Source organism: Neoarius graeffei, chromosome 1, assembly GCF_027579695.1.
Source record: "Neoarius graeffei isolate fNeoGra1 chromosome 1, fNeoGra1.pri, whole genome shotgun sequence".
Lineage (NCBI taxonomy): Eukaryota > Metazoa > Chordata > Actinopteri > Siluriformes > Ariidae > Neoarius > Neoarius graeffei.
In genome coordinates this window covers 53,093,392-53,237,570 of record NC_083569.1, presented here as the reverse complement: position 1 = coordinate 53,237,570, position 144,179 = coordinate 53,093,392, and the positions used below count along the sequence as shown (strand labels likewise).

The following is a 144,179-nucleotide window of genomic DNA, read 5'->3' as shown; positions in this document are numbered from 1 at the left end:
ACAATTGCAGTAGTTTTTTATCTGCCGCTGGCTGAAAGGCCCGAAGGGGGATTATGTCTTGGCGATGTCCGTCCGTCCATCCCGGGACGGGTGCTCACCTTCTGAAATCAACCCCTCTCTGGGCGGCACGGTGGTGTAGTGGTTAGTGCTGTCGCCTCACAGCAAGAAGGTTCTGGGTTCAAACCCAGCGGCCGGCAAGGGCCTTTCTGTGTGGAGTTTGCATGTTCTCCCCGTGTCTGCGTGGGTTTCCTCCGGGTGCTCTGGTTTCCCCCACAGTCCAAAGACATGCAGTTAGGTTGACGTGGGGTCAACCTAACTGCATGTCAACCTAACTAGCCTTGGGCTGAGGTGCCCTTGAGCAAGGTACCGAACCCCTGACTGCTCCCCGGGCGCTGTAGTATGGCTGCCCACTGCTCTGAGTGTGTGCGCATGTTCACTGCTTTAGATGGGTTAAATGCAGAGGATGAATTTCACTGTGCTTGAAGTGTACATGTGACGAATAAAGGTTTCTTCTCATAATTTTTGGAGGATTTCATTAAACTTGACAAGATTCTTTGTTATATGTCGGTAGTACGCATATTATGATTGCGTTAAATTGGGTCACATTTTACCAGAGTTACAGCCCTTGATTTAACAAAATTTATAATTTGACAATTTCATGAGTGTTTTCCTTCTGAAATCAACTCCTCTCACAATTTTTGGAGGATTTTCACGAAACTTGGCAAAAGGCCTTGTTTATATGTCTGTAGTACGCATATTGTAATTTCGTTAAATTCAGTCACGTTTTACCAGAGTCGTGGCAACAAGCTTGTACTTTCACAATTTCATGAAGGTGTGCTTGCCTTCTGACATCAACTGCTCTCTCAATTTTTGGACGAATTTCTCGAAACTTGGCAAAAGGTCTTGTTATATGACGGTAATACGCATATTGCGATTTTAATTTTGTTTGTGAAAATTTTACCAGAGTTTTGACCCTTGATTAAATAACTTGTACTTTGACCATTTCATGAGGGTGTACGTTCTTCTGAAATCAACTCCTTCTCAATTTGTAGAGGAATTTCACCAAATTTGGCAAAAGGCTTTGTTATATTACAGTTATATGCATGTTGAAATTTCATTTAATTTGGGCAGATTTTACCAGCGTTATGCCCTTGATTATTAACAAACTTGTACTTTGGAAATTTCATTAAGCTGTGCTTGCTTTCTGAAAACAACTTCCCTCACATTTTTTTGGAGGAATTTCATGTAATTTGGCAAAAAGTTTTTATCCACCGCTGGCCAAAAGGGGGATTATGTCGTGGCGATGTCCGTCCTTCCCAGGAAGGGTACTCACCTTCTGAAATTAACTCCTCTCGCAATTTTTTGGAGGAATTTCATGAAACTTGGCAGGATTCTTTGGTATATGTTGCTAATACGCATATTGCATTTTATCAGAGTTATGGCGTAGTTGCCAGCAGGGGATATTGTGCTCTCGGAGTACTCTTGTTTTTATTGATAATGATTGAGTTCAGCTTCTTTTTTTTTTTCTCTATGATGCTATGTGTCATTGTGTTGCAACTTATTAATGTCCATTTGAAATAATTTGTCTTTGAACAGATGTATTGCCGGTAGTGTCTCTAGCAGAACTCCGCCGGCGCTTCCTGAGTGGCTCACTGCGTCGCAGAGGAGCTCTGTGTGTGCGGATTCTGCACAAATCCAGGCTGATGTATTATGGGAGAGCAGAGCAGAGCAGCGAATGCCCATACAAGGTCAGGGGTTATGACTGAGTTGACATGAAACTTGAATGTACGGTAGCAAAGCATATTGAATTTACTCTTTCCTTCTACTAACTTATGTTTAAGTTTAACGACCTTCTGTGTCAGGCCGAGTTACAGGTCGCTGACGGCTCAGTGAGTGTGCGTGTGGTGCTGTGGAACAGTGTATGCTTAGACTGGTACCGTTGCCTGCAGCCTGGTCAGGTTTTAAGACTGAGTCAGTACAGAGTGAAGGACAGCTACAGCAGCCACAGTGGACAAGATGCAGAGCCAAATATTGGTACGGAGAAACATCCCACATAAGACCTGCTACTCTTCTCATTATTACACATCATAGATACAGTTCCATCAGCTACATTCACTGTACCAGAGAACAGGGTTCTGTTATTCAGGCCTCTTCTCTAAAATTGTTTCCCACCAAACCCAATCTAATTGACACAAGTGTAAAAATCCCATTCTAACGTATGTACACTGCTTTGTTCTTTTTATCCCCCGCTGGCCAAAAGGCCTGAAGGGGGATTATGTCGTGACGATGTCCGTCCGTCCGTCCATCTGTCCCGGGAAAGGCGCTCGCCTTCTGAAATCAACTCTTCTCACAATTTTTGGAGGAATTTCACGAAACTTGGCAGGATTCTTTGTTATATGTCGGTAATAAACATTATTGTAATTTTGTTAAATTGGGTCACATTTTTCCAGAGTTACAGCCCTTGATGAACAAAATGATAATTTGACAATTTTTTGACAATTTTTGGACGAATTTCTTGAAGCTTGGCAAAAGGCATTGTTATATGACAGTAATGCGCATATTGTGATTTAATTTCATTTGTGAAAATTTTACCAGAGTTTTAACCCTTGATTTAAATAACTTGTACTTTGACAATTTCATGAGGGCGTACATTCTTCTGAAATCAACTCCTCTCACAATTTGTGGAGGAATTTCACCAAACTTGGCAGAAGGCTTTGTTATATGACTGTTATACGCATGTTGAAATTTCGTTTAAGTTGGGCAAATTTTATGTCATGGGAATGTCTGTCCGTCCCGGGGAGGGTACTCGCCTTCTGAAATCAACTCCTCTCACAATTTTTGGAGGAATTTCACGAAACCTGACAGGATTCTATGTTCTATGTCAGTAATACGCATATTGCAATTTTGTTCAATTCAGTCGCATTTAACAGAGTTATGGCAGAGTTGCCAGCGGGGGATATTGTGCTCTCAGAGCACTCTTGTTAGTATTTGGCTTCTCCAACATTTTAACCTCTTTTTTCTTTCCTTCTCAATCAGAGATCAGCCTAAACTCCAGAAATCCTACTGCTAAAGTTGCCATCATTCCAAAGCAGCAAGTTTTACCTGAATGGGGTTTACCAGACCTGCCACATAACTTCCTCTGCGGGTACACGTACATAAAGACAGTTGTTTGTTTGGTTTTTTTTAACGAGGGAGTATAGTTCCATTAGTGTAGGCCATCTTTGAAAATTGCCTTTGCTTGTGTTAGCCAGATACATCTGGAAATTTTTTTTTTTTGGGGGGGGACAACAACAAAAAAACAATACCTGTAAGGCAAGACAGCCTATGACTACAGCAAATCTGCTTCTCACCACCACAAACCTACAATTACCCAAGCATGGTCCCAAAGAGTTTAGTCACTCTTTGCCAGGTTATGTAATAATTTGTCTCTAAATGACTGTTTTAAAAACCCAACGTTGTGAAACCCACTGCATGCTTTTTTTTGAGACTGTATTACAGGGTTGCTATTTAGCTTTTAGAACTACAGTACCAGTCAGAAGTTTGGACACACCTATTCATTCATAGGTTTTTCTGTATTTTGACTATTTTCTACATTATAAAACATTGAAGACATCAAAACTATGAAATAACAGCTGGATCATGTATGGAATTATGTGGTAAACAAAATATGTTTCATAACTGGTGACTCTAAATTGACCGTAGGTGTGAATGTGAGTGTGAATGGTTGTCTGTGTCTATGTGTCAGCCCTGTGATGACCTGGCGACTTGTCCAGGGTGTACCCCGCCTTTCGCCCGTAGTCAGCTGGGATAGGCTCCAGCTTGCCTGCGACCCTGTAGAAGGATAAAGCGGCTAGAGAAGATGAGATGAGAGACAAAATATGTTTCATATTTTAGATTCTTCACAGTAGCCGGCGTTTACTTTGATGATGCTTTGTACACTATTGGCATTATCTTAACCAGCCTCATGAGGTAGTCACCTGGAACGCTTTTCAATTAACAGGTGTCTCGTCAAAAGTTAATTAGTGCAATTTCTTGTGTTCTTAATGTGTTTGAGATCAAACAGTAAATAATAAAAATACAGTAAATAGCCCTATTCCACAACTGTATTCATCCATATTGTGTCAAGAAGCGCTCAACTAAGTAAAGAGAAACGGCATCCATCATTACTTTAAGACATGAAGTGACTTTTAATTAATAAAGATAAAGAAAAACAATTGAATTGGAAGGTGTGTCCAAACTTTTGTCTGGTACTATAGTAGTAATTTTTTTTTGGCAGTTTCGTAATACTAATCAAGTGGTTTGTGTTTGCACTTTCTAGTAACATAGTGTGGAAATTCTGTTCAGAAAAGAGCAATAATTTTTTTATAGAAAAAGAGCAAGTCTGAAGATTTAATTTAATTACAGAAGTTGAAGTTGGTTTAGTGATATCATTTTCAAATATCACTTGTGTCTATCTATCTTGGTCATGGAGCTTGCGTGTGCTATCACTGTTCCTCTTTCTTGATGCAAATTTAAATATTTTTTACAGGGACTGATCCACCTACAGTGTCTTGCAAAAGTATTCATCCCCCTTGGTGTTTGTCCTGTTTTGTCGCATTACAAGCTGGAATTAAAATGGATTTTGGAGGGTTAGCACCATTTGCTTTACACAGCATGCCTACCAATTTAAAGGTGCAAATTATTTGTTTTACTGTGACATAAACAGCAGAGGTGGACAGTAACGAAGTACATTTACTTGAGTACTGTACTTAAGTACACTTTTTGAGTATCTGTACTTTACTTGAGTATTAATTTTTTTGGCAACTTATGACTTTAACTTCACTACATTTGAAAGACAAATATCGTACTTTTTACTCCACTACATTTCTATCAAGGTCCTCGTTACACATTACTATGAGGCAGCTTTGAAAGTGGATTTTTTTTCTTTTCTTTTCTAAAACGTGATGGGGGTTTTTCACAGGTGACACTGAGACAGCCTATCAGAAATCACGAGGGTCACGTCATGTCTATAGACTATAAAATCAAATTCAGTGATTTCTCAGCAGTATTAATTAACATGATCAGTTGATGGTAGAATGGAAGGAGGTGGTTCTTCTGGGGAATGCACACATTCATGGCCCATGAACCCATGTTTCAGTTTTCTGAAAGGATTAAAGATTCGTTTCATTTTAAATGGTTGTTTTGTTTGCTGAAAACGAACCACATCACGGCCTCCAAAAACTCACCGTCTGACCTGCAAAAGCATATTGAGGTGTGTAAACGTTTTATTCCAAGAGAAAGCTTGCAATGAAGTTGTCTGTGCTTTTAGAGCTAGTGATAACATTGCAGTAGCTATGCAGTCTGGGTAGTCTTTCTGTGGATTTGCCCGCCAAGTTGCCATCGCCTTGTCCATGGCTAACGTTAACACATAGCTAGTTAACTTGGACACTGTTAGTTAGCATGTAAAAATGGAGCTACGCTAACATGAATAACATTAACTTATCTGAAGTCCTTTCAGAAACGTTTTAGCATAATCTTGCCAAATAAACAGAATGTAGAAATATTTATTTTCTAGTAACGTTAGCTACCCAATATGATTTTGAGTTTGAAAAGAGTTTGCTAGAAGTCAGGTGGAGTTTCACTGACTAGCTAGCTTAACGTTAAACCATCATGATGGCACAGCATGCGTTCATTTTTTGATTGAATTCACATTTCTGTCTTTGGTAACAGCATTAGGTTTTGTAAGCGTTGTGGCAATAATACAACGATGCATTGACAGAAAATGTACTTTTAATACTTAAGTATTTTCAAAAGCAAGTACTTCAGTACTTTAACTTAAGTAAAAATTTGACTGGACAACTTTCACTTGTATCGGAGTAACATTTGACCAGTGGGATCTGGACTTTGACTTAAGTAATGAAGTTGGGTACTTTGTCCATCTCTGATAAACAGTAATTAAGATGAAAAACAAATCTGGAGTGTGCATAGGTATTCACACACACCCCCAAAGTCAATACTCTGTAGAGCCACCTTTTGCTGCAGTTACAGCTGCAAGTCTCTCGGGGTATGTATCTGTTAGCTTAGCACATCTAGCCACTGGGATTTTTGCCCATTCCTCAAGGCCAAACTGCTCCAACTCCAAGTTAGTTGGGCTGCGTTGGTGTACAGCAATCTTCAAGTTATGCCACAGATTCTCAGTTGGATTGAGGTCTGGGCTTTGATTAGGTCATTCCAAGACATTTAAATGTTTCCCTTTAAACCACTCCAGTGTAGCTTTAGCAGTATGTTTAGGGTCATTGTCCTGCTGGAACGTGAACCTTCATCCCAGTCTGAAACTTCTGGCTGACTCAAACAGGTTTTCCTCCAGAACTGCCCTGTATTTAATGCAATCCATCTTTCCTTCAGTCCTGACCAGCTTTCCTGTCCCTGCAGATGAGAAATATCCCCACAGCATGATGCTGCCACCACCATGCTTCACTGTAGGAATGGTGTTCTCAGGGTGTTGGGTTTGCGCCACACATGGCATTTCCCATGATGGCCAAAAAGATCAATTTTAGTCTCATTTGACCAGAGAATCTTCTTCCATGTGTTTGGGGAGTCTGCCACATGCTGTTGAGCAAACTTCAAACATGTTTTCTTAGGCAATGACTTTTTCTGGCCACTCTTCCATAAAGCCCCGCTCTGTGGAGTGTACAGCTTAAAGTAATTCTATGGACAGATACTCCCATCTCCGCTGTGGATCTTTGCAGCTCTTTCTTTGGTGTCTTTGTTGCATCTCTGATTAATGCCCTCCTTGCCCGGTCTGTGAGTTTTGGTGGGCGGCCTTCTCTTGTCAGGTTTGTAGTGGTGCCATATTCTTTCCATTTTGCTATAATGGATTTAATAGAGCTCCCTGGGATATTTTTTTATAACCCAACCCTGATCTATACTTCTCCACAACTTTGACCTGTTTGGTTTTCATGTTGCTTGCTTAGTAGTGTTGCAGAGTCAGGGTCCTTCCAGAACAAGTTGATTTATGCAGACATCATGTGACACATCATGTGACACTTTGATTGCACACAGGTGGATCTTAATCACCTAATTATGTGACTTATGAAGTGAATTGTTTGGACCAGCGCTTACTTAGGGGTTTCATAAGAAAGGGGGTGAATACTTATGCACACTCCAGATTTCTGTTTTTTCATCTTATTGTTTGTTTGTGTCACAATAAAACAACAATTTGCACCTTTAAATTGGTAGGGATGTTGTGTAAATTAAATGGTGCTAACGCTCCAAAAATCCATTTTAATTCCAGCTTGTCATGCAACAAAACAGGACAAACGCAAAGGGGGATGAATACTTTTGCAAGACACTGTACCTGGTCAGTATTTGACTTTTGCAGAACTGCTATTTGTAGTCCTCTAAAGATTATACACTATTTGGACAAATGTTCGTGGACACCTGACCATCACACCCATAATATCCGCCTTTCATTAATTGTTGCCACAAAGTTGGAAGCACTCAATTATCTAAAATGTCACTAATGTTCTTGTGGCTGAATGAGCACAAATCCCCACAGCCACGTTTCGAAGTCTAGTGTAAAGCCTTCCCAGAAAAGTGGAGGTTATTATAACAGCAAAAGGAGGACTAAATCTGGAATGAGATGTTCACCAAGCACATCTGGATGTGGTTCGTCATGTGTCCACATTCTTTTGGCAATATAGTGTACATTCATAGTTCTTTGGTTGTTATTTTGTGCACCTGTATGTTCACTGTGCATCATGCCTTCTGCAGGCATGATCTACAAAGTTCTCCTCAGAGCACCATCTGTGATGTTATCGGCGTGGTTGTTTTTGCGGGACGACAAGAACGAATCAGGAGTAAGGGTAAGGCAGCACCACACACACTAAGTGAAAATAATCAGGTGTGTGTTTCCTGTTACAGTAGCACAGTGTGACTTAAGTGCACAGCCGTTTCTGTATTCTGAAGTCCACTGTTTTTGTTTTAAGATGGACGGAGGTCAGAATTCGAAGAGTACCGATGGCTCCAGTTGGAAGATGGGACCACAGATCAGCGAATCACCATCAAGCTTTTTTCAACATCCCAGCCAGACATTCAAAGCCGAATCCATCCACGTAATCACACATCTTTTTGTTATAGCTACACATTTAATATAATGGAAAGTGTTATCTTTAAAATCTTTTTTTTTTTTTTCTTCCTCATTTTCAGTGGCACTGGTTGTCTGTACGAGGCTCAAGCTAATAAGAAATACAGTTGGCAGTGCTACAACTTTTGAGTATCTGAGCAACACTTCATTTACCCAGGTGTACTGCACAGGTAGCGCGCGTGCACACACACACACACACACACACACTCTTGTTCGCCCACTTAGCTTTCAAAACATAATGCACATGTTTTTGCTTTTCTGAGGCCTGATTGTCTGATGGCACACAGGCACTGGCTCCCGCCCTGTGATGCCATACAGAGGGATCCGTCCAGTCCGACAGTTCCTGCAGTGGTTGAAACAAGTGGATGAGGCGAACATGTTGGACAGGGCTGTGATTGGAGGATACTTCAGCTATCCTCCCCTGCCTATTTCTCTACAAAGCTTTATGGAAAACCAACAAGGTAAGAAAGATATATAATTTTATCTCCAATACAAGGTGGGCAACTTTCTTCACCTTAAGGCCAATTTATGCTGACAACCCAGTCCTCGCAGACGGTGTCGCAGATAGCGTCTGCGTAGCCCCCCCACCTTCGCAGACGCTCTGCGCGCACCTCCCAAAAATTGTGACCACCGCAGAAGCCTCGCAGACAGCGCCGCAGACAAGAGGGCTCTGATTGGTCCACTCTACCCGCTGTACACGCACTTCCGCTTCCCTACTTTCCCGGTTTTTGTTTTCACGACTGGCATTTTTAAAAACACGAGCGAAGATGGAGCAGCATGAAGAGCGGTTGATCGAGGAAGTACGTACATCTATACGACTCCAGTTCTAGTCATTATAAAAAAAAAGTTCTAGTCATTATAAGTAACCGGAGGATAAACACTCCACTAACCACACCCACCAACTACTCCTAGCGACTTCGCGCCCCCTTGCGTTGTGCCGGTGAATAACATCGCGCACGCCTATTACTCCCCGCTCAACAATAAATTACAACTGTCTGCGAAAAGCTATCTGCGAAAGCCTTGTCGCAAGAGCATGCAGAGGCCTTTAAACTGATTGCAAAGTGACTGATTAGACTGCTTGTTTAATATTAGCTACAGTACAGATACTCACAGTCCAGTTTTTCAGCTGAGCCAAGCATCAGTACGGGGATAACAATTTTGAATTGAAACAAATCATGTTTTTTTTAAAAATAATATTTATTCAGGAAACTCATGTCACATAGCGTGATTTTCATTGAGGTCCTGACTATAAAATATCACAATTACAGAAAAAAAAAGGAAATCTTCACAAATAACACACACACAAAAAAAAGATTTCCAAATCAAATGTTTACAATTATGAAGTTAAATAATTATCTTTCGATTTAAAAATATGTTAACTTTTTTTTTTTTAAAGATTTTTTTTTTTGGCTTTTTCACCTTTATTGGATAGGACAGTGTAGAGACAGGAAATGAGCGGGAGAGAGAGAGACGGGGAGGGATCGGGAAATTACCTTGGGTCAGAATCGAACCCGGGTCCCCGGATTTATGGTATGGCGCCTTATCCACGACGCCCCCAAAAATATGTTAACTTTTAATTGAACGTAGGTCCCTTGGCAAATTGTTCCAGTCCTGGCCAATACTTTGTAGTAGTGTTTGTTTTCCCCAGTTCTTTTTGGTCTTTGTTAAGCGAATATCATTTCTTTTCCTGGTGTAGTAGCTATGGAAGTCCTGGCTGTATTTGATTTTGATGTCACTATCAATAAGATATTTGAAGGCCAGTAGTACTCTATGATGGGTACGACGTTGCTTAAGTGTTTTCCACTTAAGTTCACATCGAGCATCAGTCGACGAGGAGTATACTGGAACATTCAGTATCAATTTAGCACATTTATTTTGGAGAATTTGTAGCTGGTTCATGATGTTGGAGTTGTTTTTATCACCCCAGATGAAATCTGCATAATCGAATAGTGGGCAGATAAGGCTGTTACACAGTGTGATCCTAGCGTGTCTGGGTAGAAGATCTTTGACATGTCTCAGTATATCCATCCTCTGCTTGACTCTGATGCAGATGTTTTCTACGTGTGTTGACCATGACGTATTCTGCTGCACAGTTACTCCTAGATATTTAAAAGAATCAGTGCATTCATTGGTATTGCTGTCAGCAATAATGGTCAGATTACTGATGGACTTTAGTTTTTGAGAACTGCCAAAGAGCACAAACTTGCACTTGGATGAATTGAGTGTTAGTAGATTGTCCTTGAACCACCTGGATACTGTGAGTAAATCACTGTTCAGGATATCTTCAATATCTTTGGCATCGCTTGAGGAGTAATACAGCACTATCATCAGCATATAAAGTGATGTTGCTGTGAATACTACGTGATGGTAGGTCATTAACGTAAATGATGAATAGTAGGGGACCCAGGATGCTTCCTTGAGGTACACCGATAGTCACTGGTACAGATGTAGACATGACGTCACCAATAGATGTTACTTGTGTTCCATCAGTGAGTTATGACTTAAACCAGTCAAGAGCATCTTGGTCAAGACCCAGGTATTCAAGTTTACGTAGTAGTAGTAAATGGTCGACAGTGTCAAAAGCTTTAGTTAGCTCTAGAAACACTGCCCCTGTAAAGCGTCCATGTTATTCAAGATGTTGTCTGTAAAATGTGATAAGGCAACACCAGTAGAGAGCTTGGGACGAAATCCAAATTGTTGAAAGGATATCAGCTTGTTTGCATTCATGTAGTCGTACAACTGGATGTGAACAGCTCTCTCTAGGATCTTGCTTATTGTTGGTAATATAGTGATCGGCCGATAGTTGTTTGGATCGCAGCAATCACCAACTTTAAATAAAGATGTTACTTTGCCACGTTTCCATGTTGACGGCACAATATTGGTTGATAATGAGTGATTGAATACGGTTATATCGCTTATGCCATTGTCCATGGTGTAAGTGGCATGCATTGAATTATTAGCCTACAGATTGTATTATTCTGAATATTGTCAGTGATTAGAATCAGAATACTTTACTTTAAATGAGCAGAATGTATGAGTTTATAATAATAATGAGAATTTATTTCACAATAAAAATGGTCAAATTAAAGCGCAAGTCCAATCCAGCTATCACCATGGAAATTAAGGACCTTATAAGATCAAGGAACCAGCTCCACAAGAAGGCGTGAAAAAGCGGCTCCCAGGAGGACTGGGAGGCGTTCACGAAATTACGACGGGATATCAAGAAGCCGTTCAGGGAAGCTGAATGGGATTATTTCAATCAGCGGTTGATGATAAACAAAGGAAACAGTAGTGCCATGTGGAAAATAATACGCAGCGCCTTACCAGCAAAGTCAAGCCAAAGACTTCACTACACCAAGGACACTAGCGTCTTGGCAAATGAATTTAACAAGTTTTTCGTCTCAACCGGAATAGTCACTGCAACAAAATCTGCAGAATTAGCGACTTCACAAGGGTTGGCTGATATGCGTCCCCCTCCACTGTTGTTGCTGACGACGACCTGTTTGAATTTAAATCTGTCTCTAGTGCGCATGTACGAGAGGCGATTATGACCATGCCATCAAACAAGTCCCCGGGGTATGACAAAGTGCCCATTTCAGTAGTTAAGGACTGTCTTGATCACATTTTGCCTACATTAACTGATATTATCAACCATTCATTTTCAAGTTCCACCTTTCCGCAGGCCTGGAAAAGGAGTGAAGTGGTTCCTCACCTCAAGGATGGAGACCATGAAGTACCAGGTAACAACCGGCCTATTTCCTTATTACCAGTCCTTTCCAAAGTTGCTGAGCGGATTGCCATGCGTCAGTTTGATGATTACCTGGCCCGGGATAATCGTCTCTCGACACATCAGAGTGGCAATCAGAAAATTCATTCAACCAAAACATTGAGTGTTAGTTACCGATCATATTTTCCAAGCCATGGACAGTAAGCAAATCACTGCGATGGTGCTTATTGACCTGAGCAAGGCTTTTGACAGTCTGTGTCATTCAACACTACTTACAGTAGTAAATTGCAAAGCTTGGGTACCTCTGACAGGGCTCTTCGCTGGTTCGACAGCTGTCTAAGGGACAGAGAACAACGTACTCAAGTAGGGACATCCTTATTGGAACTTCTTACAATAACACATGGGATACCTCAGGGTTCAATTAGGGCCCATGCTGTTTGGCGTGTATCTGAACGATCTATATAAAGTAATCAAGTTTAGTAACATCGAGTCGTACGTTGATGACACCAAGATCTACTTGTCCTTTTCAACTAAGGACCTCAACACATGCCTCGGCCAGGTAGATGAAGACCTTCTTCTTGTGGCAGGTTGGTGCTGTGCAAACCATCATCTGATTAATCCCGACAAGACCAAGCTCGTGTTGTTTGGAGTGAGCTAACTTGCATCCCGGCTATCTGACATCACACTACCTTTCCTGGGCAAACAGCCAACACCCATACCATCCACAAGAGATCTGGGCATTATATTAGACTCTAGCCTGACTTTTACTGATTGTATTTCTGCACTGTTTTCATCACTGTTGTCTAGTTTACAGTATGTCAAATAAGTAGGGTCCGTCACTTATTCTCCAAGGAAGTTTTGTATGTAATTTTGAACTCTTTTAGCAAATTAATGTACCGCTCTACTGTCTGGTTTGGAACTTTCAAACAAAATATCCACAAGCTGCAACTTATGCAAAACTTTGCTGCATGAGTACTTACTAATATCAGAAAATGACCACATTTCTCCTATACTAAATAAGCTTGTTTGACTGACTGTAGATATGTTATGCCTGTGTGATGTTACTATGGTTTATAAATGTTTAAATAACTTAGCACCTAACTATTTAAGTATAAGGCTTACCAAATGTTCTGATGTTCATAGGTATAATACCAGACGCAAGGATCTCTTAAATGTACCTAAGTGTCGCACTGCAATAGCGCAGCGCGTCTTTTTTTTTTTTTTCCAGAGCCGTAAATTCTTTCAAAGAATTACCACCGGAAGTAAGGAATGCGACAACACTCACTCCCTTCAAGAGACAAGCAAGACAAGAACTGAAAAGACACTGATTTTAATTTTGTACATACGCATATATTTTATTTTGCATCATTTATTCGAGCATTATATAATTTTTATATATTGTAATTAAGGATGTAGTTTTCTTTATATTTTAATTTGAAGCTTCATGTAAATTAATTCTGAAAAACCCATTTGGGAGAATTAATAAGTGCAATGTATTATCTCATCTCATTATCTGTAGCCGCTTTATCCTGCTCTACAGGGTCGCAGGCAAGCTGGAGCCTATCCCAGCTGACTACGGGCGAAAGGCGGGGTACACCCTGGACAAGTCGCCAGGTCATCACAGGGCCGACACATAGACACAGACAACCATTCACACCTACGGTCAATTTAGGTGGTGTTTACATTAGACCGTATCCGTCTCGTTTTTGTCGCGGATGCACTGTCCGTTCACATTAAAACGCCGGGAAACGACTCCACAGGCGGAACAACTTGAATCCGCCAGGGCCCACGTATTCAACCCAGTTCGTATCTGATCCGGTGCTGTGTAAACATTGAGATATGAGGAAACGCAGTGCTGAGCTCTAGCTGACGTCGTCATTGGACAACGTCACTGTGACATCCACCTTCCTGATTCGCTGGCGTTGTTCATGCCACGTTGGTCATGTGACGCGACTGCTGAAAAACGGCGCGGACTTCACTTCCTGCTATTGTTTCCGCCTTGTTTCACCTTTCGTTTTTCATTAAAGAGTATAAAAGTATGAATATAATGCTTTGCTTTGCCATTCTTAATGTTGTTCATGGTAAGATGCAAATACTGCCCATTGTGTAGTTATGATTGTCTTTAGGCTTGTCATCCTTCCACTTGCAAGTGGTGAGTGACTTGCACATGCCCGATATGCACTGGGATCACACACACAGCGGCTCAGTCCCGAATCACTGCTCGTGCGCTTCACTCGCGCGCTCTGTGAGCTGCGCAGGGCCAGAGTGCGCACCCTCCAGAGGGCACTCGCTGTTCAGGGCGGAGTGATTTGGAGCGCAGCCGCTGAGGAGGAAGCGCTGAGCCGCACTGGCACATTTCAACTTGCGTGCCGTCTAATTAGTCATGTGATTAGCGTATCCGTGTATTGGCGTTGCTGTGTGCACGCGAATCGTTTTAAAAACGTTAATCTGATGATCCGCTGATACGGTCTAATATAAACACCACCTTAGAGTCACCAGTTAACCTACTGTAACCTGCATGTCTTTGGACTGTGGGGGAAACCGGAGCACCCGGAGGAAACCCACGCGGACGCAGGGAGAACATGCAAACTCCATACAGAAAGGCCCTCGCCGGCCACGGGGCTCGAACCCGGACCTTCTTGCTGTGAGGTGACGGCGCTAACCACCGTGCCGCCCGCAGTGTATTATAATAATAATAATAATAATTTATTATTATTATTATTATTATTATTATTATGTCTTTAACTATGCTGACTGAGGTGCATTTACAGTGTGTCACGTGTACCCTTAAGCACCATGAAATTTGTCCTCTGCATTTAGATTGGATTAGATTAGATAAAACTTTATTGATCCCTTTGGGAGGGTTCCCTCAGGGAAATTAAGATTCCAGCAGCATCATTACAGATAAACAGAGAAAAGAAATAGAGAAAACTTCTAGATAAATTAAAATAAATTAAGTATTTACATATACAGGGTGCCACGGTGGTGTAGTGGTTAGCGCTGTCGCCTCGCAGCAAGAAGGTCCAGGTTCGAGCCCCGTGGCCGACGAGGGCCTTTCTGTGTGGAGTTTGCATGTTCTCCCTGTGTCCGCGTGGGTTTCCTCCAGGTGCTCCGGTTTCCCCCACAGTCCAAAGACATGCAGGTTAGGTTAACTGGTGACTCTAAATTGGCCATAGGTGTGAATGTGAGTGTGAATGGTTGTCTGTGTCTGTCTATGTGTCAGCCCTGTGATGACCTGGCGACTTGTCCAGGGTGTACCCCGCCTTTCGCCTGTAGTCAGCTGGGATAGGCTCCAGCTTGCCTGCGACCCTGTAGAACAGGATAAAGCGGCAAGAGATAATGAGATGAGATTTACATACACAAATATAAAATAATAAGATATGGGGAAGAGAGGAAGGGGGGGGCGTAGCAGGAAAGATATTGCACATTATATTGCACATTGTCCGGTATTGCTTATTGTTAGGCTAGCCTACTGCTCCTTCCCGTCCTCTGTCCTCCTGTTACCCCTCCTCCCCCCAGAGAGGAGTTGTACAGTCTGATGGTGTGAGGGACAAAGGAGTTTTTGAGTCTGTTCGTCCTGCACTTGGGAAGGAGCATTCTGTCACTGAACAGGCTCCTCTGGTTGCTGATGACTGTGTGCAGGGGGTGACTGGCATCGTCCGTGATGCTCAATAGTTTGTCCATAGACCTCTTCTCTGCCACCATCACCAGAAAGTCCAGCTTCATGCCGACCGCAGAGCCGGCCCGCCTGATCAGTTTGTCCAGCCTGGATGCGTCCTTCTTGGATGTGCTGCCCCCCCCCAAGCACACCACGGTGTAAAACAGGACACTGGCGACCACAGACTGGTAGAACATCCACAGGAGTTTCCTGCAGATGTTTAAAGGACCGCAGCCTCCTAAGGAAGTATAGCCTGCTCTGTCCTTTCCTGTATAAGTGATTTGGTGTTGCAAGTCCAGTCCAGCCACAGCCCGAGGTACTTGTAGGAATCCACAGCCTCCACCTCGACTCCCTCGATCAGAACTGGTCGTGACCTTGGTCTGGACCTCCCAAAGTCAATGACCAGCTCCTTGGTCTTCGAGGTGTTGAGCTGCAGATGGTTCCTGTTGCACCACACAGCAAAGTCCCTCATCAGGCTTCTATACTCCTCCTCTCTGTCGTCACTGATGCACCCAACGATGGCTATGTCACTGGCAAACTTCTGAATGTGACACAGCTCTGAGTTGTAGCAGAAGTCTGCAGTGTACAGGGTGAAGAGAAGAGGGGCCAGCACCGTGCCCTGGGGTGCTCCGGTGCTACTAATCACAGTGTCAGACGTGATGTCCTTCAGCCTGACGTACTGCAGCCTGTCAGTGAGGTAGCTGGAGATCCAGGTGACCAGGCAGGGGTCCACTTGCATCCTGTTCAGTTTGTCCTGAAGCAATAGGGGCTGGATGGTGTTGAAGGCACTCAAGAAGTCCAAGAAGAGGATCCTCACTGTGCCATTTCCCTTATCCAGATGCGAGTGGGCTCGGTGTAGCAGGTAGAGGATGGCGTCTTCCACACCAACACCTGCCCGGTACGCAAACTGCAGACAGTCCTGGGCATGTTGTACCTGGGGTCTGAGGAGGCTGAGGAAGAGCCGCTCCAATGTCTTCATCAGATGTGAAGTGAGTGCCACCGGTCGGAAGTCGTTCAGCTCGCTGGGCCGATTCTTTTTGGGAACTGGAATGATACATGATGTCTTACAGAGGGTTGGCACTCTCCCCAGCTGCAGGCTGAGGTTGAAGATGCGTTGGAGTGGTTCACCCAGTTCAGCAGTGCAGGTCTTCAGTAGTCGTGGACACACCTTGTCCGGGCCTGCTGGTTTCCTGGGGTGAAGCTTCCTCAGTTGACCTCTGACCTGGTCTGCAGTAATGCATGGAAGAGTCTGTGTTGAGGTAGGGGAGGAGGGGGCTGCTGTGATGACTGGGGGGGAGATGTGTTGAGGGAAGAAGGAGAGATGGCTGCAGTGAGGGAGAGGATGGGGGGGACGTGGGCTGGGTGAACCGATTGAAGTCATTCAACTCGTTCGCCCTCCCCACTGTCCCCTCAACGACTCTGTATTGTGGCCTGTGATGGTTTTCATACCTTCCCAGACCTCCCTTATGCTGTTCTCCTTCAGCTTCTGCTCTACCTTTTCTCCTGTAACTGTCACACACACACACACACACACACACACAAAAAAAAAAAAAAGTGAGCAATGATGAGCACACACACATGCATACCCAGAGCAGTGGGCAGCTATGCTACAACACCCAGGGAGCAGTTGGGGGTCAGCCCAAAGCTGTCCCCATGTTAACCTAAATGCATGTCTATGGACTGTGGGGGAAACTGGAGCATTTGGAGGAAACCCATGCAGACATGGGGAGAACATGCAAACTCCACACAGAAAGGCCCCCGTTGGCTGCTGGGCTCAAACCCAGAACCTTCATGCTGTGAGGTGACAGCGCTAACAACTGTACCACCGTGCCACCCAACATATAGACTGGATGTGAATCCTTGAGAAACCTCTGCCTTGTGTGACAAAATGATTTTTTTTATCATGTTGCTTGCAGATTAATTTGAAATATATTGTTCAAAGTTCATAACCTGGCGACTTGTCCAGGGTGTACCCCGCCTCTCACCCATAGTCAGCTGGGATAGGCTCCAGCTTACCTGCAACCCTGTAGAATAGGATAAGCGGCTACAGATAATGGATGGATGTTCAAAGTTCATGTCAGTTGAGAACACTGTGACAGATATGGAAATACTTGCTGAGGGAGGGAATATGCTAGCAGTGTCAACAAAAACAACAAAAGTAGAGCTGTGCTTGCTTACAGAGTGTTGAAAAAAAATAACCAGTTGCAAAAATGATTTCTTAACAAATCTAGAGAAATTATTATACCCATTAGTGGAATACAAAATTGCAGTACATGGGCAGCACTGTTCTCTGTGAAGAACACAGGTTTTCATCCATATGATGGTCTGGAGATGTTTGTATGTCGTGACAGGAATGTATGTGACAAGTGTGTACAACTTGTTGGGCAAACATACTTAAAATGTATATGTAGTCCAAGCACTAAGAATATATTATAAATATGCATTAAAACATTGGAATTGTGCGTGTTTGTATTGTTCAGATGATGCAGGTCTGATTAGTGGGGGAGAAATGAAACTGCAGTGTGACAGGCTGCATTACAGAGAGAGACAACGCTTCGTTGTTCAGTGCACCATCACTGCAGCCCGCTACCACAGCAGACAGGTACACACATGTGCGCGCACGCACACACATTGAATTTAATTTAATCAATTAACGGTTTTATAATCTGATCTTTCTGTGTCTCTCTATCAGGATACGACGAGAATACAGAATTCTGACCCATTGACAGCTCAACTTAGTCCCAGAGTGCCAAGACAAAGAGAAGGGTTTGTGTTCATTTCTTATGTATTTGTGTATAACATGTCTTATACATGCTTTGTGATTGCACTATTGCTTGTGTTGCAGGTCTGACCCTTTTAAAACTCCAGCAAAGAGGAAATTGCTTTTTACCACTGGCACTTCCAGCAGCAGCTCCAGGAAGAGGTAATGTGTATGTCAAGTGAGTCTGCGAGAGTGCGCACGCCCTAGAGAGAGACAGCTGTCAGATAACAGGGTTCCCGCGGGGTCTAAAAAAGTCTAAAATCCAGAAAGTTAAATTTTAGCCCTTAAAATGTCTAAAAAACACACACATTTTCATCCCAGGTCTAAAATTTAATTTATCCAAGTCTAAAATTCTTACATCCGCTCAGTCCGTTCCTAGAAGTGCCTGCAAAACATTAATAAAAAATGTGCCGGTTGCGTTGTTGTCTGCCTGCTAAAAAACTTCAATCACCGATGATCGCGGCAAGTATGCAACGGTCCAGTTTGTCCACTACGCCTACCGTAGTTCTACTTTCTAAGTTCCCGCCGAGTTTATGCAGTCTGTGGCAGTCAAGAGGTTAGCGGTTGTGTTGGCAGTGCGATGAAGAGTGTGGATAGCGCGTCGAATAATAGTGAGTAAAGAGGTTCACATACTTTTGCCACTCACAGATATGTAATATTGGATCATTTTCCTCAATAAATAAATGACCAAGTATAATATTTTTGTCTCATTTGTTTAACTGGGTTCTCTTTATCTACTTTTAGGACTTGTGTGAAAATCTGATGTTTAAGGTCATATTTATGCAGAAATATAGAAAATTCTAAAGGGTTCACAAACTTTCAAGCACCACTGTAAGTATGAAAAACGAGAACGTTCTGCGAGCAATAGGCTGAAGCACACCATCGCTAAAAGGAGCTGTGTTGAGCTGGAACGGTGGGTTAAATAGCCGCTCACATTAGCGCGGAGAGCTTTCACACGGTCAGCGGTCTCAAAAGTAGCCGGTCACCGGCGGCAAATCGCCATCTGTGGCTTGTTATGCCGCCGGCTATTGTCAGTCGAGTCACAATTTAATATTAAATATTTCTGACGGCAAAAAAAGTTGTGAATGTAAATTACATCCACTATGTCATGTATGTCCGTTGCCGCATCAACTTTGTTTACATCCTCGACATGAGTGCAGCCATTACTGTGTTGCCAGATTGGGCGATTTCAAGTGCATTTTGGTGGGTTTTGAACATATTTTGGGCTGTAAAACGTCAGCAGTATCTGACAACATATTTGTTTTACTTAATACAAGAAATTAATGGATGCCAATGTTTTTGCCAAAATGGTATTTTATTTTCCATTGTTTAGGCAGCTTCAGCATCATACTGTGAGATTCTGTTCCAATTGTTTTTTTTCTTCTATGAAGCCTGAGCCATTTATTTTATTAGTTTATAATTATTGTTTAATTTAGTCTTCAGGAGAGACTGCCTGCACACAGTACTAGTATTAATAGTTTTTTTTCTTACATGAAAGCTGAGGCATTTATATTATATTTTAAGGTAACTTCATGTTGTGCTGTGAGGTTCTCTGCACTTTAACTTTTGAACCAACAGGAGCATTTGGATAAGTAAAATCTATTTTTCTGCATTTTTTAGTCCTGGTAATCTTTTATATTGGTAAAGTTGTTTATAGGACCATTTCTCAGTGTCTGTTTTTTTAATCAATAGTTTTTCAGTAATAACTTAATATTTAACATATCACTCAATTTTAAACAACCCCCCCCCCCCTCCCCCCCCATGGGCAGCCCCCATAGTTTCCAAAATTTCTGTGGGAAACACTGGCATGCGTAACAATGCTAATCAAGCTTAAGCTAGACGACCCGCCTCAAATACCCGTCCCGGGTAAATGTTATCCCAATTTTAGATGACCTGTTCCAAACCATCCCACCCCATGAAAAATTCGTACTTGCATATATCTCTCTCTCTCTTTCTCATATATATATAAAATATCTGTCGCCTCACAGCAAGAAGGTCCGGGTTCAAGCCCCGTGGCCGGCGAGGGCCTTTCTGTGCGGAGTTTGCATGTTCTCCCCGTGTCCGTGTGGGTTTTCTCCGGGTGCTCCGGTTTCCCCCACAGTCCAAAGACATGCAGGTTAGGTTAACTGGTGACTCTAAATTGACCGTAGGTGTGAATGGTTGGTCTGTGTCTATGTGTCACCCCTGTGATGACCTGCCGACTTGTCCAGGGTGTACCCCGCCTTTTGCCCGTAGTCAGCTGGGATAGGTTCCAGCTTGCCTGCGACCCTGTAGGACAGGATAAAGCGGCTAGAGATAATGAGATGAGATGAGAAATATATATATATATATATATATATATATATATATATATATATATATATATATATATATATATATATATCCATCCCTGCACGCTTTGCGTGCATTATGTCTGCTGCTGGCAGACATTTTACCATTTTGCACCCTGCTGTAAATTATTTGTACCCTGCTATTCTCCCAAACTTTGAAGCCCCTGCACTGTATACAATCTTAGCGTGCACATTACATGTCGTCAACGTTACCATGACAACATGGAGCGCATGAGTCCAGTCAGCGTATTCAGCTTTCTAACAGTGCTCTTTTTTTTTTTTTTTAATATATATTATTCTCTCCCCAATTGTGTCTTTCCTGGCTTTATTATTTAGTATTTATTAATTTTGCATTCATATTTTGCAATGATTTTACACCTCTGTCTCAAATGGCCCCTGTTTGCTCCGCTACTGCTTAAAAACCTGCTGTCTCCCTTGTATACCTCTCGCAAGGTATGACTTGATTTCATTGGTAAATCACTGCCGCCTTGCGTGAGTTTGCTGTTTAACTGGAAACAAGTGTGCTATGGGGCTACTACGTATGTTTTAACTATTAGTTTTAAAAGATGTGTTTGCATTTTTACTGTTTAATATGGTTGAAATGGTTGCTACAGCAAGTGGAGGTCTGCGATGCTGTGGTTTGCAGCATGGGGTTCACATGAGCAATCAAGAAAGTCATCATCTGACAACAGTGCATGATATAATAACGCTGTTTTATTACCAGAACACCACTAACCAAAAGTTTAAATGAGTTCTGTTGCAGTTAGGGGAAAAAACCAAACCCCTACAGACTGCATTTACTGCACAAATGCCCTTTATCACTCTATTGTCTTGTACTTTTGTTGCTATGTGACATAATGTACTAATGTTGCCATATGACATAAATAAGCACACACTCGGTTTGTATCCCTGATAGTCAGTTTACCAATACAAATGACTTTGTTTTGAGAATTGAACTCGATTGTCTTTTTTTGGGAAGAGCGGGGGTAGGGCAGGTTGTAATGCTTCATGTTGGTCTAAAAATTTTTCATAATGGTCTTAAAAAGTCTAAAAAAGGTCTAAAATTTAACTTACTGAATCCTGCAAGAACCCTGGATAAAGATAAATAAAGCCAAGCCAAGAAGCCTTTATTTGTCACATGTACACTCAAGCACAGACTTAGGCCAAGTTTACATTAGACCGTATCTGTCTCGTTTTCTTCGCGGATGCACTGTCCGTTGACATTAAAACGTCGGGAAACGGGAATCCGCCAGGGTCCACGTATTCAATCCAGATCGTGTGTGGTCCGGTGCTGTGTAAACATTGAGAATACGCGGGTACGCTGTGCTGAGCTCTAGCTGGCGTCATCATTGGACAACGTCACTGTGACATCCACCTTCCTGATTCGCTGGCGTTGGTCATGTGACGCGACTGCTGAAAAACGGCGCGGACTTCCGCCTTGTATCACCTTTCATTAAAGAGTATAAAAGTATGAAAATACTGCAAATACTGATGCAAATACTGCCCATTGTGTAGTTATGATTGTCTTTAGGCTTGCCATCCTTCCACTTGCAAGTGGTAAGTGACGCGCATGCCCGATATGCACTGAGATCACACACACAGCGGCTCAGTCCCGAATCACTGCTCGTGCGCTTCACTCGCGCGCTCTGTGAGCTGCGCAGGGCCGGAGTGCGCACCCTCCAGAGGGCACTCGCTGTTCAGGGCAGAGTGATTTGGAGCGCAGGATGCCTGCGGAGCCGAGCGTATCCGTGTATTGGTGTTGCTGTGTGCACACTAATCGTTTTAAAAACGTTAATCTGATGATCCGCTGATACGGTCTAATGTAAACCCCACCTTAAGCACACAGTGAAATTTAATTCATCTGAAGCAGTGAACACACAAGTGAGCAATGAGTGCACACGCACCCAGAGCAGTGGGCAGCTATGCTACAGCGCCCGGGGAAGAGAGTGAGTAACTGTGTTTTGGTCTAGACCAACCCAGGCTGTGTACAGTATGGTCTCGCCTGGGGGTTAAACATTGAGTTCTCTCTTTAGTTGCACTTTGTATGGTTGGTTTGTTTCCTTGGCTGTTTGAGTATTGGTACTTCAACAGAATATTTCACTAGTTATTACTGTCACTTGTTCAGTTGGCACTATCAGGGATGAGAGTGGGTGGTCACCAAAAAAGCAGAAAACAAGATGGTGCCCGAAGCTGGGGGTCTGGGAGGGATACCCCCCAGGAAAATTTTGAAAAATAAGGCCTTACAAACCACTTTTCCTGCAATCTGAGCTGTAGTAGATAAAAAAAATCTGTTGTCTTTTTTATATATTTACATGAAAATATGTTTCAAATCAATAGGAGTATTGTTTGAATTCAAAATAAAATCACATTCTACATTCAAGGGTATGGTTATAATTTATGATCAACATAAATGACAAACTAAATTCACATTAAACGTAAGTTTTATTAATTATCAAAATGTTCATATATTAAATAAAATTTCTTAGGGAGAAAAGGTCAGTCACCCTATGTCCTCATTAGTTGCATATGATTTCAAAAAGTCTTTTTAAATATTTAAGTTTTCAAAACTGTCAGCATTAATTCAGATTTACTGACCATCATATACATGTTCAATGTATTAAATCAAACGAATGCTAAGTTTATGGGATAATGTCTATGTACACTTTATACAATTATTTATATTTCAGTCACTTCTCATTTTCATTTAATCATTTCGACGACTTCTTCAGCCTTTTGGCCAAAGACAAAAGCTTGTCAGTCCTCTCTGGTTTTTTTTTTTTTTTATACCAGCATCAATTTCATGTACCTTCGCTTCGTCTCGCTTGTCAATTATATTCGGCATTTTGAGTAAAAAAGCCGATACAAAAGAGAAACGTATTTTTGAAGCGCAGCGACGATGAACATTTGCAAGTTTCGATAAAATAGAACGATGCGGGTACTTTTGTAAGAACTGTTATGATTGGCTATCATGCTCTCGCCGGCGATGTTTTGGCCAATTACATTGTAGATAACACGTATTCTACCGCGAGACTTAGCAAGACTAAAGATGGCGAAAATGTAAACATGTAACATCGTCGTACGCTTGAGTATCACGAAGGAACATACCCCAACCCCCCTCAATGAAAAAAACATCTCAACAGATTTGGCATAATATCGATTTTCGCTCAGAAAAAGCGGAAATCTGCCGAAAAGCGGAAAACTCTCATCCCTGCACTATAGAACTTTCTTGTTTAGAAGTTCAGCACTTCATGTACCTGACTTTTGCACTCGTTGTACGTCACTCTGGATAAGAGCATCTGTTAAATGCCATGTAATGTAATGAGTGAGTATGCTGTGGAATTTTCTGCTTTTTTCAACCAACGTGTTCATGTTGTCAGGTTGGCTCCACCTTTTCAACAAACATCAACAGAGGAGGATGCAGAGAATGGTGAGACAACTATAGACACTTCCATTAACTTAGATGCATAAGTGGGGTCAAAACGGACCCCAGTGGTAGTTTTGTTGCAAAATCTTTGTCGTTTTACATTTATATTGTCTAACCTTCCATGTATTCCTCAAATAGGGTGTTTTTGATATGGTCTCATTTGGATTTGTATGTATAGTTTTTTTTTTTTTTTTTTTTTTTTTCTTCTTTTAAGTTATTTTATATTTTGTATCAATACCCAACTTTTCCATAAGTGGGGTCAAAACTGACCCCAAGCATTTTATATGGAGTTTCGGTTGATATCCCTAGGAACTTTTTATTTTTGTCACCTCTGGTTGTCAGGAATACATTTGTTGCCGATCAACACATCTACTGCTTACATTCTCACCACCCTGAAGAGCATTTTTACTCAGCAACACACGTAAGTATTATCATCAGTTTTATTCGCCATACAATAGTCTTAAAATGTTAACTTATTTTCAACATCAATGAATCTTGTGTGATTGTGTTGTTACTGCATACTTATGTTGTTCTATACTTATTTTTATTACACTAGCTTACTGTGCTAACAGTAAAGTACGGCTTCCAAACTGCAACCTCAATGATGAGAAAACCTTGAAGAAAAAGGGAAGAGGGACATTTGATGTCAGAGTGGAGAAGAACCACAACATTTGTGCTGTGACATGGTACGACACCAGTCAGGTGACACTTGTGTCATCCTTTACTGGCCCAGAACCAGTGGAAAAGGTTAAACGTTGGGACAAAACTGCCAAAACATTTGCGGAAGTTCAGAGGCCTAACATCGTGGCGACCTACAACAAAAACATGGGGGGAGTGGATTTGCTGGACTCATTTGCGGCCAAGTACAAGTTTCCTCTCAAGTCCCATCGTTGGTACATCTACATCTTCTGGCACACAATTATTCTAGCTGTGATCAACGCTTGGCTCCTGTACAAACAGGACTGCAAGGCCTGGGCTATTCCAAAGAAAGAGATCCTGATCAGGAGACTGTTTCAGGCCCAGTTGGCATCCTCCCTTATCCTGACTGGCACATCTGTCCCAGTGCCAAAGCGAGGGCGGCCATCCTCAAGCCCTATGAGTTCTCCAGCTGCTAGGCCCTCTAAGAGGAGAAATGCACACCCACCAAGTGATGTCTGCAAAGACATGACTGGGCATTTCCCCATCAAAGCTGACAGGGGAAGGTGCAGACAGTGTGCTAAAGGCTACACTAACACTGTTTGTATGAAGTGTGATGTCCGCCTTTGTTTTTCAGAACAAAGAAACTGTTTTTTGGACTACCGTAGGTAAAGAAAGGAGATGTAAAAATGCATCTTAAGTTTGTTTTCAGATTTGTACATACAGCATTCATCCAGTGTTTTTAAAGAGTGGAAATTACTTTTTTTGAATAAATTACTTGTCATAAAACAATATAACATCTCATTCATCTCATCTCATTATCTCTAGCCGCTTTATCCTTCTACAGGGTCGCAGGCAAGCTGGAGCCTATCCCAGCTGACTATGGGCGAAAGGCGGGGTACACCCTGGACAAGTCGCCAGGTCATCACAGGGCTGACACACAGACACAGACAACCATTCACACTCACATTCACACCTACGCTCAATTTAGAGTCACCAGTTAACCTAACCTGCATGTCTTTGGACTGTGGGGGAAACCGGAGCACCCGGAGGAAACCCACGCGGACACGGGGAGAACATGCAAACTCCACACAGAAAGGCCCTCACCGGCCACGGGGCTCGAACCTGGACCTTCTTGCTGTGAGGCGACAGCGCTAACCACTACACCACCGTGCCGCCCACAATATAACATGTCTGACTATTATTGTTGTTGTTTGTTGTGAAGATACAATCACTTCTGTGACCCTTTATCAGCAGGAAAGTGAAGACAAACACACCCAGATCATTTACAGTGTGTGAATGATGCCAGTGAAATTCTACTACCTACCCTTGAGAGCCAATGTTGTAATTTTACAACATTTCCCCAAAAAGTTGCTAGAATGTCAAAATTAAAAAAGAAACACAATTTTTTCATCAGAGCCTTCCTAGAACAACATATATTAGGTTGAAAAAATTTTTTTACACTTTTTTTCTATATTTGGGTGTTAAGGGGATAAGTAAGCATGTAAATAAAGTGCATGAGAACATCATACAACATCATACTGTTGTCATTGTGTCATTACTGTTTCTCTCATCATTCTCTCCACTGGAGAATATGTTATCCTCTGAGATACCGCTATACGGATGAGCACACACACACACACGCACGCGCACACAAATTCAACTGTACATGTACAGACATACAAAAATAAACAACAAACAAATTCACACAAAACAAACACAAACAAACATACAAAGTGGTGAATGAACATGTCAAATATCAAAATATGGCATTAACAATCAACTCTGAACAACATAAAATCAGTTTCCACTCAAAAATGCCCTAATTCCAATTGGGGTTATTTTTGACCCTACTCATGGAAGAGTGTAGGTCTGGTCATCCATGCATCTAAGGGTTAAAAGTCTTACTGTTTTTAGCAGCATGGTGTCCGAATGCTGCTGTTAAAGTAAACCTTATATAACATTTTAAAGAAGCAGCTTCTAAATGTAGAGCCCTCTGCTGCCCTCAGGGTGAACAGCAATTACAGTGAAAACACGGACAAGTGTTCCTCTTCTGCCCAGCTAAATCTCTACCCTCTCTGGAGCTATGTATGCCTCATGAGTTGGTTTTTATTTTTAAGGAACTGGGGCAAAGCTGAGCTGAAATGTAAACAGAAATCTACTGAAGCATAGTGGTCTTTGATCATTACAAGTCTAGAAGCTCAAGGTCTTTAAACATGAAATGATCTGGTTTTCAAAACATGAAATTTTAATTGTATAAAAGTGTAATGCAGTTGGTTTGGGACAGCTAATGGAATGTGTCTCATTCCTTCTGCAGATTTCTCTCTGTTTGATGGAGCTATGGAATTTCTGGTTGGAGATGATGATGACGACGACGACGACGATGATGAAGACTTTTCCACGCCACCAAGTAGCCCTATGCGGTGCCACCTCGGTATGCCTCATGTTGCCCTCGAGACATTACCGTGGAGCTTCTGTTATGAACGACGACACGTCCAAGCAGCAGCTGTGGGAATGCAGACCAACAATTTCCACAGACTCCTTCCACACAGAGAGCTGGAGTCCTTCAGCCCTGCCCATTGTTACACTGGTTACTTCAGCTTAACAGTGAGAGGTTGGAATGACAGAAGTAAACAAATGTGCTTGTGTGCGCGCGCACGCACACCATTGTGACCATTGTCAGAGGCCCACACACCCAAATCAACAAACGTGTATATATTTTATTTGTGCTTTTGTGTGTGTTTGCAGTTCTATCAGATGGAGTGATGCTGGATGCCATTTTCTTCCCTGCCACTCCTGGGAACTTGCACTGGAAGCCCCTCCCCGTGACACATGACAATACATGGGAGTCTGTCCTTTCACATGGTGGCTTCTCTTCACATGCTCCACCCCCAAGCCCAGGTTAAAAAAAAAAATTCTCTTCATCCATCCTTTTATACTCATTCTAGTACAAATAGGTCAGGTGCTAAGAATATAATTAACCTCATCCCCGTTAGAGATGTATGTGTTTTCGGATGGTGTGATCGGAGAGTTTTCGTAAGCTATTTATTTATCGGAGAAAATTAGAAATGTTTGTTCTTCCCTTCTCTATACTACTTTTGAAATCAGTCAGTCATCACTTTCATTACTCCATATGTTATTAAAAAAACAAGCTCTGGCTATGAAAATTAGTTGTCTTTTTTTATTTTCATGAAATTTGGCTGCAAGGGCCTTGCAAATGAGGTCCATTTCAACCAGGATGAAAGAATTTCCTCATTTGTACTGTACATCAGGCGAAAAAATATTTTCCCTCCATGTACTGCATATTTAATGTATGTACTTAATTTTTCCAATCTTCCGTTGTGTAAAATTCAGGAGGCTTTTTGCAAGGACTTGCATATAGTTGTGCTAAAAAAAAAAAAAAATCAGTAAACCTGATGAACCACTGGTCTTAGTAGTAGTGATATTTCTGCATGGCACATACAGTAATTTACTTGTAAATGTAGTCGTGTAATAGAAAAACAACAGACCCAACTGTCATGACATGCACGCTGCTTGTTCTGAGTAACTGAGAAGGATGTGTTCAAAATAATAGCAGCGTAGAGTTTAATTAGAGTTCATTCATTCTGTGAGAAATCAGGTGTCATTAATTGTCATTTATTAAGGAAGAAGGGAAGCAAATGTTTCACATGTTATAAAATATAGTTCCTTCTGAATTGCTAAGTAAAATGGGTCGTTCCAACCATTGTTTGGACGAACAACATAATTTGATTTGGAGAGGGGAAAATGTGTAAAGAAGTGCAGCAAATTATAGGATGCTCAGCTAAAATGCCAACAAAAACCCAAAACGCGTGGAAGAAAACAAGCAACTACTGTTAAAACGGATCAAACAATCATTCATCCATCCATCCATCCATCCGTCCGTCCGTCATCTGTAGCCGCTTTATCCTGTCCTACAGGGTCGCAGGCAAGCTGGAGCCTATCCCAGCTGACTACGGGCAAGAGGCGGGGTACACCCTGGACAAGTCATCACAGGGCTGACACATAGACAAACAACCATTCACACTCACATTCACACCTACGGCCAATTTAGAGCCACCAGTTAACCTAACCTGCATGTCTTTGGACTGTGGGGGAAACCGGAGCACCCGGAGGAAACCCACGCGGACACGGGGAGAACATGCAAACTCCGCACAGAAAGGCCCTCGCCGGCCACGGGGCTCGAATCCAGGACCTTCTTGCTGTGAGGCGACAGTGTTAACCACTACACCACCGTGCCGCCCCAAACAATAATCAGAATGACAAAGATTCAGCCAACAACCTCCAGAAAGATCAAAGATGATCTACAGTTACTTGTAAGTACTGTTAGTCAGAAGACGTTTAATCGAAGCTAAGCGATCAGCAAGAAGCTCCCATGAAGTAACATTGCTGAAAAAATGGCATGTGAAGAATCAGTTACAATTTGCCAAGGAACACATCAGTTGGCCCAAAGACAATTTGACGTAACATTCCGTGGACTGATGAGAATAAAATTGTTCTTTTCGGGTCTAGTGGTCATCGACAGTACGTCAGACGACCCTCAGGTTCTGAATTCAAGCCACCGTACGCTGTGAAGACAGTGAAGCATGGTGGCACAAAAATCATGGTATGGGGACGTTTTTCAAACTACGGTGTTGGGCCTATTTATCATATACCAGGGATCGTGGATCAGTTTGAATACATCAAAAATACTTGAAGAGATTATGTTGCCGTGTGCCGAAGAGGAAATGCCTCTGAAATCTGAAACGGGTGTTTCAACAAGACAACGACTCCAAACACATGAGTAAGCAAGAAACAGACAAAAAGGATTGAAGTAATGGAGTGGCAGCTCAGTCTCCTGACCTCAGCCCTATTGAAAACGTATAGGGTGATATTAAAAATGCAGTTTCTCAAGGAAAAACGCCAAAATTCACAGGAACTATGGAATGTAGTTCGTTCATCCTGGGCTGAAATACCTGTTTACAGGTGCTGGAAGTTGATTGACTCAGTGCAAGGCACATGCACAGCAATTATCAAAAATAACAGTTATGCAACTAAATATTAGTTGAGTTTGAAGAGAAAAATTTTAACACTGCTATTTTTTTTAACAGATGAATATTCCTCTTCTTTGCTTCCTGTGCATTGATTTGGAATTGAATGTGTTACATTTCCACTACATTTGAAGTATGGGAATAAAAGCTACTAAAATTTTTCGCTTTTTTTAATGCATTATTTATTTGAATACAACTGTACATGCTTCTTGTTGCTATAGTAACACTGCCACTACATTTTACATGAGCATAGTTTCCTCAGATTACATATAACATGCAAATATGTACTGAGTTTAGGGTATACAGTGAAACCTCATGTTACGACCACTTCAAAATTACGAACGGTTTTTCATGGTCCCAATTGCTTGCTTATATATTTCATTGGTCGCGGCCTTCAATAATGCGACCACCTCAATATTGCGTATTACGACCATTAATTTCGGTCCCACCCGTCGAAAATCAATGTAATTAAACCTCGAAAATACGGGTGCCCCCCCTGTCGTGTCAAAACACGGGGCACAAGAGCTTTCACGACGTCCGGTTTACGTCATGCCGCAAAATTAAGATCGACTTGTACAACGAGTAGAAAACGTAATGAGTTGTCTTTGAAAGAAAAAATTGATCTGATTAACGAAAGTGCGGGTAAAAGTCAGCGTCAGCTAGCAGAAAAGTTTGGAATTGGCAAAACGCAGGTAATCTATGCAACGAGGTGTGAAGTGAGCTTTAGTAGATTGATTTTAAATAGAAAAAGTTCAAGTTGTTAAAAGTGTCATAAGGCCACACCAATTTAATTAGTTGGTTCTCGGATTTTTTCAGGAAAAATATGAAGCGAGCGGGTGAAATAAAATTAAAAAAATGCTCTGATGGTAAAATTAGCGGTGGAAATGGACCAAACAATACAGGCAAACCAGTAAACAGAATTTCAACACACCTATCAAAGATTTTATGCTTCTGTTCGCTGAATATCCTAACGATCACAAACACAGGCTTTGTAGGATTCCCCTCCACAGGCATGTTTCTTCCACAAGTCTTTATCTAAAGTGAAAGGGGCGATTTGATTGGTTTTCGGCGTCACGTGACCTTTTCTGTTGGCGGGAGTTAGATTTTGATTTTTTTTCATTTTGCGTTTTTTTTTTCAAGCGGCGATTCCGAGAACCAACTAATTAAATTGGTGTGGCCTAATTATGAAAGAGTATTCAGAACGAGATTTCAATTTCTTGTTTCAATGACTTGTGTAGGGCGGCACGGTGGTGTAGTGGTTAGCACTGTCGCCTCACAGCAAGAAGGTCCGGGTTCGAGCCCCGTGGCCGGCGAGGGCCTTTCTGTGCGGAGTTTGCATGTTCTCCCCGTGTCCGCATGGGTTTCCTCCGGGTGCTCCGGTTTCCCCCACAGTCCAAAGACATGCAGGTTAGGTTAACTGGTGGCTCTAAATTGAGCGTAGGTGTGAATGTGAGTGTGAATGGTTGTCTGTGTCTATGTGTCAGCCCTGTGATGACCTGGCGACTTGTCCAGGGTGTACCCCGCCTTTCGCCTGTAGTCAGCTGGGATAGGCTCCAGCTTGCCTGCGACCCTGTAGAACAGGATAAAGCGGCTAGAGATAATGAGATGAGATGAATGACTTGTGTAAGTTTGCTGTATGGTTTTAGTTATGATTAATTCTATTACAAGTTTATTAAAAGTTTAAATGAAAACTTAGTTATATTTTTTACATGTATTACATGTACATTTGTACTTGCTAGACACAAACCACACACATGTTATACTTTTTGTTTAAATTTAGCTTGTTGATTTAATAATTTATAATGAAATACAATAAACTAGTTAATAAATTTATTACATGTAATACAACAGTATTAAGAACATCATGCATGCACGTTGCTATGCAGCAGCTCAGCAACTGTCAGTATATCTTGCCAACTCAATATTAAGACCACTTCGACCTGGTCCCAATGGTGGTCTTAATATCGAGGTTTCACTGTATAGAAAAGGGGGTCAAAATTAATTAAATTAGCTTGACATCTTTAAACATTACAGTCACAATGGTACTTTTAATTATAGCCTCTGTGTTTTTTTTTTCTACCCACAGCTGATTTGATTGCCACTGCGGCACAGCTGACGAATCAGAGACTGGTGTGTGTGCTGGAGGCATGTGCGCTAGGTGGAGATAAAGTAGAACTCATCCTAAACCGTGCTTTTGCCCTAAGGAGCTGACTGTACGTGACAAAGCAGAGATCACACCAGACAAGCTGAAGTCTTTGAGAATTGTAGAAGCACAGACACAATGTGTCACACTCGCATTTCTGCGCTTTTTTTTTTTTTAATTACATTCTTGGATTCTTAAATATAAATATGGCTACATTTTGTGCATTTTTAAACGTTACCATTTTCACCTGTGGGTGTGTAGTATTTGCAAATGCACCAATTTCATTAAAAATATTTTATATAAAAATTACATAAAATGCCATTTATATTTAATGAATTCTTCTAAGTATTGATTCTGACTTCTACTGCTAATATCTGCAGAGTACAAACTAATGGCAGAAATAACCCGAGCTCTTGGTCTGAGTGGACCATTTCTAATACCCTTTTTTTTTTTTTTTTTTTTTTAAATAACATTACGTTTTTTTCCCCAGACACACTCAAATGCCTTTTATATACTATGTTTTACAGTTGCTTCATATTACCGTTTTTTACATTCATTTTCACACTTGTTCACGTTTTCAAAACACTTAACATATTCAACACAGCTGTAGACTATGTGAAATAAACTGAGAATACATGTGCATTGTTTTCATACAAAATGCATTCAGTGGCACCTTCTTCCAAAATTCATAAATACCTTTCAGTCAATATTCACCACCAGCAAAATCCTGTACAAGTTTAGCAGATATTTAGATACTCTGTTCAAAACAGTGAACGCTAACAAAAATCACTTTAGATGGAAATGTGCTCTATTTCAACAAATGAAATGACTGTAAAAGCATGAACTACTGTCAGATTATTCTGATGTTAACTGAAAGTTGATTCAATTTATTTGCAGCCTTGCTACTATCTGTACAAAAGTGGTGATGATTACAGAATATTTCATGTTTGTACATGTGGAAATTCATAAGGGTTGTTTTACAATCAGGGTACAAAGTTTGTGTCACGGGTCCAAAATTCAAATTGATTCAAACTGGTTCTTGTAGCAGTTTTTAAGTGAAGGACGAGTTAAAGAACAGATTTCAGGTAATTTTTTGACGTGTGTATGGTAGTTTTGTGTAATCTGCTATAAGATGGGAGAAACAAATGAAGTGATTCTCGGAGAGGACATTTTTTTTTTTTTGACAATTCAGAATCCGCTACTTCCATAGTGCTTTTAAATATAAGGCTGTAAGCTTTGTGTTAGTTGTCTCTAATATTTATGTCCCAATATCTTGACCACATTTTAGGATGAAAATAATCATTTTAGATATGTTATTTTATATTGAAAAATTAGCTGTCTCGGAGAGGACATCTTTTTTTTGACACAATTACATACTAATTTGATCAAAATAGTCTGAAAACTTACTGGCATTCAACATTAAAACTTAACTATGTTTCCAATGATATGGAACCAAATATTTGTTTTATGGTATAAAGAATGATTTAAGTGCATCCCTTTTGGAGCTACCTGTGGTCAAAAAAGCACTTTTTCTAAATGACACGAGTACTTTTGCTAAATATGACACATATTGCCGTACATTCACCAAAAATAACGTTATCACCAATTTTTTTTTTTTTTTTTGCATGGTAAATAGAGCTATCACAGGGCTACAATAAACAACCAAGTTTATTTAGTCAAGCCTTTTGATATTGAACATAAGTGTTAAATGTGATTTTTAGCTTGCGTATCCTGATTGTAAAACAACCCATTACAGTTTTACTCAAAATCCAGCGGATGGATAAGCCGTTTCAGCTAAAGACCAAGTATTTCTGTTTCTGCCCCGTTACCACATACACAAAAAGAGCCATCTTTGGATTGTCATGTGCTTTCCTTATGTAGTTGTGTATGTATGTGAGTAAAATGGATGTAGTGAGAGGCAAAAGAAGTCGTCGTCAATGCAGAAGGGCTAGAACAGTTGTTTCTACTGACACAATAATCGGTCATGTGGTAAATCATGGTCTGTCCTTGAGGGATGCAGGTCTGAGGGTTCAACCAAACTTACCTAGATCCACACTGGCATCAATAGTGAGGCTTTTCAGGCAAACCAACAGGTACTACACAGTATTCTGATTGAAGGCAATTGATTGCTGTGTGTATACATATACAGTAGTAGTAGTACTCTGATTTGACAGTGTCTGGCTCGCTGTTGTAGGACACAGCAGTTAACTCCCACAGGGGGAAGGGGGAGAATATTTACGCCTCAGCAAGAAGATGCAATAGTTGAAATGGTCGTTGCTAACAACAGCATCAGGCTCAAAAAAAAAAAGGGACAATCTCAGACAATGACATATATTTTCAAACATTGAGAATGTTAACACTATAACCACCATTATAAGAGTGCTACAGAAACATCATGTCAGGATGAAATAGTTGTACCCTCTCTCATTTGAGAGGAACTCTGAGTGTGTCTAGGAACTCCAGTACCAATATGTCCAGGTAAGTTATGGTATCTATGGTGATTCTGAACAGCGCAACACACACAGAGGCATTTTCTTTTGAGCTATTGTGCATAATATAATATGATATGCCACTTGTGTCTTTCTCTAATTTACTGAAGAGAGTTTGTGAAAATGAACACGTTCATCTTTGTGGATGAGGCTGGTCTCAACTTGGCAAAAAGATGCTGCCGTGGAAGGACTGTGATTGGAAAGAAGGCAACTGTAGATGTTCCGGGCCAGAGGGGGGCTAGCATCACCATGTGTACAGCAATATCTAGTGATGGATTGCAGCTGGGTGGCATGGTGGTGTAGTGGTTAGCACTGTCGCCTCACAGCAAGAAGGTTTTGAGCCCAGTGGCCGACAGAGGCCTTTCTGTGTGGAGTTTGCATGTTCTCCCTGTGTTTGCATGGATTTCCTCTGAATGCTCCAGTTTCCCCCACAGTCCAAAGACGTAGGTTAGGCTAATTAGTGGCTCTAAATTGACCGTGGGTGTGAATGTGAGTGTGAATGGTGGTTTGTCTCTGTGTGTCAGCCCTGCGATGACCTGGCGACTTGTCCAGGGTGTACCCCGCTTCTTGCCCATAGCCAGCTGGGATAGGCTCCAGCTTGCCTGCGAAGCTACACAGGATAAACGGTTACAGACGATGGATTGCAGCTGCAGAAGACTGTCATTGGCCCATACAATACAGCATGCCTTATTGTTTTTCTTGATGAACTGTATGAAAGACTTTCAGCAGAGAGGCTGAATTTACCAGCATTTGTGATTGTATGACACAATGTGGCCTTTCATCACTCCCACCAGGGCACAGAGTGGTTTACAGCCCATCCCAGAATGATGTCATTATTCTTGCCACCATACTCTCCTTTCCTCAACCCCACTGAAGAATTTTTTCTGCATGCCAATGGAAGGTTTATGGCCATATGTCCCTTTTAGATGGCACCCAATGGCTGTTGGGTGTATGGACATAACAGTGTCCAGGGATGGATAAGGCACTCTAAGAGATTTTTTCCCCTCAGTGTATGGCAGGAGAAAGCATTTGGTATGATGTTGAAACTTTATGGCCAAATGCAGAAGACAGGATGGATTAGGCCGGGCCAACAGTATACCTCTGAGACACTGTCCGCTGCCGTCCTCATAGTTGAGAGTCAACTATCCATCCATCCATTATCTGTAGCCGCTTATCCTGTCCCACAGGCTCGCAGGCAAGCTGGAGCCTATCCCAGCTGACTATGGGCGAAAGGCGGGGTACACCCTGGACAAGTCGCCAGGTCATCGCAGGGCTAACACATAGACACAGACAACCATTCACGCTCACATTCACACCTACGGTCAATTTAGAGCCACCTAACCTGCATGCCTTTGGACTGTGGGAGAAACCGGAGCACCCAGAGGAAACCCACGCGGACATGGGGAGAACATGCAAACTCCACACAGAAAGGCCCTCGCCAGCCGCTAGGCTCGAACCCAGGACCTTCTTGCTGTGAGGCGACAGTGCTAACCACTACACCACCGTGCCACCCCAGCTGTCAACTAGTTTCCTTGAATGACTATAGCACACCAGAGGGACCCAAACCCTCATCTGGTGGCTGGGTACATATACACACCTATGGGCAATTTCAATTAGCCAACTGAACTAATCTACATGTCTTTGGACTGTGGGAGGAAAACAGAGCACCTGGAGGAAACCCACGTAGGAACAAGGGGAAACATAGGGGAGGGCATGGAAAGACCCCAGTCAGTCACTGGGCTCAAACCCAGAATCCACCATGTCACCCTTCTGAGATACTGATGGACAATACATGTGCAAATTACTGTATACAGTGAAAACTTGCTATTTGTTTTTGCAGTATATTGTACCTATAGCTGAATTTCATATTTACTGTTTGGCATTACAGTACTTATTGTAAGGTGTCTTATTTTGCAATGCAACACTGTAAAAATATCAGATACATATACATTTTGCAGTGCTTTAAGTTCGTTTTTTCCATTCATTGTATTTTGAGGGACAAATTAGTCTTCTGGGTGAGAGCATGCACTATAGTTATAGCAGCATGAGTCACTTTTGGGTTAAGTATGAACTGTACTCGAGTTGAGGGGGGATGCCATCCCCCCTGGAATAAAAAATGGTCAAAATCATCCCCCCTCTAAAATGGGCATCCCCCCTCCCTTCCCTTGAGCAATTTTATCAATAAATGTGGGCATTACTTCTGGAGGGGAGGGGTAACAGGTGGGCACAGGGGTTGATAAAGCGCAACTGCCCTGGTAATATGTCACATGATTTTCCCGGACTAAAGCAACCTCGGGGCCGTGGTTTTGTGGTTGGCGCAGTTAATTGTTTGAAACACGTTGTCAGACCGCCATCACTACTACACACTATATGAAAAATATTTGCCCCCTTGCGATTTCTAATTGCCCCCTTAGTAAACTGTTCCTGGCGCCGGGCCTGTTGCAGCATCATGGCCAAGCGGAGTGGACAGCAAGACCTAAGCAAGTTCGGATTTAAGATCGCAAGAAAAAACATTTCAGGAGGTAAGTCAAGAGTTACGAATATCAGTCACACTTTCTGTGAGCCCACTATCATGCTGTAAAGTTACCGATATGTAGCCTAATTTGTGGGCGGCGGATAACAACACAGCTATCATAATGAATGTTAGTTTGGAGTCTAGCCAGCTATCGATAGCTTACTCAGGTTCATGTTAGCTTTGATTTCTTGTATAAGGCCATTAATTTAATCAGCCTGGACGTTCGTTTGTTATTCTTCAGGCAACAAAAAGTGTTATTCAAGACAGGAAGGCTAAAATAAATGACACTAGCAGTTTTGAAGGCTTCATTGCCTCATTAGAGAGCCGGTCACAACATGTAAGGCAGAGCAGGATTGGTGTAGGACTCGACAAAGTGTCTGCTAAAATGCAGCTTTCTTTTTGTTCGTCATCATCTTCTGTCTCCTCAATGGGCCTTTTCCCCTTTCCAAAGAAACTTTCCAAAGATGCCTGCTTTTAACTCATTTTGCTAGCTTGTATCCAGTATGTATCAAAGTGCTGGTATGTATCGAAGCAAAGTATCAAAGTATCCAAGGCAGCTCCTTGGTAACGGTCAACGTTAAGGTGTCACGTGACCTAGATAACAACGGGAATCAACGTTACAACGTTATAAGAATAAACACAATAATAACAAAAAGGAAAAAACAAAAAATGCATAATGCCTCAAACATCTTTTAGGAAGTTTAGTCTGATTTACAATTTACTGTTGCTTGTTTTAGCTTATTGGTTCCCTACCTACCTCTGTATTTAACTCAATGTTCCCAATGTTCAGCTTTGAATAAAAATTCTATTGACTTGATATGAAAAGATTCAGTTGTTCATTTACATTGCCTGCTGAGGTTTTAATAAATTATTTACCAAACGATCTAAAAGGAGGGGCGGCACGGTGGTGTAGTGGTTAGTGCTGTCGCCTCACAGCAAGAAGGTCCTGGGTTCGAGCCCCGTGGCCGGTGAGGGCCTTTCTGTGCGGAGTTTGCATGTTCTCCCCGTGTCCGTGTGGGTTTCCTCCGGGTGCTCCGGTTTCCCCCACAGTCCAAAGACATGCAGGTTAGGTTAACTGGTGACTCTAAATTGACCGTAGGTGTGAATGTGAGTGTGAATGGTTGTCTGTGTCTATGTGTCAGCCCTGTGATGAGCTGGCGACTTGTCCAGGGTGTACCCCGCCTTTCGCCCGTAGTCAGCTGGGATAGGCTCCAGCTTGCCTGCGACCCTGTAGAACAGGATAAAGCGGCTAGAGATAATGAGATGAGATCTAAAAGGAGCCTACCATGACTGAAGTTACACTTCAAATTTGTCATCTGCATTTCACCCTAATATGGAGAATGTGGTAGGTATGTCAGCCAGGAGACTGACTAAATATGACACATGGCATCCACACTGTGCATGTTTACAGTAAAATACCAGTGTATTATGTTTTTTACAACAATAAAAAGGGTACACAGTGTGCACTACACACTTTATCAGCACAAAATACTGTATGTCTGGTAAATGAACAAGGTCCACAGAACTACGTTGTGTGCAAACCCTCCTAAAAGCAAACCAGTTTCCCACCGACGGACCGACCGATGGGTCGACACGCGACTAAAAATTTCACCATCCCCCCTGGTTTGATTTTACAACTCGACCACTGAGTATGAAGTATTTCTGGTTTAAGTGCATTTTGCACCAAACATTAACTGATGTGCTCAGGTGCATGTTTGTAAAACACACTAAAAAGTAATCTGTGGTTGGTAGAAGAGAGCAACTGGACTTGCTTGAAAAGTCTTGAAGACGTTTCGCCTCTCGTCCGAAAGGCATCCTCAGTTCTGTCTGTCTAATAGGGAGTATCAAGTATTTATCCTCTCATGGATCATCATAGAATCCGAATCAGAATGCTGATGGCTGCATTGTAGGTGGCTGATAGATGTCATAGACACCCACTTCCATGTCTAAAAAGTGGACATGGTATTGAGGGGTGTGGGGGGAGAACGACTCCAAATTTAACTTCACTTAAAAGTTGTGTGTTAAGCCCCCTAGACAATGGGGGGTTATTTCTTTCCTAATACCAGGCCAAATCAATCTCTCCTATGGTTCCATCCTAGAACATGTGAATAGTTGTTCTTGTATTTTGCTTGAACATGAAGCACAAAACACAACTTCAGATTCTGGCCAATAGTTAACATGTAACTTGACATTTTAGTATAAGGCAGAGGTGGACAAAGTACCCAACTTCATTACTTAAGTCAAAGTACAGATCCCACTGGTTACTGGTTGTTACTCTGATACAAGTGAAAGTTGTTCAGTTAAATCGATAAGTTAAAGTACTGAAGTATTTGCTTTTAAAAATACTTAAGTATTAAAAGTAAATTTTCTGTCAATGCATTGTTGTATTATTGCCACAACACTTACAAACCTGATGCCTCTGAAGCAACCGACTGGATTTACAAAATGAACGCATGCTGTGCCATCATGGTGGTTTAACGTTAAGCTAGCTAGTCAGTGAAACTCCACCTGACATGCTAGCAAACTCCTTTCAAACTCAATCATATTGGGTGGCTAACGCTACTTGAAAAAGATTATGCTAAAACATCTGAAAGGACTTCAGATAAGTTAACATTATTCATGTTAGCATAACTCCATTTTTACATGCTGTGTCCAAGTTAACTAGATATGTGTTAATGTTAGCTGTGGACAAGGCTGTAGTAACTTAGCGGGCAAATCCATAGAAAGGGTTTTGACTAACCAGACTGCATAGCTATTGCAATGTTATCGCTCGCTCTAAAAGCACAGACAACTTCATTACAAGCTTTCTCTTAGAATAAAACGTTTACACACCTCAATATGCTTCCGCAGGTTGGACAGCGAGTTTTTGTAGGCTGTGATGTGGTTCATTTTAGGCAAACAAAGCAAATATTTAAAATGAAACATGGGTTCTAGGTATGGACAGGAGTGCGTGCATTCCCCACAAGAACCACCTCCTTCCATTCTGCCATCAACTGATCATGTTTAAATAATGCTGCTGAGAAATCATTGATCTTATAGAGTCTATGAACATGATGTGACCCTAGTGATTACTGATAACTTATCACCTGCAGAAAAAAAAAAAGCATCCACTTTCTAAGCTGTTTCATAGTAATGAGTACCTTGATAGAAATGTAGTGGTGTGAGAAAGTATGATATTTGTCTTTCAGATGTAATGAAGTGACAGTCATGTTTCCCCCCAGTACAGATACTGAAAAAGTATACTCCGTTACTGTCCACCTCTGGTATAAGGAGCTGATATTAGTAGATGTGACTTATTCAGGGAGTTTATTTTGTAATGTTTGACTCCATAGCACCTCAATAACAGCACTCAGTTTCTTCATACAGACTGTTTATTAATAGCAGCTCTGAAAAATGGCTGTAGAAACATTCAGAGGTCCAAGACCTTGTCATTTTCATAAACAATGTTGCCTTTGATGATGACAAATTTCACCAGTTCCTGATGGCCTCCAAACTGGTAGATAAGATGCTCCCAGCTGCAAAACAAAACATGTGGACTATTCATCCCATGAGAATTTTGCAGACTCGTCCATTATTCTCAATACTGGCAAGTCAAATTTTGCTTCAAAAGTTGTTACATTTAAAATTTATAAGCCACTTCTATTACACAAAGTTCGCAAACCAGCTGTCTAGAAGTATGCTTAAAAAGGAAACCTCCCCCAGCCCACATCCAAATATTTATTAAGGGAGGAGGGGAAAAAATTGAAAACTGTCTAGTATTGCATTAGAGAGTGCTCTAACCAGCAACTGCAAAACAGTGCAATTCTACAGGACAAAATCATTTCACCATGGGAAACTCAACATTGAGCCTGTCGGTAGCAAAAAGGAGTCGTTTAACATGGATGATTGCCATGTAAATATTTGGACCCAAAGAGGATGGGAGAGCTCAAAGGCCAAATGTAAAATCCCAGAGACTTCCTTTAATAGTCTAAAAAGGAACACTATCAGAAGGGTGTTACAACATTCAGAAGTCACAGCAGATCATTAGCACAGCCATCCAAAGGTAATCATAATCTGCCATATATACAGTGCCTTGCAAAAGTATTCATACTCGAACTTTTTCACATTTTTCCACCTTACAACCATGAACTTAAGTTTTTTAATTGAGATTTTATGTGATAGACTAACACAGAGTAGCACATAATTGTGAAGTGAAACAAAAGTGATAAATGGTCTTCAAAATTTTAAACAAATAAAAATCTGAAAAATGTGGTGTGCATTAGTATTCAGCCCCCTATACTCAGATACCTCTAAATACAATCCATTGCCTTCAGAAGTAATCTAATTAGTAAATAGAGTCCTACTGTGTGTAATTTACTCTCAGCATAAATACACTTGTTCTGTGAAGGCCTCAGTGGTTTGTTAGAGAACACTGAAGAACAAACAGCATCAAGAAGACCAAAAGAACTCACCAGACAGGTCAGGGATAAAGTTCTGGAGAAGTTTAAAGCAGGGTTAGGTTATTAAAAAAATATATCAAGCTCTGAACATCTCAAGAAGCACTGTTCAATCCATCATTCAAAAATGGAAAAAGTATGGCACAACTGCAAACCTACCAAGACATGGCCGTCCACCTAAACTGACAGAGCGAGCAAGGAGAGCACTGGTCAGAGAAGCAGCCACGAGGCCCATGATCACTCTGGAGGAGCTGCAGAGATCCACAGCTCAGGTGGGAGAATCCGTGCACAGGACAGCTATAAGTCGTACACTCCACAAATCTGGCCTTTTTGGAGGAGTGGCAAGAAGAAAGATACTGTTGAAAGACAGGCATAAAAAGCCATGTAGGGGACACAGCAAACATGTGGAAGAAGGTGCTTTGGTCAGATGAGACCAAAGTTGAACTTTTTGGCCTAAATGCAAAGCGCTATGTGTGGTGGAAAACTAACACTGCTCATCACCCTGCACACACCATCCCCACTGTGAAACATGGTGGTGGCAGCATCATGCTGTGGGGATGCTTTTCTTCAGCAGGGACAGGGAAGCTGGTCAGAGTTGATGGGAAGATGGATGGAGCTAAATACAGGGCAATCCTGGAAGAAAACCTGTTGGAGGCTGCAAAAGACTTGAGACTGGGAAGGAGATTCACCTTCCAGCAAGACAATGACCCTAAACATACAGCCAGAGCTACAATGGAATGGTTTAGATCAAAGAATATTCATGTGTTAGAATGGCCCAGTCAAAGTCCAGACCTAAATCCCATTGAGCATCTGTGGCAAGACTTGAAAATTGCTGTTCACAGACGCTGTCCATCCAATCTGGCTGAGCTATTTTGCAAAGAAGAAAGGGCAAAAATTTCAGTGTCTAGATGTGCAGAGCTGGTAGAGACATACCACAAAAGACTTGCAGCTGTAATTGCAGCAAAAGGTGGCTCTACAAAGTATTGACTCAGGGGGGCTGAATACTAATGCACATCACATTTTTCAGATTTGTTTAAAATTTTGAAGACCATTTATCATTTTCGTTTCACTTCACAATTATGTGCTACTCTGTGTTGGTCTATCACATAAAATCTCAATAAAAAAAAACTTAAGTTCGTGGTTGTAAGGTGGAAAAATGTGAAAAAGTTCAAGGGGTATGAATACTTTTGCAAGGCACTGTACATCCGGTTTCTATTGCAGCCTGAAAATGCAAGTTAGAAGTCAGTGTCTGTGCCTATGTAAATCTTGCATCTAAAAAGCATTTCATAACCAGTTTCAGTAGGATGAGGAAATTTACCCAAAAAAAAAAAACCCACATGATTTGTTCGGATCTGTACTATTAAATTGCCAAGCGTGACACACTTGTGCATTTCAGGTGAACATCAGACAGCAGTAGGAGCTGACAAATTTGTGTCATCTAATCATTCAGGCACAATATACCAATCATTCCATGTTAATAGGGGAAAAATTAAGCCTCATTACAAATCCTGATTTTTTTTTTAGCAACATAACCTTGATCTTGCAGTGGTTTGATTTGTCGTCACTATAAAATAAGTCTTCATTAATATCGTCAGTGTCACCTTGTGAAGCCTGTATCAGGTTACGTCTATCGTGCCTTGAGTATTGTTTCGTGCCCATTCCTAATCTCACTATAGGTTTGGAAGCAAGTTAAAGTTTTATCAAAGCCTATACTCACACGCAAACACACTAGTAACCCAGTGCTAGACAGTCATAATCAAATTCTAAAAACACTTCCATCTAAGAGCATGAAGTGTGTACCGTGGAGCATTAATGATGAGAAGGTCTCCTTGTTTGCCAGGCTCCAGAGATCCATGTGACTGCGAGCGTTTTAAAGCGTAGGCTGCGTTTATTGTGGCAGCTGCCAGTGCTTCAGGCATTGACATTTTCAACATCACGCAGGCCAAGTGCATCACCATAGGCTATCAAGAAGTAGAGAGTGTTACACATGTACAGCTAATACACCAACTACATTACATTAAAATGGTGTTCATTACCATTGAGCAGCAGTAAGCATTGGGATTAAAGTCACTCCCAAGGGCTACAATAACTCCAGCATCAATCATATCTCTGGCCCGAGGACACGGAAGCCTATTTTGATAAATGACAAGATGTTCATGGTTTGCAGTGTAGAGCCTTGTTGGGTGCTACGGTTTTGTTTAAACTCTAAACCGCTACCTGAGAATGTAGGCAGTGGTAGGCAGCAGGATAGCACATGTCTTTGCTCTTGCCATAGCAGCAATGCCAGCATCAGTCACTTCCTCCAGGTGACTTACAGCTAAAGCACCAAGCTCTGCCCCAAGCTAACATAAGGGAGGGGAAATATAAAAAATAAACAAATAAGCAACACGTTAGTCATGGGGGCACACAAATTGTTGAATTTTTCCTCCAACATATTCGAAGCAAAAACATTTCACCCTCTTTAATACAGTACCTACAGATAAAAGGCAAGAGTTGCTCCCATCGGTAGGCTAGCAGAGTTTTTTTTTTTTTTTTTAAGGGGGGGCAGGCACTGCTTCCTCTGCTTCCTTCCCCAGTGATAAAAAGAAAGATCAGTGTTTATATTTTGGGCCACCACATTACAATTTTCTGCACCCTTCCAAAAAAATATAGGACTATCCCAGTCACATCAGAGAAGCCATAATTTCAACTGGAGCCTCTCAGTGCCTGGTACATTAACGTAGAGAAACTAATCTTTCAAAAGCTAACACTAGCTAACATTCAGGACAGTGGAAAGTTATCAGAAATGCCATAAGATTACAGTGTTCAGCTTGGTAAGAAAGTAATTCTAATAGTCTGAATGCTGCGTTAAAGCTGCCCTCACCATGTGCAACACCTACATCACCTGCAAATAAGGGCAATAGGGGCAACAAGTAGGTATTAAAATAGGATTGCTCATCTTCAGTGGGAGCACATACAGTACATGAAGCAATTTCCTCGATGTACAAACTAGTTTAAAAAGATATGAAAAAGTTTTGCTTATTCCTACAAGCAATTTTGCCCACCATGAATTTCTCATTAAAAATCTACATTCACTTCCCATTTTAGTAGCAATGCCTACACACTTACTGTATGCAGTTCTCTAAATCAGCCAATCATATGGCAGCAGTGCATTGGAATGAAGAAAAATGTCTGCAATTTTAGCCAGTTTCAGTATTTCAGAAACTGCTGATCTCCTAGGAATTCCACACACCTCAAGTTTCCACAGACTGAAACCTTGCTGAGAGATCAGAGGAGAACCAGACTGGTTTGAGCTAGCAGGAAGGTCTACAGTAAAGAGTGGTTGGTTACAACAGTGGTGAGCAGAAAAGCATCCCAGAAGGCACATCACATGAAACCTTGAGGTGAATGAGCTACAACAGCAGAAGACCACATCAGGTTCCACACCAGTCAACCAAGGAGGCTCTCATGGGCACAGACTCCCTGAAATGACATCATCGTATGTCTACACACCTGTGCAGAGTTCATAGGATGCAGTTCATCTCCATGAAAGTTGAGATTGAGGCCCATCTCTTTCCCAGCCTGGAGAATTCGGCATGTTGAGATCAGATCAAAAACTCCTCTCTCACAGAATACGTCGATATTGTCCACCTGCAGGTTGCCTTCAGAAATCTGCTTTTGTATAGCAGGCAGCTGCACTGAAAGAATGTCCTCAGTTGCCTTCTCCATAGTCTTACCTCTGAACACAAGCAGAAGCCAAAATTGTGCAATTATGTGCATGTGACTATGTCGTTTTATGGTGTACTAGATCTGCAGTTTTAAATCCAGTTCTACATGCCAACACATGAGCCACAGTCCATAACGACAAAAGAATTGAATAGGATGAAAATGTGTTAAACTGCATTTCAGCACTTCTACATTGGCCTGCTTTGTATTCAACAGGACACAATATAAGAGGACTGGTGTTAAGTGAGGTTCACCTGGGTACTGCATGTGCACCACAGTATGTTGAAGATATCCCCATAGGCATAGTCTTCCTGGCTTCTTGTATAACATTCAACATTTTGAGTTCAGTATCAAGATCCAGTCCATAACCACTCTTACACTCCACCAGTGTAGTTCCAGCTCTCAGCATGCGCTCCAGACGGCCCTTCAGCCCCTGTAGCAGAGTTTCTGGATCTGTTGCACGTGTGCGTGCCACCGTAAAGTGAATACCCCCACCAGCCTCATGCACCTGCATGTATGTGGCACCAGCCAACTACAGACACATTAGAATGCATGCCATGACCCACAATCTCATTTTCACTGTCTTTAAATAAAGAAAAAGGGAAATTTGGTGATTAAATGCTTTTTTTTTTTTTTTAAATCTACCTTCATTGCAAACTCATGTACTCTGTCACCAGCCCAAACCGGATGAGTGTGTGCATCAACCAAACCTGGGGAGAAAAAAAAAAAGTGAATATTAACGTGACTTAATATTGAGGTTTGAATTACACAAAATCAGTGGCTTCAGAGCAAACACTTGCCAGGGAGAACACACATGCCAGTGGCATCCAAAATTTTATCAAATACAGCTTCTCTGAAGCAGGATTCAATGGAGTCTGCTGGTCCCACAGCTTCAATAAGCCCATTGCTAGAATAGACAGACATACTAGTAGACACACACAGGTAATGCATATGCACGAACATAGAAAGCATAATTTCCATTTCATACCACTCAGAACACACTTTCAAAAGTAACTTACTGTCCAATTACTACACTTGCATTCTCAAGAACTGCCAAATTCTGCATCCCATCTTCAGTCAGAAACTGCTCACCATTCCTACACACCAGCACTACTTGTTTGGCATTTTTCACAAAAAGCTGAAAACTGTCAGGCATCTTGGGGCAGCTTAGCCTTTTGAACACAAGTGACAAAGCAGAGCAGAGTTCACATCAGCCACATGAAAAGGAAGGTAAATTATTAGCAAACTAAAAGTAAAGCAGACTCCAGGGCAAAGGTCAGCTATGGGGAGGAACACACACACAAAAAAAAGCTCATACTGTGGACTTGTGGGTGGGGGACACTGACTGGCTAGCTCAAAGTGAAAAAGTAAACAGTTTCACACATACACACTCAAGTCCACAGTTCAGTATGTAAGGGAGTACAAATGAGCTACCTTTTCTTCTTTTCCTTTGTGAAAAGAGTTGACCAGGCACTCAAAATCTCACCCTTTACTGTTTTAAGCCAGGGTTTCATGAGCCTTCTCCTACAATCCCCCTAGCCTGCACGTCTTCTAACTATCCTTGCTCCAAACTAAACATACCCGATTGAAGTTACTGTGATGAACATGCTCTTGATTGAATCAGGTGTGTTCAGCTAATCAAAAGTGCCACTGATGAGGGGTGGGTTTCCTAAAAGCTTCTTAACACTAAGAGCATCTTAACTAAGGGTGTTTTCACACCTGGTCCCCTTTAAAGGAACCAGACTCAGTCCTCTTTAAGTGGACTAAAAAGTGGACCAACAGAAAAAGAACTCAGTTCTTTTTGTGTTCACACTGTGAATTTATTACAAAGAGGACTGGGTTCTCTTTTTGGTCTAGTTAAGCTTTGATGGGGCCTCAGTCCTCTTTCTGTTCACACCAGGTCCTCTAGAGCCCTCAGACCCCCAGTGCACGGAATTCTGGGTAATTTTCTCTTGACTCAAAATGTCTGCTGCCATGCTTGCCCTGCTGTATTCTTTGATCAAAATAGTGCGGATTAAGGAAAATAAATGTATTCCAGCGGCTGTGGTAAGTTCCAAAAGTAAGTTGAGTTTCACTGCTCCAGTCACGTGACCAACTACGGCAAACAAAGAAGGTTAAACTACAGTGAAAAAGGCGAAGTGAACCCGGTGCGCTTTTTGTTCACAATGCGCAGATTAGGCGAACCGTACTGAGACCACCTCCTGAAGTGGTCTCAGTTCGGTTCGCTTTAAAGGGGTCTGGGTACAGTTGGAGTGTTCACATATGCGCAAAAAATGCTGAGTCATCGATCTGAGTTCGGTTAGATGGCTGAAAGGGACCAAGTGTGAAAACACCCTAAGAGAGAGCAAGTTGAGATGGGAGAGATGCTCCTCCACCTTAGGAAAGAACAGCTTGCAGTTGTACTCGTATATTGGGCAAACCTAAAGGGCCATAATGATAACCACATAACACAGTCAGTCTTGCTACAGTGTCAAGAGAGGGAGGGAATTAAAAGCTTTGGATGGACAATACCATATAGAGTGAGAGAAATGGAGTTGGACGCAGTTGTGTTCCCAGTAATCCCTCCATGGTTTATTATAGACCTCAACGTTGATCTACTGTAGGACTGTTGGAGGAAAAACAGGGTGACCCTGACTTAGACAACATCAAAGTATTTAATTACTTAAGAGAAAAATAGGTGGCACGGTGGTGTAGTGGTTAGCGCTGTCGCCTCACAGCAAGAAGGTCCTGGGTTCGAGCCCCGGGGCCGGCGAGGGCCTTTCTGTGTGGAGTTTGCATGTTCTCCCCGTGTCCGCGTGGGTTTCCTCCGGGTGCTCCGGTTTCCCCCACAGTCCAAAGACATGCAGGTTAGGTTAACTGGTGACTCTAAATTGACCGTAGGTGTGAATGTGAGTGTGAATGGTTGTATGTGTCAGCCCTGTGATGACCTGGCGACTTGTCCAGGGTGTACCCCGCCTTTCGCCCGTAGTCAGCTGGGATAGGCTCCAGCTTGCCTGCGACCCTGTAGAAGGATAAAGCGGCTAGAGATGATGTGATGTGAAGAGAAAAATATAAAGACACTCTTATGACGTACACAGATGCATCAAGATCTGATGAAATCAGATCCGGAATCAATTTGTCATTTACATGGGTGCCAGCTCACAGAGGTGTAAAAGGAAATGAGATAGCAGACAAGTTTGCTAAGCAAGCAACAAAGAAATCCACTATAGACATTCATATTACACACAGCAAGGCAGAAATCAAAAGCATAGTTAAAACTAAAGTCACTGACAAATGGCAACACCTTTGGAACACTGGGCATACTGGACATCATTATTATAATATCCAAAACAAAGTTGGAAGAGGTAGGAATACAGGCAGAAGCAAGCAAGAAGAGGATGTATTTTCAAGGATGTGCTTTGGTCATACAGCACTAAAAACACCCACTTTTTAGTGGGTAAAAAGCACACTAAACAGCACACTATTTATGATAAAGAAACATGTTGATGGGACCTGTGAGTGTAGTGATAGCCAGGAGACCATAGAACATGTACTTTTACAGTGTCCTAAATACCACCTAGAGAGACAAAGATTAATTGCCCAACTAAAGGAAAAACAAATCCAGCTCAGTCTACAGAGCATACTACAGTTAAACACAGGAGAAGTCTGTTTCAACCACTTATGTAGTTTCCTGAAAAACACAGGACTGATGAATAGAATTTAGGTTTTGTTGGGTTTTTTCTTTACTTTGTTGTAAACTCCTGATTCACACTCCAGTCCAGATGGTGGCGGTAATGCTCCATATAAGCTGGCTGCCAACCACCATTAAACCAGAAGAAGAACTAAGAGAGAGTGTGTTCATTGTGATGCTTCCTGTACCATTTAATCATGATCTTTGTGTTATGATACTTTTAGGAAACTCAGGCAAGTTCAGGGGTGAGTTTCCCAAAAGCATCGTAGCATAAAGATCATCATTAAATGGTAGAGTGAGCATCACAATGAACACTCTCTCTCCTAGTTAAGATGTTCTTAGCATTAAAAGGCTTTTGGGAAACCCACCCCAATTAAGTAGGTAGAGCAGAGGGGCCCCAGGAGCAGGACTGAGAACCAGTGTTTTAAATATATAGCAGATTTATAAGCAGGGTTGCCAGGTCTGCACCATGAATAAAAACACACAAGGTCCACTTCCCATTTACATCTGAGTCATTCTATAATCTGGGGTACATTCCATGTTCATTGATGATAATTATTTTGATTCTAACTATTTTAATTTTCAAAAAAATATATTTTACTTATTAATGTAAAACATATCACACAAACATGAGCATCTTATGCTTTATTTAGTTTGAAATTTGTCATGATGTTCCTGAATTGACCATTTTTCCTGTGTCTGTTTTTCAGTTGAGGGAGTCATGGTTGTAAAATAATGAATACAAAGTCAACAAGTATATTTTTTAAATACTATAGTTAGGTGCGGTCTACATCACGTATGATGAGTGGGGACCTGGTTGTGACGTCGTTGGCGTCACGTCTCAGCTCGCTGTGCCAGGTAAGCTTCAATCAGAACCTTGCCATGTCTTGTCTTGGAGCGCCATGTATCACGGTCAGCTGTTAGATGGTGCCAGTTGTTGTCAAAACCACACATCTTCAAGTCTTCCTTTGCGTATTTCTTCCATATTTTCTTAGGACGGCCGCTTGATCTTTTCCCATGGGCTAGTTCCCCAAGCAGTGGTTTCTTGGGAATATGTTCATCGTCCATTCTGCAAACATGACCTAACCATCGGAGATGATTGGTTCTTATAATTGTCTCAATGGTGGTACAATTGGCTCTCCTGAGGACCTCAGTATTTGTTATATGATGCCACCACTTGATGTTGAGTAGGCGGCATAGAGAGCATTGGTGGAACACTTCCAGCATATGTAGGTGTAGTGCTAGTGTAGGCCAGGTTTCACTTCCATACAACAAGGCAGGAAGAACAATTGCTTTGTATACAGTCAATTTGGTGTTGATTGATAGGCCTTTCTTGTCCCAGCATCTAGTTCTTAGGGAGCTGAATGTGAAAGCAGCTCTGCTGACTCTCTTCATTATCTCTGGCTCCAGGTCACCATCATCTGTCATATCACCACCAAGATACATAAATTTGTGCACTTTATTTAACTCAAAGTCATCAGTAATGATTGCTGGTGGATCAGAGCACTATATGTGCATGACTTCTGTTTTGGGGTTGCTGATAGTTAGCCCCCAATCCTTACACGTATCACTGAGTGCTGTAGCTGCATTTTGCAGTGAAGCATGTGTTCTTGTTCCAAGGACTGCATCATCTGCGTATAGAAAATCACTCAATCTTGATGTTTTAGCTGACTTTGATTTTAGGCGGCAAAGGTTGTAAAGGTTACCATCCAGTTTATGACATATGTCAATTCCAAAGTCAGGCATAGACTGGTGAGCTTTTCGCAGCACATAGGCAAAGAACAAAATAAACAGAGCAGGAGCTAAGATGGATCCTTTCCTCAGGCCTGTTGATACTTCAAAAGATTCTGTTAGCTCCCCACCAACTGATACACATGCTTGCATCCCTTCATGAAAGCTCTTTATGCTGTTGACAAGCTTGGGAGGTATGCCGATCTTGAGAAGAAGGTTCCACATAAGCGACCTGTTTACCGTGTCAAAAGCTTTGACTAGATCAACAAATATGATGTGCAGCTGTTGGTGTTGCTCATGGCACTTTTTATCGATTGACATAGGGCAAACATCATGTCGATGGTTGACCGACCACCTTGAAAACTGCATTGGGCTTCTGGGTAGTGCTTCTCAATGCTTGGCCAGATGCAATTTAAAATCACTCTTGCATACAGTTTGCCTGTGATGGATAGGAGGGTTATATCTCTATAGTTGCCACAGGTGAACCTGCAGTTCTTTTTAAAGATTGTTACAATATGGCCATCTTTGAAGTCTTGAGGCACCCTTTCTTCACCCCAGATGGTTAGTAGGAGTTTGTGAAGCTCTGTAAGGAGGGGTTGGCCGCCAGCTTTGAGAATCTCTGCTGGAATACAATCAGGGCCTGGGGTTTTGTCATTGGCCAATTGTTTCATGTTTTTTTGCACCTCTGCAATTGTTGGCTGGATTTCTATCTCAACTTGGACCTCTTCCTGTGGGATGTCATCCAGGACTGAGAGGTTAACATCATTAAGCTGGTTAAGCAAAGTTGAAAAGTGCTCTTTCCAGCAGGCAAGTATATCCTCTGTTTCTGTAAGCTGATTCCCTTTACTGTTATTTATTGGATTAAGACCTGGGGAGCGACGCTGAGATACCAATTTTACTGCCTGGAAAAAACTTTTGGAGTCATGTCTTTCTGCATGCTGTTCTATCTCATGGGCACGGTCGAGCGACCATTGATTTTGCAGGTGGTGTAACTTCCTCTGGCAGTTACTTCTTGCTATTCTATACTCTGGGGTCTCATGTCTAAGAACCTCCTGGAAGGCTTGGTGTTTCTGGTCTAAAAATTTGTTGATGGTGGTGTTGTTTTCATCAAACCAGTCACGATGCTGCCTTTTTTGTAGACCAATTGTTTTTGGTAGAGTTGTACAGATTTTCATGGATAGATTTCCAATGATGCTCCATGGAGTCTGTATTAAGATGTTGGAGATTTGCAGCTACCTTCTCCCGGAGATCCTGTTTCACTTCTGGTACTTTAAGACATGAGATTTTGAGACGCTTAAGTCCACTGTTACACTTCCTGCGTGATGAAATATGGAAATGAAGTTTTAAGTGTGCACATGCTAGCCTGTGGTCTGTCCAACAGCCAGCACTGCGGCGAACCCGAGCATCTATAAGGTCTGTGCTATAGTGTTGGCAGACAATGACAGTCAATCATGTGCCAGCATTGTGACCTAGGGTGCATCCAAGTACCTTTATGGATATTAGGGTGTGAAAACATTGTGTTGGCAATGGATAGGCCATCTTGGGTACACATCTCTAGAAGAATAGTTCCTTGCTTGTTCTCCAAACCTAGACCATGGGGGCTGATGACATCAGGCCAAGTTACATGATCTGATCCAACTTTTGTGTTGAAATCACCAAGTAGGAAAAGGCGATCATGTCTGGGAACTGAATCAAGTTCTGATAGCTGATCATAGAAAAGGGTTCTCTCCACAATAGGTCTTTACATCTTTTAAGGTCTTATATGCCCCAATAGGTTGGGGCATATATGTTGATAACTGTTGCATAGCAATTCTTTGATAGCTGTATATGCATCCTCATGATTCTAGAGTTTATACCTTCCCAGCTGACTACAGATTGGCGAAGGTTGGATTTGAGTACAAGTGCAACGCCTTCTTGTTTTAGTTGGTCACTAGCTCTGCCAAAGTACAGGAAGATGCAACTTCCCTTGATAAACTCTCCCTCTTCGAGAATGTAGCATTCACTCAGGCAGGCAATGTCTATGTCTAGATGTTCCAACTCAGCTGATACAAGAGCTGACTTGCACTTAGGGGCTTGGTGCTTGGATGTTGTAGGATCTGACAAAATCTTGACGTTCCACGAGGCAAGTTTGATCTGCCTCATGTAGTTGTTGCAGGCATGTTTGGGCACATCAGGGTCACGGGTTCCTTGTGGCTTTGCCCTCAGCCTATCATTAATGCGTGGGCGCTGCCCAGACGTATGATGCATAGTAGATGTCCTGCATTGTCTCAAGTCTGTAGCGGGTATGAAGTTCCACAACCAAAGGTTGCTGGCCTCGGGCCGTGGGTGAGTAGGCTGCCCTCTTCTGTACTTATGTTCCCCAATGGCAAATGGTGCAGCATGGACTCCTAAGAGATGCAAATCACCCACACCCCATGCCGGAGGGGCAGTCAAATGTAAGGTCAGTGGGCTGACCCAAGCAGGGACATACCTAGGCAGGCAGTCGTTGGGGTGTCTCTCCGAGGAGTTAAGGGACCCTCATCCATCCTATGTATGGTAGCCCACCCATCACCTTTTTCTAGCTGGCTGTTGGCTTAGGCATAGGTGTTGTAGCCTTTGAGTGCTGAAGCTCCTCTGCCCAGGTGCTAGGTACCCCCATATTTTACTGTCAACCAGGCTGGCATGCTCAGAACACTGGTGACAGAAGGGACATGGGACCCCTCCATGCTGTGACCATTGGGGAGAACCACTCTTAGTCTGACCTCTCATCTAGGACCTGTTTGCCTTGGGAGATCCTACCAGGAGACCCTACCAGGGGCAAATGCCCCTGACAACATAGCTCGAATAACTGAGGCACTCAAACCCCTCCACCATGTCAAGGTGATGATTCAAGGTGGCAATTTTTTTTAAATATCTTAATTTAATGTCTGCAAATGTTCTGTCAACTATGTTACCAACAGAACTCCCCCCTGCAACTCAAAAATGGTTTGTCCCAATACCATGTGACCAGAATCACATGATATCATTTTCCTCTGTGGTAGACATGTTAAACACACTGTAGAGCAGGGGTGGGCAATTATTTTTTCCATGGGGCCACATGAAAAACAGAAAATTTTGTGGAGGGCCGGACCAAAAGGCTGAACTAAATTCTGCATAATATTAATTGTATTTCTTTATATAAAGCAGTAAATAACATTGTTTTTACAAGCTGCTAAGACTGGTAAGAGTATGGAAAAAAACGAGGCTGCCTTACAAAAAATGTCATTTATTCAATCAAATTTCCCAAAACAATGGTTAACAAAATGTGAACGTTTGTACCATTTTTTCAGTCACATTCACCCCAAAACACAATAAAGACATCACAATATTGTCTTTCTACTCCAAATATCAAGCAAGATACATCATATTATAATAATGATGCCCACATTTGTAGTCTAATCACCTCATTTGGTGTTTTTCATTTGGTAATGCCGACTCAAATTGTAGTCTTTGAACACTGCGATCTGCTCTCTGCAAACTAAACACACGGCTTCATCTCTGACTTCAGTAAATAAATACTTAGCAGTCCATGTTTTGTTGAAAGCCCTGCATTTGGCATCTACCTTTCTTCTTTTTGCGGACATTTTGGGGACTAAAGTCTTCTTGTGATCTGCTCGCAACAACTTCGATTCGGTGTAGGTATCAGATCTACAGATCGGCTCCGGCGCCTGCTAGTGACGTCACACTATGTGATTGGCTGGACTGTTTGAAGGATGACGTACAAGTTTGTGGTTGGTCTGGACAAATTACGGAAGTAGTTATCGCAGGATTAGGTTTCGTGGGATTTCATGTCATACTCATGTCGTGCGCATTGCGTTTTTGTTGAACACAACTTCAAAATAAAAGCAATGCACATTCAGTCCATGCATGAGGTAAAATTAGAAAATACGTTTATTTTGTAATTTCTAATTAACCTTACGCGGGCCGGTCAGAATGAACCAAAGGGCCGGATGTGGCCCGCGGGCCGTAAAATGCCCAGGTCTGCTGTAGAGTGTCCTTTCATTTTTTTTCAATATTTTATCAAGAATAGCACATATGTGTGAATTGACCATCAGCTATGTTACATATGTTGTTATGGTTTTGGTTTACAAATGTTTTAGGATTTTAATTCCATTATATGTTCATTAACCTCTTCAAGAAAATGATTTCTAGTCAGCCAGGCATGGCCTACCATTGATATTATGGGTCAACATAGGGAAATTGTCAGCTATGTTACCTGTCAACTAAGTTACCCAGTGTTCTACATCATTGGTCATCAATATCAGTCTCCATATGTCACAACAAGTAAGTAAATTAAGTAGTAAGTAAATTTTATTTATATAGCACTTGTCACAGATAAAAATCACAAAGTACTTCACAGATAAAACACAATAAAACATGGTGATTCACAGATAAAACACAATAAAATAAAAATAAAATAAAACACATTACACTGTGAAACACCAATTTAATTAATTGAAAGCTTTTCTGTATAAAAATGTCTTCAGCTGCTTTTTAAAAGAGTCAATGGAGTCAATACAGCATAAGGAAAGCGGGAGAGAGTTCCACAGTCTTGGTGCCACTGCCTGAAATGCCCGATCCCCACAAGTTTTGAACAGAGTACGTAGGGCAACCAACAACATCTGACCTGTCGACCTCAGAGCACGAGAAGAAGAATGGGGTTTCAGCAGGTCAGCAATATATTGTGGAGCTTGACCGTGTAAGGGCCTAAAAGTAAAGACTAAAATCTTGAAATGAATTCTAAAATTTACTGGCAACCAATGAAGAGAAGCCAAGACTGAAGTAATGTGAGATCTTCTATTGGTGCCAGTTAAAAGTCTTGCTGCAGCATTTTGCACGGTCTGAAGATGGTCCGAAGCTGATTTATTTAAACAGGTTAAAAGACTGTTACAGTAATCTAAACGAGAAGAGATAAAAGCGTGGATAATCATCTCAAGTTCAGCTTTTGACACCAGCAGTCTGAGTTTTGAAATGTTCCTTAGGTGATAAAAACAGTTCCCAACTAGTTGTTTGGAGTGATGCTCAAACGACATTGAACTATCAAATAAGACACCCAAATTTCTAACATTTGATTTATCAGAAGAGCCTAGAAAGCTAACGTGTTTTCTGATGTCTGGGACCACCTTGTCTGGAGCTATTATCAAAGTTTCAGTTTTCTCATTATTTAACTGAAGACAGTTGTCGTTTAACCATTGCTTGATATCTGTCAGGCAATTTTGTAAACAAGACAATTTATAAAATTCAGAAGCTTTAAAAGAGCAATATATCTGAATGTCATCGGCATAGAGATGATAAAAAATATTATTGTAACGTATATTAACTTGGCCAAGAGGAAACATATACAGTAAAAAGAGAATTGGATCAAGAACAGATCCCTGAGGTACCCCACAGAGCAGGTCAGCTGAATCAGACATTACCCCATTTACATAAACAGTAAAAGATCTCTCAGTCAGGTACAACCCCGATTCCAAAAAAGTTGGGACAAAGGACAAATTGTAAATAAAAACCAAATGCAATAATTTACAAATCTCAAAAACTGATATTGTATTCACAGTAGAACAGAGACAACATATCAAATGTCGAAAGTGAGACATTTTGTAATTTCATGCCAAATATTGGCTCATTTGAAATTTCATGACAGCAACACATCTCAAAAAAGTTGGGACAGGGGCAATAAGAGGCTGGAAAAGTTAAAGGTACAAAAAAGGAACAGCTGCAGGACCAAATTGCAACTCATTAGGTTAATTGGCAATAGGTCATTAACATGACTGGGTATAAAAAGAGCATCTTGGAGTGGCAGCGGCTCTCAGAAGTAAAGATGGGAAGAGGATCACCAATCCCCCTAATTCTGCGCAGACAAATAGTGAAGCAATATCAGAAAGGAGTTCGACAGTGTAAAATTGCAAAGAGTTTGAACATATCATCATCTACAGTGCATAATATCATCAAAAGATTCAGAGAATCTGGAAGAATCTCTGTGCGTAAGGGTCAAGGCCGGAAAACCATACTGGGTGCCCGTGATCTTTGGGCCCTTAGACGGCACTGCATCACATACAGGCATGCTTCTGTATTGGAAATCACAAAATGGGCTCAGGAATATTTCCAGAGAACATTATCTGTGAACACAATTCACCGTGCCATCCGCCGTTGCCAGCTAAAACTCTATAGTTCAAAGAAGAAGCTGTATCTAAACATGATCCAGAAGCGCAGACGTCTTCTCTGGGCCAAGGCTCATTTAAAATGGACTGTGGCAAAGTGGAAAACTGTTCTGTGGTCAGACGAATCAAAATTTGAAGCTCTTTATGGAAATCAGGGACGCCGTGTCATTCGGACTAAAGAGGAGAAGGATGACCCAAGTTGTTATCAGCGCTCAGTTCAGAAGCCTGCATCTCTGATGGTATGGGATTGTATTAGTGCGTGTGGCATGGGCAGCTTACACATCTGGAAAGACACCATCAATGCTGAAAGGTATATCCAGGTTCTAGAGCAACATATGCTCCCATCCAGACGACGTCTCTTTCAGGGAAGACCTTGCATTTTCCAACATGACAATGCCAAACCACATACTGCATCAATTACAGCATCATGGCTGCGTAGAAGAAGGGTCCGGGTACTGAACTGGCCAGCCTGCAGTCCAGATCTTTCACCCATAGAAAACATTTGGCGCATCATAAAACGGAAGATACGACAAAAAAGACCTAAGACAGTTGAGCAACTAGAATCCTACATTAGACAAGAATGGGTTAACATTCCTATCCCTAAACTTGAGCAACTTGTCTCCTCAGTCCCCAGACGTTTACAGACTGTTGTAAAGAGAAAAGGGGATGTCTCACAGTGGTAAACATGGCCTTGTCCCAACTTTTTTGAGATGTGTTGTCTCATCTCATCTCATTATCTCTAGCTGCTTTATCCTTCTACAGGGTCGCAGGCAAGCTGGAGCCTATCCCAGCTGACTATGAGCGAAAGGCAGGGTACACCCTGGACAAGTCGCCAGGTCATCACAGGGCTGACACATAGACACAGACAACCATTCACACTCACATTCACACCTACGGTCAATTTAGAGTCACCAGTTAACCTAACCTGCATGTCTTTGGACTGTGGGGGAAACCGGAGCACCCGGAGGAAACCCACGCGGACACGGGGAGAACATGCAAACTCCACACAGAAAGGCCCTCGCCGGCCCCGGGGCTCGAACCCAGGACCTTCTTGCTGTGAGGCGACAGCACTAACCACTACATCACCGTGCCGCCCGAGATGTGTTGTTGTCATGAAATTTAAAATCACCTAATTTTTCTCTTTAAATGATACATTTTCTCAGTTTAAAGATTTGATATGTCATCTATGTTCTATTCTGAATAAAATATGGAATTTTGAAACTTCCACATCATTGCATTCCGTTTTTATTTACAATTTGTACTTTGTCCCAACTTTTTTGGAATTGGGGTTGTGGGATATGAACCATTTTAGAACACCGGTAATCCCAAACAATTCCTGAAGCCTATTTATCATGATACTGTGATTGACAGTATCAAAGGTAGAGGAGAGATCCAGTAAAACCAGAACAGTATACTCTCCAGAATCTGCTGCCATCAAAATGTCACTAGAGACTTTAAGTAAAGCAGTTTCTGTGGAGTGCAATTTGCGAAAATCAGACTGGAACGTATCCATCATATTGGTTTTATTAACACACACTATTCATATGGGCTCACTTTCCCTTTCTCCCTCAACACATTTTTAAAAAAATTTGAGTTGTTTTAAGCATATTTGGAGAAGCAGAGAGAGGCACAACATAAACTATGTGACTTTCGCTCATTATGTATACATGCGCAATAATCCATCCATCCATTATCTGTAGCCGCTTATCCTGTTCTACAGGGTCGCAGGCAAGCTGGACCCTATCTGCACAATAATATTCCTACTAATGTAAATGTAGTGAATGTCAACTATGTTACATCTCATTTTTTCACATTTAAAATAACTATAATGGTAAAGTATACTATACATCTATGCAGGTCAAAGTTTTGCATGACATCAATTAAAACTATCAAAATGACCTGCATAGTAGTTTATAATAATTAGAAAAAATCCTGTCCTTATTGATAGTGCTGAACATGTCACATGTAAATCAGAAAAAAACCCTCTTAAAATTATTTTAAAACATCACTGTATATATAGGAAATCTTTTGGTGGAAAGGGTGGAGACCTCGACTGGCTATCGTAGCCTGCAGGGAATTGGCCGTCAGACATTCTGTTGCATGTCCCAGACCCGGTGAAATGTAACTGAATTGTCTTGGCCAGCCCTAAGGGTCCCATCTGCATCCCATCATTGCTGAGGAGTGTGCTCCCATCACCCAATCAAGCATCCAGCCAGAGCAGGTCATGATATTTTTTAACCATATTAACATGCCATTGTTGTGTATTATGCTTGATGTCAAGACTCTCGTCTCTGTGAGCCTACCACACAGACTTAGTACTTGTGTCATTTTTAGGGCATACCTAACAACCTGTGTCCCCCCCCCCCCCCCCCCCCAATCTGTCCCTCTGAGTTACATGTCGGTCCTGGGATTGAGATGCTGACCTCTTCTGCCCCTCGGACCTGCTTGATCCATCCTGGTGCCCTGTGTCTGGTTGGAGTTTTATCGCATCGCTCCTGTGGAGGACAGCCCCATGAGGACAGTTGAAAGTTACACCTGGAGGACGCTCTGGACTCTTACAGTAATGCTTTTATGGCTGAGGACTACAGTTGACTTGCTAACTTTAAGACTGCAGTTGTCATGAACAGTTTTGCACTCAAGTTTCCATCAATGAAGAGTTACAACATCAACGAAACTGTCTTCATGTTAAAACTATTAATGTTATAGTCATGCTGTCTGTTGTTGCCCAAATGAGGATGGGTTCCCTTTTGAGTCTGGTTCCTCTCGAGGTTTCTTCCTCATGTCGTCTGAGGGAGTTTTTCCTTGCCACCGTCGCCACAGGCTTGCTCATTGGGGATAGATTAGGGACAAAATTAGCTCATGTTTTAAGTCATTCAAATTCTGTAAAGCTGCTTTGCGACAATGTTTATTGCTAAAAGCGCTATACAAATAAACTTGACTTGACTTGACTATATGGCAGAATAGACTCAAAAGCCCTTAACAGTGTATTTTACTTGAAGTGCAGGATTTAATTAAATGACTGTAATGACATCCAGTTTCTCAGTAACATAGTTGACAAACTGAGTAGTGAAACAACCTTCCCCTTAAAAAAAGAAAAAACAACCATCACTGTTAATGTTTAAGCTTTGCAACCAGCAGATATGGAATATACTTGCTTGAACCACTGATTGTTCAATTGAGAAGGAACATTGTTTTTGTACTTTTTCTTGAAGTGAAGTGTACCCCAAATTATACAAAGACTCATCTATTTCCAAATACCCCTTGCTGCAGCCTAAAGGATAGGGTGGGGCTGAGTGTGGGCATAGCAAGATGTCACATACTCACCAAATTTGGGGTTATGACATATAAGGTGCTGCAGGATGGGGCAGGGCTTGGCCAATTCACGGCTCCATGTTATACTGGCCTAGAGAGGATATATTTGTTTGCCCTTGTGGTTGAATTGAAGGCTTAGGCTGTGTTCTAATAGTCTTCTGTGCTTAGGAAAATTCCTAACTGAGTAAGATACCCAGAAGTGTTAAAGTGGCAGCCACAATAAGAGCTGTTAGAATTCTCTAAATGTTAAGGAAAGGTGCTTCAATGCTTTAGCAATCTCTGTTACCATAATGTACACTGGACCATCCTTTAAGAAAGGAAAGGATATAATGTCGTCCTACGATTTCCTGCGTCAGCAACATATAAAGCTACACATCAGTGCACCATTCACGCAAACAAATAATTATGTAAACAACTAAATATCAAATAATTAATAATACAATAATTGGGATCATCATCACTGCCGAACCCGATCCAGGCTTGAGGCGAACCATGTTTGGTTGACTTGGCCAGAATTGCTGCAGGAGGGTGGCCAGTTCCTTTCTACACACTCACACATTCAGACCTATGAGCAATTTAGAGTAGCCAGTTAGCCAAACTGCATGTCTTTGGACTGTGGAGGAAACTGGAGCACCTAGAGGAAACCCACGCAAATTCCACACAGAAAGGCCCCTGTCGGCTGCTGGGCTCGAACCCAGTAAATTTCTAACTGCTGTCTTCTGTTAGGCAGCCTAATTAGTAACTCAACAAGCCCAGAAGCCTGAATCACTGCATGAAATCACTGCATAAATAGGAAGTGCTCTGCCAGTATTGGGGTACTTGTAATCAGTAATCATCTATTAACAGCAATGGGTTTTAACTAAGTTGACTTTGGTGTGCTATTGCTCTTGACAGCTGGTTTGTCAACAGCACAGTGGCCAAGCTTCGGGAATATCCAAGCTCCTGCTGGACTTTAACCTAATGACCTAGGGCATCCTTCACTGTGAGTGAATGCTGGTTTGCCTTCTCACTGGACTCAAAGTGGTTCCCAACCTGGAAGCCATGTAGTAGCCCTATTTGGACTACAGCTTCAAAATCTTTCAAGTACTCAAGCCCAACAAGTAATTCAGCAAACAGTGAAGAAACTGACCTGACATTTTCCAGTAGCCCCAGTGCACTCTGTAAGGCAGCCTTGTCCTGTTCTTTCTGAGGGGGTAACAGCAAGGTGCAATGAGACTGCAGTGTATGTAGAGGTGATGCATGAACTGCTTGGTACTGATGTAACCCACAACAGTGCTGCTTTCACACTGGGAGGCTGTGCTGCCAAAGGGGTGGATGCTTCTTCCTAATTCCTTATCTATGAATCAGCACTACATGACTGCAACAGCAAGTTGATTGTAAGCCGTCTATTGGCAAGTACATCAGTTTTGCTTTTAAGCTTGTTATGGATGGTTTTACATCTTGCCTTTTTCATTCAGGTAACTGCAAATGAGCTGGTCTATATCTTCACCCTTGGTTTTGCTCCAGTGCCTCTAAGTGGCCCTCCACTTCTGAGAAGTGCTGGTGCTAAGGTTTCCATTGAGTGTCATTATTTGAGGTATGGAGCAATACCCACCAATAAATCTGTTTGTGTTTACTTGTGAGGCTGTGCTCCTTTGTGATGGCCTTTATTCTAATGCTCTCCAGACTCCACAATGTGAGTAGCAGTGGTCTCATGCCTGCTTAGATCCCATATGCTTCTGCCCAAGCTGCTGAGGAACTTCTTGTTTTCTCCTTGAGGCTCATGATGGGTCTGTATCAGGGATGCACTGTAGTTTGTTTGGGTGAGATAGTTACTAATGCAGTTTCTTGTTCTAGATGATTGGATATTCCAAAGGCCATCCAACCAGTACTATCTGGACGAGCTTATAAATATTGAGGCTTCGGTACTGCAGTTCAACCGTGTGCCCTTGCGTGTCATTGTAGACAGCTGTGTGGCCACTCCTGTCCCTGGCATAATTGCTGTCCTGAGATATTACTTCATTGATGACTATGGGTGAGTGAGGTTCTTTTGCACCTCTGTAAGCTGATCTGAACTTTCCTAACTGTGAATCCTTCCAAGTGCCTGATTGATGCCAAGCTTACACATTCTAGCTCCTGCTCCATGCCCTACACTCAAGCAGCTACGCTGAAGTTTCAGCTGAAAGCATTCAGATTCTTCCAAGGGAACGGTAGCTTGGTAGGTAATGACTGCTTGGCCAGGGGTGATGGGCCTGTTCAGCTGTCAGATTTTGGCATGTACTGTTTTGGCAGGTCTACATTGCATGCATCTTGAAGGCAACAGCAGCATCTGCCCCTGCTGATGCTGAGCATAAGGTTTGTTCATTCTCTGAAAATAGTTATGTTGCTTTGATTGTGACTGTACAGTGCTGCTGAGCTGTGGCCACTAAAGCATTACTGTGTCTTCCTAGATGGACTGCTGCAGTTGCTGCAGCAGCTGTGGAAGCAGTAGCATGAGGAAGGGATGTGATCTGTCATCAGAACAAGGTATTTGGGAGACCCATGTTGGCTTTTATGTAACTTGTGTCTTTGCACTCTTGAGACCTGAACTGCCAACATGTACACAACTTGTGGTGTGTCTTTGGTTTTGGACCCCACTCATGTATCTTTCCTTTATTTGCAGGCTTGCAGCTGGAGAAAAAAGTAAGCCTTGGCCCCATTGTGGTTCTGGAAAATGTTTGGTAGGCTAATAACTTGTTTTGCTTAAATAAAAAAAAAACTGTGCTGGCTTATTACTTTTAGCACCTTTTTGCCCAAACATGGGTGGGTTTCTAGAACTACAAGACTAGGGGGTTCCCCAGCAGATTAGGTACACTCTTGTCTTGTGAGAATGTTGCAGGCAGACTGCAAGCCAGCCCTCTGGCTGTGATGGTATAACTAATAGGGGTAATCAGAGCTAAGGCACCCTGATACCAAAAACCTCTCTGGGGTGTGCAACATCCCACTTTACCAGCTCTGCGCCCTTACCAGCCTCAACGGAGAGTCAATCCCACATGGTCATTGGAAGGCTGTTAAACTACGATGTATGGCTCTCTGGAGTGTTTCGAGCTTGGCCTTGACTTTTGTTTTAAAGCAGATGTCCCAGGTTGACTAGAATTGAGGAATAGTACATCCTAGACTAAATCAATTCTTCCCCAAATCCCTTCTCATTAAATCCCAGTATGCTTTAACTCTGGCAGTACCTGTCAAAGGTTTAATAGGGAGGACTCCCTTTTTATGGCAAGATTCTATTTGATGCTTGTATCTCTACAACATGAAAGCATCTGCTTTAGTGACTTAATGTGTGCATCCCCCTCAGAAAAGTGCTGGTCTCATTTCTTGCAGCATAGCTCATCATCTCAGAATAGGCCTAGTTAATTTGTGACAGTCCAGGAAGCAGACAAACCAACTACACCAACTGACTGCTAGCTGCACAGTTCTCACTCAAGTTCTGCAATATTGAGACTATAGCTCAGGGAACAAACACACAAAGTAGCAATACTCCAGTTTGTTCTAGTAACCTAATTAACATAAAATTAGATCATATTGCATGTACAGCCACTGCCAGCAGCTTTGATCTAAAGGTAGGGCTATTAAACATTAGATCCCTTACATCTAAAGTGTTAACTGGTAATGAACTTATTACTGATCAGGAGATTAATGTGCTGTGTTTAACAAACATGGATTAAACCAAATGAGTATGAAGCTAGTCCTCTTCGATACAGTTACATATGCCAGCCTCATGTAACTGGTGGAGGAGGCATCACAAAAACCTGGTCATAAACTCAAACTATTTGAAGTTCTTGCTACTAACAAATGTAGCCACAAAAAATAAGTCTTCCCAGTCAGTTCTGCTAATTATTTACAGACCCCTGGGGCCATATTCTGAATTTGTGGATTTCCTCTTGAACCTACAGTACTTGTTTCCTTAGACAAAGCCTTAGTTGTTGGAGACTTTAATATTCACTTTGATAACCCAGAAGACCCCCTGAAAACAGCGATTGTGTCCATTCTAGATTCAGTCAGGGGTTAATCAGAACATCTTAGGACCTACTCCTAATGGTGGTCACACTCTCAATCTAATGCTAACATTCAGATTCCACAGTCTGAAACTACTTCAGATCGTTATCTCATTTGAAATATGCCTTCGCAATAGGGTTGGGCGGTATTACGGTAAGAAGGTATCATGGCTCAGATGGCTAAGGCACCGTACCATAAATCCGGGGACCCGGGTTCGATTCCGACCCGAGGTTATTTCCCGATCCCGTCTCTCTCTCCCCCGCTCATTTCCTGTCTCTCTATACTGTCCTATCTAAAAAAAAAAGAGACTGAGACCGCGGTTGAAAGATGGCAAGTCAAGATAACGAGTTAGTGGCAAAAAAAAATACAACATTGGCAGTGTGGCAGTATTTTGGTTTCAAACCAAACGAAAAATCTAATATGTCCCCTAAGGCACACCATAGCCTGGGGTACTCCACTTCCACGAGATCTCTCCAATGAGTTGTGTTTTGAGTAGGTTACATGAGTAACAACAAGGTAAAATAATATAACGTATGACATTTGGGATGTGGGTAATAAACGTTTGAAATGTCATCTACTGAAGAAACGGAAGAAAACATCGTAGCGTAAACTGTTCGGTTTCTGGTGGGAATTAGCAATGCGCTTGCTATCTTTGTTGGGTGTGTTAAACCGTATGGATTTAAGTGGAATAATTGTAAGGAGTTATGTGATCAAGACAACGTTTTAAGCAAGGTAAGGCCATTTGATTATTAATTTCCCCGCCATGGCATGACGTGGGCCCATATGATTTTGCCTTGTGCAGCTATCACGCATTTGAATTAGGTTCGCCTCATTTGCGCTGAAGAATATGGTTTATCGCGCAGTCTAAACGGACTTGGGTGTTGGTTGATTCTTTTTCTTTTTTTTATTTCCCATGCTTGAAAGGGTATGATCCTGCTCATCGTGTACTTTTTTTTGATGGAGTAGGTGAAATAGTGCTGCAAATGGCGTTTCAACGCAGACATGTGTAAACGACAGTTGAATGCTATTTTCAAGATGAAGGAAGAGTTGCGTGATGCTTTGAAATATCTCTTAATCCATTCATCAATGCACAAAATTCGCTTTGCTGCTTAATCCATACCACAATGCACATAATTCGCTATGCTGCTTTTAAATAGTACATTTGAGGCATAGGCGCACGTTACACAGTAGGCCGAAACAAAATATTATTTTTTTCTCGGTAATACCGTATACCCCGGGAAAACACAGAGACGGTTTAAAGGTATCAAAATTTGGATACCGCCCAACCCTACTTCGCAATAATATATGCACCTTGTCAAGTTACTGTGTCAAATGGACATTCACATCAACTGCTGCACACAGATTTATCAACAGTCTCTTAATTATGAACTTTGATTCAGTGTCAGACCCAACAGAACTTGATCAGGGAACTGAATGCTTAGTCAATGTTCTGCTACACTTTAACATAGCTCCACTTAAAAGGGAAAAAAATAGTGAGAAACTAGTACCCTGCTATAATGATTACACGTGCACCTTAAAACAGACCACTTGAAAATTTGAATGGAAATGGGGTCAAACAAAATACTCTAGTTAACATGGAAGGAGAGCCCCTTGAAGTATAGAAAAGCTTTTAGATCAGTGTATCTCTCCACCCTAAAAGATGATGATAAAAATAATCCTAGATTCTTATTTAATACTGGAGCAAAATTAACTAGGAATAAGACCACCACAGAAACATGCACACCTTCAGTATACAGTAACAATGACTTCATGAATGTTTTTTCAATGGCAAAATTGAAAATATCAGACAAAAAAATTCAAACTATTAATTCAAAGCCAGACAATTTAATAAGTAACCATTTAGATAACAATAAAAAAAAACTTTAATCCATGATTAATGTTTTACTCCCCTTTGAGAAATTGAACTAATTTCCACATCAGAATATTCAACTTGTGTACTGGATCCCGTACCTACACAACTCTTCAAACAGACAATACCAGAAGCAATCGAAACTCTTAAAACTATTCAGTTCTTCCCTTACACTGGCTATGTACTTAAATCCTTTAAACTAACAGTTGTCAGACCCCTGATTGAAAACCCTGACCTCGACACCGGTCAGCTGTCCAACTAGAGGCCAATATCATACCTCCCCTTTATCTCCAAGATCCTAGAAAAAGCTGTGGCACAGCAGTTATGTGCATGTCTATGTAAGGTCCTACTAAAATAGTAGCCTCGTGTTTCATTAAGGTATTTACAAGTGTAAGATGATAATATAGTTTATTACATTTCATTATTGATGGTGACTGCAAATACCACAATGCAATGTTTGTCATTTGGACATTATGTATGTTTCGCGCTAAAATGTTTATGGTGTAACCAATCCTGTGTAGGTTTGGAAGTGGTGGTATGAATTGGGCCAATTAGAATTGGGGACAGGGGATGGAGAATCTGCAGCTACTGAATATGCAGATGCAAGAGGCCAGAATACGTTTTGGGTACGAAATTCACTGATGTAGAGTTGAGAGCTGGAGGAGTTAAGTTCATAAAAAGAGGTTTATTTAACATTTTTGGAGACGGAGTACAGCTAATAGGTTACTGGTCCAAATGTTAAGTGTCTGTAGAGATAGGCTCCAGAGTGTTTGCTTTCACCTGTTGAGTTTGAAAGTGGGCTGCCGGACTAATCATTTTCGCAGTTTTTTTCCCCTGTATTCGCGGATATATCGAGTGCTCTAGCATATGTTGTAACGGCAAGAAAAATGTCGAGTTTGAACTTTCTTCATTGCAACAAGACCGCAGACTAAGTGAACACGAACTCCGCTAAAGCTAGCGAAGCCACGTTTGGAAGAACAGCTTGCTCATCAAAGGCTTATCATCTGGACTGCCTGCTGCTACAGGGAGCTAGCCTCCATTGCCATCATCTTATTCACCACACATCCTGGACTGCCGAGTTCGTGAGTAGTTTGTTTGAAGCTCAACTGCCGATTCATCCACCAAGCATAGTAACAGCGTGAGTGTACTTTTATTCTTGTTTCGGTCGGATTCCATCTGCCATAGGAACTTGCATTGTGGATTACTTTTTTTTCCCCCCTCATGTGCACCAACGTTTAATGGGCCCCTACTTTTTTTTTTTCGCGCAAGCTTGCTATTGTAATTTCATAGAGACTTATTGAACTGACTATTATTGACTGTTTTGCATTCATCACTTAACCTTTTGTGAAGAGTATTTTTTTCTTTTCCATTAGTGGGATTAATAGCGCCACTCAGCATAGTGGTTGAATAGGGGTACTGTCAGGATTTGTGATACATTTTAGTTCATTATACAGTTGTGTACAAAGGTGAGGGAAGTGAATTGAGGCTTCTTATTTTTTATTTCACATTTAGTCAACTATATATTCTTTACATTTATTTACATGCACACTTTTATTCTCACACATTCTTACACTAGGGTAAAATAAATGTCATCTGTTTGTTAATTTATCTGAAGTGTGGCATTGCTTTATTGTAGTGTAGTTGACACTTTCTGGTAAAGTATTTCTTCATTGGAGGCACCGTGCTAGTTATTTACTAAACTCGTACAGTACTTACCAATTCTAATTTTGATACTATATCTGCTAACTTTAATGGTAGACAGGAAATCCAGTCAATTCACCATCACCAGCTGGAAACTCAGGATCCTATTTGTTTGAATGAGTGTGACCTCAGTGTAGATTAAAACACTAGGGGAAAAAGGGGTTACATCTACATCAGAATAACGTCCACAAACTGTATCAGTCAGGATTTAGGCCTCATCATAGCACAGAGACAGCACTGGTTAAAGTAGTAAATGACCTACTGTTGGCCTCTGATCAGGGCTGTCTCTCCTTGCTTGCACTACTTGACCTTAGTGCAGCCTTTGACACCATTGATCATATCATTCTATTGATAGACTAGAAAATGTTGAAGTTAAAGAAACGGCCCTCTCCTTGTTGACGGAGTGTCTGGGCACTTTATGTCCCAGGGCACCCTCATGTCTGTGTTACCATCTGGCTCTCCCTTTTAGTTATGCGGTCATAGTTATGCTTGCCAGAGTCCCTGCTTGCACTGTTCTTAACCATTAGGTGACAACAGGCATACCTAACAATCTGTTTTCTTTCTTTCTCTCTTATTACACATCAATTCTGAGATACCAGTGATGTTGGCCTCCCCTGCTCTTTGGAATTGCCTGATCCATCTTGATGCCCTGGCTGGAGTTCTCATCACTTGGCTCCTGTGGAGGATGGCCCCATATGGACAGTCTAAAGATAAATTTAGATGGTGGCTCTGGACACTTACACTTTTGCTACAATGTCTTGGAACTATAATTGCCATGATAACTTTAGGACTGCAGCTGTCATAAACAGTCTTGCACTCAAGTCTCCATCATTGAACAGTTGATAACTTCAACAAAACAGATTTCATGTTAAAACTAGGTCTGTTGAAGTTAACGCAATATGTTAATGAAAATTCTTTTTAACGCCACTTTTTTTTTTTGACGGGCGATTAACACATGTATGTTCTGTGCATTGATTTGCATGGGGCACAAAGACTAGCCCATATGGTCCAATCCCACAGAAGAGCTACTGTTGCACAAACTGCTGAAAGTTAATGCTGATTAAAACAGAAAGGTGTCAGCATTCACCTTTTCTACAGTTTGCGAATCAATGACCCTTCGATGCCCATGACCCTATCACCAGCTCACCGGTTGTCCTTCCTTGGACCACTTTTGGTAGGTCCTAACCATTGGATCAGCGGAGTGTGCTAGCGGAGCTAGCGGAGCTAACAACACTGGTAATCAGCTGATTGAGCTAAACAAAAGATAAAGACTCTTAAATATGCCACCAAAGGCGTCAAAAGCGGAGACGAAGAATGCGTGTCACTCAGTCAGGTAACTGACTTAATGCAACAACAGAAGGACATGTTTATGACTCTCCTACACCACCAACAAGAAAACTTTAAAGGTTTCATCCAAATCATTATGGATTCCACAAACAGTAGACTTGATGCAATAACACAGGACATACAAGAAATCAAAGTGAGCCTGCAGTTCACTCAAAAAGAAGTGGATGATTTGAGGGCTGATAGCAGCAAACAGACTGAGCACTGCAATACAATGCAGGCAGATCTCTATAAGGTCTGTGATAGTTTGCTGACTATCACCGACAAGATGGACTACCTGGAAAGACATACCAGACGGAACAACCTGGTATTTGAGGGAGTAGCCGAGTCACCCAGAGAAACCTGGACCGAGACGGAGGAGAAAATCCTGGTGGAGAAACTACAACTGCAGCACAAGGTGGAGGTGGAGAGGGTGCACCACACAGGGAAACCCAATGGAGGTGACAGACTGAGGCCCATAGTTATAAAACTTCTTAGGTACAAGGACAGAGAAGGCATTCTACAATGAGCAAAGTTTCTCAAAGGAACAAAGATTTTTATTAATGAGGACTTCATAGACATCGTCAGACGAAAAAGAAAAGACCTGATGCCGGAGCTGAGAGCTGCGAGAGAGGACATTGCCTACTTATGCCATGATAAATTGGTTGTGCACCCACGTACCACCAGCACACCAAAACATCAGTGAGAGTAGACATTTACTGAATAATGGGTATGTTGAACCACAACACATCATATGACTTTTGTCACATCTTTTACACATCATGAAACAGATCATTCATTAAGAAGAAATGATCATCCGGAATTAAATATCTTTAAATACACTACACACAAGCCACAGAATATTGAAAATGATATTGATCCAGAAAACAACTTCTTCTTGAACATCAACAACGACTGCCACTATTATTCAGATGAGCAGTATAACAGCACTTTTAAGACTGATAACAAAATCTCAATAATCCATTTCAACAGTAGAAGCCTGTATGCCATCTTTCATAATATCAAGGACTATTTAAATCAATTCACCCAGTCTTTTAATATAATTCTAATCGGAAACATGGATTAGCAATGAAAGAGGCATGAATTTTGGTCTTGAAGGTTGAGCTGATATGTATGAATAGGAGAAACAAAAATGGTGGTGGTGTAGCTATGTATGTGGATCTGAATTATAAGGTGATGGAAAATATGTCAACTGTGGCGAACAATGTGCTTGAATGTATAACAATAGAAATAAATAGGCCAAATAGAAAAAAATATCATTGTAAGTTGTATATGGGTCTGTCTCAGAAACTGGTCTCTCATTTGGGACATTATGGTCAAAAAATAAAATTTCTAATTTTACTTTTTTTTTGCATTTACCTAACACTCGATGTTTCTTTTGTCATGTTTAATAAGAATAAAGATAGTATCTTGCTTTATCTGGCCTCCACTGTGGAAATTTTTTTTGATTACAATTCAAATGCTTTTGTAAAATTGATTTCCATATAAAATAACTCCATCATGAAGAATTAAAGCCCCTCCTTCACAGATGAGTGAAAATATTGAATAAATTTTCCTCTTTTTGATTGCTTGGGTTAAAAATGCCAAGTTATGATGACTGAATTGATTATTCACTTAAATATGAATAATATGATACATTTTGGGTATTTGATATGGCGAAATAGGACACAATGGGAAAAATCAAGAACACACCGGAAAGATGAGAATAACGGGGCTGGTAAAAGAACAGCGACTGTACCGGCTGAAGGTCGCGCGGGTCTCTGCTGCGGCGCGCGAGCAACGGGACATCACTACCGCACCGGACGGAGCGCGAGACGGGGCAAAATGACTGGCCGTAGATTCTATCAGAAGTTCGATCCAAATTGACCATGGTTGCAAAATATTGGCCAAAAATACACAAACACTACGAAATATGAAAGTAAGATGAAAAAGAAACATTCTATTGCCTTATACTGCAAGACTAAAACAAAATAAAACTGTCAAAACTCCCCTTTTCAGTGATAACATCCGAACAGATCACTCGCGTAACAGAAAGACCGCAAATCAACTTCTAACTGTTGGAGTGGAAAATTCCATTCTACACATGCACATTGTTAATGTGTGTCCTTCCCCGCACACAAATAACACGCTACGGTAAAAAATAGACCACAACTCATTTTATAGCTCAGAAATTAATACAAGGCCAGCTACCATCGTAACATATTCTGTAAGAAACGTATTCTATACCTAACTTTCAGCTTAACAAAACAAAATCGCAGATTTATAACTAAATTTTTATATGGCGTAGTCATTTTAAGTTACTATTTTTTGTGAGGTAGTGACCCCGACCCTGAGGCTTTCCATTTAGATCAAAACACATGATTGTACTGGTTTTGGGTTTGCGGAAAATGGAGTTACAACAGTGATCAAATATTTTGCATGATGTTTTATTACGGTTATGATTATTCTGTGAGCGCACCAATCCTTAGGTGTATAAAGTTACAACTTAAAATACAATTAGTGATAACTGTAGACTTTTCAGTGGACTACAACCTTTTTAAGGGAATGCGATGTAGTCAACCATTTATCATGTCCCAGATCAAGCCGCCATTTTTCCACAAATTTGCAGAATTTTTGCCAAATTCTGAATAGAGTATTCACATCAAAGATTTAGTTTTATCTGTATTATTTCTTAAATCATTTTATTTCAAATTAAAACCAACATCACCATTCAAAACCGTATAGTTTATTGACTGTGAGTATATTTAGTGGGGTACCCCCACAATCTGTCTGACTGTGGATTGGTGGAGTCCAAACTCTTTAGAGATGGTTTTGTAACCTTTTCCAGCCTGATGAGCATCAACAACGCTTTTTCTGAGGTCCTCAGAAATCTCCTTTGTTCGTGCCATGATACACTTCCACAAACATGTGTTGTGAAGATCAGACTTTGATAGATCCCTGTTCTTTAAATAAAACAGGGTGCCCACTCACACCTGATTGTCATCCCATTGATTGAAAACACCTGACTCTAATTTCACCTTCAAATTAACTGCTAATCCTAGAGGTTCACATACTTTTGCCACTCACAGATATGTAATATTGGATCATTTTCCTCAATAAATAAATGACCAAGTATAATATTTTTGTCTCATTTGTTTAACTGGGTTCTCTTTATCTACTTTTAGGACTTGTGTGAAAATCTGATGATGTTTTAGGTCATATTTATGCGGAAATTTTGAAAATTCTAAAGGGTTCACAAACTTTCAAGCACCACTGTACAGAATACCAGGTTCAAATATAGCTACATTTAAAAACTGGATGAATGAACATTTCTCAAATTCAAATCATAAAGTCATGTTTATTGGTGGTGATTTCAGTATAGATTTGTTAAATCCAAATAAACACAAGATGACTGATGAATTCATTAATACTATATACAGTATTGGCCTACATCCCAAAATTACTAGACCCAGCCAAATCTCAACCCATTGTGCAACATTAATTGATAATATATTTTCAAATGAAATGGATAACAATACAATAAGTGGTTTATTGGTAAATGACATCAGTGACCATCTTCCAGTTTTCACAGTCTATCATGATATCCACATAAAAACAAACAGGATAAGATACTCCTGCATAGAAGGGTCAGGACAGAGGAATCCATGGATGCACTTAATAACAAGTTACTAAAGCCAGACTGGGAGTTGATAGATAAAGAGAATGATACTGATAAAGCATATGATGAATTTCTAAAATTATTTAGAATATTATATGATAAAAACTGTCCAGTTATACAATATTGTAGGAAACTAAAGTATAAAGATAATCTATGGATGTCAAAGGGACTGCAGAAGGCTTGTAAAAAGAAAAACACACTATATAGAGAATTCATAAAACATAGAACTAAAGAAGCAGAAAATAAATATAAGTATAAAAACAAGTTAATTAATATCATGAGGAATTGTAAGAAAGATTATTATAATAAAGTACTAGAGAGTAACAAACATAACATAAAGGGTATATGGAATACATTAAACAGTATAATTAGAAATAAATCTAGACAGATTGATTATCCACAGTATTTTATAGAAAATGATAAGATTATAGAAAACATGGATGACATAGTTCACAAATTTAATGAATTTTTTGTAAATACTGGGACAAATCTAGCGGATGATATTGAAGAAACAACAACCCTGAACGCAAATCCAATAGATAGAAACCCAATAACAATGTTTCTTAAGCCTGTTGAAGAAAAGATTATAGATATTGTTAATGAGAGCAAAACCAGGACATCCACTGACTATAATGATATAGATATGAAAACAGTAAAAAAGGTAATTCATGGGATTTCCAAACCCTTAACACACATCTTTAATTTATCACTACAAACCGGTCAATTTCCCAATAATATGAAAATAGCTAAAGTTAGTCCTCTATTCAAAACTGGAGACAAACACCTGTTCACAAATTATAGACCTGTTTCTCTTCTCCCACAGTTCTCAAAAATTCTGGAAAAAAGTTTTTAATAATAGGTTAGACAATTTCATAGAGAAGCATAACTTACTCACTGATAATCAATATACAGTGGTGCTTGAAAGTTTGTGAACCTTTGAGAATTTTCTATATTTCTGCATAAATATGACCTAAAACATCATCAGATTTTCACACAAGTCCTAAAAGTAGATAAAGAGAACCCAGTTAAACAAATAAGACAAAAATGTTATACTTGGTCATTTATTTATTGAGGAAAATGATCCAATATTACATATCTGTGAATGGCAAAAGTATGTGAACCTCTAGGATTAGCAGTTAATTTGAAGGTGAAATTAGAGTCAGGTGTTTTCAATCAATGGGATGACAATCAGGTGTGAGTGGGCACCCTGTTTTATTTAAAGAACAGGGATCTATCAAAGTCTGATCTTCACAACACATGTTTGTGGAAGTGTATCATGGCACGAACAAAGGAGATTTCTGAGGACCTCAGAAAAAGCGTTCTTGATGCTCATCAGGCTGGAAAAGGTTACAAAACTATCTCTAAAGAGTTTGGACTTCACCAATCCACAGTCATACAGATTGTGTACAAATGGAAGAAATTCAAAACCACTGTTACCCTCCCCAGGAGAGGTCGACCAACAAAGATCACTCCAAGAGCAAAGCGTGTAATAGTCGGCAAGGTCACAAAGGACTCCAGGGTAACTTCTAAGCAACTGAAGGCCTCTCTCACATTGGCTAATGTTAATGATCATGAGTCCACCATCAGGAGAACACTGAACAACGATGGTGTGCATGGCAGGGTTGCAAGGAGAAAGCCACTGCTCTCCAAAAAGAGCATTGCTGCTCATCTGCAGTTTGCTAAAGATCACGTGGACAAGCCAGATGGCTATTGGAAAAATGTTTTGTGGATGGATGAGACCAAAATAGAACTTTTTGGTTGAAATGAGAAGCGTTATGTTTGGAGAAAGGAAAACACTGCATTCCAGCATAAGAACCTTATCCTATCTGTGAAACATGGTGGTGGTATTATCAAGGTTCAGGTCTGTTTTGCTGCATCTGGGCCAGGACGGCTTGCCATCACTGATGGAACAATGAATTCTGAATTATACCAGCAAATTCTAAAGGAAAATGTCAGGACATCTGTCCATGAACTGAATCTCAAGAGAAGGTGGGTCATGCAGCAAGACAACAACCCTAAGCACAGAAGTTGTTCTACCAAAGAATGGTTAAAGAAGAATAAAGTTAATCTTTTGGAATGGCCAAGTCAAAGTCTTGACCTTAATCCAATCGAAATGTTGTGGAAGGACCCGAAGCGAGCAGTTCATGTGAGGAAACCCACCAACATCCCAGAGTTGAAGCTGTTCTGTACAGAGGAATGGGCTAAAATTCCTCCAAGCCGGTGTGCAGGACTGATCAACAGTTACCGCAAACGTTTAGTTGCAGTTATTGCTGCACAAGGGGGCCACACCAGATACTGAAAGCAAAGGTTCACATACTTTTGCCACTCACAGATATGTAATATTGGATCATTTTCCTCAATAAATAAATGACCAAGTATAATATTTTTGTCTCATTTGTTTAACTGGGTTCTCTTTATCTACTTTTAGGACTTGTGTGAAAATCTGATGATGTTTTAGGTCATATTTATTCAGAAATATAGAAAATTCTAAAGGGTTCACAAACTTTCAAGCACCACTGTAGATTTAGACGTAATCGATCAACAGCCCAAGCTTTAGTTGAATTGCTTGAGGAAACCACAAATTCCATAGATAAAAAGAAATATGCTGTTGGGGTATTCATTGATCTAAAAAAAAGCATTTGATCCAATAAATCATCAAATATTATTCAACAAATTGGAACAATATGGTATTAGGGGACTAGTATTAGAGTGGATGAAAAGTTATTTAAGAAACAGGAAACAATTTGTGAAAATGGGAGATTACCAGTCAAGATGTTTGGATATTGAGTGTGACATTCCACAGGGATCAGTGTTGGGTCCTAAGTTATTTATCATGTATATCAATGACATGTAATATATCACAAATACTCAAATTCATCTTATTTGCTGATGATACAAACATACTTGGATCAGGCGAGAATTTACAGCAACTCTTGGACACTATCACCTCAGAACTTATTAAAATAAAAAAACTGGTTTGACAAAAATAAGCTGTCACTAAATCTGAGCAAGACAAAAATTATGTTATTCGGTAACAGAAAAATAAATCATCAAGCACGAGTACAGATAAAGGGTATTGATTTGGAAAGAGTACACGAAATTAAATTCCTGGGGGTGATAATAAATGACAAGATTTGCTGGAAGTCTCACATCAAATACATCTGCACTAAAATAGCTAGAAGCATCTCTGTAATGGCCAAAGCAAGACACTACTTAGATAACAAATCATTCCACATATTGTACTGTTCCTTGGTTTTACCTTACCTAAATTACTGCATAGAGGTGTGGGGCAACACATAAAAGTTCATTAGATCCACTACTCAAACTGCAAAAAAGAGCCATCAGAATAATTCATAAGGCCGGGTATCTTGAACACACCAATCCTTTATTCTTAAAGTCTAAATTAATAAAATTTAAAGATTTGGTGGAATTCCAAACAGCACAATTTCTTTACAAAGCCAGGAATAATTTATTACCAAGCCACTTACAGAAAATGTTTCAGGATAGAGAGGGAGGGTATAAGTTAAGGGAAATGTCAAACTTTAAGATCCAAAGATGTCGAACTACAATGAAAAGATTATGTATATCAAATAATGGAGTAAAGCTATGGAACAGACTGCGTGTGGAGCTGAAACAACGTCCAAACATCAGGCAGTTTAAAAACAAATACAAACAAATGATTTTTACAAAATACTGGGAGGAAGGGGCTTGAGGGGGAATCTGGATGTTCTCAGGATGGGGCTTGCTGCTCTGTATTATTTATTATTATTAATTGTTATTTTGGTTGATATTTGTACTATTATTAACAATTAGTATCATACTGGTGTAATTTTTATTATTAGTATCATTAGTATTATACGGATATTCACATGAAATAATAATTGGTATCATACAAGCTCATAGGGAAACAGAGTGGGGGTAGGAGTTAATAAGTCTACTTCTTCCTACTCCTTTTCGAACATGTTTAAGTTCATTTTAATTATTATTATTAGTTAATTAGTAGTAAAATTAGTCGTTATATATATATATATATATATTTTTTTTTTTTTTTGTATGATTATGGTTATTTAGTTCGTTTGGTTTTGTTTTGATTTTACTGTTCAACGTTCACACATGTTCGAAATAAAGATTTCAATTGCATACCAGGAACACCCCACAAGATGTGCCGTTTTGGAGATGCCCTGACCCAGTCATCTAGCCATCACAATTTGGCCCTTGTCAAAGTCACTCAGATCCTTACACTTGCCCATTTTTCCTGCTTCCAACACATCAGCTTCAAGAACTATTCTCTTGCTACCTAATATATCCCACCCCTTGCTGGGTGTCACTGTCATGAGATAATGTTATTAACTTCACCTGTCCGTGGTTTTAATGTTATGGCTGATTGGTGTATATCATAATTTAATGCTTTTTGTAAGATTTTATTGTAGAATAAAACCACCCTCAAATTCCTGCCATTGCTCACCTGTGCAACTGAATAACTGATTTATTCACTACAAAATAAAAGGTTTTTATCTTGTCTACTACTTTATATAAATAAACAAACCATACCCCACCTCAAAATTACACAAACCGGGAACAGTGTGAAATAACAAGCGGGAAGAACTCCACAAACAGAAAATAAAGTTCATGTTTTACCCACAGGCCTAATGTGGTTTCACCTTTATCATGCCTGAGTAAAGCAAAGGCATGTTGCAACTTGCCGTCTGTAAATGATGAGGGGTCTACATAATTTTTTTTTTTCTGTCCATGTATATCACAGATGGCGGCACGGTGGTGTAGTGGTTAGCACTGTCGCCTCACAGCAAGGTGGTCCTGGGTTCGAGCCCCGTGGCTGACGAGGGCCTTTCTGTGTGGAGTTTGCATGTTCTCCCCGTGTCCGCGTGGGTTTCCTCCGGGTGCTCCGGTTTCCCCCACAGTCCCAAGACATGCAGGTTAGGTTAACTGCTGACTCTAAATTGACCGTAGGTGTGAGTGTGAATGGTTGTCTGTGTCTATGTGTCAGCCCTGTGATGACCTGGCGACTTGTCCAGGGTGTACCCCGCCTTTCGCCCGTAGTCAGCTGGGATAGGCTCCAGCTTGCCTGCGACCCTGTAGAACAGGATAAAGCGGCTAGAGATAATGAGAGGAGATGTATATCGCAAGTTCAGAAAACATAGACAGCCACTATTAATATCTGGGTTTGTCCATCTTAAATAACAAAGTACAAAATTCTAAAGAAAAAATTATTTACTGCCGATGCTCTTGTGAGTTAGAAGTCAGTACTGAATGATGCATAAGATAGCACACAACACAGGACGTTAACGCCAACAATCAATGTAATCTCCTCTTCTAGAGGACAGGACACCCTTTGTTAGCTCAATTGTGTGTGTGTTAATGCAAGGAATACCATGAAGTTACATATTTCATCTAGACTTTCAACTTTGTGAAATATTCCCAAAGATGGTTTTGTGATGCGTCTCGCAGTCCACTAACCAGTCTGGCATACTTTAAATGTGACTGCATGGTTTGCACAAAGGAGGCGTAAACCCCACAAAATAAAGAACCATCACAGTGAACTCTTTCAGAAACGAAGTATTTATTTTATAAAATGACTTACATTTTGGCCAAATTGAAAGGCTGAGGTCATCAATTCTCAATGCATTCAAGAAAACAAACAAAATACAAAATCCATAAATTTTATTTGCACCATTGTACAGTCGGGAGTTATGCTTTCATAGTATTGTAAAAAAAAAAAAAACCACCATGAATTCGCCCCAAAAAAGGAACAAAACAAAAAACTAAACTTCACATACAACCAAGACAAACTAAACCATACATTTCAACCACAAATCCACAATCCTGCATTATTCTCGCATCTCTCCGTCCTCTTCCTCTTCTTCTACTCCTCGAATATATAAAACATTGTTACACCTGGGAGACAGATGAACTGGATTAGGTGAGCTTTAAGAAGAATCATATTTATTGTAATTGTAAAACACAAAAACATATGACATTAAAATGAAAAGATGTGTAATGAACTTTACAAAGCAATAATTCATTGCAATGAAATAAAAATAAAGTAATAAATAAACAGTATATGGGATTAAATGGTGCTTTGGATTAATTTTTTTAAGGAATTGCACAAGTATACAGAAATGTACGTTTGAACAAACCAAGTCATGACGCACTCAGGCCAAGTTTACATTAGACCGTATCTGTCTCGTTTTCTTCGCGGATGCACTGTCCGTTTACATTAAACCGCCTGGAAACGCCGGGAAACGGGAATCCGCCAGGGTCCACGTATTCAATCCAGATCGTGTCTGATCCGGTGCTGTGTAAACATTGAGAATACGCGGATACGCTGTGCTGAGCTCTAGCTGGCGTCGTCATTGGACAACGTCACTGTGACATCCACCTTCCTGATTCGCTGGCGTTGGTCATGTGACGCGACTGCTGAAAAACGGCGTGGACTTCCGCCTTGCATCACCTTTCATTAAAGAGTATAAAAGTATTAAAATACTGCAAATACTGATGCAAATACTGCCCATTGTGTAGTTATGATTGTCTTTAGGCTTGCCATCCTTCCACTTGCAAGTGGTAAGTGACTTGCGCACAGCGGCTCAGTCCCGAATCACTGCTCGTGTGCTTCACTCGCGCGCTCTGTGAGCTGCGCAGGGCCGGAGTGCGCACCCTCCAGAGGGCACTCGCTGTTCAGGGCGGAGTGATTTGGAGCGCAGCCGCTGAGGAGGAAGCGATGAGCCGCACTGACACATTTCTCAACTTACGTGCCGAATTAGTCATGTGATTAGCGTATCCGTGTATTGACGTTGCTGTGTGCACGCGAATCGTGTATTGGCGTTGCTGTGTGCACGCTAATCGTTTTTAAAAACGTTAATCTGATGATCCGCTGATACGGTCTAATGTAAACCCCACCTCAGTGAGGAGCTACTTGGACAGCTTTCATTTTACTAACTGCTTCCACAATAGCTCATGAAAAACTTCCCATTACTCCAATTACAGGTCATTACATTAATGGCATTTAGCAGACGCTCTTATCCAGAGCATCATACAACATACCCAGAGCAATCTGGGGAGCAGTTGGAGGTTAGGTGCCATGTGTAAGGGCATTTCAGCCATTCCTGCTGGTCCAGGGAATCAAACTGGCAACCTTCTGGTCCCAAAGCTACTTCTCTAACCGTTAGGCCATGGCTTCCCTGCCACTGTGCAAGGCTGATTTTCTTTTGTGAAATTATAAAAACTCAGCTGTAGCGTCAATAAACAGAATTAATATCAACAAAATTAAATGACCATCACCTGAATATCATGTTATGATGAAATTCGCTTTTCAGTTTAAATATCGACCAAACATCAGTCTATTTTCATTTAGGTTACCAGTTTCTGACATTACCCACAATGCCATTAAACCGCATGCAGATAGCTGTGTAGGTGATGGACGGGTGCTTCACCACTACCTAGAGACACCAGTGTAGCTGCGCTTTAACCCTTTATTCTGTCAGCTGCCTCACCTACGTTCCTGTATCCTCTGCCTCAAATGGATCAAGTTCCAAACCTTCAGCTTTCAAACCAATACTGTAGTCACCGCCATTGTTCTTGTCATCTCCTAGATCACTACTTAGCTAAGCCAACTGGTTACTGACCATGCCCCCTAACTCAGTGCAACAGCCTTGCATATAGACCCCTTGCACATGATGTCACACATCATGTGATAATTACAGCTGGGGGTTGAACAGACACCGTCTTTTGTGTAAGCAAGGCTTAATCTGTCTTCAATACGGTTTATTTTTGCGCTGTTTTTGGTTGTTCCACTCGAGAAATAGATAAAATGTATTACCTTCTCCCCGCTATCAAGAAAAATGTCACCAAAGAGAAGCAAATACTTCAAGAACAACGAAGAAATGAGTGGTTAAAGAGAATACGACGAGGGGAGCTAAGCCCGAACACTCCAGAGAAATTCATAATTGTATTTAAAATGTATTTAAAAAAAAACAGAAAGTCAGAAGAGTTTGCTTAAGAATCTCGTTTTATTTTTTCTGCTCGCATTCGAGTTAGCTTCTTCATGAAAGTGTTTGATTTTCTTACAGGTGAAGCAACTTCCTTATTCGACATGGAAAACCCAGATTGGTTTCAAACAACTCGGACATACAGTAAAAAAAACAACAACAACAACAACAAGGAGCGACATGCGCGATAAATCCTGAAAGAACAGAAAATATTAAGAGCAGAGACAGCTGGAGCTTTGTTTCTGTTATCAGAGGAACACAATCCTGTGCAAAATATCACCATGGAGTCAGAGTGCAGTAATGAACCAACAGTTCGAGAGAGTTCTACACAAACACACTGAACTTTTACAACAGCTGCACGCATGCGAAATGGAAATAAATCAACTAAAGCCTCGGTCACAACCGGCCGTACGTGCTCCTACAGCCGGTCTACGTGCAAAAAATGCAAGAAACGCACGGAGGGCGCACGTGAAACACACGAGAGCACGCGTGTGATGTGCTGATTTTCGAGCTGTAGACCGGCCGCAGAGGTTCTTTGCCATGTCAAACAAACTCTACGGGCGCTTACGTTTTTTTTTCAGGTTGCAAGACAAACTTACGGCCAACGCGCGTCTTTCTCCATGAACAACAACAACAAAAAAACGCAGCGATTTGGGAAACACCAAAAATCGCACATCCGGTTGTGACCTAGGCATAAGGCAGGAAAAACTATTTTGGATAAAATTGTTATTGTCCGTTACACATTTATCAACCTGTGTGACTCACTTGAGCCTTTTGAACAGAGAATAAATGAAGAGAGAACCGAACATCAACCGTTTTTTTGAAATTATCATTACAAGGGTGATTATAGTTACTGTATGACTACAGCTACAACTGGAATGTGCTGATTTGGTTAGCGTTTGTAATTATTGCACCATCCACTATTAGATAAAATTAAATCTTACAACATTGTTTGAAAATCTAGAGTAAGATATTTTATTATTTTACAAATAACACTTCAGATATTGTTTTAACAATAATAAGCATCACTGTATAAATGATAAAGTGCAAATAGCTGTGTAACTAGATGTCCTTGGGGTTGCTGAGACATGAAGGGCCGGAATACCATCCAGCCCACAGTTCAGGTCAGAGTCCTTTGAGAATAAATACTTTGGCTTTCGCAACATTCTGTTCCCAAAAGCTGATGTTGGGGGGGGTCTTTACACAAAGAAGGTTTTCTTGCTTTTGTAGTTTAACTTTTCTTCCTTGTCAGGACTCTTCAGGAGAAAGAAGGTCTATTCCAACGTGTAGCTAACGCTAACACTAGGCCACAAATCTGCACCATCACTCCAGTCGTTTTGAGGAATTTTATACGGATCATAACTGCTCATAAACTAATTTCCACATATATCTATCACTCGCTTCTTTCTGCCCAAGATTATCCAAATAATCCGGTAGTAGAGCTTTTTTAGCTGTAGTTTTCTTTGAACGACAGCAACAGACACTGGACATCTTCACTTGGCTTCAGTATGTGAACAGTATGGAAACAAAGTTCGCTTGTCCCCCAGGCATAGGGTAGTGACGGTTGCCAAGGTAAACGTGACATCAGTGCAAGGGGTCTATACATAGCACTGTGGAATGGTTTAAAAAAAAAAAAAAAAATCTCCCTTTAAACAGTAGCGTCCCTGTGACGTTAGAGCAGCACACGACCTCTAACTTCTCACAGGAATAACAAATATTGCACAGGGTTTCGATTTAACAATGAGAATGCAGCACGTTTTAAATATGCTGTTACCTGATTAACACCTCCCCGAGGTGACCTGCCAAAGCTCCATCCACATACTCCTCTGTGTTTGCCAACTGAACATTAAACAAGGGAGATGAAAACAGTCATTATAAATCATACTCATAGTATTTCACGAGTTTGAGGATACAATAATAAATATATAGAAATCACAGGGTAGCATACACTTTACTAACTGGATTTATACATTTATTTCTAGAAAATAAGATTACTGATTCTCAACTCAACTTTATTTATAACACTTTAAAACAACCATAGTTGAAAACAAGGTGCTGTACACAAAGACATAAAACAATTAAAAGCAATAAAACAGACAGTAAAACAGTTGTTTCATTGTTTTTAAAAGCAATTAGAAACAATAAAACAATAAATAAAAGCAAACCATAAAACACTAAAACAAGAGCAGAATCTCATGCGGAGTTAAAGGCCAAGGAGTAAAAATGGGTTTTAAGACTGGTTTTAAAAATGGACAGTGAGGAGGCTTGCCTAATAGATAGTTTTCACATGACGTCACAGAGTCGGGGATTCCCTGGTGGCGGCCATCTTGGAGGGCTAGCTTACCGTACGGGTCACTGAGCACACATTGTAGCGCGCGAGTTACATTCATTTATATATTATTTACATTTATAGTTACATTACTACTATTTAAAGCTAGCAATGGTGCACACCTGTTGTATTCACGGCTGTCGTAATAGGTCAGATGATGACGTCAAGCGGGGCTTTTATGGAATTCCCACTGTACAGGAGTACGAGGGCAAGCAAACAAACTCAGCATACAAAGGAGAAATCTATGGCTTGCGAGAATCAACCGCAAGGATTATCAGCCTTCCAAACACAGCAAAGTCTGCTACGATCATTTTATAAGTGGTAAGTTGTTTAAATAAACAATCAATTGTGTTTAAGTTTGTTTTTGGAAACCAAAACATCATGTGAACAATCTCTGGAGAATGCCTAACTGGAACTGCTGAGTGTACGTTTACATTGTAATGGACACTTAATATCGCTCGTTTGTCACGTTTCTATTTGAAACTTGTCACTTCACTCACGCAAGGGTCATTTTTGAAAAACATTTTAGGTCTATTCTGTGTGATTTAATTTGTGTTTGGGATGCAAACAGCGCGCCTTTTGGCGGATGCCGCCTGAATCGCGCAGATCCGATTTTTTTTGGGGGGGGGGGGGGGGGGTTGGAGTGTCTGATTATAATTTCAAAGTAAATTCTGTATTAAAATGACTAAATAAGCAAATCCGTTACAGTCCATGAAACAGGAAGTATAAGGATGAGAAAAAAACAGTTTAAATCGGGAAGCTCCGCACATTTGCGCAGTCCTGCACACCGCTCAGGCTGCACAAATGTGCGCAGCTTCCCGATTTAAACTGTTTTTTTCTCATCCTTATACTTCCTGTTTCATGGACTGTAACGGATTTGCTTATTTAGTCATTTTAATACAGAATTTACTTTGAAATTATAATCAGACACTCCAACGCCCCCCCTAAAAAAAAAAATCGGATCTGCGCGATTCAGGCGGCATCCGCCAAAACAACTTACCACTTATAAAATGATCGTAGCAGACTTTGCTGTATTTGGAAGGCTTTATATATGTGAATATATAAAGTTGTATATATCAGACAGCCTTTAAAGTTTGATGAAGTCAGTTTCAGGCTTTGGAGCAGGCTTTGACAGTTTCAGGCTTTGGCAGACCTGCATAGTCACTTGAAAATGCATCTTTGTCCACTTCGTAGGGGTCAATCCCCCCCAATCAAGGCCAGTTTGGCTGCATACCGCGAGATGTGTATCTATATACTTCTGTTTGCTTGATTTTGCCGACATTGATCTTTATTTTAGAAAACTGACTATATAACTTCATAAATTCCTCCGAGATAACGTAGCCAGTAGTGGTGATGGTCCGTTTTGTTTGCCCTCCAAGATGGCGGCTGGGGGGCGTTCCCCGGAATGCCGTGACGTCAGTGAAAACTATCTATATGCAACAGTAGCTCATTCCATAATTTTGGAGCAGCAGTGGAGAAAGCTCTGTCCCCTCTGAGCTTCCGTTTGGACCTCGGTACCTCCAGGAGCAGCAAGTCAGCTGACCTGAGGCACCGAGCAGGAGCGTAGGGTTGAAGGAGCTCAGAGAGGTGGGGGGGGGGGGGATTTAAAGACTTAAAAACAAATAAAAATCTTAAAATGGACTCTAAAGTGCACAGGCAGCCAGTGGAGGGAGGCCAGGATGGGAGTTATGTGCTGTAGTTATGTGATGTAGAACTCTGATCCTTACTGCCTTTTTTTTTTTACTTGGCTACTTATTTTGCATTGAGCTCAGAAAAAAATGGTGTGTTTAAAAGTGGTATCTTAAGGAATACTGTGCTACTGCAAAATATTTAAAACTCTAGTATCCCTGCCTCAGCACTTGATAAGGTTTAAAACTTTACTATTGACTTAACCCTAGATACTGTAGCACATGAGCAAATTGAAGTTTATTTAAAAATAAGCCATTGATAAGAGCTATTATGCCACCAAGTACAACCCCGATTCCAAAAAAGTTGGGACAAAGGACAAATTGTAAATAAAAACGGAATGCAATAATTTACAAATCTCAAAAACTGATATTGTATTCACAATAGAACATAGACAACATATCAAATGTCGAAAGTGAGACATTTTGAAATTTCATGCCAAATATTGGCTCATTTGAAATTTCATGACAGCAACACATCTCAAAAAAGTTGGGACGGGGCAATAAGAGGCTGGAAAAGTTAAAGGTACAAAAAAGGAACAGCTGGAGGACCAAATTGCAACTCATTAGGTCAATTGGCAATAGGCCATTAACATGACTGGGTATAAAAAGAGCATCTTGGAGTGGCAGCGGCTCTCAAGGCCAATTTATGCTGACAACCCAGTCCTCGCAGACGGTGCCGCAGATAGCATCTGCGTAGCCCTTCGCAGACGCTCTGCGCGCACCTCCCAAAAATTGTGACCACCGCAGAAGCCTCGCAGACAGCGTCGCAGACAAGAGGGCTCTGATTGGTCCACTCTACATCCGCTGTACACACACTTCCGCTTCCCTACTTTCCCGGTTTGGTTTGTTTTCACGACCGCCATTTTTAAAAACATGAGCGAAGATGGAGCAGCACGAAGAGCGGTTGATCGAGGAAGTGAGGAAGTACGTACATCTATACGACTCCAGTTCTAGTCATTATAAGTAACCGGAGGATAAACACTCCACTAACCACACCCACCAACTACTCCTAGCGAGTTCGCGACTTCGCGCCCCCTTGCGTTGTGGCGGTGAATAACATCGCGCACGCCTATTACTCCCCGCTCAACGATAAATTACAACTGTCTGCGAAAAGCTATCCGCGAAAGCCTTGTCGCAAGAGCATGCAGAGGCCTTCAGAAGTAAAGATGGTCTGTGTACCGTGACTGTGGTTGCCACAGATCAATTTAGTCTAATTTTAATTGTATGATTTTTCTCTTTTATACCTTCGGGGAAACGCCTTGTATGGGTCGCCCGTTCACGTTCTCCCCTTTGGGCTGACTTACTTCATTATGTTCATTTCTTTTTTTTTTAAGTTTATTTTGTAACAGGTCAATAAAGTTGGTTTTAAAAAAAAAAAAAAAAAAAAAAGATGGGAAGAGGATCACCAATCCCCCTAATTCTGCACCAACAAACAGTGGAGCAATATCAGAAAGGAGTTCGACAGTGTAAAATTGCAAAGAGTTTGAACATATCATCATCTACAGTGCATATCATCATCAAAAGATTCAGAGAATCTGGAAGAATCTCTGTGCGTAAGGGTCAAGGCCGGAAAACCATACTGGGTGCCCGTGATCTTCGGGCCCTTAGATGGCACTGCATCACATACAGGCATGCTTCTGTATTGGAAATCACAAAATGGGCTCAGGAATATTTCCAGAGAACATTATCTGTGAACGCAATTCACCGTGCCATCCGCCGTTGCCAGCTAAAACTCTGTAGTTCAAAGAAGAAGCCGTATCTAAACATGATCCAGAAGCGCAGACGTCTTCTCTGGGCCAAGGCTCATTTAAAATGGACTGTGGCAAAGTGGAAAACTGTTCTGTGGTCAGACGAATCAAAATTTGAAGTTCTTTATGGAAATCAGGGATGCCGTGTCATTCGGACTAAAGAGGAGAAGGACGACCCAAGTTGTTATCAGCGCTCAGTTCAGAAGCCTGCATCTCTGATGGTATGGGGTTGCATTAGTGCATGTGGCATGGGCAGCTTACACATCTGGAAAGACACCATCAATGCTGAAAGGTATATCCAGGTTCTAGAGCAACATATGCTCCCATCCAGACGACGTCTCTTTCAGGGAAGACCTTGCATTTTCCAGCATGACAATGCCAAACCACATAACTGCATCAATTACAGCATCATGGCTGCGTAGAAGAAGGGTCCGGGTACTGAACTGGCCAGCCTGCAGTCCAGATCTTTCACCCATAGAAAACATTTGGTGCATCATAAAACGGAAGATACGACAAAAAAGACCTAAGACAGTTGAGCAACTAGAATCCTACATTAGGCAAGAATGGGTTAACATTCCTATCCCTAAACTTGAGCAACTTGTCTCCTCAGTCCCCAGACGTTTACAGACTGTTGTAAAGAGAAAAGGGGATGTCTCACAGTGGTAAACATGGCCTTGTCCCAACTTTTTTGAGATGTGGTGTTGTCATGAAATTTAAAATCACCTAATTTTCTCTTTAAATGATACATTTTCTCAGTTTAAACATTTGATATGTCACCTATGTTCTATTCTGAATAAAATATGAAATTTTGAAACTCCCACATCATTGCATTCCGTTTTTATTTACAATTTGTACTTTGTCCCAACTTTTTTGGAAGCGGGGTTGTAGAATGATTCACTGATTTAACCTTCAGATCTTTAAATCATATAGCTGACTATAAAAATGCAATGTGCTCTGAAAGACAGCAGTCCTTCTCCAAGACTACCGATATAAACCCAGAATTCTCTTTCAAAGTGCTGATCGTCTCCTAAACCTTCTAAAAGTCACTACTGAGGTATTACATGCGAAAATGTGAGGAATTTGCATTTGTCTTCATTAAAAGCAACTCCAGTGAATTTCATTAAAAAATTATCCTGTGTCTCATCGCTCTTGAAGTTAATCCAAAGTAATGTGCTGCTATAAGTGGATTTTACAAAAAACATTGGAGCTTCAGATGTGAATTGAGGGCTATAACGTGAGCTCATCTAGAGGGTGGGGATTATTCTTTGCCTTGCTGTTGAAACACGTTTGTGCTGGTCTATCAGACACAAGCATGCCCATCTACCTGACAAACAGCAAGAGATAACCAAAAATTAGGCCATGTAAATCTATCATTTTAGGGGGCCAGAAGTGGTAAGAGATTTACCAGTGGGCTATAAATAAGAAACAATGAAGAACTTTATATGGGGGAGAAAAAAAATCTGCTGTGGTAATAAAAAAACAAGCACAGCCAATTTGTTTGTCTTAATACATAACTTCTGATAAAGCTGTTGCACTGTGGATTCCAAATTCCTTAAGGTTTTTTGTTTGTTTACTTTCTTTGTTTAGTTTGTTTTCCAGAATGTGTTACTCTGAACATGGAAATATATTTTATTGTTAGTGTTTTCTAACCATCATTGCCTCTGGCTTGCTCTAAATCTAAAGTGTATATATATTATTTACCAGCTGGGAGGTCCGTATTGTGAAATAGCGTGACCGAGGTCTTGAAAGTACTGAGCGAGGCCCTCTGGGCCGAGGTCAGTATTCAAGGCTGAGGTCACGGTATTTCACCATACGGACCGACCTTAAACTGGTAAATAATATTTTTTTCTTTACCAAATTCTAACAGAAAACGAGAGCGCCCGAAAGGGAAAATCGAGCCGAGCCGCCATTTTGAATCCTCATTCACGGCTGTAATGCGAATGGCTTCCTCCTCGGTATACAAGTGCACTTCCATGGCAGGGGAAAAAAAAAAACAAAACTACATTTTGCCGCCTATGTAGTCCCCTATTTATACAAAATTGAGTCATTCAGGATTCAGCCATGTTTTTGCTCGGCGTTAGCAGCAGTTATAGGTTTTTCGCTTTCTCCTGAAATGTTTTCTTTTATTTCTTCTTCCTCAGGGTAGTAAAACTCGCTTTCGCTGTGAAGACTGTCATTATCACTATCCATGCTGTAAAATTAATGCTATTCTCCTGAGAAATGCTGGCAAAAATTTATATGATTTTTGATAATCTTATAAATAAAAGATAAATGTTGACAAAAAAAAAATGCTACTATTGCCGCTTTTCCACTACAAACGCGGCTGAGCCGTGCGGTGCTGAGTTGGGCTGAGTCGAGCTGAGCGGGGCTGTTGGAGTTGCATTTCGACTACAACCGCGCTGAACCGTGCGGGCTGGAAGTGGGTGGACACATTGGGTGGAGTTAGCGAAAGTGGGTGGACGTCACGTGATGTCATTAGGCGGCGCAAACAGTGACATCAGTGATCTTTTAAACGGTAGTCTCACGACCCGGATAGTAAACAATAAACATGGAGGACATGGAGTCGTTAGTGTTGCTGGTCTTGGTGCTGTGGCTTGTTGTCACCGACAACGCCAACAGATACTGGCAAGAGCGTATAGATGAGGCGAGGCGCATAAGGCTTCAGAAATTCTCATAATTTGTAATTCTTCTTCTTCCGGGTTTACAGATCCCAGCGTGCTCGCGGGGCGTGTGTGGGCATGTGAGGACACTCCTCCTCACCAATCAGTGCACAGGGGAGTGTCTGCTCACGCCCCTAGCCCCACTCGGCTCGGTTTGGCTCGCTTCAGCCCCGCTCCAAAACCGTGCGAGTTTTGGGTGCTAAGCAGGGCTGAAGCGAGCTGAGTCGTGCTGCTCTGAGGTAGTCGAAACGCGAGCCGTGTCGGGCTGAAGTGAGCTGAAAAAGGGTAGTGGAAAAGGGCCATAAGTTTGTTGTTGTTGTGAACGAGCGAGTCGCCAGAGGTCCATAACTGGGGTTCGTATCGTAGGATACGGACCCACTCGCCAGCCAATCAGAGCGCAGGATTTGATGGAAACCGCACCACGAAAATAAATAATTAACAGTTATTACACGAAATCGAGTCATGCATGAGCTGAAAGCCGATGACGAGATTGAGTGGAATAACTGCTTTATTCTATCCACATTCACTGGATTTTGAGACACGGAGCATTTTTATTTTTTTGCAAAGGCGATAAATAAAAACTTTGTACAAAACGCCTGACAAAATCATTTCCGCTTAGAATGTAAACAAATCAGCGAAACGACAGCAGCAATTTGTAAAAAAAAATGCTGCTATAATAATTCTTCGGGAAAAAAAAATACATTCTTCCCATCAAATACTTTTATTCCATATTTTGTTGCTTTTTTGTATTTTTTGGGGTTTTGTTTTCTAGTTTTTAAATTTAGTCCTCGGTGGGTTCAGCAACATGCGGAGACATTTTCTTCTTCTTCAGGATTTTTTGCAAACCAACTAAAAGGTGCATTGCTGCCACCCACTGGGCTGGAATATGGAACAGGAGATATTGAAGAGAAAAAAAAATTATATATGCAGCTATTTGTTTCTTTTAAAATTATTGATAGTGATATATCTGACTTGATGCACTCTGCCATTTTGTTTTTCTCTACTCGTGGTATACGAGCTGATATCCTAGTACTAGAGTAGCCAATCAGAGTGCGCAACTGCTCATATCCAGTGAATATGGAAAGAATTGCAAATATCTGCTCTGTAAAAGTACTATATAAATAAAACTGACTAACTGAATTTAATATTAAAATGTATTATTGTGGTCTGGTCCTTTTTTTTGCCAGACCACAGCGGAAATAAGTGTTATACACTTTCTTGTGTTATCCGTGCATCTTAATGTACACTATATTTATGTATTTTGTGCATTATTTTACTAAATAAAATCAATTAATATGCTGGAAAAATACTAAGGGATAATATGACTACTAATTAGAAGCACCTTTTTTTATTTTTTTTTAACAGAGCAAAGACATGTCACCACCACCTCCTTGTGCACAAGAGTTTCGTGAATCCACAGGTCAAAGATCACCTTGGTCTTGAAGTGAAGTGGAAGTAACGGCTAACAAAAGTGGCTTTCACATCAAACGCTTTCCTTTACGTGAATTGCCTTTTCCACCAAGAGAAAGGCGCTTGTTCTGACCTCAGCTTGAAATTAGTTTTCAAAAATCTTAGTTGTTTGAAAAATTCATTTTCAGGTGTCATAGAGTCAAAATATACAAATTCTTCAGCTAATTTGTAGATGTTGGCACTGCTGATTATGGGATTTCATAAGTATGAAAAGTGCTCCCCAGTGCGCCATAAACATACTGAATAGTTTCAGACGTGTATTGCGTTTTCCTTTATCCAAAACGCCACATTCTGTGGGTGAAGGCCTTGATAATCAGCTGATAGTCAATCATGCCCATTAACTAATGCAGAACGCTAAACTCGGCATTGACGCAAACTGTCAAGACTTCATATTTTCCACTTGTGCTAAAATTATTGTGACTGTATACATAGCTCCATCCAGAGTCATGCCACACAAATACATTTAGCACTTAGGACCTGTATTACATTTTCTGCTTACACAGTGAGGATTGATGGAGGTTTCCCCCTGCCAGGTCTTACATGTGCATGTAGAATTAATCTGGTTTTATAATAATATAGTACCTGCATGTTCATGTATCCGTCCACAGATACCAAGTAACCCTTGTACTCCATCCCCCATTTCAATTTCACCATCACCGGTTTTCCTGTCAGACCATTCAGGAAAGGCTTCGGGTTCAGTGGCAAACTCTGAGGGGGGAAATAATTATAGTGTATATAGTGAGAAGAAACAGTGCATCTCCATGGACCACTGTGCAACATACAGAAAATACTGTAATGTGCAAATTGTGCACGTTAGGTAAAGACACAAAAAGACACAGTAGCACTACACTGGTTGTCTCATATATAATTATATACACACACACACACAGTAGTGTGCAAAAGTCTTAGGCACCCAATTATTTTCATACAAACATTGCTATAGATTTCTATTTTATGACTGCTACATTATCGAGTCAGTACAAAGACATTTTAGGAGTCCAAATGTTCTTTTTCCAGCACAAAGTTAAATGCTACAAGAAAAAAAAAAGTTTGGATCTGAGCAGCATATTACATGAGAGACCACTTTTCAGATTAAAAAAGAAACCATAATGAATGCTGCTGGGTTTTGGTGCAAAATTAAGAAGCGAGTATGCCAAAGTGTCCAGAAGAACTGTGACTGCTTCTGTAAGATGCTCAGTAAAACCTACAGCTCACTTCCTTATCAAACTGCACTCACTGTAGCTGAAACTATTTTTTAGAGCAAAGGGTTGTCTCACACCAAATACTGACTTTGTTTCATTTATTATTAAGAAGAAGCCTTTGTCACATGCACACTCAAGTACAGTGAAATTTATCCTCTGCATTTAACCCATCTGAAGCAGTGAACACATGCGCACACACTCAGAGCAGTGGGCAACCACACCAGAGCGCCCGGGGAGCAGTCAGGGGTTCGGTACCTTGTTCAAGGGCACCTCAGCCCAAGGCTGCCCCACGTCAACCTAACTGCATGTCTTTGGACTGTGGGGGAAACCGGAGCACCCGGAGGAAACCCACAGGGAGAACATACAAACTCCACACAGAAAAGCCCCCCCCCCCCCCCATCAGCCACTGGGCTCAAACACAGAACCTTGCTGTGAGGCGACAGCGCTAACCACTACACCACCATGCCACCTTATTATGGCTTAGATTACTGCTGTTTATAGTATTTATGTTAAAAACATTTCATTATTTTTAAGCCATTTTTGGTCTATAGCATTTCTTTACATGTGCCTAAGATTCTTGCACAGTACTCTGTGTGTGATTTTTTATATATATATATATATATATATATATATATATATATATATATATATATATATATATATATATATATGGGTCCGTCTCAGAAACTGGTCTCTCATTTGGAACATTATGGTCAAACAATACATTTTCTAATTTTTTTTTTTTTGCATTTACCTAACACTCAATGTTTCTTTTGTCATGTTTAATAAAAATAAAGATAGTATCTTGCTTTATCTGGCCTCCACTGTGGGAATTTTTTTTTTATTACAATTCAAATGCTTTTGTAAAATTGATTTACATATAAAATAACTACATCATGAGAGCGTCGTGGCTCAGGTGGCTAAGGCGCCATACCATAAATCCGGGGACCCGGGTTCGATTCCGACCTGAGGTCATTCCCCGATCCCTCCCCATCTCTCTCTCCCACTCATTTCCTGTCCTGTCTCTACAATGTCCTATCCAGTAAAGGTGAAAAAAGCCCCCCCCCAAAAAAAATAAAAATAATTAAAAAAAAAAAACTCCATCATGAAGAATTAAAGCCCCTCCTTCACAGATGAGTGAAAAATATTGAATAAATTTCCTCTTTTTGATTGCTTGGGTTAAAAATGCCAAGTTATGATGACTGAATTGATTATTCACTTAAATATGAATAATATGATACATTTTGGGTATTTGATATGGTGAAATAGAACACAATGGAAAAATCAAGAACACACCGGAAAGATGAGAATAACGGTGGTGGTAAAAGAACAGCGACTGTACCGGCTGAAGGTCGCGTGGGTCTCTGCTGCGGCGCGCGAGCAACGGGACATCACTACTAGGGGTGGGTGTTGCCAATGACCTCACGATACGATATGATATTGCGATATCAAAATTTTGCGATATATTGCGATATTCTACATAGTTCACTGAACAATATAAAATGCATTATGCATCTTAAAATCAGAGTTGTATGTACATCAGATGATAGTGATAATTCATGGGACAAACTGAGTAAAAACAATGTAATTCAAATTATCCACGCCATTTTATTGTAATTATACAAGTGCAAGTTACAACATATTTGCAGGAACAACACACTGTCTGGAACACATTGAAAACTGCAGTGTGCAAACTGTGCATCTTAGTCTCCCTGAGCACAATTATGAAACAAAGTGCAGTGTGGGTCAGTGTCCACACACTGAAACTGAATTGAGACCTCAGTGAATCACGTTTCTTCTGAACTTAGAGTAAATACTCAAAATAAAATGCAGTGTCTCACACACACTAAAATTGAAAATGCAAAATAAAGTGCAGCTTCTTGCCTTTGGCCTTAAATGACAAAATTAAGTTCACAGTTACAGTAAGTCACACATCACTGAAGTAGACGGGAGGACTTTGGCGCTGTCCAGTGTAGTTTGCTTCGGGTCGGGTTTCGGTGGCTCCGGCTGAGCTAATATGTCGGGGTGGTGTCGTGCTAAGTAAGTTCGCAAGTTTGTTGTGTTACCTGAATATCTAATTGGAGCAAAACAGGTTTTGCAGAGTGCGTACTCTTTGTCCAGCTCACTGTTTTTTTTCTCCTTTCCTTTGGAATCCAAAGTACCTCCAAACATCTGCCTTAAAGTTTGGCGGCGTCTCTAGGTTTATGTTAACAGCCATGCTTGCTTGTTTTTTTTCCTCACTGCAACCGCCGGGGAAAAAAGAAGACAAAGAGTGCCTTGCAGTGAGGTAGCGGCACAGCGACACCTCGCGGAGCGGAGGTGCGGAAGTCGTACTGGATTTACAACCCGTCTGAAACATGATTTATTATTTGAAAAAAATATCGATATTCAAATTTTGAGTATTGATATTGAATTGGAAGACAAAGTATCGCAATATATCGCCGTATCGATATTTTTTGCCCACCCCTAATCACGACCGCACCGCACCGGACAGAGCGCGAGGCGGGGACGGGGCAAAATGACTGGCCGTAGGTTCTATCAAAAGTTCGATCCAAATTGACCATGGTTGCAAAATATTGGCCAAAAGTATGCAAACACTACGAAATATGAAAGTAAGATGAAAAAGAAACATTCTATTGCCTTATACTGCAAGACTAAAACAAAATAAAACTGTCAAAACTCACCTTTTCAGTGATAACGTCTGAACAGATCACTCACGTAACAGAAAGACCGCAAATCAACTTCTAACTGTTGGAGTGGAAAATTCCATTCTACACATAAAAATTGTTAATGTGTGTCCTTCCCCGCACACAAATAACACGCTACGGTAAAAAATAGACCACAACTCATTTTATAGCTCAGACATTCATACAAGACCAGCTACCATCGTAACATATTCTGTAAGAAACGTATTCTATACCTAACTTTCAGCTTTCGTTTTAAAAAACAAAATCGCAGATTTATAACTAAATTTTTATATGGCGTAGTCATTTTAAGTTACTACTTTTGGTGAGGTAGTGACCCCGACCCTGAGGCTTTCCGTTTAGATCCAAACACACGATCGTATTGGTTTTGGGTTTGCGGAAAACGGAGTTACAACGGTGATCAAATATTTTGCATGATATTTTATTGCGGTTATGATTATTCTGTGAGCGCACCAATCCTTAGGTGTATTTAAGTTACAACTTAAAATATAATTAGTGATAACTGTAGACTTTTCAGTGGACTACAACCTTTTTAAGGGAATGCGATGTAGTCAACCATTTATCATGTCCCAGATCAAGCCACCATTTTTCCACAAATTTGCAGAATTTTTGCCAAATTCTGAATAGAGTATTCACATCAAAGATTTAGTTTTATCTGTATTATTTCTTTCATCATTTTATTTCAAATTAAAACCAACATCACCATTCAAAACCGTGTAGTTTGACTGAGTATATTTAGTGGGGTACCCCCACAGTACCCAGTTTCTGAGACAGACCCATATTTTATATATATTAATTTTATATATGAGAGTGATTCCACGCTTATGGGTACTGAAATGGGGACATGAACTTATTTTTAAAAATTCATCTAAAACCATTTCTTTTTTTTACCATCAGGTCACAAAACATGTAATCTTTAATGAATGATATGTTAAAAGATAACTTTAATTTTCTGAGATGTAATAAAAACATATTTATATGCCAAAGTCAGAACGTAACAGAAGTGTTGTGGACATATATATTCTCAATTTTAACAATGTAGAATTACTTTTTGAAACATAGGAAGGTGATGTTTTAGCAAATATAATTAATAAACATGTGTAGTAGAATAAACATACACATTCTTTCAATAAAGATTAACATGGTATAGAGCTAGATTGTAATGCCGCTTTTCCACTACAAACGCGACTGAGCCGTGCGGTGCTGAGTCGAGCTGAGCGGGGCTGTTGGAGTTGCATTTCAACTACAACCGCGCTGAACCGTGCTGGCTGGAAGTGGGTGGACACATTGGGTGGAGTTAGCGAAAGTGGGTGGACGTCACGTGATGTCGTTAAGCAGCGCAAACAGTGACATCAGTGACAGTGGCGGAACAAGTCAGAGCCGGGCCGGGGGCGGGGCAAATGACCGGGCCCTTTATTAAAGCTTATCATAACATCATTTTAGGCTACAAAATGTCCGCAACTGCGGTGTTTACCAATTTCAACACTACCGGGTGCAACTATGTTATTTAGTACATCAAGTCCTTCAAACGAACATGTAACTCAGAAACAAAAAACATTAGGATACTGTACATGGCTCATAATAAAACATCAATAGCCTATACTGCGCACATTATTTGAAGGGCATACGAATGAGCACTCAGAGTGGTGACAGGAAGAGTCAGAAATAAAAGGAGGGCGGTGCAAACCTCACTGAATGCACTGTGTTTACCAATTTCAACACTACCGGGTGCAACTATGTTATTTTGTACATTAAGTCCTTCAAACGAACATGTAACTCAAACAAAAAAACATTCGGCGACATACTGTACATGGCTCATAATAAAACATCAATAGCCTACTGCGCGCATTATTTGAAGGGCATACGACGAGCCTTGCGCTCCGCGAACTCGTCCACGATGCTCTGTATGTCACTGATTCAGTGAGCTTTTAAGCGGTAGTCTCACGACCCGAATAGTAAACAATAAACATGGAGGACATGGAGTCGTTAGTGTTGCTGGTCTTGGTGCTGTGGCTTGTTGTCACCGACAACGCGGACAGATACTGGCAAGAGCGTATAGATGAGGCGAGGCACATAAGGCTTCAGAAATTCTCGTAATTCTCCTTCTTCCGGGTTTGCGGTGTTTACAGATCCCAGCGCGCTCGCGGGGCGTGTGTGGGCATGTGAGGACACTCCTCCTCACCAATCAGTGCACAGGGGAGTGTCTGCTCACGCCCCCAACCTCACTCGGCACGGCTTGGCTCGCTTCAGCCCCACTCCAAAACCGTGCGAGTTTTAGGGGCTAAGCAGGGCTGAAGCGAGCTGAGTCGTGCTGGTTTTTGGTAGTCGAAACGCGAGCCGTGTCGGGCTGAAGCGAGATGAAAAAGGGTAGTGGAAAAGGGCCATAATTAATTTGTAACAGACGCGAGATGGACAATCGTAACAGAAGTAATGTAACAGACATCATTTTGGAACTCATAAGCTTGACTTTGGCATATAAATATGTTTTTATTACATCTCAGAAAATTAAAGTTATCTTTTAACATATCATTCATTAAAGATTACATGTTTTGTGACCTGATGGTAAAAAAAGAAATGGTTTTAGGTGAATAAGTTCATGTCCCCATTTCAGTACCCATAAGCGTGGAATCACTCATATATATATATATATATATATATATATATATATATAAAATGCGTTTGAGATCAAACAGTAAATAATAAAAATACAGTAAATATCCCTCTTCCACAACTGTAGTAACCCATATTATATCAAGAAGTGCTCAACTAAGTAAAGAGAAACCACATCCATCATTATTTTAAGATATTAATTGACTTTTAATTAATAAAAATAAAGAAAAAAACACTGAATTAGAAGGTGTGTCCAAACTTCTGACTGGTATTATACAAGATATATAAGATCTGCACGATGATTGGTCGGTCAACAGTTCACACGAACAGTGAGGTTTTAGCCAATCCGAACGCAGGAGGCGGGATTTGCCGAAATACGGGTGGGAAAAACCGACCGTACTAGCTACTAAAGCCTGTCTGTCTTCTTTGTAAGAATAGAAATAACACATCATACGAACACCTACAGTAATACGCAATTGAATGCTCGAAGTACACCAGGTTTTTGTGTAATTATCACTGAGACAGTTAGATGAAAAATAAAGTTGGAGCTGAATGATGGAAACGAAAAGCTGACGTTACGAACCGAAAACATGATAACTGGCTAGCTTGCTAATCAAATTGCGAACCGGGCAATGAATAAAAAACCTTTTCACACTGACAGGAAGAATGAATCTGTCCGCAAAGCGAAAAGGAGCTAGCATGACTTACCATGTTTAGAAAGGTAAATTAGGTTTAATACCAAAAATATAATTCTTCATTCAAAAAGCATCTGTTTCAGAAGCGCACTTGCATGCCTTGCCGCCAGGAAAGGAAAGGACAACGAGTGACCTTTAAACCGGAAGTGTAGACAAAGTCAAATACAGCGACCTCCTCTGTCCTGGAGTGCACAATGAACCGATCTACGAGACTTGTAGTCTCTTCTTCTTCTGGCTGCTCCCGATTAGGGGTCGCCACAGTGGATCTTTCGTCTCCATTGCTCCCTGTCTTCCGCATCCTTCTCTACCACTTTCATGTTCTCTCTCACCACATCCATGGATCTCCTCTTTGGCCTTCCTCGTTTTTGTGTGCCTGGCAGCTCCATCCTCAACATTCTCCTTCCAACATGCTCTGCATCTCTTCTCAGGATGTGCCCGCACCATCTCAGTCTCATCTCTCTTAGCTTCATTCCCAAGCTCTCCACATGTGCTGTCCCTCTGATCTGCTCGTTCCTTATCCTGTCCAACCTCCCATCGCAAACCTTAACATCCTCAACTCCGCCACCTCCAACTTTGCCTCCTGTCTCTTCGTTAAGGGTCCGGTCTCCAATCCAGACATCACAGCTGGTCTCACTACTGTCTTATACATCTTACCTTTCACTTTTGCTGGGACTTTCCTATCACAAATGACTCCCGAAATCCTTCTCCAACTGCTCCACCCTGCCTGCACTCTCTTTCTCACCTCACTATCGCAGCCCCCATTTTCCTGCACAGTTCACCCCAGGTACTTGAATTCACCAACTTTCTTTACGTCTACTCCTTGCATCTTCACTACACTCTCATTGATGCACATGTATTCTGTTTTGCTACTGCTCACCTTCATTCCTCTTCGTTCCAATGCATACCTCCATCTCTCCAAACCCAACTCAACCTCCTTTCTACTTTCACCACATATCACAATATCATCCGCAAACATCATGTTCCATGGTGACTCTTGCCTCACTTCGTCCGTCAGGCTATCCATCACTATGGCAAACAAGAAAGGACTCAAAGCAGATCCTTGATGGAGTCCCACCTTCACCTTGAACCATTCAGTCGTTCCAACTGCACACCTCACTGCTGTTTACTGTTCTTATACATGTCTTGCACCACTCTGATATACTTCTCATTCACTCCACACTTTCTCATACAATACCATAAACTCATCTCTCGGCACTCTATCGTATGCCTTCTCCAGGTCTACAAACACACAATGTAGCTTTCTCTGGCCTTCCCTGTACTTCTCCATTATACTAGACTTGTAGTCTAATAGAGATTTTTATTTTATATATATATATATATCCTGTTTTGTTATATTTTGTTATAACCTGCACTTTTATGATGTACATAATATCTTTTGATATATACTTCATCTGAAATGAAAAACTCATATTGTTACAAAAAGAAAGAAAGAAAAGTTCCTCTGGCGAGTATTTTGTTTTTCATTTTGTGACCAACAGAGGGCGTCTGATTACTAGAAACAAACACCAACACGGGTTAGCACCGTCGCCTCAGCAAGAAGGTTCTGGGTTTGAGCCCAGTGGCCAGCGAGGGCCTTTCTGTGTTGAGTCTGCATGTTCATCCCGTGTCTGTGTGGGTTTCCTCCGGGTGCTCCGGTTCCCCCACAGTCCAAAGACATGCAGCAGGGGCGTAGCTGGGTGGGTCCTGGGGTGCCCGTGACACCCCCTTTGTCGGATCATACATTTTTTCCATAGCCCCATAAGAATATTAGAAAAGTGCCCACTGTAATTTTTTAAACATTTTTAAAACTAGATTGTCACCTTAGCCTCATTAGGGTTTCTATAACCTTGTATGGACTTCCTGTGGTTTGGGCACGAAAACCCAGTTCTGCACAAGCGCAACACGATCGCACTAGAAAGCACGGTCAAGCTGCCAGTGTAGCTGCAGTCTTTTTAGTTGCGAATTACGAGTATTTCCTCTTGTGTTAATAATTCGCCATGTCAAAACAAGCAAAACATTCCTCCTTCTTTCAACATGAAGAGAGGTAAGCAATTTATTATATATTTTTTTCCATCAAAATTGCATTTTGTGGCTTCGAAGCTAAGTTTTAGTGTGGCGTTTCTAGAACACAACATCAAGAAAACGTGGAAGAAACAGCAATAATGGAAGAGCAGGTTTCTAAGCTATCTAAAACTAGCAATGGTAATTATTTTTTGTTACATATTTTTGATAGTTCTATTCTAGTACTAAGTCAGTTTTATTTTATGATAAAACAGACTCAAAACAAGATGCATCATCGCTTTCGGCAGACCAAGCAATACCGGCCCAAGTGGCAGTTGCCGGTGAGTGAGCTTGGTTTGCTTATGCTATGGTCGCTGTTGTTTGGCTTGATAGAATTAGCCCAAAACATTAGTACGGTCAGTAAGTTCAACCATTCTTTTTGGTCGATGTAGGCTTTCTTGATTTGCCGAATAAAGCTGATTTGGCCAAATCATTGTCCGACATCTCAACAGCTCGCAACATGAGATGAAAGAAGGATTCAAAGACCGCATTATTTTCTCAAATGTATTCAATGTATTTTTTCATTTTCAAACCTGCTGGTATGTACTCAGGCTGCCAGTCAGTGTGTGACACCCCCCCCCCTTTGAAAAATCCTAGCTATGCCCCTGTGTAAGTTAGGTTCGTTAGTGGCTCTAAATTGACCGTAGGTGTGAATGTGAGTGTGAATGGTTGTTTGTCTATGTGTCAGCCCTGCGATAACCTGGTGACTTGTCCAGGGTGTACCCCACCTCTCACCCATAGTCAGCTGGGATAGGCTCCAGCTTGCCTGCGACCCTGTAGAACAGGATAAGCAGCTACAGATAACGGAAGGATGGAAGACCAACACGATCAGGCCAAAAGTAGGCTATGTGGATATCTGACCATCACACCAATATGTGGTTCTTCTCCAAACTGGTGCCACAAAGTTGGAAACACACAACCATCTACAGATGTCTTTGTATGCTGTAGCTTTACAATTTCCCTTCACTTGACTTCACTAAGAGGCCCAGACCTGTTCCAGCATGACAATGCCCCTGTGCACAAAGCAAACTCCATGAAGACATGGTTTACCAAGCCTGGTGTGGAAGAACTTGAGTGTCCTGCACTGAACCCTGACCTGCAACTCTACCCCACTGAATACTTTTTAGATGAACTGGAAAACTAACTGTACCCCAGGCCTCCTCACCCAACGTCAATGCCCAACTTTATTAATTCTCTTATGGCTCAATGGGAAATTCCCACAGCCGTGCTCAAAAATCTACTAGAACGCTTTCCCACAAGAGTGGAGGTTATTACAACATCTAATGAGGGACTAAATCTGGAATGAGATGTTGACCAAGTGCATATGAGTGTGATGATAATGTCCAAACTTTTGGCCATGTACCGGTAGTGTATGTCAGCTATACCTGAAAGTAGATATACAAGTTAAAATTGCCAACAGTGATAACACTGATTTGCTTTTCAACACAGTACCCAGTAATTCCAAGACTATACCTGCTACAGATATTTTGAAAAGTCTTCCTGAATATGAAAAAGGGGTATTTGCATTTTCTACAGTGAATTATACATGAAATAAGTTATTTGAGACTATTCAAATTTGGGCCATGCGTTGGGCTATAATCACTTACTTTTAAGGCTGGCAACTTATTTTGACCAAATTCCCAGATAATTTTTTAAGTGCTTTTTTAAAATGTTTAATATTTAGTAAATATTTGCCTTTTTATGATGCATTTAGCAATAATACTGATGCTGGAATGTAAAAGCCATAGGGTGTTGGGGCAGTAGTGGCTCACTGGTTAAAGCTCTGAGTTACTGACCTGAAGGTTATGGGTTCAAGCCCTAGTATTGAGGTATTTCACCTGACGTCACAGGGTCACGTGACACCCCGGTGTCCGCCATTTTGGACGGCAAGCTAGCTAATGTCAACAACAGTAGCTGGTATGTTACTGTAGCAATGTTTACGTTCAGTCATTTGGATGACTGTTAAAACCTTTCAGTCTCAAGTTTTTCCTTTACTGGATTTACTAGTTTACTGAGCCAGCCGGCCCCGGAGCGCTAGCTAGCCAGCCAGCCGGCCCCGGAGCGCTAGCCAGCCAGCCGGCCCCGGAGCGCTAGCCAGCCGGCCCCGGAGCGCTAGCCAGCCGGCCCCGGAGCGCTCGCTAGCCAGCCAGCCGGACCCGGAGCGCTAGCTAGCCAGCCAGCCGGACCCGGAGCGCTAGCCAGCCGGCCCCGGAGCGCTAGCCGGCCAGCCGGCCCCGGAGCGCTAGCCAGCCAGCCGGCCCCGGAGCGCTAGCCGGCCAGCCAGCCAGCCCGCCCCGGAGCGCTAGCTAGCTAGCCAGCCAGCCAGCCGGCCCCGGAGCGCTAGCTAGCCGGCCCCGGAGTGCTAGCTAGCCGGCCCCGGAGCGCTCGCTAGCCAGCCAGCCGGCCCCGGAGCGCTCGCTAGCCAGCCAGCCGGCCCCGGAGCGCTCGCTAGCTAGCCAGCCGGCCCTGGAGCGCTAGCCAGCCGGCCCCGGAGCGCTCGCTAGCCAGCCAGCCGGACCCGGAGCGCTAGCCAGCCGGCCCCGGAGCGCTCGCTAGCCAGCCAGCCGGACCCGGAGCGCTAGCCGGCCGGCCGGCCCCGGAGCGCTAGCCGGCCAGCCGGCCCCGGAGCGCTAGCTAGCCGGCCCCGGAGCGCTAGCCGGCCAGCCGGCCCCGGAGCGCTAGCCGGCCAGCCAGCCAGCCCGCCCCGGAGCGCTAGCTAGCTAGCCAGCCAGCCAGCCGGCCCCGGAGCGCTAGCTAGCCGGCCCCGGAGCGCTAGCTAGCCAGCCCCGGAGTGCTAGCTAGCCAGCCCCGGAGCGCTAGCTAGCCAGCCAGCCGGCCCCGGAGCGCTCGCTAGCCAGCCAGCCGGCCCCGGAGCGCTAGCTAGCCAGCCAGCCGGCCCCGGAGCGCTCGCTAGCCAGCCAGCCGGCTCTGGAGCGCTAGCCAGCCAGCCGGCCCCGGAGCGCTAGCCAGCCAGCCGGCCCCGGAGCGCTAGCCAGCCGGCCCCGGAGCGCTCGCTAGCCAGCCAGCCGGCCCCGGAGCGCTAGCTAGCCAGCCAGCCGGCCCCGGAGCGCTCTCTAGCCAGCCAGCCGGCTCCGGAGCGCTAACCAGCCAGCCGGCCCCGGAGCGCTAGCCAGCCGGCCCCGGAGCGCTAGCCAGCCGGCCCCGGAGCGCTAGCTAGCCAGCCAGCCGGCCCCGGAGCGCTCGCTAGCCAGCCAGCTGGCTCCGGAGTGCTAGCCAGCCAGCCGGCCCCGGAGCACTAGCCAGCCGGCCCCGGAGCGCTAGCCAGCCGGCCCCGGAGCGCTCGCTAGCCAGCCAGCCGGACCCGGAGCGCTAGCTAGCCAGCCAGCCGGACCCGGAGCGCTAGCCAGCCGGCCCCGGAGCGCTAGCCGGCCAGCCGGCCCCGGAGCGCTAGCCGGCCAGCCAGCCAGCCCGCCCCGGAGCGCTAGCTAGCTAGCCAGCCAGCCAGCCGGCCCCGGAGCGCTAGCTAGCTGGCCCCGGAGCGCTAGCTAGCCGGCCAGCCGGCCCCGGAGCGCTAGCTAGCCAGCCAGCCGGCCCCGGAGCACTCGCTAGCCAGCCAGCCGGCCCCGGAGCGCTAGCCAGCCGGCCCCGGAGCGCTCGCTAGCCAGCCAGCCGGACCCGGAGCGCTAGCCAGCCGGCCCCGGAGCGCTCGCTAGCCAGCCAGCCGGACCCGGAGCGCTAGCCAGCCAGCCGGCCCCGGAGCGCTAGCCGGCCAGCCAGCCAGCCCGCCCCGGAGCGCTAGCTAGCTAGCCAGCCAGCCAGCCGGCCCCGGAGCGCTAGCTAGCCGGCCCCGGAGCGCTAGCTAGCCAGCCAGCCGGCCCCGGAGCGCTCGCTAGCCAGCTAGCCGGCCCCGGAGCGCTCGCTAGCCAGCCAGCCGGCCCCGGAGCGCTCGCTAGCCAGCCAGCCAGCCCCGGAGCGCTAGCCAGCCGGCCCCGGAGCGCTAGCTAGCCGGCCCCGGAGCGCTAGCTAGCCGGCCAGCCGGCTCCGGAGCGCTAGCCAGCCGGCCCCGGAGCGCTAGCCAGCCGGCTCCGGAGCGCTAGCTAGCCGGACCCGGAGCGCTAGCCAGCCAGCCGGACCCGGAGCGCTAGCCAGCCAGCCGGACCCGGAGCGCTAGCCAGCCAGCCGGACCCGGAGCGCTAGCCAGCCGGCCCCGGAGCGCTCGCTAGCCGGCCCCGGAGCGCTAGCCAGCCAGCCCGCCGGCCCCGGAGCGCTAGCTAGCCAGCCAGCCGGCCCCGGAGCGCTCGATAGCCAGCCAGCCGGCTCCGGAGCGCTAGCCAGCTGGCTCCGGAGCGCTAGCCAGCCGGCCCCGGAGCGCTAGCTAGCCAGCCAGCCGGCCCCGGAGCGCTCGCTAGCCAGCCGGCCGGCCGGCTCCGGAGCGCTAGCCAGCCAGCCGGCCCCAGAGCGCTAGCCAGCCGGCCCCGGAGCGCTCGCTAGCCGGCCAGCCGGACCCGGAGCGCTAGCTAGCCAGCCGGACCCGGAGCGCTAGCTAGCCAGCCAGCCGGACCCGGAGCGCTAGCCAGCTGGCCCCGGAGCGCTAGCCGGCCAGCCGGCCCCGGAGCGCTAGCCGGCCAGCCAGCCAACCCGCCCCGGAGCGCTAGCTAGCTAGCCAGCCAGCCAGCCGGCCCCGGAGCGCTAGCTAGCCGGCCCCGGAGCGCTAGCTAGCCAGCCAGCCAGCCCGCCCCGGAGCGCGCTCAGTAAACTAGTAAATACAGTAAAGGAAAAACTTATAACGGGCCATGTCTCAACAGACTAAGAAGTTATTTCAATGACATTTAATAACATTTTGTTTATCCTGAGGACCGAAAGTAAATGAAAATGTGAACAAATCTTAACTGTCAGTGAACAATCCTGGTGGAAGCAGGTAAACGTCGTTCTCCAAGCCTGCTAACCTCAATTTTTGCAAATACCTCTCCCTCTGCTCGCCCTGTAAATGCCCTGCGTCGCTGGATAGTGAAGGTGTTTTCTGCATCTCGCTCCTTTTTCTTTTATGTTTTTCGTTTGTCGCCTTCCTCGCATTCAAACTGATTCGAGCCGTGCCGTCCAAAATGGCAGCGTCACATGACTTGGTCACGTGAGTGAAATACCTCAATTGACAAACTGCCACTGTTGGGCCCTTGAGCAAGGCCTTTAACCTTCTCTGCTCCAGGAGCATTGTACCATGTACCCCCTTGTTGTACATTGCTCTGGATAAGAGTATTTACTAAGTGCCTATAATGTGTATAGCATATTTTCCAGCTAATTTTATTGAACACCACACTGCTTTTGGCAGGTAGAGTTGCTGCCTCACAGCTCCAGGGTCCACTGTTTGATTCTGAGTTCGGGTTAACGTTTGTGTGGCGTTATGCATGTTCTCTCCATGTCCATGTGGGTTTTCTCAGGGTTCTTCAATTTCATCCAATCTCTCAAAAACATACTAGTACGTAGGTGGATTGGCTATGATAAATTGTTCCAAACATGAATGTGTGTGCATGGTGTAATAGACTGGCATCCCATCCAGGGTTTATTTCTGCCTCGTGTCCAATATTCCCAGTGTTGGCTCTGGATCCACTGCAACCCTGACCAGGAAAAATTAGTTGCTGATGAATTAATGAATGAGATGTTTTTGTCACGCTGACAACCCTGGACACTGGAGCGGACAGATGTATATAGAAATGCTGTGTATTTAATACTATTGCATTTTCATTGGTGCCATTTCAGACAGGGCTTTAGTGTTCACACACAGCACTCAACCATGTAGGTATCCTTTAATGAAACTCATATGTTTCTACTTTTCCATTTATTTCATTTATCCTTGGAAGTACCGACGGGTGGCCTAGTGGTTAGCGTGTCCGCCTCTTGATTGGGAGATCGTGAGTTCTACTCACGGTCAGGTCATACCAAAGACCATCATAAAAATGGTGCCATCTGGCAAAGCATGCTGCAATACAGATGCGAGTGGGGAGTCAAACTCTTGCGGTTACCAGAGGACTAGCCCCTCACTGTAACCCTAGCTATGTAATATAGGCAAGAGGCCGAGGGCTACGAAACGGAGTTTGGCGCCGCCAAACGTGCCATGAATGGTGTAGGAAGGACTTTGATCCTTGGAAGTAATGTATGGGAGTTAATTTTTCTTTCAATGCAGGAGACTATGGGTAATTTTAAATTTAGGTGTGTGCCTGCCTGATGGTGTGTGTGTGTGCACGCGCTAAGTGATATTCTACACTCCTTATTGTAATAATAATCATAATAAGATATTATACATAACAATATACTGTATACTCACTGGCCACTTTATTAGAAACACCACACTAATACTGGGCAAGACCCCCTGCGATTCTTCATGGCATGGATTCCATAAGGTATTCAGAAGATTCCTTTGAGATTCTGGTGTACTGTATGTTGACATGATTGCATAACTGCTACATATTCGTCAGCTGCACATTCATGCTGTGAATCTTCTGTTCTACCACAGGACAAAGATACTCCATTGGATTTAATTCTGTTGAATGGGATGGCCACTGAAGTGCACTGAGACTTTGTGACATGGCACATTATCTGGCAGGAAGTAGCTATTATAAGATGTGTAAATTGTTGCTATAAAGGGATACACATGGTTGGCAACAATTCTCAAGCTGTGGCATTCCAGTGATTCTCAATTGGTATTAATAGGCCCAGTGTGTGCAAAGAAAACATTTCCCACACATTACACTACCAGCCTGAACTGCTAACACAAGGAAGGTTGGGTTCATGGATTCATGCTGTTGATGCCAAATTCGGACACTTACATTTGCATGTTGCAGCAGATATCAAGATTCACCAGTCCAGGTGACATTTTTCCAATCAACAACTGTCCGGTTTGGGTAAGCCTGTGGCCAATGTAGCCGTACGGGAGTGGAACTCAATGTGGTCTGCTGCTTTTGTAGCCTATCCTTCTCATGGTTCAGTGTGTTGTGTGTTTTGAGATGCTTTTCTGCTCACTACTGTTGTAAAGAGTTGCTATTTGAATTACCACACCCATCCTGTTGTACCAGTTTGGCCATTCTCCTCTGACCTCTCTCATCAACAACGTGTTTCTGCAACAAGACCTGCTGCTCAATGTTTTTTTTTTTCACCATTCTGTGTAAATTGTTGAGACTGTTGTGAATGGAAATCTCAAGAAATTAGTAGTTTATGAAATATTCAAACCAGTTTGTCTGGAATCAACAACTATGCCACAGTCAAAAATCAATGAGATCATGCAGAGAGAGGAAGCAGCATTAGTTCCTAACCTGCAAATCAATATTATGTGCTATAACATTTTGTTTTTCATTTTGTTGAATAATAACATTAACAGGGTTTCAAAGTTGCACCACAGAAAAGCATGCATCCTATCATCTGGTGATCACTAGTTTGAATCTAATGATGCCACAGCTATCCGTGGCTGGAAGCTCAAGCGAGCAAAAATTGTCCTGCCCTCCCAAGGAGTCTCTCTCTCTCCTCTCAATTACAGTGATGCTAGCTAATCATACATGAGTGCATATGGAAGTGGGTGGATAGCGCTTTCCTCCGAGGGTTTTACCCCCTGGAGTCACATGAGCGGCAGTTTGAAAAGATGTAGTCACTTGGCTTCACATGCCTCAGAGAAAGCATGTGGTAGCCTCCACCCTTCCATGTTGGTAGCTGTCATGTGATGGGGAGATCTGTCCGATGGCCATGACTAAATTAGGGAGAAAATTGGGGAATAAATAAAAATAATAATGCACTTGCTCTTTATTGGGAACTTACAACACACACACACACACACACACACACAAACAGGCTTGGTGGTTACCCACAGGGCTGGCCATATGAGGGAAGTACCAGTGGGGGTAGCAAATCCCACTAATCTTCATCAAAATATTGAACACAAACAAACATCACATAAGATATAAGAAACTCATAAACAAATTTATTTTACGAGAGTAAACACTCATTCAAATAAAACATACCAAAAACCAAGGACCTCACAGCTAGCAGAAGCTCATGGAAACGCAGCAACACTACAATTTTCTTTTTTGTCCCTCAGTGCATTTTTTTCCCTAATTTGGTCTTGGCAAATTCCCACTCGCTAGTCAGCTTTCCCCCATCATACAAAAGCTACCAGCCATGAAGCTTGCCACTTTTCAAACTGCTGCATCACCCTCTTTCCACATGTACAGTGGTGCTTGAAGGTTTCCGAACCCTTTAGAATTTTCTATATTTCTGCGTAAATATGACCTAAAACATCATTAGATTTTCACACAAGTTCTAAAAGTAGATAAAGAGAACCCAGTTAAACAAATGAGACAAAAATATTATACTTGGTAATTTATTTACTGAGGAAAATGATCCAATATTACATATCTGTGAGTAGCAAAAGTATGTGAACCTTTGCTTTCAGTATCTGGTGTGATCCCCTTGTGCAGCAATAACTGCAAATAAACGTTTCCGGTAACTGTTGATCAGTCCTGCACACCGGCTTGGAGGAATTTTAGCCCATTCCTCCATACAGAACAGCTTCAACTCTGGGATGTTGGTGGGTTTCCTCACATGAACTGCTCGCTTCAGGTCCTTCCGCAACATTTCGATTGGATTAAGGTCAGGACTTTGACTTGGCCATTCCAAAACATTAACTTTATTCTTCTTTAACCATTCTTTGGTAGAACGACTTGTGTGCTTAGGGTCATTTTCTTGCTGCATGACCCACCTTCTCTTGAGATTCAGTTCATGGACAGATGTCCTGACATTTTCCTTCAGAATTCGCTGGTAAAATTCAGAATTCATTGTTCCATCAATGATGGCAAGCCATCCTGGCCCAGATGCAACAAAACAGGCCCAAACCATGATACTACCACCACTATGTTTCACAGATGGGATAAGGTTCTTATGCTGGAACGCAGTGTTTTCCTTTCTCCAAACGTAACGCTTCTCATTTAAACCAAAAAGTTCTATTTTGGTCTCATCCATCCACAAAACATTTTTCCAATAGCCTTCTGGCTTGTCCACGTGATCTTTAGCAAACTGCAGACGAGCAGCAATGCTCTTTTTGGAGAGCAGTGGCTTTCTCCTTGCAACCCTGCCATGCACACCATTGTTGTTCAGTGTTCTCCTGATGGTGGGCTCATGAACATTAACATTAGCCAATGTGAGAGAGGCCTTCAGTTGCTTAGAAGTTACCCTGGGGTCCTTTGTGACCTCGCTGACTATTACACACCTTACTCTTGGAGTGATCTTTGTTGGTCGACCCCTCCTGGGGAGGGTAACAATGTCCTTGAATTTCCTCCATTTGTACACAATCTGTCTGACTGTGGATTGGTGGAGTCCAAACTCTTTAGAGATGGTTTTGTAACCTTTTCCAGCCTGATGAGCATCAACAACACTTTTTCTGAGGTCCTCAGAAATCTCTTTTGTTTGTGCCATGATACACTTCCACAAACATGTGTTGTGAAGCTCAGACTTTGATAGATCCCTGTTCTTTAAATAAAACAGGGTGCCCACTCACACCTGATTGTCATCCCATTGATTGAAAACACCTGACTCAAATTTCACCTTCAAATTAACTGCTAATCCTAGAGGTTCACATACTTTTGCCATTCACAGATATGTAATATTGGATCATTTTCCTCAATAAATAAATGACCAAGTATAATATTTTTGTCTCATTTGTTTAACTGGGTTCTCTTTATCTACTTTTAGGACTTGTGTGAAAATCTGATGATGTTTTAGGTCATATTTATGCAGAAAGATAGAAAATTCTAAAGGGTTCACAAACTTTCAAGCACCACTGTATACATAAGTTCTCGGATGCTCACAATTGGTTAGTATCACTGTGATAAGGAAGAGAGAGTGAGCACAGACAATTTTCCTCTCTTGGACTCCCAACCATGGATGGTTATAGCCTTGTCAGGATTCAGACTTGCAATCTCTGGATAACAGGGCAGACACTACTCTGTTGCACCACTTAGTAGACATGCATTGTAATAGTATTATATAAGCATTGATTTTAAGTATCAATCTGCCCTTCCCTAGTTAAAAAAAAGTGTAATAATGCGCCACGTTAGTTCGAAAGTATGCTGTCTCGAACGTGTTGATCTTCGTCTTTTTAATCACACAAGGAAGCTGCTAATACGAGTGGCCGAAGATGAAGAAAAGTATGTCTACAAATTATATTTCTCCCAGCCTGAGCACCAGAGTCTGAATGTCATTTCATTTTGCGTAAACTGAGCGACAAATATCTTTTCTGAATGAATACGCTTGTTTGGAAGAGTCTTGATGGAATGAAGGGAATGCATGTCCTGTCATCTGAAGTCATCAAAAGTCTGTAAAGAATATGGGATTGGCATGTTGGCTGCAGTTTACCTAAACACCTGACCTTACAAGAAAATAGAAAGGCATGTTGATATCAGCTTCATTGTCCACAAGAATGACCAGAACTCTCCTGTAAATTAAGTGTTGGGTCTTCACAAAAAGACTTGACTCTGTAGGACAAGTTGTAAATGAAACGCAGTGTTTCTGTCCATTGTAAACAATACACTCTGTGAGGCCTATCAGATCTCCTGTTGCTCCTCTGGAGTACAGGCTTCAAAAGTGATGAAAGAGGTAGAGCATTGAACATTACCTTGTAAAACCTTGAGGAATAAAAGCTCCTGATTAATTGCAGAAATAAGACCACGTTTGCAAATCCACATGAACGGATTAGGAGCGGAAAGCCTTTCAGCCAGTCCGCATTCCAGACAACCAATCAGGAAAGAGGCAGTGAATGGCATGGCTTTGATCCACTCGCATTTCCCACTTAGCCGCTTTCCATGTTTTCCGCTTTCTGCCTCCCTCCAGCCTTTAATCTGACACCAATCAAACCACGTCTGAAACTAAACCACTGCACATGATTAGATTTGGAATTACGTAGGTTATGAGTATGGTAGGTCTGCACAATATTGGTGAAATTAGCATATTGGGATTATATTGCTGAACACAGCTAATTGTGATGTGCCTTACAATAGCTTATAGCAGGGGTTCCCAAACTTTTCCATGCCAAGGCCCCCCAAACAGCATTAGCTTCTGGCCGGGGACCCCCTTTGCAAACCCACAGACAATGCTACAAAATATGTAAAGAAACATCAACTTTTAGAGTGTTTTCTCTTACTTTTATTCAATATTCAATAAATGTTACATTTGTTTAGCATAAGAATATTATTAACTAACATGTTTTCAACACAAATATTTTCGCACTGAACAATAAACTGTATAACCTCCTGTAGTACCTGATTCAACTCGTTATCCATCCTTTTTGCGACCAGTGCCTCGCGATGGAGCATGCAGTGTGTGGCCACTACATGCGGGGCCTTCTGCTTAATGAGAGCGGTCACTCCACTGATCTTCCCGGTCATTGCTGCGGATCCGTCAGAACACACCCCCACACAACGGGTCCAGTCCAATCCGTTAGACTCGATGTAATCGTCCAAAACTTGAAAAATGTCTTTCCCAGTAGTTCTTCTTTCAAGTGCTTTACAAAATAGTATTTCCTCCACAAATCTTTCCTGTGAAATAAATCTGATGTGCACAAGCAGTTGGGCCTCATTGGATAAATCTGTGCTCTCATCCAGCTGAAGTGCGAAGTATTCGCTGGCTCTCACCTGCTCCAACAGCTGAGCAGATACGTCTTGAGCCATGTCACCAATCCGTCAGCACACGGTGTTATCAGAGAGTGGGACAGCATCGATTTTTTGGCAGCATCCTCACCAAGCAATTCTTTGGTGGCTTTCTTAGTTTTTTTCGCAGCAGTGTCCTCCACAGCAGGGCTGTTGGTTTGTTCCTTCGGTCTCTTCTTCAAAAACCTGTCCATTTTGCGCTAGCAATATGCTAGCTTGAGGAGCAAAGCAGCTTGATAAATGGCGCAAACCGCAACGTCACAGGCAATCGGAGAGATGAGCATGGCAAACAATGTTTCGATATGATGTATTATTATTAATAATTATATTTTATAATAATGATTAAACAACTAATTACAATATATTTAATAATAATTATTTTTTAAAAGTATATATTTTTTCGCAATTTTTTTGTTATCGTCCCTCCAACTTTCTGAGGCCCCCCTAGCGCCCCCTGGCGGCCCCCCAGGGGGCCGTGGCCCCCACTTTGAAAACCACTGGCTTATAGTAAGCCACACTGGTTTTTGATGTCATGGTTAATGATTGGGGTGGCATAGTGGTGCAGTGGTTAGCACTGTTGCCTCACAGCAAGCAGGTTCTGGTTTTGAACCTGCTGGTCAGTTGAGTTTGTAGGGATTTCCTCTGGGTGCTCTGGTTTCCTCCTACAGTCAAAAGAGGTCAACTAGCTACTCAAAATTGCCCATAAATGTGAGTGTAAATGGCTGTTTGTTTCTCTTTTAGCCCTGCGATAGATTGGAGACCTGTCCATAGTGTACTCTGCCTCTTGCTCAAAGTCAGCTGGGATTGGCTCCAGCTCACCCTGCAACCCTCAGCAGGATAAGTGGTATAGACAATGGTTTACAACTGGCCTATATGAATATTAAAGCAAGACAGCCTTTCAATTTCATAAAATTGGTGAAATTTAGTTCCCTCTGAAATTTGGTCATTGTAATGTATGTTTATTTCTGTAATATCTCACAAAATATCAGGTCATTCTGTGGCTGGGAAGTTATTTAATTTGAGGGGATTCCCTAGCAAATAATGTGCATGAAATCACTCACTTTGTGCAGTCAAGCAGACCGAGGAAGTCTGTGTGCGCATGCGCAGGTTTACCTTGACAGTTATATCATTCTGCCGCTAAACGAACAGCTGATCACACCGAGGTGCTCGCTGACCGCTGACATTTATTAGTTTGGTCCTGCATTTCCTTTCCTTCGTCTTTTCTTCTCGCTTTCTGTTACAGTAGTCGGTCTTTCACGTTTCATTTGCACACTCACGTCCTCCATTTTTCTCTCCTGTTTCAAATTTGTATCCCACAATGCCTTGTGCGAACAGAGAAAGCCCACCACATGATGCATGATAGCTTCTTCCCCAGGGCTGTAAAAGCTCTGCTGGAGGCCTGATTCGGACTTGGACTCACACTCTGCACCTTACTGTGTTTGGTTACATTGTATAATTACATACTGCAATTTATACTGCTGCTTATATGCCAATATGCTGCTTTTTAAAAGGTTATGTATATTATTTATTTATTATTTAATTTAATTTTTATTGATATGCCGCTGTGATCTGAGCCCTCAAACAGTGTTTCATTGTGTAATAATGTACAATGACAATAAAGAATCTATCTATCTATGATGTCGTATCTTGAATTGGGTCATGTACCCCTTTTCCACCAAATCAGTTCCAGGGCTGGTTCGGGGCTGGTGCTGGTTCACAACTCGTTCAACTTGTGAGCCAGCTGAGAACCAGTTTGCTTTTCCATAGCTTGTGGTGCTAAGGGGAGCCACATCATTACGTTGCTGTATATGTCAGTCACGTCACTGTATACGTCAGTTACGTTGCTGTATACGTCAGCTACGTCGCTGTGTTTGCATAAACCTTGGCGTGAATATCGAAGCAAAAACAACACGGAGAAGAAGAAGCAGCAACAACAACAATAATGGATGACTTCGCGTTTGTACAGCTGCTGCTTCTCGTCGCTTAAAAATGGCGACCTTTCGTGGTCTTGCGATTGTTGTTGGTCTTAACAACTCCGCCCCCCCGCTGACGTAAGCGGTTCTTTCCTCTGGCCCAGCAAAAAGTTGGTGCTAGCCTGGAACCATTTTTTCTGGCCCCAGAGCCAGTTCTTTGTCAATGGAAACAGAAAACCCGGTTCCAAACTAAGCACTGGCCCCGAACCAGCCCTGGAACTGCTTTGGTGGAAAAGGGGCAATGGTGAAGCAGGAAAAAATAGCAGAGAATTTAGGGCCACATGGCCCTAAATTCATTAATTGTTCTATTTGGTCCACTAAACAAAAATAATTGGGTGTCGGGGAAAATTCTTTTTATGACCTACACTTGAAAAATTTGAAAAGCAATCTACCTAATTAGTTAGTTAGTTAATACATTTATTTATTTAGGACAATGGAGTTTGTGTGGAGTTTGCAAGTTCTCCCCGTGTCTGCGTGGGTTTCCTCCGGGTGCTCCGGTTTCCCTCACAGTCCAAAGACATGCAGGTTAGGCTAATTGGTGGCTCTAAATTGACTGTAGGTGTGAATGTGAGTGTGAATGGTTGTTTGTCTCTATGTGTCAGCCCTGGCGACTTGTCCAGGGTGTACCCTGCCTCTCGCCCATAGTCAGTTGGGATAAGCTCCAGCTTGCCTGCGACCCTCTAGGACAGGATAAGCAGCTATAGATAATGGATGGATGGATAGGACAATGGCGGCCTTTCTGTGTGGAGTTTGCATGTTCTCCCCGTGTCTGCGTGGGTTTCCTCCGGGTGCTCCGGTTTCCCTCACAGTCCAAAGACATGCAGGTTAGGCTAATTGGTGGTTCTAAATTGACCGTAGGTGTGAATGTGAATGGTTGTTTGTCTCTATGTGTCAGCCCTGTGATAACCTGGCGACTTGTCCAGGGTGTACCCCGCCTCTCACCCATAGTCAGCTGGGATAGGCTCCAGCTTGCCTGCGACCCTGTAGGACAGGATAAGCAGCTATAGATAATGGATGGATAGGACAATGGCAGTCTTTCTGTGTGGAGTTTGCATGTTCTCCCCGTGTCCGCGTGGGTTTCCTCCGGGTGCTCCGGTTTCCCTCACAGTCCAAAGACATGCAGGTTAGGTTAACTGGTGACTCTAAATTGACCGTAGGTGTGGACGTGAGTGTGAATGGTTGTTTGTCTCTATGTGTCAGCCCTGGCGACTTGTCCAGGGTGTACCCCGCCTCTCACCCATAGTCACCTGGGATAGGCTCCAGCTTGCCTGCGACCCTGTAGGGCAGGATAAGCAGCTACAGATAATGGATGGATGGATGGATGGATGGATAGGACAATGGTACAATTTATAAAAAAAAAAACCTCACAGGAAATCTGGAACACTCGAAAAAAATAATTTGCCTGCCAATTTGCTTATTTTAAGGCTCATTTGTATAAGTATTCCAGGACTCAACTGCATATTGCAGGATTATTTGCTCCACACGAATGTCGCGCCCCAGTGTGTGTAGCTTGGGTGATACAAGAGTCGAGTTTGCCGGGAATGCTCCTTTAAAATGTTGGTAGAGTGGGCGGAGCTAAAGTTCATGCTCCTGTCACTCAACAATATTCCAGAGAATTCAGCTCGAGGATCCGGTAGATGAAATGCGCGTGAAGGGGAAAGGTTGTGTCGCGCGAGAAAACCCAATATCACAAGTGTGCTGGTAAACAGATGGCGGCGGCGTCGCGCGAGATTTGCGCCACTGCGCAGGTGAGCGCTTTCTGTTTCACACGGAGGCAAATGAGCGCAGCCGAGAGGCGCTCGCGCACCTGGCCGAGCCACACTGACGCAGTCATGCTTTCACTTGCCGCTTGAGAAACGCTGGCGCTCCTTAGGGATCCTCCACCTTGTTTTGGGACAAGACATCTCACTCCAGCGCTGTTTGAGTCTTTGTAAGACATTGGAGACGGTGGTGTTTTTTTTTTTTTTTTTGGTTGAGACAGTTTGACGGCATCGATGGAGAAGTGGGCGTTGTTTCTCCTGGTCGCGTGCGGCGCTTCTCACTCGGCGCGGTCAGGTCAGTGCACTGCAGGTGCCGTCAAAACAAGAGCGCACAAACACATGTTTAGATATACGCTTTTCTGTCTTTTTTGACTATCATTAAGTGGGCAGACCAGTAACACATTTTGAGTCTTATCAGTTTCAAAGATGTTCCTTCATTGTAGTAATAATAATAATAATTATTATTATTATCTGGGTGCGATTTGCTGGGGGGGGGGATCATCCCCCCCTCTGGTTTTTATCTCTGCTGAAAAATATCCTCGGGGACAACCCCGTCAATAAAACAAACAAGCCAAAAAAAAAAAGTTGACATGACAGGCATGTTGTGACACAGTTTTCTATGGTCTACATTGCACTCACTTTCAAAATGACCCGAAGTGGCAGCTTTGATGTTCGCGAACGTCCCCAGCAAATAGATACATTGTAGATAATAATATCTTTGCGTTCTATGCAGGGATGCAAACAGCGCGCCTTTTGGCGGATGCCGCCTTTTTCATGGCCGATTTTTTTTTTTTTTAGGGGGGGGGCGTTGGAGTGTCTGATTATAATTTAAAAGTAAATTCTGTATTAAAATTACTAAATAAGCAAATCCATTACAGTCCATGAAACAGGAAGTATAAGGATGAGAAAAAAATCAGTTTAAATCGGAAAGCTGCGCACAATGTGAACCGCGCCGTCAGAGCAAACTGTTCATTTAGTATTCATGTATTTTAGTGATTTTCGAGTCACTGTCCATTTAATCTGGAGGGAGAGAAACATCACAGCAACGCCACAAGCAATGCGAACTTTGTTGTGTGTTAGTGTTCGTGTATTTCGTCAGAGAGATAGGAAGATGAATTTACTATCTCTGGTTTAGTGTTCGTTTTCATTTAGTGTTATTCATTTGATATCATCGGATGTTATTGAGCTGTTAGCCTATTGTTACCTTAATTTTGTGACGTTTCATGATTAAAAAAAAACATCCCCCCCTTCTGTTTTTTTGACAAATCGCACCCTGATTATTATTATTATTATTATTATTATTATTATTATTATTAATAGCACTACGACTGTTACAAATCTAAAGTTGGAAACTTCCCCCACCTAAATGTGAAATAAGTTTTCTCTAATCATTTGTATCCCCACACTTTTTTCTTTCATGACTGTCACCAGCCTCTTTCCTTTCCTTTATCCGGAAACCATGGAGATCTGCTTGTGTCCTCGTGCATCTCAAACAATTAGAATATCGTGAAAAAGTTAATTTGTTTTGTAATGTAATTCAAAAAAGTAAACTTTCATGTTCTATATTCGTTACATACAAAGTTAAATATTTCTAGCCTTGGCGGCACGGTGGTGTAGTGGTTAGCGCTGTCGCCTCACAGCAAGAAGGTTCTGGGTTCGAGCCCCGTGGCTGGCGAGGGCCTTTCTGTGTGGAGTTTGCATGTTCTCCCCGTGTCTGCGTGGGTTTCCTCTGGGTGCTCCGGTTTCCCCCACAGTCCAAAGACATGCAGGTTAGGTTAACTGGTGACTCTAAATTGACCGTAGGTGTGAATGTGAGTGTGAATGGTTGTCTGTGTCTATGTGTCAGCCCTGTGATGACCTGGCGACTTGTCCAGGGTGTACCCCGCCTTTCGCCCGTAGTCAGCTGGGATAGGCTCCAGCTTGCCTGTGACCCTGTAGAACAGGATAAAGCGGCTACAGATAATGAGATGAGATTTCTAGCCTTTTTTTTTTTATTTTGATGATTATGGATTGTAGCTCATGAACATCAGAAATCCAGGATCTCAAATTATTAAATATTTCCTAAAATTAATTTAAAAAAGGATTTACAATACAGGGCGGTATGGTACGGCATTGTAGTGGTTAGCACTGTTGCCTCACAGCAAGAAGGTCCTGGGTTCAAGCCCAGCAACCGACGAGGACCTTTCTGTGTGGAATTTGCTTGTTCTTCACGTGTCTGCGTGGGTTTCCTCCACAGTCTAAAGACATGCAGGTTAGGCTAATTGGTGGCTCTAAATTGACCATAGGTGTGAACGTGAGTGTGAGTCTGTGTGTCAGCCCTGCGATGATCTGGCGACTTGTCCAGGGTGTACCCTGCCTCTCACCCATAGTTAGCTGGGATAGGCTCCAGCTTGCCTGCGACCCTGTAGGACAGGATAAGCGGCTACAGATAATGGATGGATGGATTTACAATACAAAAATATCCAACTTCTGAAAAGTATGTTCATTTATATGCTCAATACTTGGTTGGGGCTCCTTTACCGTGAATTACTGCATCAGTGTGGCATGGCATGGAGGCGATCAGCCTGTGGCACTGCTGAGGTGTTGTTGAAGCCCAGGTTGCTTTGATAGCGGCCTTCAGCTCGTCTGTATTTTTGGGTTGGGTGTTTCTCATCTTCCTCTTGACAGTAACCCGTAGATTCTCCATGGGGTTTAGGCCAGACGAGTTGGCTGGCCAATCAAGCACAGTAATATCATGGTCAGTAAACCATCTGGTAGTAGATTTGGCACTGTGGGCAGGTGTTAAGTCCTGCTGGAAAAGGAAATCAGCATCTCCATAAAGCTTGTCAGTAGATGGAAGCATGAAGTGCTCTAAAGTCTCCTGGTAGACAGCTGTATTGACTTTGGACTTGATAGAACACAGTGGACCAACACCAGCAGATGACATGACACCCTAAATTCAGACTGTGGAAACTTCACACTGGACTTCAAGCATTTTGGATTCTGTGCCTTTCCACTCTTCCTCCAGACTCTAGGACCTTGAGCAACACTCCAGTTCTTTCTCTCCTTAGCCCAGGTAAGACACTTCTGACGTTGTCTCTGGTTCAGAAGTGGCTTGATGTTAGGAATGTGATAGTTGAAGCCCCTTTCCTGAAGATGTCTGTGCATGGTGGCTCTTGATGCCCTGACACCAGCCTCAGTCCACTCCTTGTGAAGCTCTCCCGAATTCTTGAATTGACTTTTCTTGACAATCCTCTCAATGCTGCAGTCATCCCTGTTGCTTGTGCACCTTTTCCAGCCAGCCTTTTCAGCAATGACCACCTGTGGCTTACCCTCCTTGTGGAGGGTGTAGATCATCTTCTGGACAACTGTCAAGTCAGCAGTCTTCCCCATGCTTGTGGTTGTGTGTGTACTGAACTAAGACCGAGAGATGCACTGCGTTTTATACTGTTTTACTCAAACTCCAAATGAAATATTCTAATCTTTTGAGATGTGTGGGTTTTTTTTTTTTTTTGCTCTGTAGGCCATAATTATCAAAATTTTAAATGGAAAAAAATGCTTGAAATGTTTGTTTACGTGTGATGAGTCTAGAATGTATTGAATTGTCACTTTCTTAAATAACTGATGGAAAATATTGAACTTTTTCATGATGTTCTAATTGTTTGAGATGCACTAGTATATAAATAGCAGTTACTTTGATTATAACAATACATTTTACAAGCTTGAAATTGAATATCTCTATAAAAGCAGTTTAAAATTGTATTATAAATTTATTATTCTTATTGCCATTATATTATACTATGATTTACAGTCAAATCCATAAGTCTTCTGTAAACTACCACAATGGATTTCAAATGAAGCAATAATGTGATTGAAGTGTAGCTTTAATTCAATGGGTTTTACAAAAATATTGTATTAACTGCTTAGGAATTACAGCCATTTTTAAGTAGTCCCTCTCTGCGCAAAAGTAACTGGACAATTGACTGATAAGTCAGTTTATTTGTATAATGCTTTTAATAATAGACATTGTCATAAAGCAGCTTGACAGAAAAGTAAAGACTTGAAACATGTGAACTGATTTTATTCCTAATAAATTTGAGCAAGGGCGGCACGATGGTGTAGTGGTTAGCGCTGTCGCCTCACAGCAAGAAGGTCTGGGTTAGAGCCCCATGGCCGGCGAGGGCCTTTCTGTGCGGAGTTTGCATGTTCTCCCCATGTCCGCGTGGGTTTCCTCCGGGTGCTCCGGTTTCCCCCACAGTCCAAAGACATGCAGGTTAGGTTAACTGGTGACTCTAAATTGACCGTAGGTGTGAATGTGAGTGTGAATGGTTGTGTGTCTATGTATCGGCCCTGTGATGACCTGGCGACTTGTCCAGGGTGTACCCCGCCTTTCATCCGTAGTCAGCTGGGATAGGCTCCAGCTTGCCTGCGACCCTGTAGAACAGGATAAAGTGGCTAGAGATGAATGATGAAATTTGAGCAAGCCTGAGGAGATGCTGGTGAGGGAAAAGTCCCTCAGATGACACAAGGAAGAAACCTTGAAAAGAGCCAGACTCAAAAGGGAACCCATCCTCATTTGGGTGATAACAGATAGCGTGATTTATAAATAATTCGCTTCTATGTGTGTGTCCTATATTGTCACAAAGTACAACTTTGTAACCAGGACATTTATTATAGTTTTAGCATGAAGTCTATTTTGTTGAAGTCATCAACTGTTCATTGATGGAGACTTGAGCATGAAACTGTTCATGACAAGTGCAGTCCGAAAGTTATTATGGCAGTTGTAGCCTTAAAGCATCGTAGCAAAACTGTAAGTGTCCAGAACTATCTTCTTAGTGTGTCTTTAGACTGTCCATCTGGGGCCGTCCTCTACTTGAGCGATGTAATAAGACTCCAGCCAAAAGTAGGGTATAAGGATGGATCAGGCAGGTCTGAAGAGCAGGAGAGGCCAGCATCACTGGTGTCTCAAGACCGGCATGTAAAGAGAGAGAGAGAAAACACAGGTTGTTGGGTTTGCCTGTTGTCACCCAGTGGTTAAGAACAGTATACATTGTGTGGTGATTGCAAATAAGTGCTGATAAGCAGTTTCATGGCCAGGTGTGGCCTGTTTTCCTCATAATTTCATAGCAAATTAAGGAAGAAAAAAAGTCCTGGAGTTGCATCCAAGTGTTTGCATTTGGGAACCCTCAATATGTAGTCCAACAAGGTGCCGATGGAAGTGATGAAGACCATCATTAGGGCACCACCCCCCCCCCCCCCCCCCCCCGGACTATCAGACAGCAGAAAGGTGGCATGGTGGTGTAGTGGTTATCACTGTCACCTCACAGCAAGAAGGTTCTGGGTTCAGAACTCATGGCCGACGGAGACTTTTCTATGTGGAATTTGCATGTTCTCCCTGTGTCTGCGTGGGTTTCCTTTGGGTGCTCTAGTTTCCCCCACAGATAAAAGACATGCAGGTTAGGTAAAACTGGGATGGTACAAGCCAGTGTATACTTAATGCTGGTCCCAAGCCCAGATAAATTGGGGAGGGTTGTGTCAGGAAGGGCATCCAGTGTAAAAACTATGGCAAATCAAATATGTGGAACGGATCCACTGTGGCGACCCCTAACGGGTGCAGCCGAAAGAGGATGACGACAGATAAAAAAAACTTTAGGAGTGGTTAAATTAACAAATTGGTACATTCTTCAAAAGCAGGAATACACTGGTGAACTCAGCAGCGCAAATTGCAGCATTCTTTCCTTAGTGAAGAAAAACCCCTTCACAACGCCTAGGCAAGTCAAGAGCACTCTCAAGCAGGTAGACATATCAAGAGACACTTCCATAAATGTAAATACAGATGGTTTACCTCAAGATAATGAACACTGCTAACAGAAAGGCCAGATTGGACTTTGCTAGAAAACATCCAATAAAGCCTGCCCAGTTCTGGAACAAGATTCTTTGGACAGATGAAACCAAGATAAACTTGTACCAGAGTGATGGGAGCAGAAGAGTATGGGTCATCTTTCAGAATGGTGGAAGCAGTGTTATGGCATGGGCATGTATGGTTGCCAGTGGAACTGGGCCACTGGTATTTATTGATGTGACTGCTAATAGAAGTAGGAGGAAGAATTCTGAAGTACAGTACCAGTCAAAGGTTTGGACGCACTTACTCATTCATAGTCATGAGTAAGCCTGTCCAAACTTTTGACTGGTACTGTATATGGGGCTGTCTCAGAAACTGGGTACTGTGGGGGTACCCCACTAAATATACTCAGTCAGTAAACTATACGGTTTTGAATGGTGATGTTGGTTTTAATTTGAAATAAAATGATGAAAGAAATAATACAGATAAAACTAAATCTTTGATGTGAATACTCTATTCAGAATTTGGCAAAAATTCTGCAGATTTGTGGAAAAATGGCGGCTTGATCTGGGACATGATAAATGGTTGACTACATCACATTCCCTTAAAAAGGTTGTAGTCCACTGAAAAGTCTACAGTTATCACTAATTGTATTTTAAGGTGTAACTTTATACACCTAAGGATTGGTGCGCTCACAGAATAATCATAACCGCAATAAAACATCATGCAAAATATTTGATCACCGTTGTACCTCCATTTTCCGCATACCCAAAACCAATACGATCGTGTGTTTTGATCTAAACGGAAAGCCTCAGGGTCAAGGTCACTACCTCACCAAAAGTAGTAACTTAAAATGACTACGCCATATAAAAATTTAGTTATAAATCTGCGATTTTGTTTTTTAAAACGAAAGCTGAAAGTTAGGTATAGAATATGTTTCTTACAGAATATGTTACGATGGTAGCTGGTCTTGTATGAATTTCTGAGCTATAAAATGAGTTGTGGTCTATTTTTTACCGTAGCGTGTTATTTGTGTGCGGGGAAGGACACACATTAACAATGTGCATGTGTAGAATGGAATTTTCCACTCCAACAGTTAGAAGTTGATCGTGCTTCCATTTGCGGTCTTTCTGTTACGCGAGTGATCTGTTTGGACGTTATCACTGAAAAGGTGAGTTTTGACAGTTTTGTTTTAGTCTTGCAGTATAAGGCAATAGAATGTTTCTTTTTCATCTTACTTTCATATTTCGTAGTGTTTGCGTATTTTTGGCCAATATTTTGCAACCATGGTCAATTTGGGTCGAACTTTTGATAGAATCTACGGCCAGTCGTTTTGCCCCGCCCCGCGCTCCAGCCGGTGCGGTAGTGATGTCCCCTTGGTTGTGCGCCGCAGCAGAGACCCACGCGGCCTTCAGCCGGTACAGTCGCTGTTCTTTTACCAGCCCCGTTATTCTCATCTTTCCGGTGTGTTCTTGATTTTTCCATTGTGTCCTATTTCACCATATCAAATACCCAAAATGTATCATATTATTCATATTTAAGTGAATAATCAATTCAGTCATCATAACTTGGCATTTTTAACCCAAGCAATCAAAAAGAGGAAATTTATTCAATATCTTCACTCATTTGTGAAGGAGGGGCTTTAATTCTTCATGATGGAGTTATTTTATATGGAAATCAATTTTACAAAAGCATTTGAATTGTAATCAAAAAAATTTTCCGCAGTGGAGGCCAGATAAAGCAAGATACTATCTTTATTCTTATTAAACATGACAAAAGAAACATTGAGTGTTAGGTAAATGCAAAAAAAATAATAAAATTAGAAAATTAATTTTTTGACCATAATGTCCCAAATGAGAGCCCAGTTTCTGAGACGGACCCATATAGACTTGTACTTTGTGCTCAGATTCAGTCAAATGCTGCAAAATTGATAGGACGATGCTTCACAGTACAGATGGATAATGACCCAAAACATACCGTGAAAGCGGAGTTTGCATGTTTTCCCCGTGTCTGCATGGGTTTCCTCCGGGTACTCCGGTTTCCCCCCACAGTCCAAAGACATGCAGGTTAGGCTCAGTGGTGGCTCTAAAATTGACCGCAAGTGTGAATGGTTGTTTGTCTCTGTGTGTCAGTCCTGCGATGATCTGGTGACTTGTCCAGGGTGTACCCTGCCTCTCGCCCATAGTCAGCTGGGATAGGTTCCAGCTTGCCTGCAACCCTGCACAGGATAAGCAGTTACGGATAATGGATGGATGGATAATGGATGGATGGATGGATGGATGGATGGATACCGTGAAAGCAATCCAAGCACTTTTTAAGGCAAAGAAATGGAATGTTCTTAAATGGCCAAGTCATTCACCTGACCTGAACCCAATTTGGCATGCTTTTCATTTACTGAAAACAAAACTTGAACAAAACACCTACAAACAAACAGTAACTAATTGAACTGCAGTAAAGGCCTGGCAAAGCATCTCAAAGGAGGAAACAGCATTGTCCATGGGTTACAGACTTCAGGTAGTCATTGATTGAGATTGGTGTTAAAATAATTCTGTTTATAATTATTTTATACAATTATTGTTGAGCCTGTGAAAATGGAGGGACTGTATAAAAAAAAAAAAGGCTGTATTTCTCAACGCAGTGCAATGCAATTTTTTTTGTGAAAACCTTTAAAGATGAAAGTATGCAATTCAGTCACATCTTGATTTGCTTTATTTAAAATCCATCGTGGTTGTATACAGAGGTAAAATTCTGAATATTATGTAACTGTCCAAATAACCATACAGTCAGGTGCATAAGTTTCATCAAATTACAGTACCAGAGGTCAACTCTTCTTGCTCTTCACACAGGCCAAAAGGGGGAATGTTTTTAATCCCTAATTGCATTTATAATCACATATCAAAGTAGTTGTTATTTGTGCATTTGTGTGTTAGGCTGTGAGAACCGTGTGTGTAATCCTCGTATGGGCAACCTGGCCACTGGGCGCCCCGTGCTCACAGACACACAGTGTGGCTCCACTACACCAGAGTACTTATGTCGCTATGATGATGGCAGCTGTGTACCACAGTGTGAAGTGTGTCACCCTCATGCTCACCCACCCAGCTCCATGACCGACTCATCCTTCACACAGCCACCTACATGGTGGCAGTCAGCTGGAGACGCTATCACTGAAATATTGCAGTTGGACATGGAGGTGGAATTTTACTTCACCCACTTGATTGTGATCTTCCACTCACCACGCCCCGCAGCCATGATTATGGAGCGTTCGCGGGATTTTGGGCAAACCTGGAGCACCCTGCACTTATACGCCCGCAACTGCAGCTCCTGGTTTGGGCTGAAAGATGGCCATGGCTGTACTGAGAAATACTCCTCGCCAAGGCCATGTAGTGGTGGAGAGGTGAGAGCTTGTTCGAAGATACCTCAAACAGACGCCTATTATTTTATATTACTATTAGAGTAATAAATAATTAAAATCAGTGTTTCCCACAGCATAGAGGTGAGAGTGTGTGCAAAATTTTGACTGATGACCTATTAAACAGGGGTGTTACTAAGGTTGAACAGACTATTCAGGGCTCATAGAACCAAAATTAGCAAAGGATGTACCGTAGGAATTACTATTGTGTTTTTATATGCAGTAATGCATTTAGATTATGCAGAGATCTTTCAGCAAAGTCACGTAGTATTTCGAATTATTTATAATGGGCATGTAATGATTCACCCAATTCACAGTTCAATACAATTCACAATATTGGGTTCATGATTTGATTTTTTTCCCCCCATGATATTAAAAAAAAAATAGATAAATTTTATTACAAAAATGCAACACTTATTCTTTTATCAACTTAAATATTCCTGTTGTTAACTTTTAAAGTTGGTCTTTTTTAATGACCAACAATAACTATCCATGTTTGTTAAGGTTGTTGCAACATATAATGGCCTATAAGTTAAATATTCCTTTTATTAAAAATGAGAAGTTAATAACAAATAACCATTTTCTTTGTAAACTTTATGAACGTTTTAATTACCTACCATTTTTCTTCTCTTTTCTTTAGCTTTCAGCAGTCTCTAAAATAAGAGCTCCAATTTCTTGTTAAATCTATTTGTACACAACAGCTCTTTCCCATTTTAGATCTGTTTTTTTGTGTAACGCTACAAAGACAGAGCTGTGTTACTTCTGCCTATGGTGAAGTCACGTGTATTCCTGCTGTTGTATGTTATTGTGCTCTCTGCTGTCTAAACTGCACAATAACAGCTAGGAAATCTAAGATTATGCAACCTGAAAACAACACTTCATTTTTTTGAATAATCATAAAGTTTAAATTTGTATCATGATACATTAAGTGCCTAGTATATAATACTTGCAAACATTCGCAATACACTATCCTCCAGCAATTTTTCCCTTTCTTTTTCTTGTCTCATACGCATCAGATCTCATTTACAACATATGGCGAGATCCACTTAGCAGCTTATGACTGTGCACAGAGCTATATATCTCATGGCCTTCAAAATGAGGGATAGCCTCATCTCATCTCTTCTACTTAGGTGAAGTGTATGCCTCTGAGTATTCCACATCCACTGGCACCTACAGTACCAGGTCTATGGCTATGTGCCACTAGCATGATTGAGTGGTTTTATCCTCTCCATATGGCACATACTTTATTTCTAAATCTGTTAAATTAGCTGTTCTCCAATTCCCATCCAGTAGCTAGCTCTCCCATATCACACGACAGCTACCAACTGGGGAGGGTCAGGGCTAGCCCATCCTTCCTCTGTGACACATGAAGTCATACATAAATTCACAGATACTCATGATTTGGTTAGTGTTGCTCTGATTGATAGGGATGGGAGTATAACATCCCTCCCACTTAGAGAGTGCATTCAGACATAGATGACTTTGCCGTTGATGACATTCAGCCTTGCAATCTCCCAACGATTGTGTTGCGCTGGTTGCGAGCTGACAGGAAGATTTACAGGTAGAAACATTGCCTGTTGCTGCAGGGATACAAATGTCATTTCTGCTGCTGGAGCCCAGTCAAAGTTGTTGCTCTGATCCAAGAATCTTGGACAGAGGGGCAATCAAAAAGGTACAGTGGCATGCAAAACTTTGGGCACCCTTACTGAAAATGTCTGTTACTGTGAATAGTTAAGTGAGCAGAAGATGAACTGATCACCAAAAGGCATAAAGGTAAAGATGACGCGTTTCTTTTCAGCATTTTCTGCAAGATTTGTGTATTATTTTTTTGTACAATTGGAGAGTGAAAAAAGAAAAAAAAACACCATGTGAAAGTTTGGGCACCCCAATACATTTGAGTTCTCAGGTAACTTTTACCAAGGTTCCAGACCTTAATTAGCTTATTGAGCTTGGCTTGTTCAAATTCTTCATTAGGAAAGGTCAGATGATGCAGATTTCAAAGCTGTATAAATTCTCTGACTCCTCAAACTGTCCCTAAAATCAACAGCCATGGGCTGCTCTAAGCAACTCCCTCGCATTCTGAATAATAAAATAATTGATGCTCACAAAGCAGGAGAAGGCTACAAGAACATAGCAAATTGTTTTCAGGTAGCTGTTTCCTCAGATTGTAATGTTATTAAGAAATGGCAGTTAACAGAAACAGTGGAGATTGAGGTGAGGTCTGGAAGATGAAAAAAACTTTCTGAAAGAACTGCTCGTTGGATTGCTAGAAAGGCAAATAAAACCCCCTGTTTGTTTGACTGCAAAAGACCTTCAGAAAGATTTAGCAGACCCTGGAGTGGTGGTGCACTGTTCTACTATGCAGCAACACCTGAACAAATATGACTTCATGGGAGAGTCATCAGAAGAAAACCTTTCCTGCGTCCTAGCCACAAAATTCAGCGTCTGAAGTTTGCAAATGAACATCTAAATAAGCCTGATGCATTTTGGAAACAAGTCCGGTGGACTGATGAAATCAAAATAAAACTTTTGGGCCACAATGTGCAAAGGTATGTTTGGAGAAAAAAGGGTGCCAAATTCCAGGAACTCTGAAGCATGGGTGTGGATCGATCATGCTTTGGGGTTGTGTTGCAGCCAGTGGCACAGGGCACATTTCATTGGTTGAGGGAAGCATGGATTCAAATAAATACCAGCAAATTCTGGAAGCAAACACCACACCATCTTTAAAAAAAGAAAGTTGAAGTTAAAAAGAGGATGGGTCCAACAATAAAACAATGATCCAAAACACACCTCAAAATCTACAATGGAATACCTCAAGAGGCACAAGCTGAAGGTTTTGCCCTGGCCCTCACAGTCCCCTGACCTAAACATCATTGAAAATCTGTGGATAGATCTCAAGAGAGCAATGCCTGCAAGACAGCCCAGGAAACTTGTAGAACTGGAAGCCTTTTGCCAGGATGAATGTGTGAAAATCCCCCAGGTAAGAACTGAAAGATTATTAGCTGGCTACAAAAAGTGTTTACAAGCTGTGATACTTGCCAAAGGGGGTGTTACTAGGTACTAACCATGCAGGGTGCTCAAACATTTGCTTCGGGCCCTTTTCCGTTTTTGTCATTTTGAAAATGTAAAAGATGAAAATAAAAATGTTTTGCTTAAAATATAAAGGGAATGAGTCATCTTTAACTTGATGCCTTTTGGAGAGCATTTCATCTTCAACTTGCTTATCTGTTCATAGTAACAGCAATTTTGACTGGGGTGCCCAAACTTTTTTGCATACCACTGTAGATGGTGCATTTCAAAACAAGGAGTAAGGTCTACTCAGTTTTGTTGAGAAAACAGATGGTTCTTGTCCAATTATTGATTTGTAAGAGTCAGACTGGTTCTGAAAGGTTGTTCAAGCCTTCCAAAGAGAAGACTGATTCACATGGGGGTAGACATGCTTTACACTTATGTCCCCAGTGCTCTAGACCACTAATACCTTCCAGAGTCATTTAATTCAACTTTACCAGTTCTATACTTCAGGATCTATTGAGTGCCATGGGTGCTTTTCAAATGTATGTAAGTGGCCTTCTGTCCCTGATGGCTAGTAACATCAGAATCCTGTCATACTTGGATGACTGACTGGCTTCTATGAGCCCCACCAAGGGGCAGACCACCCTCCTTGCACAGATAATATTACTTGGCCTCACAGTGTACTCAGAAAAGAACTCCCATAACACCAAAGCAGGCCACATGCATCAGATTTGCTGAGAATGCCAGGCTCCCTGTCAGCCCAACATGTGGCAAACATTATAATTCAGCCAGGCCACCATGTATGGTACCAGCTCCTGATGTCGATGCTAGGACTGATGATAACAGCCACAGTGGTAATTCTCCTAGGCTTACAAGACCAGAAGAAGTGGGTTATCAGCCTGTGGCTGTACACCAAGTGGAACAAATTGGGGAGCAAAAGGACACAGTCTTTACAGGCTGAAGAACACTGTAGTGCCACAAGTGCACCGGAGGCATGTGACCACCCAGGGTAAAATCGGAGCACATCAACCAGTTGGATTTGAGGGCAGCCTGTCCCACCCAGTTCTAATGAGTTCTGAGACACCACCAAGTGTTGGTTAGCTCAGACATGATGGCAGTTAGCTACATCAAGGTGGCATGAAGTCAGGTGGCTTCATCTACAGTACCTTACACAGAAGTGCCTCAGGTGGGCGCGTCAAAAGTTAGCCTCATTGAGGGCAACTTTTGGAACTGCACAATGGTGCAGCAATGCCCATGGGAGTGGTGTCCACCCAAGTAACTCTGCTCTCTCAAATTGACAAAGGGTCTTTTGCGTCCTCAGCTTGGTCATCTGTATCTGAGAGTTTGGCCCATCAGAATGAACTGCCAACTGAGAACTGCAAACCGACTCCTCTGTAAATGGTGTGTGCTCCATCAGCTGCATCCAGTGCATTGTCTGAGTCCCAAAATACTAACCTTTTTCCACATACTGCTAAACATCAGTAAGTCCCCATATTAACTAAAGGTGTCTGTGGCAGCTTTCATTGGCTCCACCATGGCATCATAGATAGCATCTCTCAGGTGGTTCGTAAATGTATTACAGTCTTTAAAAATAGTGTGTGACCCTCCAACCATCAGTTTCCCTAACAAGTTGTGCAAGATGCCAAATTGACCACCAATTTGGCATCTTGCACAACTTCTTAGGGAAACCAATGGTTGGAGGGTCTCGCACTATTGTTCTTGTGCAGTTATTAATCTTGTGCAAAATATATTGTGCTTTTTTGTCAGAAAGACTGAGAGAATTGTATGCTCTGGCAATAAGCCTGTTTTGCACGTGTTTGTGTCCTATAAGATCTCAATATGCATACACACAAGAAGGTATCCAGGCCATTCTTACTTCCTGTACTTCCTTTTCTGCATTATTTGGATTATTACCCATAGTAATTGTTGTTTTCATATATTTGAGGTGGTTCTCTCTCTGTACCTTTTTGTTTAATTTGGACAAGTCTAATATCGTATTGGTAAAAAAAAAAATACTGCTTATTATTCAGAGTAGTTGCAGTAATAATGGCACAGAGTGGACCACCAGTTGTATTCACATGGTGACGCACCAATTAGCAAATCTTGGCTAGCTACTAACTTTTCGTGTGTGTGTGTGTGTGTCTTTTTCCAGGTTATATATCGTGTGCTCTCTCCCTGGGACATATTAGAACCCTACAGCTCAGAGGCTCGTGCCCATCTTGCCATCACCAACCTCCGAGTGCGCCTTCTGCAGCCCCAAGCATGCCCATGTCAGCTCAAAGAGAGTAATACCAGCCTCCTCAGTGTCCCCTATGCAATCTCTGACTTCATCCTGAAGGGAGCCTGCTTGTGTCATGGCCATTCCGATCAGTGTGTGCCAGCCAATGGTGACCCAGCCACACACCATCATGGCCACCATATGGTGAGTGGAAATCCAAGTGGAGGTCTTTTGATAGTGTAGTTAGTGGGGCGGCACGGTGGTGTAGTGGTTAGCACTGTCGCTTCACAGCAAGAAGGTTCTGGGTTCGAGCCCAGTGGCCGACAGGGGGCCTTTGTGTGGAGTTTGCATGGTGCCTGTGTGGGTTTCCTCCGGGTGCTCTGGTTTCCCCGACAGTCCAAAGACATGCGGTTAGGTTAACATGGGGCAGCCTTGGGCTGAAGTGCCCTTGAGCAAGGTACCTAACCCCTAACTGATCCCTGGGCGCTGTAGTATGGCTGCCCACTGCTTTGGGTGTGTATGTGTGTGCGCACGTGTGTTCACTGCTTCAGATGGGTTAAATGCAGAGGATAAATTTCACTGTGCTCAAGTGTGCATGTGACAAATAAAGGCTTCTTGTTCTTGATACTTGTATGTTTTATCTTTTGTACAAAACAAAATACTGAATACAAAAGCCAACCATGGCATAAGTGGTGTTTACCCTTAGCAGATTATTGTTCTGGAATTTAAGCCTCAGACAGATACAGATAGCCTTGCTAGATTTTTAACTGAAAGCATTGTTGCCCTGACCTGATTTTAGGTATTTAGATGTTCTTTTAAACAAAGGTCAGGCATGAGTTGATATTTTGCTATCGCAGTTGGCAGGGTAAGCCAATTTCAGGACTCAGTTCAGCAGAAATGCCAAATACAATTGAGCATTATATAAGGAAAGTGTGTGCGCTTAGGAATGATTAACCTGTTCATAATGAGCAGGTATATTTGCTATTCTGACAGCCATTTCTCATAATTATATAAATGGCTGCTTGCTAATTTAATATATTTTTCTAGTCCTGTTTCTCCGTCCTCACTTATAATGCAGTATTCCCCGACTCTCTGGTACCATTACTGAAAACCCAAACTCTTAATAGCAGGGCCAAGATCTGAATACAGATAGGAAAGTCTGACAGGAAGGAGTGAAGGAACAGTGGGAGTGATACACAGTGGGATTGCATGCCACTTTCTCTAATCCATTGTTATCGTTTGCTTTTTGTAATCAGACGGTAACAACAAATAAGTGACCCAAACAATGTACCCAGGGAGGGTAAGACTTTGATCTAACAGTACAGACCAAACACACACACACACACTCGCTAGACCAACCCAAACACAAAGGCGTGCATTCACTCACGTTGAAGATATTCGGGCATAGATGCAGCCACTGCTTGTTTATTAGCGTGTTTATACACATGACTTGTGCACACACTGCAGGATTGTTTTTATTAGCAGAGCAAGCAACATTTGTGAAATTATAAGAATGATGAACACATGAAAGTTATTTGAACCCTGTCCAGCTACTCGCATTCTTTCTTTATTCTCTTGCTTGCCCATTTTGTTTTGTTTGGTCTGTGTGTTTTTGCTTACATCTGTTTGGGAACAGGGCAGTGGAGATATCAGTCTCTCTCCCACAGATAGACAAGACAAAGGCATAATGCAGTGGAAAAAGCTAAGAATTGAACAGTGTGTGTTGGTCATGACTTTGTACAATATGTGCTACTCAGCAGTGGTGCTCATCAGTGAGTGTATCTTGTATTCATAAAGCAAATCTTTTTAATACGCTTTAAAGAAGGGATTTTGTGAATTCGTTTCAGTTCAGTGGCTCTATCTTGTGAAAAAGCCATTGTATCAGAATGCTCAAATTGTTTATTTTCCTGTCAGAAACCTGTGCACAGCAGTAGAGCTTTTAATACTCTGAATCTTGTGGCCAGAAAAGTGTACCAAAAAAAGAGCATCTAAGGCTGAGTCCTTGACAATATGGGTCACTTGGCAGGGGAAATGCCAACAAAATGTGATCACAGATTTGTTACCATATCATGCTGTACTGCAGTCTCCGTTGGAAAAGCAGGGAAGGGTGCATATTTGGCCCTGGCATTGCCTGTTTTGGCATATGCAGTTGTCCAGTTAGCACATTCTTCTTAGTGTGGTCAAGTACTTCTCAATTAAACCTTTACCCTCCCAGGTTTGTTAACTGTTGTTGTAGATCATGGTTTTGTTTTAATGTATCAATGAGTATACTTAGTTATTGCTATTGTATTATTCATGTCAACGGCGTCCTTTTTAGTTTATCTTTTATGATGAGCTGGAAGGGATTCTAGCGATTGTGTTTGTGGTGGTGTAGTATGATGGCAGTGATCTTCCTTTATTTTTGGATGAGTAATATAGAATTTTAATATAGAATCTAGTTATTTTAGTTATAATTCTATTTTTAATGTATTGTTATTTATATTATCATATAAATATATGTTTATTTTAGAGGGCCCCTCTGTAAATCACCCCCCAGTGAAGTTGGCTTCCTCAAAAAAGTTTTATTGATTTGATTGATTATGGAGTAGGAATCGGCAATAACTAAATTAGGAGAACCTTTTTTTTTTTTTTTTAAATGGGGGGGATAAAAATCACATTTGGCTATTTGCTCCATATCAAGATGATTACTCAAATATCGGAGACATGTTTTCTCCTGCGGCGGCACGGTGGTGTAGTGGTTAGTGCTGTCGCCCCACAGCAAGAAAGTCCGGGTTCGAGCCCCGTGGCCGGCGAGGGCCTTTCTGTGCGGAGTTTGCATGTTCTCCCTGTGTCTGCGTGGGTTTCCTCCGGGTGCTCCGGTTTCCCCCACAGTCCAAAGACATGCAGGTTAGGTTAACTGGTGACTCTAAATTGACCGTAGGTGTGAATGTGAGTGTGAATGGTTGTCTGTGTCTATGTGTCAGCCCTGTGATGACCTGGCGACTTGTCCAGGGTGTACCCCGCCTTTCGCCCGTAGTCAGCTGGGATAGGCTCCAGCTTGCCTGCGACCCTGTAGAAGGATAAAGCGGCTAGAGATGAGATGTTTTCTCCTCCCGGAATAGAGAGCTGCTTTTAGGTTGGTGTGAAATGGAATCATTTTGCTGTCTTAATGCCTTTATTCCTCAGGTGCATGGCAAGTGTGTGTGTCGGCATCACACAGCAGGTGATCACTGTGAGAGATGTGATCGTCTCTATAATGACCGACCATGGAGACCAGCAAGTGGCCTAACTGGTGAAGCTCACCAGTGTGCAAGTGAGTACTCTTTCTGTCTGTCTGCATGCCTGCATTTCTGTCATCTTTCTCTAAATTAGCATCCTTATGTATGACTCTGTGTGTGTGTTTTATATATATTATGTGTGTGTGCACGCACGTGTGCTTCAAGAATGCAAGTGTAATGGACATGCAGAGAGCTGCCACTTTGACATGAGTGTGTGGCTGCGTTCTGGTCAGAGAAGTGGAGGTGTGTGTCATTGCTTGCACAACACAACAGGTCGACACTGTCAACAGTGCCAGGTTGGCTTTTACAGACATCCAGAGAGATTACTGACCGCTGCCAGCTCCTGCACAGGTAGGACAACACACATTTTCATAAGTCATTGAATGAAATGTGATCTATGACACAGTGGTTATCAGGGTGTGGAGAACTTTTAATATAAAGTTCTTTTAGTTAATAAATACAGGTGTGATGCTGGAGGATGTTGATCTCAGATTTGAAGAAGCCACTTAAATGGTTTAAGGGAAATCTGACACTTTTTTTTTTTTTTCTTCTTCTCCACATTTGATCTCCTTTTACTTTCTCACGCTGTGCTGACTGACTGTGTATGTATGTGTGCACACATTGTGCTCAAATGTTTATTTATGAAGCTCAGCCAGGAGCATGTCATAGTTCAGGAACTCTGTACTTTTAAAAATGCATTAATTCACACATGTGCCTGCGCGCACAGACACACACGCAAACACAGAGGCTGTTTGGCATGGAGCACTATTCCAGCTCGGAATGCTGATGACTCTTCTAACGAGCTGAGACATGCAGAATAACTCGGTGGGGTTTTAGCTGTTAATGTGTGTGTGCAGCAGACAGATTAATCATCACATACACTGACACCCTACTGTTGATACCTCACCTCTTAGCCAAGGCATCAGTATGATGGGGTTTTTTTTTTGGGGGGGGGGGTTCCCTTCATGTAGTAGCCTCTTCCATGCACATATGGAACAGATTTCCTGTCATGATGAGTAAGAATGACTGACTCTTTTCGAAAATTCCTGTACCACACATTGATTTTTGCGCTCTAACTCTACTTCTTTCATAATTTTTGGGCTCAAAACCATTTTACCTTTAATGGTCTTTTCTCATATACTTCTGTTCTTACTCACTCTTTAGAAAAGAATGTTCTCGGTCAAAGAAGAATAGCCTCACTGAAACAATCATTAAATAATAAATGCAACAATTTCCAAAACTATTAAAGCTTTGGGCAACAAACCAGATTCATCACCCACCAGACTATGAAATATAATATGATGTCTGTTTAAAGGAAAAAATAGCAAAATTCATAAATAGTAAATTAAGTAATAGAGCATGGAGTTTCCAAAACCTCTGTTGGATGATGGACGTTCTTTAGTACAACAGTAGCACTGACATGTGTTACGCTGGTATCGGGTATAGCAGTGTTGCCGAACCTATAATGTAGATGTTAGAAAGAAGTGGTGGTTTAGAAAGGCAGTTTTAGACATGTTTAACTACTATTTGTGAAAGATTTTAGGGTTTACAAAAGTTTATAATATGGAAACAATGGTGTTAAATGATCTGTACTTACAGTATGGACATATTGTAAGTGCTGTTGAATTTGTGGATCACAATTTAATTCTTAATAAAATGTGATCTTGTCTCAAAAATACATTTTATTATTAATGGTGTTTCTCAAGGATATGTATCTGATCTGCTCTTGGGTTTTTTTTTTTCTTTCATATTGTTATTAGGTCACGGTATCCTGAACAATGGGGTTCAAATTCCACAGCTATTGTCAGATTGTATACTGTCTGCCCAGCATTGTACATTGGATTAATAACTTGCTGAAATTTAATAAAAATAATAATACAACCCCAATTCCAAAAAAAAGTTGGGACACTGTGTAGAACATAAATAAAAACAGAATTTGAAGATTTGCAAATCATGGAAACCCTATATTTCATTGAAAGTAGTACAAAGACCTTTTATGAAAGGAAAAAAAAGAAGCGTGCTCTGTAAGAAGTATTATGAGAGGAGAAAACCCAGCTTTAATCACGTAACATCACTCAGTGGAAACACAGAATATTCACAATTGTTTTGTTGAAGTTTTTTTTTTTTTAAATGTCACTTCTATTTTGTGCAAAATTGCAATGGAAACCCTGCTAATGGTAAGCTTACCAAGAAACTAACTCATGCTTATGTATTACACGTGTGTGTGTGTGATCTCCCATAGATTTTTATTTTTTTTTGGACAACCTAAAAAAAATATTGAGACTGCACTCCTTTAGGTTTCACAGATAATTACGTTTATGTGAAAAGGGCATGTACAGGTCCTTTTCAAAAAATTAGCATATTGTGATAAAGTTAATTATTTTCCATAATGTAATGATAAAAATTAAACTTTCATATATTTTAGATTCATTGCACACCAACTGAAATATTTCAGGTCTTTTATTGTTTTAATACTGATTATTTTGGCATACAGCTCATGAAAACCCAAAATTCCTATCTCAAAAAATTAGCATATCATGAAAAGGTACTCTAAACGAGCTATTAACCTAATCATCTGAATCAACGACTTAACTCTAAACACCTGCAAAAGATTCCTGAGGCTTTTAAAAACTCCCAGTCTGGTTCATTACTCAAAACCGCAATCATGGGTAAGACTGCCGACCTGACTGCTGTCCAGAAGGTCATCATTGACACCCTCAAGCAAGAGGGTAAGACACAGAAAGAAATCTCTGAGCGAATAGGCTGTTCCCAGAGTGCTGTATCAAGGCACCTCAGTGGGACGTCTGTGGGAAGGAAAAAGTGTGGCAGAAAACGCTGCACAACCAGAAGAGGTGACCGGACCCTGAGGAAGATTGTGGAGAATGGCCGATTCCAGACCTTGGGGGACCTGTGGAAGCAGTGGACTGAGTCTGGAGTAGAAACATCCAGAGCCACCGTGCACAGGCGTGTGCAGGAAATGGGCTACAGAGAAGCAGCACTGGACTGTTGCTCAGTGGTCCAAAGTACTTTTTTCGGATGAAAGCAAATTTTGCATGTCATTCGGAAATCAAGGTGCCAGAGTCTGGAGGAAGACTGGGGAGAAGGAAATGCTCAGCAGTGCCACAGGCTGATTGCCTCCATGCCACATCGCATTGAAGCAGTCATTTCTGCCAAAGGATTCCCGACCAAGTATTGAGTGCATAACTGAACATAATTATTTGAAGGTTGACTTTTTTTGTATTAAAAACACTTTTTTTTTATTGGTCAGATGAAATATGCTAATTTTTTGAGATAGGGATTTTTGGTTTTCCTTTACTTTTTTGCCAAAATCATCAATATTAAAACAATAAAAGGCTTGAACTACTTCAGTTGTGTGTAATGAATCTAAAATATATTAAAGTCTAATGTTTATGAGTACATTACAGAAAATAATGAACTTTATCACAATATGCTAATTTTTTGAGAAGGACCTGTATATGAATATATTTTTGTCTTGCTTGTGCAACCACAGCTTGTCTGTGTGACCGTGTTGGAACCGAGAGTTGTAACCCTGCTAATGGAGACTGTATCTGCAAGCCTGGTGTGATAGGCCCTCTGTGTGACAAGTGTATGCTGGGATACTGGGGTTTCAGTGAGTACGGCTGCAGACCTTGCCACTGTGCAGGCGACTGTGATCCATACACTGGAGACTGCATGACGAGGTTAGTCGGTGTGTTTGTGTGTATTTATGTAACAGAAACCCACAGAATACTGGGTGTTATATAGCCTAATGATGTGTGTATAATGTGTGTGTGTGTGTAGGTCAGATTCTGATCACAACGCCACCTTATTTCGAGTAGAAGAGCTTTTTTCTGCCCTGAACTTCCAAGGTATAATTCTGTTAACAATGCTGTCCTCTGTCTCTGGGCTTTACTCTGTTGGCTTGGATAAGATACATGCCACTTGAATGTCATGTGTTTTTATATTGCCTTGACAACGGAAATAAACCTACAGGCAATATGATCATGGTTTTTTTTGTTGTTGTTGTTTTTTTCCCTCCTCTGTGTAGAGAAATGTGTCTGCAAACAGCAGTCTCTCAGGAACCGTAAAGTCTTCTGCATTATGAAATATTCCTATGGTAAGTATCAGTGTTTTCAGACAGGCGCAGATATAAACACACACGTATGCCTTTCGTGTATCCGTCAGCCTGGGGATATTCCAAGACTGATGATGTGTTCCAGCAGATTACAACATGGAGACGGGCCAGTTTTGGACATAGTGGCGAGAATTTAAAAATTAAGGTGTAGATTGCATGGTGGTTGACTCCAGCTGCACAGTTCTTTGGTTTAACCTGTCTGTACGCATGTGAAGAAAAATAAGTGTTGGTTTTTTTTTATTAATTTCATACCAGCATATTTTGTGTGTGTGTGTGTGTGTGTGTGTGTGTTTGTAGCTCTGAAGGTAAGAGTGCTGGCAGCACACGATAAGGGCTCTCATGCCGAGGTGGATGCTAAAGTTCTGAAGGTGTTGTGGAGCAGCTCCCCCCTCAGGCTCATGCAAGGAACTGTCACTCTGTATCCAGAGTCATGGACCACTCGAGGCTGTACCTGCCCTGTACTGTACCCAGGTGAGTGTAACTCCACACACACATCACAACAGTGAAAATTGTGATATCAGTAATAATAATGTAGTGAAATGAGTGTTCTGTTGAATGGTCTAATGTCTGTCTGTCTTCCTTTAGGGGAGGAGTATCTTGTTGCTGGGCACCATGATGCAAGGAAAGGTCACCTTGTAGTCAACATGAAGAGTTTGGTGAAGCCATGGAGAGCCAATCACAGTCGTCGAGTGCTACAACTCCTGAAAACTAAATGCACCTGAGTTAGATAGCAAGTTTTGTGCAACTGGGTATCGCTGGTTGTGTGTGAGAGATGAGGTCAGTTATGAATGTCTCTTGTACAGAATGTATATTCATTGAATGTAGATATAATAATGTATGCAATTTTGTAGCCTGTACATAACATGCTTTTTGTACATAATGTCATGATGAAATAAAATGCAATAGAAAATGGCTGAGGACAGACAAAGAAGAAATATAACTGGCATTTTTGGAATTATTTCTTCTAGAACCCAGCTTTCAGGAAAATACCAACTTGATGAAAATACTCAGACTGTTCTTTAAATAAATTACTACAGTTGGAAATTTGGCTGTGTATGTTTCTATTCATGCCCATCTCTCCTGCATCAGTATATAATTCCAGTCTTATTAAATGATTTTTTTTTAAATTCTAATCTCAATCCACTGCATCTACAGTGCATGTGTGATTTACTTCAAATTTTAACATGTCCTGTACTGAGAAAAGAACAGAAACCGCTTTACTTGAACCACTCCTAATGGAAGCCTGAAGGTATTTACTAAATTCTATCAATAAGATTTTAAACTACACACCTGCATAAAACATTCAAAGGTACAACTATTATACTGTAACAGTAAAGATCTTAGGATGAGAGTGTATCTCACCAAAGGTAGTTTTAAAGTGAAAAATAACCAAGGCCATTGCAATTATAAGGGGCCATTTACAGTTATCTTGACACTTTTTTTGGAAGGTTGGAAGAAACCCACATGGGAAGAACATGCATAGGAACAAACCTGAGATCCTGGAGCTGTGAGGCGCAAATGCTACCCACTGTGCCACCCTGCCAGATTTTGACCCCACTTTGTGATTGTAGTCTGTTAAATATTTTTGTGCTGCTTAGTGGCAGGAAGTAATTCAAACATTTCATAAAATCAATTTAACACTAAGCTCTGTAATAAAATCTCTACTCTGTTTAAGCTGTTTGCAACATAACTTATGATACAAGAATGTGCTCATAAAGTTTATTTAGGATTTATGTTGTTTAATCCAGTCTTAATTTCTTAGGCCAAGTTTACATTAGACCGTATCTGTCTCGTTTTCTTCACGGATGCACTGTCCGTTTACATTAAAACGCCTGGAAACGCCGGGAAACGGGAATCCGCCAGGGTCCACGTGTTCAATCCAGATCGTGTCTGGTTCGGTGCTGTGTAAACATTGAGAATACGCGGATACGCTGTGCTGAGCTCTAGCTGGCGTCGTCATTGGACAACGTCACTGTGACATCCACCTTCCTGATTCGCTGGTGTTGGTCATGTGACGCGACTGCTGAAAAACGGCGCGGACTTCCGCCTTGTATCACCTTTCATTAAAGAGTATAAAAGTATGAAAATACTGCAAATACTGATGCAAATACTGCCCACTGTGTACTTATGATTGTCTTTAGGCTTGCCATCCTTCCACTTGCAAGTGGTAAGTGATATGCGCTGGGATCACACACACAGCGGCTCAGTCCCGAATCACTGCTCGTGCGCTTCACTCACGCGCTCTGTGAGCTGCGCAAGGCCGGAGTGCGCATCCTCCAGAGGGCACTCGCTGTTCAGGGCGGAGTGATTTGGAGCGCAGGATGCCTGCGGAGCCGAGCGTATCCGTGTATTGGTGTTGCTGTGTGCACGCGAATCGTGTATTGGCGTTGCTGTGTGCACGCTAATGATCCGCTGATACGGTCTAATGTAAACCCCACCTTAGGATTACATTAAACTATCAGAGCAACACATGGTAAATGCAAATATATACAGTACCAGTCAGAAGTTTGGACACATCTACTTATTCATAGTTTTTTCTGTATTTTGACTATTTTCTACATTGTAGAACAATACTGAAGACATCAAAACTATGAAATAACATATGGAACATATATGGAATTATATGGTAAACAAAAAAAGTATTAAAAACAATGTGTTTTGTATTTTAGATTTTTCACAGTAGCCAGCGTTTACCTTGATGATGCTTTGTACACTATTGGCATTATCTTAACCAGCTTCATAAGGTAGTCATCTGGAATGCTTTTCAATTAACAGTTGTCTCGTCAAAAGTTAATTAGTGCAATTTCTTGCCTTCTTAATGCGTTTGAGGTCAAATAGTAAATAATAAAATAGTCAATAGCTTTATTCCACAACTGTAGTAATCCATATTATGTCAAGAACTGCTCAACTAAGTAAAGAGGAATGACATCCATCATTACTTTAAGACATGAAGTGTCTTTTTAATTAATAAAAATAAAGAAAAAACACTGAATTAGAAGGTGTGTCCCAACTTTTGACTGGTATCGTACACACAGAGAACTTTATTAGGAACACCTATAAACCTACTCATTCATGCAATTATCTAAGTCAAGTTTATTTGTATAGCGCTTTTAACAATAAACATTGTCGCAATCAGCCAAGCATGTGGCAGCAGCGCAGTGAATAAAAACAAAAAAATTGCTGCTCATCTGTAGTTTGCTAAAGATCACATGGACAAGCCAGAAGGCTATTGGAAAAATGTTTTGTGGATGGATGAGACCAAAATAGAACTTTCTGGTTTAAATGAGAAGCGTTATGTTTGGAGAAAGGAAAACACTGCATTCCAACATAAGAACCTTATCCCATCTGTGAAACATGGTGGTGGTAGTATCATGGTTTGGGCCTGTTTTGCTGCATCTGGGCCAGGACAGCTTGCCATCATTGATGGAACAATGAATTCTGAATTATACCAGCGAATTCTAAAGGAAAATGTCAGGACATCTGTCCATGAACTGAATCTCAAGAGAAGGTGGGTCATGCAGCAAGACAACGACCCTAAACACACAAGTCATTCCACCAAAGAATGGTTAAAGAAGAATAAAGGTCATGTTTTGGAATGGCCAAGTCAAGTCCTGACCTTAATCCAATTGAAATGTTGTGGAAGGACCTGAAGCGAGCAGTTCATATGAGGAAACCCACCAACATCCCAGAGTTGAAGCTGTTCTGTACGGAGGAATGGGCTAAAATTCCTCCAAGCCGGTGTGCAGGACTGATCAACAGTTACCGCAGTTATTGCTGTACAAGGGGGTCACACCACATACTGAAAGCAAAGGTTCACATACTTTTGCCACTCACAGATATGTAATATTGGATCATTTTCCTCAATAAATAAATGACCAAGTATAATATTTTTGTCTCATTTGTTTAACTGGGTTCTCTTTATCTACTTTTAGGACATGTGTGAAAATCTGATGATGTTTTAGGTCATATTTATGCAGGAATATAGAAAATTCTAAAGGGTTCACAAATGCCGCTTTTCCACTACAAACGCGGCTGAGCCGTGCCGAGTCGAGTCGAGCTGAGTCGAGCTGAGTGGGGCTGTTGGAGTTGCATTTCGACTACAACCGCGCTGAACCGTGCTGGCTGGAAGTGGGTGGACACATTGGGTGGAGTTAGCGAAAGTGGGTGGACGTCACGTGATGTCGTTAAGCAGCGCAAACAGTGACATCAGTGACAGTGGCGGAACAAGTCAGAGCCGGGCCGGGGGCGGGGCAAATGACCGGGCCCTTTATTAAAGCTTATCATAACATCATTTTAGGCTACAAAATGTCCGCAACTGCGGTGTTTACCAATTTCAACACTACCGGGTGCAACTATGTTATTTAGTACATCAAGTCCTTCAAACGAACATGTAACTCAGAAACAAAAAACATTAGGATACTGTACATGGCTCATAATAAAACATCAATAGCCTATACTGCGCACATTATTTGAAGGGCATACGAATGAGCGCTCAGAGTGGTGACAGGAAGAGTCAGAAATAAAAGGAGGGCGGTGCAAACCTCACTGAATGCACTGTGTTTACCAATTTCAACACTACGGGGTGCAACTATGTTATTTTGTACATTAAGTCCTTCAAACGAACATGTAACTCAGAAACAAAAAAACATTAGGCGACATACTGTACATGGCTCATAATAAAACATCAATAGCCTACTGCGCGCATTATTTGAAGGGCATACGACGAGCCTTGCGCTCCGCGAACTCGTCCACGATGCTCTGTATGTCACTGATTCAGTGATCTTTTAAGCGGTAGTCTCACGACCCGGATAGTAAACAATAAACATGGAGGACATGGAGTCGTTAGTGTTGCTGGTCTTGGTGCTGTGGCTTGTTGTCACCGACAACGCCAACAGATACTGGCAAGAGCGTATAGATGAGGCGAGGCGCATAAGGCTTCAGAAATTCTCGTAATTCATAATTATTATTCTTCCGGGTTTGCGGTGTTTACAGATCCCAGCGCGCTCGTGGGGCGTGTGTGGGCATGTGAGGACACGCCTCCTCACCAATCAGTGCACAGGGGAGTGTCTGCTCACGCCTCCAGCCTCACTCGGCACGGCTTGGCTCGCTTCAGCCCCACTCCAAAACGGTGCGAGTTTTAGGGGCTAAGCAGGGCTGAAGCGAGCTGAGTCGTGCTGGTTTTTGGTAGTCGAAACGCGAGCCGTGTCGGGCTGAAGTGAGCTGAAGCGAGCTGAAGTGAGCTGAAAAAGGGTAGTGGAAAAGGGCCAAAACTTTCAAGCACCACTGTACATACATAACCAGAAACACATGTCTATTCCATACATGGCAAGATGAAAAACCCTACAAACATTCCATGCTGATTAGATCAACATACCATGAATACCCAGTTTGAGTGAATCAACATACCCAATTTGCTCAACATAAACAGAGAAGAAAAAGAAGTCTTTGTCACATGTACACTCAAGCACAGTGAAATTCCCCCTCTGCATTTAAGCTATGTGAAGCAGTGAACACACACATGCATACACAAGTGAGCAATTAGCACACACACACACACTTCCTGTTTGGAGAGTTACCTGTTGTACTGCTGAATTGGGTAAAATAAATCCACAAATATCTCTGTAATCCTTGCTTTGATAACAAATCTTTTTAAAGGAGCTTTTAAGCAGAAGAACTGAAACCTTGTTGGGGCAAATTTGGAAGATTTTGGAAAGTCTGGGACTGTTTTTTTTAACTAGAGCTGGTGTTGGGTCTAGACCCAAGACAAAATGGCTGGTGGGAAGGGGAACAAAGAAAGAGGGGAGAAAGACTATGATCAAACTGTATCAATGGTACATCTACAAGAACTGCTGGAACAACAAAAACTCTTTTACAAAGAACTTTTATTACAGCAGGAAAGCAATTTTAAAACTTGTGTTAGTACCATTATGGAGACATGTAATAAAAGGATTGATGACATGCTAAAAGATTTGCAAGACTTAAGAACAAGTTTACAATTTACACAAAAGGAGTTGGATGATATTAAATGTGAAAATAAAGGAATTCAAGCTAGCTGTAAATCATAAAGAACAGATATTGATCGACTGGCTGAATCCATGCTGATATTGGACGAAAAAGCTGACATCCTCGACAGGCAAGCAAGGAGAGCAAATATAATCATCGATGGAATTCCAGAGGTAGAAAAAGAGAACAATTTAGCCACAGAAGAAAAGGTTCTGGAAATATTCAAAGAGAAACTCAACTTGGACCCAAAGACAATCACAGTGGAACAAGCATGGCGTACTGGAAATGTGAATATCTCTAGCAATGGCACTCAAGGCAGGCCACGTCCAGTCATCGTGAGATTCCATCGTACAAAGGATAGAGACATGGTACTAAGGAACGCAAGAAAATTGAAGGGGACTAGGATTTTTATAAATGAGGATTATCCAGAGTCGGTGAGACAAAGAAGGAAGGAGCTCTTGCCTAAAATGAAAGAAGCCAGAGAGAGGGGGGACATTGCTTTTCTGCGCTATGACAAACTAATAATCCGGCAAGGAGAGAAAAAAGACTCCACAGACGAGTAATAAGATATGACACTCAAAAAAGGACTTTCGTTTTTTTACTGACATAAATGTTTTCTACTGCAGGGCTACCCAAGAAGGGACTGAAAGTAGCTCACTTGAACATTTGCAGTTTGAGAAACAAAATCACTGACATTGAAGAACTCCTAACTTCTAATTCTGTTCATATTCTGGCTATCTCAGAGACTCATCTTGACGAAACTTTTAGTAATGCTGCAATGTCTATTTCAGGTTTTAATATGTACCGTAGAGATAGAAATTGTCATGGTGGTGGAGTAGCCTTTTATGTTCAAGATCACATTCCTGTAAAAGTAAGAGAAGACCTAGAACCAACTGATATTGAAATAAGGTGGTTGCAAATCCACTTACCGTATCAAAAGGATATATTGGTGGGTTGTTGCTACAGACCTCCCAGTGCAAATATTGGTTATATAGATAAATTGAATAGTATGCTTGATCAGGTATATGACCTAAGCATGGAGGTCATCCTAACAGGTGACCTAAATATAGATTGGCTGCTACCACATTGTCCTTTAAAGCAGAAGCTCATGAACATAGCCAATTCATGTAGTTTAAAACAGATGGTGAAGCAGCCAACTAGAATAAGCATCAACAAAAGAGGTATTACGACATCGTCCTGTATTGACCACATTTATGTCAATAGAAAAGAAGTATATTCGAAAGCTATTTCAGTTCCTGTAGGTTACAGTGACCATAATTTAGTGGCTATTGCAAGGAAGGG

At 41.9% G+C, this 144,179-nt stretch overlaps 4 protein-coding genes and 1 pseudogene across 7 annotated transcripts in view; 3 read left to right on the top strand and 2 right to left on the bottom strand.

Moving 5' to 3' along the window:
- The window catches only part of si:ch73-71d17.2 (RPA-related protein RADX), a 57,472-nt gene extending 25,133 nt beyond the window's left edge, over positions 1 to 32,339 (top strand). Inside the window, exons 2-15 of one of the 4 annotated variants that reach the window (XR_009655650.1) lie at positions 1,597 to 1,748; positions 1,863 to 2,034; positions 3,037 to 3,145; positions 7,753 to 7,844; positions 7,968 to 8,093; positions 8,188 to 8,295; positions 8,413 to 8,586; positions 17,991 to 18,112; positions 18,203 to 18,276; positions 18,356 to 18,433; positions 23,979 to 24,028; positions 24,368 to 24,446; positions 24,582 to 24,711; positions 26,979 to 27,067. Coding sequence is in view for 2 of the 4 variants with exons in the window: in XM_060934309.1 (XP_060790292.1) it covers positions 1,597 to 1,748; positions 1,863 to 2,034; positions 3,037 to 3,145; positions 7,753 to 7,844; positions 7,968 to 8,093; positions 8,188 to 8,295; positions 8,413 to 8,586; positions 17,991 to 18,112; positions 18,203 to 18,276; positions 18,356 to 18,433; positions 23,979 to 24,028; positions 26,979 to 27,275; positions 27,410 to 27,562; positions 31,796 to 31,920 (1,832 nt within the window). In the remaining 2 variants the exon portion in view is untranslated. Of the gene's footprint in view, positions 1 to 1,596; positions 1,749 to 1,862; positions 2,035 to 3,036; positions 3,146 to 7,752; positions 7,845 to 7,967; positions 8,094 to 8,187; positions 8,296 to 8,412; positions 8,587 to 17,990; positions 18,113 to 18,202; positions 18,277 to 18,355; positions 18,434 to 23,978; positions 24,029 to 24,367; positions 24,447 to 24,581; positions 25,228 to 26,978; positions 27,276 to 27,409; positions 27,563 to 31,795 lie in introns of those variants that run through there. The other 3 variants (XR_009655651.1, XM_060934309.1, XM_060934319.1) reach the window with 3 other exon arrangements.
- A 7,926-nt stretch (positions 32,340 to 40,265) lies between these two features.
- Positions 40,266 to 46,153, bottom strand: amdhd1 (amidohydrolase domain containing 1). The gene is made up of 9 exons (XM_060923702.1): positions 46,017 to 46,153; positions 45,798 to 45,904; positions 45,643 to 45,707; positions 45,252 to 45,529; positions 44,785 to 45,010; positions 43,510 to 43,634; positions 43,329 to 43,422; positions 43,093 to 43,253; positions 40,266 to 40,371 (listed from the first exon to the last, which is right to left on the bottom strand). The coding sequence occupies exons 1-9, from the start codon at positions 46,151 to 46,153 to the stop codon at positions 40,266 to 40,268; spliced, it is 1,299 nt and encodes a 432-aa protein (XP_060779685.1).
- A 14,581-nt stretch (positions 46,154 to 60,734) lies between these two features.
- On the top strand, positions 60,735 to 62,589 carry LOC132887905 (zona pellucida sperm-binding protein 3-like; annotated as a pseudogene).
- A 15,446-nt stretch (positions 62,590 to 78,035) lies between these two features.
- snrpf (small nuclear ribonucleoprotein polypeptide F) lies at positions 78,036 to 97,715 on the bottom strand. The gene is made up of 4 exons (XM_060934295.1): positions 97,600 to 97,715; positions 90,957 to 91,082; positions 82,254 to 82,318; positions 78,036 to 78,389 (listed from the first exon to the last, which is right to left on the bottom strand). Exons 1-4 carry the CDS (start codon positions 97,600 to 97,602, stop codon positions 78,323 to 78,325), a joined length of 261 nt encoding a protein of 86 aa, XP_060790278.1. The 5' UTR covers positions 97,603 to 97,715; the 3' UTR covers positions 78,036 to 78,322.
- A 17,126-nt stretch (positions 97,716 to 114,841) lies between these two features.
- Positions 114,842 to 137,918, top strand: ntn4 (netrin 4). The gene is made up of 10 exons (XM_060934283.1): positions 114,842 to 115,317; positions 123,774 to 124,237; positions 129,417 to 129,686; positions 132,648 to 132,774; positions 132,905 to 133,090; positions 136,251 to 136,440; positions 136,541 to 136,608; positions 136,788 to 136,856; positions 137,172 to 137,345; positions 137,460 to 137,918. Exons 1-10 carry the CDS (start codon positions 115,257 to 115,259, stop codon positions 137,594 to 137,596), a joined length of 1,746 nt encoding a protein of 581 aa, XP_060790266.1. The 5' UTR covers positions 114,842 to 115,256; the 3' UTR covers positions 137,597 to 137,918.
- The last annotated feature ends 6,261 nt before the right edge of the window (positions 137,919 to 144,179 follow it).

Coding starts and splice junctions, on each gene's coding strand:
- snrpf (XM_060934295.1), bottom strand. Junction 82,319..90,956: donor ACGGATACATGAACATGCAG/GTACTATATTAT, acceptor TTTAATGTTCAG/TTGGCAAACACAGAGGAGTA. Junction 78,390..82,253: donor CTCGGGGAGGTGTTAATCAG/GTAACAGCATAT, acceptor TCTGTCTCCCAG/GTGTAACAATGTTTTATATA.
- ntn4 (XM_060934283.1), top strand. CDS start 115,257: ATGGAGAAGTGGGCGTTGTTTCTCCTGGTCGCGTGCGGCGCTTCTCAC. Junction 124,238..129,416: donor GGCCATGTAGTGGTGGAGAG/GTGAGAGCTTGT, acceptor GTCTTTTTCCAG/GTTATATATCGTGTGCTCTC. Junction 129,687..132,647: donor ACCATCATGGCCACCATATG/GTGAGTGGAAAT, acceptor TTTATTCCTCAG/GTGCATGGCAAGTGTGTGTG.
- amdhd1 (XM_060923702.1), bottom strand. CDS start 46,153: ATGCCTGACAGTTTTCAGCTTTTTGTGAAAAATGCCAAACAAGTAGTG. Junction 45,708..45,797: donor TGGCATGTGTGTTCTCCCTG/GCAAGTGTTTGC, acceptor TTTTCTCCCCAG/GTTTGGTTGATGCACACACT. Junction 40,372..43,092: donor CTCATCATTAATGCTCCACG/GTACACACTTCA, acceptor TTTGTTTTGCAG/CTGGGAGCATCTTATCTACC.